The sequence below is a fragment of the Anomaloglossus baeobatrachus genome, chromosome 2, assembly GCF_048569485.1.
Source record: "Anomaloglossus baeobatrachus isolate aAnoBae1 chromosome 2, aAnoBae1.hap1, whole genome shotgun sequence".
Lineage (NCBI taxonomy): Eukaryota > Metazoa > Chordata > Amphibia > Anura > Aromobatidae > Anomaloglossus > Anomaloglossus baeobatrachus.
In genome coordinates, this window is record NC_134354.1 from 31,835,446 (window position 1) to 31,979,624 (window position 144,179).

General features: G+C 49.2%; 1 protein-coding gene across 2 annotated transcripts; it reads right to left on the minus strand.

The window, feature by feature from the left end:
* Nucleotides 1-30,999: 30,999 nt before the first annotated feature.
* On the minus strand, nucleotides 31,000-115,571 carry IGSF5 (immunoglobulin superfamily member 5). Of its 2 annotated transcripts, none has more exons than XM_075334964.1 (9): nucleotides 115,393-115,571; nucleotides 66,351-66,427; nucleotides 59,665-59,988; nucleotides 57,150-57,458; nucleotides 56,783-56,917; nucleotides 48,521-48,545; nucleotides 43,462-43,562; nucleotides 41,370-41,443; nucleotides 31,000-34,631 (listed from the first exon to the last, which is right to left on the minus strand). In XM_075334964.1, the coding sequence occupies exons 2-9, from the start codon at nucleotides 66,403-66,405 to the stop codon at nucleotides 34,569-34,571; spliced, it is 1,086 nt and encodes a 361-aa protein (XP_075191079.1). In that variant the 5' UTR covers nucleotides 66,406-66,427; nucleotides 115,393-115,571; the 3' UTR covers nucleotides 31,000-34,568. The 2 variants fall into 2 exon arrangements, with proteins under 2 accessions (XP_075191079.1, XP_075191080.1); XM_075334965.1 differs by lacking the exon at nucleotides 115,393-115,571 and adding an exon at nucleotides 70,360-70,420.
* Nucleotides 115,572-144,179: the final 28,608 nt, after the last annotated feature.

Here is a 144,179-nt window from a genome sequence, read left to right on the forward strand (position 1 = left end):
ATGCGTCCACTGCTGTGTGGACGTCACATGCAGAGCTCACAGCAGGACGCCGCGGATGATGCCGTGATGGAAGCCGGTGTCAGAAGAGGATACTCACGTGAGCCAGGAAGATGGTGGCGGGCACTGGAGCAGGTAAGTGGATTCATAAGGAGCGTGGGAGTGTCTCTAATGCAGACCGGAGATCTGCGCATGCGGGGGGGGATGCGGCAAAGGCTGATACTGGAGGGAGGCAGAGGCTGAGACTGGGGGGAGGCTGGAGGGAGGCAGAGGCTGAGACTGGGGGGAGGCTGGAGGGAGGCAGAGGCAGAGACTGGGGGAAGGCTGGTGGGAGGCAGAGGCAGAGACTGGGGGAGGCTGGAGGGAGGCAGAGGCAGAGACTGGGGGGAGGCTGGAGGGAGGCAGAGGCAGAGACTGGGGGGAGGCTGGAGGGAGGCAGAGGGAGAGACTGGGGGGAGGCTGGAGGGAGGCAGAGGCAGAGACTGGGGGGAGGCTGGAGGGAGGCAGAGGCAGAGACTGGGGGGAGGCTGGAGGGAGGCAGAGGCAGAGACTGGGGGGAGGCTGGAGGGAGGCAGAGGCAGAGACTGGGGGGAGGCTGGAGGGAGGCAGAGGCAGAGACTGGGGGGAGGATGGAGGGAGGCAGAGGCAGAGACTGGAGGGAGGCAGAGACTGGGGGGAGGCTGGAGGGAGGCAGAGGCTGAGACTGGAGAGAGGCAGAGGCTGAGACTGGGGGGAGGCTGGAGGGAGGCAGAGGCTGAGACTGGAGGGAGGCAGAGGCTGAGACTGGGGGGAGGCTGGAGGGAGGCAGAGGCTGAGACTGGAGAGAGGCAAAGGCTGAGACTGGGGGGAGGCTGGAGGGAGGCAGAGGCTGAGACTGGAGGGAGGCAGAGGCTGAGACTGTGGGGAGGCTGGAGGGAGGCAGAGGCTGAGACTGGGGGAGGCTGGAGGAAGGCAGAGACTGGGGGAAGGCTGGAGGGAGGCAGAGGCAGAGACTGGGGGGAGGCTGGAGGGAGGCAGAGGCAGAGACTGGGGGGAGGCTGGAGGGAGGCAGAGGCAGAGACTGGGGGGAGGCTGGAGGGAGGCAGAGGCTGAGACTGGGGGGAGGCTGGAGGGAGGCAGAGGCAGAGACTGGGGGAAGGCTGGTGGGAGGCAGAGGCAGAGACTGGGGGGAGGCTGGAGGGAGGCAGAGGCAGAGACTGGGGGGAGGCTGGAGGGAGGCAGAGGCAGAGACTGGGGGGAGGCTGGAGGGAGGCAGAGGGAGAGACTGGGGGGAGGCTGGAGGGAGGCAGAGGCAGAGACTGGGGGGAGGCTGGAGGGAGGCAGAGGCAGAGACTGGGGGGAGGCTGGAGGGAGGCAGAGGCAGAGACTGGGGGGAGGCTGGAGGGAGGCAGAGGCAGAGACTGGGGGGAGGCTGGAGGGAGGCAGAGGCAGAGACTGGGGGGAGGATGGAGGGAGGCAGAGGCAGAGACTGGAGGGAGGCAGAGACTGGGGGGAGGCTGGAGGGAGGCAGAGGCTGAGACTGGAGAGAGGCAGAGGCTGAGACTGGGGGGAGGCTGGAGGGAGGCAGAGGCTGAGACTGGAGGGAGGCAGAGGCTGAGACTGTGGGGAGGCTGGAGGGAGGCAGAGGCTGAGACTGGGGGAGGCTGGAGGGAGGCAGAGGCAGAGACTGGGGGGAGGCTGGAGGGAGGCAGAGGCAGAGACTGGGGGGAGGCTGGAGGGAGGCTGAGACTGGGGTGAGGCTGGAGGGAGGCTGAGACTGGAGGGAGGCTGGAGGGAGGCTGAGACTGGGGGGAGGCTGGAGGGATGCTGAGACTCAGGGGAGGCTGGATGGAGGCAGAAAATGAGACTGGAGGGAGGCTGAGACTGGGGGGAGGCTGGAGGGAGACTGAGGCTGAGACTTGAGGAAGGCTGAGGCTGAGACTGGAGGGAGGCTGGAGGGAGGCTGAGACTGGGGGGAGGCTGGAGGGAGGCAGAGGCAGAGACTGGGGGGAGGCTGGAGGGAGGCAGAGGCTGAGACTGGGGGGAGGCTGGAGGGAGGCAGAGGCAGAGACTGGGGGAAGGCTGGTGGGAGGCAGAGGCAGAGACTGGGGGGAGGCTGGAGGGAGGCAGAGGCAGAGACTGGGGGGAGGCTGGAGGGAGGCAGAGGCAGAGACTGGGGGGAGGCTGGAGGGAGGCAGAGGGAGAGACTGGGGGGAGGCTGGAGGGAGGCAGAGGCAGAGACTGGGGGGAGGCTGGAGGGAGGCAGAGGCAGAGACTGGGGGGAGGCTGGAGGGAGGCAGAGGCAGAGACTGGGGGGAGGCTGGAGGGAGGCAGAGGCAGAGACTGGGGGGAGGCTGGAGGGAGGCAGAGGCAGAGACTGGGGGGAGGATGGAGGGAGGCAGAGGCAGAGACTGGAGGGAGGCAGAGACTGGGGGGAGGCTGGAGGGAGGCAGAGGCTGAGACTGGAGAGAGGCAGAGGCTGAGACTGGGGGGAGGCTGGAGGGAGGCAGAGGCTGAGACTGGAGGGAGGCAGAGGCTGAGACTGTGGGGAGGCTGGAGGGAGGCAGAGGCTGAGACTGGGGGAGGCTGGAGGGAGGCAGAGGCAGAGACTGGGGGGAGGCTGGAGGGAGGCAGAGGCAGAGACTGGGGGGAGGCTGGAGGGAGGCTGAGACTGGGGTGAGGCTGGAGGGAGGCTGAGACTGGAGGGAGGCTGGAGGGAGGCTGAGACTGGGGGGAGGCTGGAGGGATGCTGAGACTCAGGGGAGGCTGGATGGAGGCAGAAAATGAGACTGGAGGGAGGCTGAGACTGGGGGGAGGCTGGAGGGAGACTGAGGCCGAGACTGGGGGGGAGGCTGTAGGGAGGCTGAGGCTGAGACTGGAGGGAGGCTGAGGCTGAGACTTGAGGAAGGCTGAGGCTGAGACTGGAGGGAGGCTGGAGGGAGGCTGAGGCTGGGGGGAGGCAAAGGCTGAGACTGGGGTAGAGAGGCTGATGCTGAGGGAAGATAGAGGCTGATGCTGGGGGAGAGAGGCTGATGCTGGGGGAGTGGGAGAGAGGGGCTAATGCTAGAGACAGAGGACAAGGGATGAGGGATAGTGCAATGACAAAATCGATTGGGTCCCCCAGGACACAGAATAAGAGGGGGCAGCATTGGGAGCTCATTGTGAAGAAGGGGCAGCATGTGTGGGATCAGTATGGAGTGGAGCAATGTAGGGGAGTCAATATCAAAAGTGGGGTAGTGTGTGTGTGGGGGGGTCTCAGCATAAGCGTTAGTGTGGTGGTCTTAGCATGAGTGGGGCAACATGAAGGTCTCATTATGGAAAAGAGGAAGGCAGCATTAGGAGCTCATGGAGAGGGACAGCATGCATGGGACATTGTGAGAAGGGGGCAGCATGCATGGGACACTGAGGAGGGGGCAGCATGCATGGGACACTGTGAGGAGGGGGCAGCATGCATGGGACACTGTGAGGAGGGGGCAGCATGCATGGGACACTGTGAGGAGGGGGCAGCATGCATGGGACACTGTGAGGAGGGGGCAGCATGCATGGGACATTGTGAGGAGGGAGCAGCATGCATGGGACATTGTGAGGAGGGAGCAGCATGCATGGGACATTGTGAGGAGGGAGCAGCATGCATGGGACATTGTGAGGCGGGAACAGCATGCATGAGACATTGTGAGGAGGGAGCAGCATGCATGAGACATTGTGAGGAGGGGGCAGCATGCATGAGACACTGTGAGGAGGGAGCATCAAGCATGAGACATTGTGAGGAGGGAGCAGCATGCATGGGACATTGTGAGGCGGGAACAGCATGCATGGGACATTGTGAGGAGGGAGCAGCATGCATGGGACATTGTGAGGAGGGGGCAGCATGCAAGGGACATTGTGAGGAGGGAGCATCAAGCATGAGACATTGTGAGGAGGGAGCAGCATGCATGGGACATTGTGAGGAGGGAGCAGCATGCATGGGACATTGTGAGGAGGGAGCAGCATGCATGGGACATTGTGAGGAGGGGGCAGCATGCAAGGGACATTGTGAGGAGGGGGCAGCATGCATGGGACATTGTGAGGTGGGAGCAGCATGCATGAGACATTGTGAGGAGGGAGCAGCATGCATGGGACATTGTGACGAGGGAGCAGCATGCATGGGACATTGTGAGGAGGGGGCAGCATGCATGGGACATTGTGAGGAGGGAGCAGCATGCATGGGACATTGTGAGGAGGGGGCAGCATGCATGGGACATTGTGAGGAGGGAGCAGCATGCATGGGACATTGTGAAGAGGGGGCAGCATGCATGGGACATTGTGAGGAGGGAGCAGCATGCATGGGACATTGTGAGGATGGGGCAGCATGCATGGGACATTGTGAGGAGGGGGCAGCATGCATGGGACATTGTGAGGAGGGGGCAGCATACATGGGACATTGTGAGGAGGGGGCAGCATGCATGGGACATTGTCCTCAAATCATGCTGCTCCCTCCTCACAATGTACAGATCATATTTCATAATCGAGGAAGGTGTGGTGGGTATACAGTGGTTTATAAGGGAGGGCAGAGTGGTGTTTTAGTTTATTAGGGGCAGTGTCACAGTCACAGTATATAAGTGGGGACGGTGTGGTGGGAATATTTTATACTCATGCTATGTTTTGATGTGCCTGTGGTGATTCCCATTGGGGGGGGGGGGGTTAGTTTCTTATTGATACTTTTTAAAGTGTGCTACAGAGTAGATCTGCCTTAAACAGATGTCGTGTGCGAAAACTCAGTTTTACGTTGTCACTAAGGGGCGCGACCACTTAAAGTGCCTAGGGCAGCATGAAGGCAAAATACAGCCCTGTCCCCGGGGATAATTGTTAAGTGAGGACTTGACAGAAGCAAAACAACCAAAATAGAAGTTTCTCAAGAACAACCTGGAAAAGTGAAGAAGGGCGGTGGGGTATGGCTAATGTCTGTGCAATACATGTAATGGAACTGACCTTGGTCACAGGAAGCAGAGGACGTCCTCGATGTCTTAGTAGAGGGCACAAAACTTAAGGACTAAGGAGAAAATGGTTTTGAAATAAGTGAATTAGATTATAAGCTCTTCTGTCAAAAGTGAATGAATGAATATGGTAATTTAAAATCCATTCTACTACAGGTACAATCTGCCCTAAGATAACGGAAATGTTATTCACATGAGAGGGAGATCACACTACAGGCCGGGAACTTGTCTACAATGTGATACCTGTAAGGGCAACCTTAGGTGAAGGCTACACGGGTGTATCAGGTGCTGTGCTCATCGGAAGCCGATATCAGTGGGACACTGACGTCGGGCGGAATCTTGTTATGTTTTATAGTATTTACTGCTCATCAATCTATCTATCTACTTGTCGTGTTCTTCCCACCAAACTCTCTCATCCATGTCTGTATGGATCTAGTACACTGGGCACAGTCAAGGCGAACAGAAAAAGGCTTTCCGCAAAGTGTTCCCTCAATGCTGGAAGCTTCAATTGTCCACAATGTCTTGTGCTGAAGAATTAAGTTTTTCCCTTACTGGAACTAAGGGGCCAAGCCGAACCTTAATAAACAACCTAATAGCAATATCCTCCTCAACCAGTGCCGTAACTAGAGTCTGATGGGTTAGGGGCAAAATTTGGACCTGGCCTCCCGCCTCCCATGTTGGTCAGCTGTATTGGCCTGTGAGAGGGTGGCCAGATGATGATATTCTTATTCAATGCTCCACGGCATTTGTGCACCAACATCACCAGCTGCTGGAGGATCAGGGTCACCAGGAACCAACCTGTAAGGCGTGTGTTTCCTCGAGGGAAGAGTTGGAAGGATATACCGAGCCAGGTGGCAACTGTGCAACAGTTGTCAAATATAAAAGGCTGGGCTGGCACCAGGAAAGTGGAGTTGGCGCCAAGATCATCAGGGGAATGGACATGTGCATCTGCAGGGGAATCACCTGCAAATGTACTGAGCCCAGAGCAGCCTGAAGCCTGCATACCATTGCCAGAGGAATCCGAAGTCTGCATACCATTGCCACAGGAATCTGAAGCCTGCATACTATTGCCAGAGGAATACGAAGCCTGCATACCATAGCCAAAGTATACCGAAGCCTGCAAACCACTGTACCAGGGAAATCGGTCAAGCACCAGAATTACCGCAACTAGATTAAGCTCTAATTCTGGAGTGGCTGCAGGCTGCTATTTTTAGGCTGGGAAGGGCCAACTATCCATGGACCTTCCCAGCCTGATAATATCAGCCCCCAGCTGTTTGCTTTACCCTATTATGAAAAATAGGTGAGGCCCCATGTCATTTTTGTTTAAATTATTTATGTTTTCATTAGGTTAAACAAGGCTAAAAACTCCCTTTAGTGCTACATGAAAGGCACAAAAGGGCGAAAGTGTACAAACCCTGCTCTAATCTAAACTCTCCTGTTGTGAATACGTTTTCCAGTTTGGGGCTCCCTCTTGTGGTCAGTGCTGGTGGTGCAGTTGATGTGTGGAGTGAAAGCTACACGCTGTGGAGGACTGGCAATCAAAGTCAGATTGGGCTATTTAACTGAGTAGTTTTCTCTTGTTACTTGCCGGTGGTCAGTCTCCTGTGTGTTAAGGACATTCTGTAACCAGGTCTGCTCACTACCAGAACTCCTCTCAGATAAGTGGTCTTTGTACCTCTGCTGTTTGTTTTCCACTTTCTTGGTGTTTTTTTCTGCTTTAATACTAAGGCTTGATTCCTATTTTGTTTGTGTGGAGTTCTTGGTGGAATGGGATCATTCCCTGCTGGGAGTGTCTGTATACTTAGCTCCATGATTCTGCAAGGTATTGTGTTTGTCATGCTTAGTATTAATTCAGTCCCTCATCTGTATTAGTGTTTTTGGATCCCAGTAACATCAGAGTGGTGATACAGTGGGGGAGAGGTTGTGTGACCTCAGGATTTTTCCATATTAGAAGTGCTGGTATATATTAGGGTTTTTACAGCTGCAGACAGTTGCTCTTTTCTATCCTTTCCTATAAAGATAGTTTGGGCCTCACCTTTGCTGAATCTGTCTTTTCTGGCTTTGTATTGTGTTTTTCTATATCACCATTGCCTTTACATGTGGGGGGGGGGGGGGCTATCTATCTATCTTTGGGGACTGCTCTGAGGCAGATTAGCTTTCTTTTTTAAATCAGATCTTTTTTTATTAAACAACTAGGAATCAATACAGAGAAAATATATTGCATCTTATATAACTAGTAAAGGCGTACATTGAAAAACATATGTTGTCTATAAATCAGGTTCTTCCTCTGTATAAAAAAAAAGGATTCTTAGATCACAGTTATATAAATTGAGCCTACAAACAACATGGCTCCACAGATAAACAAAAGTTAAATTATGCAATAATACCTCAGTCTAATAGAAAAGTCTCCTCCATCAGCCGTGTCGCTCCGCATCATATTTCCATACCCGCTTGCCTCTCTCTCCCCGTTTAGTCATCAATCACACCCTTAGGTCTGCAGTCCGTTATGTTTCCAGCCACTCTGTTACCTTTTTGGGATTCCGCATTTTTTGATCCTCCTCTGTCCCTGAATCATAACACTCTCCCTTAGATCAACTCTCCCTGAACTGCTTCTAGAGGAGAGTGTGCCGAGCATGGCACCCCCAGGTCTCATATAAAACCCATTGACGCGATGTGGCTGGCCAATGACAATAATTCCAGTAGTCAACATGGCTATGGCATTACCGTGTACAGCAGGCAATCCCCCTCATGTTTATTGACTGTCTAACAGCCGTTAAATATGCACGGTTGGGACTCGAACAATGGCGCTCGACCACCTGAGAAACATGGCCAAGTAACAAACCTGCCTGAGCACCCAATGCTCGATCGAGCAGTGCCGAGCTCGCTCACTCGCTTATCACTAGTGCTCGCCAATTCATCAGCCACGAGCCTTGAGCTCCAGATGTTACAGACGTTTCTTCACCCAGGGAGTTCCAGCATGGACTCATACTGCATCAAACACCTTGTACACTCTTGCTATATCAGGCCCTGTCTGCTCTCTCACCAGGAAGCTGTCCCGTGTCCTAGAGACTATCTTCTCCCATTATGGACCTGTCCCACCCTTAACTATTTATTTCCTTGCACTCTGTTGCTGACAGAATTTACCCACATAACATTAATAGCAGTCCTATACCTACATGTTACATTCTTCATACCAACACTAACACTGCTACATCTATATATAAGAGGGGGGCTTTGCCCTGTAATGTACCGTAAATATAAAGTTTTTATGTGTTGTTTAATATAGTATGGTAAATGCATATGTGAAATCTAATGTTGTAAGTAAAAGAGCTGGCTTAGCGCACGTGGCTGTGATCGGCAGCCATCTAGTGGCTGGGTCAGAGTAGTGGTGGACCTATCCTGGAGCAGATGTTGGTCAGATAGGGTTAAGTCAACAGAAGGGAGGAGTGACAGATGGCAAGACGCATGGTTAGTGGAACGGGCTTCGAGGGTTGCCAGTTCTGGATAGGGTTCGAGTAAGAGAAGATGTGGCCACGGTGTCAGGAGCAGTCAGTGAGGTAACCTCGGGACGTCCAGAGCCTACGGCTCACTTCGGCGGACTTAGCGAATCATGCATCTGGAGAGTCTTCGGGGCGCAGAAGTGAACAAAGGTGTTAGGAAAAGGGAACATAGACACAGACCTGGCAGCTTGAGGACGAGGTTCAAGATAGCAGGGTACCGATGGAGAAAGAACCCCAGAAACAGTAGAAACAGAATCAGGAGAAGTTGAGGCCATACCTGCCATAACGGTGAAGACTAAACTTGAACAAGTTTGGTTGCCCGAAGAAGGAACTCGAAGACTGAATACTAAACACTGTTGCTGGAATCTATGCGTTAAAGCACCGAAGATTGCGTATCGAGAACCAGAAACTGAGAAATGGACATTTGTTCAAGAGTAGCATCCCAGTGAGCCGGGCTGCTACTTCCGCCTTGATATATGGTACTGAAAGAGAATAGTTAATTGCTAAAGTCAACTGTTGGTGTAGTGTATTGCCACACAAATGAGCCATATTTAGTAAAGTGCTAATATAGGTAAATATATGAAAGTTTAATTTCTCCTGCTAATTGCATATTGTGACCCTTACCGACACTCCCCTGACAGAAGGACCAGGGTTGGGTTACTGTTAAGGAAATATGTTATTAATAATCTGTTTGCATGCACTTGATCAGTCGAGTGTAATTGTGAAATTTGCCAACTGCTGTTTGATTTCCTTTGCCTTGTGCTCCTGCATTGCCTATTGCTTTACTCATTTCCTTCCACACCCCCATTGCTCGGTCTGCATCATCGTAAATATGTCCCCATCCTGGACCCCTTCCCGTTGAATATGTCCCCTATCCTGGTATATATGTCCACAATCTTGAACCTCTAATGGTAAATATGTCCCCCATCCTTGGAAATATGTTCCCATCCTGAGCCTCTTCATGGTAAGTGTCGCGGGCGGAGAGGGGTTTTTGGGGGAATGCCGCTCGCCTGGGGAATCTCTGGCGCTCGGGTCCGGTGCTTCTGCTCCTCGGTCTCTCGAGCACGGGGCCGGACCTGGGGGCTCAAGCAACGCCTCCTCGCCCACGAGTGAAAAGGGGGGAGGTTTGGTGGTGGGATGTCGGTTGTGATGCCACCCACGGGGTTGTGGTGATGGTGGGCACCACCGCTGCTGGTGTTGGCCCCTCCGTGGGTAGGGGCTGTTGGTCCCGGGGCCCCGGTTGGGGGTTTGGATGGATGTATGTTGGTGGGTAGGGGCTAGGTGCAGGTACTGATGCGGAGAGGCAGCGCAGATGCGGGGCAGCAGTGCAGCGCTGTGCCGGATGGCACTGGTGTACTCACTCAGGTAGTCAATTAAAGAGTCTCTGGTAAACCAAACGGCTGGATGGACGGTGCCCGCAGTCGGCTGCGGTTTCTTCACCTTTCCCCGGACGGGTTGATGGCAGCTGTCTTTCCCTGCACCTGTGTGTAAGTGTTTGACCCCTATGGATTCCCACGGGTGGTCCGCTCCCCGGCTTGTACGTGTCGGGAGAGCCCGTTTTGCCCGCAGGCGCTGGCCCTTGGATCTCTGGCCGTTGGCGGTGGCTCTTATCCGGACGGGTTGGGCTGTTGCGTTCTGACGGGACTTGGGTGGAATGAACCCCTGAAGTCCAGACCGCAATCAGAGAATTTGACCGTTACGGCGGCTTCCGAGCCTAGTCGGGGTCTGAGTACTCTGCCTTGGTGCTTAGCTTCAATCCGCTCCCCGGTTCGGTACCGGCGGGCCATCGCCCAACCCTGGTCCTACGGTTCTGCAGACGTCCACAAACTCCTGCAGACGGCCACCACAGTCTGCCAACCTTGCTGACTGTGCCTGGGCTCCGACCTAGACACACACAGTCTCTCCACTTCACCCTCCTGAGCTCCCCTTCTCCACTCCACTTCTTCACCCAACTCTCTCCAAACTCCAACTACCAACTGACTACTTTTCCCGCCTCCAGGCCTGTGAACTCCTCGGTGGGTGTGGCCAACCACCTGGCTCCGCCCTACCTGATGTGGACATCAGACCCTGCAGGAGGCAACAAGAATTTTGTTTGACGGGTGTTCCCTACCAGGGGAGGGTGTGTGTGTGTATGTGGTGTTATTCTGTGACCCCTGGGGTCCAGGGCGTCACATAAGTATGTCCCCCATCCTAGTATATACAGTTAGGTCCAGAAATATTTGGACAGTGACACAAGTTTTGTTATTTTAGCTGTTTACAAAAACATGTTCAGAAATACAATTATATATATAATATGGGCTGAAAGTGCACACTCCCAGCTGCAATATGAGAGTTATCACATCCAAATCGGAGAAAGGGTTTAGGAATCATAGCTCTGTAATGCATAGCCTCCTCTTTTTCAAGGGACCAAAAGTAATTGGACAAGGGACTCTAAGGGCTGCAATTAACTCTGAAGGCGTCTCCCTCGTTAACCTGTAATCAATGAAGTAGTTAAAAGGTCTGGGGTTGATTACAGGTGTGTGATTTTCATGTGGAAGCTGTTGCTGTGACCAGACAACATGCGGTCTAAGGAACTCTCAATTGAGGTGAAGCAGAACATCCTGAGGCTGAAAAAAAAGAAAAAATCCATCAGAGAGATAGCAGACATGCTTGGAGTAGCAAAATCAACAGTCGGGTACATTCTGAGAATAAAGGAATTGACTGGTGAGCTTGGGAACTCAAAAAGGCCTGGGCGTCCACGGATGACAACAGTGGTGGATGATCGCCGCATACTTTCTTTGGTGAAGAAGAACCCGTTCACAACATCAACTGAAGTCCAGAACACTCTCAGTGAAGTAGGTGTATCTGTCTCTAAGTCAACAGTAAAGAGAAGACTCCATGGAAGTAAATACAAAGGGTTCACATCTAGATGCAAACCATTCATCAATTCCAAAAATAGACAGGCCAGAGTTAAATTTGCTGAAAAACACCTCATGAAGCCAGCTCAGTTCTGGAAAAGTATTCTATGGACAGATGAGGCAAAGATCAACCTGTACCAGAATGATGGGAAGAAAAAAGTTTGGAGAAGAAAGGGAACGGCACATGATCCAAGGCACACCACATCCTCTGTAAAACATGGTGGAGGCAACGTGATGGCATGGGCATGCATGGCTTTCAATGGCACTGGGTCACTTGTGTTTATTGATGACATAACAGCAGACAAGAGTAGCCGGATGAATTCTGAAGTGTACCGGGATATACTTTCAGCCCAGATTCAGCCAAATGCCGCAAAGTTGATCGAACGGCGCTTCATAGTACCGATGGACAATGACCCCAAGCATACAGCCAAAGCTACCCAGGAGTTCATGAGTGCTAAAAAGTGGAACATTCTGCAATGGCCAAGTCAATCACCAGATCTTAACCCAATTGAGCATGCATTTCACTTGCTCAAATCCAGACTTAAGACGGAAAGACCCACAAACAAGCAAGACCTGAAGGCTGCGTCTGTAAAGGCCTGGCAAAGCATTAAGAAGGAGGAAACCCAGCGTTTGGTGATGTCCATGGGTTCCAGACTTAAGGCAGTGATTGCCTCCAAAGGATGCGCAACAAAATATTGAAAATAAAAATATTTTGTTTGGGTTTGGTTTATTTGTCCAATTACTTTTGACCTCCTAAAATGTGGAGTGTTTGTAAAGAAATGTGTACAATTTCTACAATTTCTATCAGATATTTTTGTTCAAACCTTCAAATTAAACGTTACAATATGCACTTGAATTCTGTTGTAGAGGTTTCATTTCAAATCCAATGTGGTGGCATGCAGAGCCCAACTCGCGAAAATTGTGTCACTGTCCAAATATTTCTGGACCTAACTGTATGTATCCCAACCTGGGCCCTTCCTGTTAATTATGTCTCTTAACCTGGTATATATGCCCCCATCCTGAGTCACTGCATGGTAACTATATCCCCCACTCTAGTGTATCTGTCGCCATCATGAGCCACTGCATGGTAAATACAGTGCCTACAAGTAGTATTCAACCCCCTGCAGATTTAGCAGGTTTGATAAGATGCAAATAAGTTAGAGCCTGCAAACTTCAAACAAGAGCAGGATTTATTACCAGATGCATAAATGTTACAAACCAACAAGTTATGTTGCTCAGTTAAATTTTAATAAATTTTCAACATAAAAGTGTGGGTCAATTATTATTCAACCCCTAGGTTTAATATTTTGTGGAATAACCCTTGTTTGCAATTACAGCTAATAATCGTCTTTTATAAGACCTGATCAGGCCGGCACAGGTCTCTGGAGTTATCTTGGCCCACTCCTCCATGCAGATCTTCTCCAAGTTATCTAGGTTCTTTGGGTGTCTCATGTGGACTTTAATCTTGAGCTCCTTCCACAAGTTTTCAATTGGGTTAAGGTCAGGAGACTGACTAGGCCACTGCAACACCTTGATTTTTTCCCTCTTGAACCAGGCCTTGGTTTTCTTGGCTGTGTGCTTTGGGTCATTGTCTTGTTGGAAGATGAAATGACGACCCATCTTAAGATCCTTGATGGAAGAGCGGAGGTTCTTGGCCAAAATCTCCAGGTAGGCCGTTCTATCCATCTTCCCATGGATGCGGACCAGATGGCCAGGCCCCTTGGCTGAGAAACAGCCCCACAGCATGATGCTGCCACCACCATGCTTGACTGTAGGGATGGTATTCTTGGGGTCGTATGCAGTGCTATCCAGTCTCCAAACGTCACGTGTGTGGTTGGCACCAAAGATCTCGATCTTGGTCTCATCAGACCAGAGAACCTTGAACCAGTCTGTCTCAGAGTCCTGCAAGTGACCATGAGCAAACTGTAGACGAGCCTTGACATGACGCTTTGAAAGTAAAGGTACCTTACGGGCTCGTCTGGAACGGAGACCATTGCGGTGGAGTACGTTACTTATGGTATTGACTGAAACAATGTCCCCACTGCCATGAGATCTTCCCGGAGCTCCTTCCTTGTTGTCCTTGGGTTAGCCTTGACTCTTCGGACAAGCCTGGCCTCGGCACGGGAGGAAACTTTCAAAGGCTGTCCAGGCCGTGGAAGGCTAACAGTAGTTCCATAAGCCTTCTACTTCCGGATGATGCTCCCAACAGTGGAGACAGGTAGGCCCAACTCCTTGGAAAGGGTTCTGTACCCCTTGCCAGTCTTGTGACCCTCCACGATCTTGTCTCTGATGGCCTTGGAATGCTCCTTTGTCTTTCCCATGTTGACCAAGTATGAGTGCTGTTCACAAGTTTGGGGAGGGTCTTAATTAGTCAGAAAAGGCTGGAAAAAGAGATAATTAATCCAAACATGTGAAGCTCATTGTTCTTTGTGCCTGAAATACTTCTTAATACTTTAGGGGAACCAAACAGAATTCTGGTGGTTTGAGGGGTTGAATAAGAAATGACCCTCTGAATAAACTTTTCACAATTTAAAAAAATAAAAATAAAAAAAGAAATAACATTCTTTTTTGCTGCATTTCACACTTCCAGGCTGATCTACAGTCCAAATGTCACAATGCCAAGTTAATTCCGAATGTGTAAACCTGCTAAATCTGCAGGGGGTTGAATACTACTTGTAGGCACTGTATATACCTCCCCTCCTAGTTTATATGTCTCCATTCTGAGCCCCTTCATGGTAAATATATCCTCCATCCTGGTATTTGTGTACCACATTCTGGGCCCTTTCCTTGTAAATATATCCCCCATCCTGATATATATGTCTCCCATGCTGGGCCCTTTTCCGGTAGATATATCTCCCATCCTGGTATATATGTCCCCATCCTGAGCCCCTTCATTGTAAATACAGTACAGACCAAACGTTTGGACACACCTTCTCATCTCTAGAACAACTGTTAAGAGGAGACTTTGTGCATCAGGCCTTCATGGTAAAATAGCTGCTAGGAAACCACTGCTAAGGACAGGCAACAAGCAGAAGAGACTTGTTTGGGCTAAAGAACACAAGGAATGGACATTAGACCAGTGGAAATCTGTGCTTTGGTCTGATGAGTCCAAATTTGAGATCTTTGGATCCAACCACCGTGTCTTTGTAGAAAAGGTGAACGGATGGACTCTACATGCCTGGTTCCCACTGTGAAGCATAGAGGAGGAGGTGTGAGGGTGTGGAGGTGCTTTGCTGGTGACACTGTTGGGGATTTATTCAAAATTGAAGGCATAGTGAACTAGCATGGCTACCACAGCATCTTGCAGCAGCATGATATTCCATCCGGTTTGTGTTTAGTTGGACCATCATTTATTTTTCAACAGGACAATGTCCCAAAACACACCTCCAGGCTGTGTAAGGGCTATTTGACTAAGAAGGAGAGAGATGGGGTGCTACGCCAGATGACCTGGCCTCCACAGTCACCAGACTTGAACCCAATTGAGATGGTTTGGGGTGAGCTGGACCGCAGAGTGAAGGCAAAAGGGCCAACAAGTGCTAAGCATCTCTGGGAACTCCTTCAAGACTGTTGGAAGACCATTTCCGGTGACTACTTCTTGAAGCTCATAAAGAGAATGCCAAGAGTGTGCAAAGCAGTAATCAAAGCAAAAGGTGGCTACTTTGAAGAACCTAGAATATAAGACATATCTTCAGTTGTTTCACACTTTTTTGTTAAGTATTTCATTGCACATGTTTTAATTCATAGTTTTGATGCCTTCAATGTGAATCTACAATTTTTAGAGTCATGAAAATAAAGAAAACTCTTTGAATGAGAAGGTGTGTCCAAACTTTTGGTCTGTACTGTATGTCCCCCATCTGGGTAAATATATCCCCCATACTGGTATATATGTCCCCCATCCTAGGCCTCATTCTGTTATGTATGTGTCCCATCTAGGACCCCTTCCTGTTAGAAATATCCTCCATCCTGCTATATATGTCCCCCATCCTGGTATATACTGTATGTTCACCACTGTGCCTGGCATGCCAACGTCAGCTTCTGGCCTCTGTTTAGCCGGCAGTGTGTAGTGCAGTGCTGGGACCTGACAGGTCTCTGTGCTGCAGTGCATTTCAGCTGGATGTGTGTCCTCAAATACACATCCAGCTGAAGTAGGTGTAAGGAGATGGACTTCTTGTCGCGTTCCCCCTGAAGACACCAATCAGTTTATTATCAAGTAATTTGAAATGTGAATTGTGCTATGAAGTAGTGTTCTATGTGTTATTCTGACAGTAGGGTCAGAGATAGTTATGTGTTGGGACTAGCCCACAGTGGGAGTGGCTACAATGCAAGGAAGTTGACTGTTTCCTGTGGAACATCAGATTGGGCCCAGCCTATGACTAGAGGAGACTTAAGGTCTGGTTAGCTGATAAGGCTGCTTGACGTGGATGTCCCTGTAGTTATAGGAGACTAGAGCCAGAGATAGTGTGAAAAAGAGGTGACAGGAACAAGGAGTGATCCAACACAGTCGGGTCAGTGGATTGACCCAGAGAATGAGTGACAGAGTGAGATAGATCCACAATTTAGATGCTTACCCTCATTAAACGTGAAAGTACAGTCTGATCATATTGGCAAAATTTCTCCTTTAAATGAAAACAAGTCACAGTTGCAGCAGAGAATGAATGACTTGTGATTACCGTACTGTGATGTTGAGCTGGGTGGTGGTGAAACTAACAGGACTAGTGAGGATAGGAGCAACTAAAGGCCACTTTACACACAGCGACATCGCTAGCGATGTTGTGGTGAAAGCACCCACACCCGTTGGTTGTGCGTCACGGGCAAATTGCTGCCCGTGGTGCGCAACATCGTTAGGACCCGTCACACATACTAACCTGCCTAGCGATGTCGCTGTGGCCAGCGAACCGCCTCCTTTCTAAGAGGGCGGTTTGTTCGGCATCACAGAGGCGTCACTAAGCGGCCGCCCAATAGAAGCGGAGGGGCGGAGATGAGCGGGACGAAAATCCCGGAAAAGTCACGATGTGAAGCCCCACAGGTGTAGTGTCGGTGCATTACCTTCAGGGACTCCACTCGGCTGGATCCTGTCACAGGTAGGAGATCTTCTTCTTGTCGTGACGCCACTCTCAGTATTGCGGCCAGTAGGGACCGCCACTGCAGGTTGAGGGACGCCTGGGGCTGATGGTGAGTGCAGTTAGTTGGAATAGCCTCCTGAGAGTGAGGCAAGCCCCAGGGCCCTGTGTAGGTGCGTAGAACCACAAGGCGCAGAATAACTCCACACAGGCAGAATGTCTTTCAGGGTTTTTACTCACTTCAGGTGGCAGGGTGAGTAACCCGGGCGTAGCTGGGATGAACCAGGCGGGAACCAGGTATCCTTCAGGCTGACTTCTGTTGGTGACTACCAACTCGCCTTCCTTAGCCCTTGGTGGTTTGGGGTAACCCCGACTTTTAGTCCCTATGGGGGTCACCCAGGGAAGTTGCTGAAGCCTCACTCCCCTTCGTTTGCCGTTTGCTTGTGGCCTGGACCAGCTCACTCCAGCTGCTTGCCTCCTGTGAGCTATGGGCCCTAACTGTGGCTACGTGGCTGCGGCTTTTGTGGTGTTGTGGTGTGGGCTTTGAGGGCCCCACACCGGCAGGTTTAGCAGGGAAAGGTGGATCTATCCCCACTCCGGGATCTGCCGCCCGTTTGGGCCTGGTTCTCCCTAGCAGTCTCCTTACTTCCCACTCTGTGCTCTCTCTCTAGCTGGAGATGGGTTTCGGGTAGCACTCCTAGGTGACCGTTCTCCCCCGTCGGTAGCCACTGCGCGGACGCTGTCAGACTACAGCAGCCCAGGGGAAGGGGTCAGCTCTCCTCGGAGCTCCCTGGACTCTGCTCTGAACCGGCTCACATCTGGGACCTTCACTGCTGCTCCTGTCAGAGCCTCACTTTCCTGCTCCTCACTCCTCCACACTCTGCTGCAGACTGTTTACTCCTCCTTCTCTTTTCCCTTTTGTGCCTGCCTACGCCACCTAGCAACCAGATTCTCTTACCACACCCCTTGAGAGGAGATGGAGGCTTTTGGCCCCCTCCACTATTCCAGTGAAGGTGAAGGCTTTTCCCCCTCCTGGGATCCCCAGGGGTCCTCTCATGGGTACATGTGTGAGACCTGATCACTATGCGCCTGTGTAGTCACACCTCGGTCAGCCTTCTGGATTATCTGTATTGTACTGTCCCCAGCATGGGTGCAGTACTCAGTGGTGCCTGACCAGGTCAGGGGCGCCACAACGGAATTTCTGACGCACATCCAGCCTCGTTAGCAACGTCGTTGCATGTGAAACACAGGAACGACCGTTAACGATCAAAATTACTTACCTAATCATTGATTGTTGATACTTCGTTCCTTTCCTGAATATCGTTGCTGTTGCAGGACGCAGGTTGTTCGTCGTTCCTGCGGCAGCACACATCGCTATGTGTGACACCGCAGGAACGAGGAACAACACCTTACCTGCGCCGCCCGCCATGAGGAAGGAAGGAGGTGGGCGGGATGTTCCGCCCACTCATCTCCGCCCCTCCGCTTCTATTGAGCGGTCGCTTATTGACTCCGCTGTGACGCCGAATGAACCCCCCTTAGAAAGGAGGCGGTTCGCCGGCCACAGCGACGTCGTTAGGCAGGTAAGTCCGTGTGACGGGTCCTAGCGATGTTGTGCGCCAACGGCAGCGATTTGCCAGTGACGCACAACCGACGGAGGCAGGTGCTTTCACCAGCGACATCGCTAGCGATGTCACTGTGTGTAAAGTGCCCTTAAGAGAGCAATAGCACCTCGTCCACGACTATCACCCCTTGCCACTCTACATAGGTGCTTGGGTCGTCAGCCACCCTCCATCCTCGGACCCGGTCATTACCTCTTCGACCGCAATTGTTACAACCTCTACCAAACTGTACCCACATTTGTTGGTTTTTTTACCGCATTTTCAGTGCTTTATATGCTAAAGTGAATTGCGTCATTAAAAATTTCGATTCATCCCACAAAGAACACGGAGAAACAAAAAAACAAAATGCTAAAGCTTGGAAGAAACAGAAATGGAAGACACAGAAATGCAAAAAAGGTTTAGAGCAGCAGCAAACGTTTTCTTCATGCACACTTTATTTCCGATGTTTTTGGTTCTTCTCCATTTGTAGCTGATTTTATAACTAATTTAGAGTTTTTTGATACTTTTTTCTTGCTGTTCTCTGTGTTCGGGGTCCTGGGAATCCATTGTTGACAGCGCAATGATTTCTGTAATGGAACTAAGAAGAACGGAGGATTCTTCCTTCCTGTGACATTGACAAGTCAGAAGATGAGAGCAACTTGTATCTGGAGGCAGATCCTCCTGGGAGAAAAAGTGACATTTTGGTCTTATAGCAATTTCTGACAGAAAGTTCACGCTGAGCCGGATTGTGCTTACTGAGGACGTTGTTTATGTGAGAGGAGAATCTTTTGCTCTGTCCTTTCATCGCCTCGGAATAAAAAGGATACAGGGCGATATATGACTTCAGTGTGATTCCTCATGAAATATACTATGGTATATAACTGATATCTATTGATGAGCGTCACATGTAACATTCACATTATCCCTGTAAGAACACATTACTTTGGCTTAACACTGGAAGTCCCAGAGAGGGGTCATTTGACATTTCTACCATTGGAACCCTATGGAGCTCGAAATTCCTGGGACTTCAAGTGTTAAAGAGGTTATCCATTTGGACAATCTCTTTTTTTTCTAGATGATTTTCAGATTAACAATCTGTAAAAAAAAAAATGGCCCACTGACCCCCAAGTGTAAAGTTCGGGGTCCGTACCCACGTACTTAGTATCCATGCACCAACCTGGAACATTGAGTTCTCAGGGAACTCCGTGTAACTGTTCATATTCAGCCACCCACATAATAAAAAAAAAAGAAAGGAAAAAGAAAGAAAATAGGGAATAAAGCAGGAGCGTTATACTTACCGAGTCTCCCACACGGCTGTAACACTACTTCCAGGGCCGCTCATTAACTCTTATACATATGCACTGCTTCCCCCACCCACCATCAGTCCCGGCGTCTGTGACTGGTTGCAGTTAGACCTCGTCTCTACCCTGTGTGACAGCGTGCATGATTGGTTGTAATCACACACACTGACTGCGTGCCTATAGTGGTGTAAAAATAAATAAAAAAAATTTGAGTAGCGTTCTCCCATGTTATGATACCCAGCACAGATAAAGCATAGGGCTACAGGCTGCAGCTCCCAGCCATGTGCTTATCTTGGCTGTGTATCAGTACAAAAGGAACCGCATGCAGCTTTTTAAAAAAAACCCCAATATTTACACAAATAATTTTGAAACACCGACATGCGGTCCCCCTCAATTTTGATACCCAGCCAAAATAAAGCCCAACAACTAGGGGCTGGTATTCTCAGGCTTGGAAGAACCATGCTTATTGGGACCCCCCCAGCCTAAAACTAGCAGCAGACGCCCAGGATTGCTGCATCCATTAGATATGACAATCACAGAACTTTACCAGGCTGTCACTGATTGCTCTGTTGTGGCGGCAATTGGGGTAATAAGGGGTTAAAGACAGATCACAGCTGCCACTAAGCCCCAGATCCTGAAAAATGAGAACGCTATGGGTTTCAGAAAATGGCAGTAGAATATGTGGCTGAATGAATGGTGTCATTGAAATGTACAACTCTTCCCGCCAAAAACAAGCTCTCATAGGACTATGTTGACGGAAAAATAAAGAGTTATGCCTCTTAGTAGAAGGGGAGGAAAAACGAAAAACGTAAGATCGCCCGGGGGTAAAGTGCTTACATTTTTACTGTAGACCTAAGAACTAACAGGTGGATAGTTGCTAACTACCTGCCCAGTGCTAATCTCTGCCTGCACAGAGAGGTCACAGATCGCTCCTGCCGGCGATTCAGCAGCTTCTGCGGATGTCACGTCTACAGAGCAGTAGTTTCTCTTCCGCTCTGCTCTGTTGGTCTTGGTGGACTGGCGACATCATGCTGATTAACAGCCGGCTCCCTAGTGCCCTACTGTCGGATGCCAGTTGTCAATTGGCGTGATGTCGGCATTGACGCCTTGTCAACAGAGTGGAAGAGGAAGAGCTGCTCTGCTGACGTGAAGCAGCTGAATCGCTGGCAGGAGCGGTCCATGAATAAGCAGGTAGTTAGCAACTACCTTACTGACAGCTCTTAGGCCAATAGTATAAAACAGTCTCGGACGTCCCCTTAGAGTTTGGGGGGGAAAATCCAATTCTCCTAAGTACAGTATTATTTCCTCCAACATGCAATAGGGCAAACTGTGTGGCCGCACAGGGGTCCAAGAGGTGAGGGGGCCGATATCAACCTCCAAAGAAGGTCGAATTGTGCATTATGATGAGTTATTGGACTATTAAAGGGCCCAGATACTGTTCTTGCACAGGCCACTATTTATTCTATGTCCGCTATTGATATATAATGAATGAAATTAATTAGCACTGAATCATATTCCAAATAGAGTCCAAGGGTTAACACTCACTATAAAATGAGCATAAGCTATGGGATAAAAAAAAAACTGTGAAATTTTCCTTCTTTTGCATAGTGCTGAGGGTTGTGAAGGACTTCATTTCACTGATGAATAGCCCGGCTCAATAGAAAAAGATATTATGGCCATTTATAAAAATACAGACCCCCATGCCGCGGCATATGCTCGATCTGATAGCTCTCCCGCTGCTGGTGACTCTAATAATCGAGGAAGGTTATTACTTTATGAAATATTAAAGGGAAAAGAAAAGTTCTATTGTACGAGTTTCCAAAAGTGTCACCCAGAACAATTATAGCCCCATATTGCCCTACATCAAATCCTGAGGCTAATTATCTCGCTGGTGGTAGATTTTACGAGCCGTAATAGAATTTTTAAGAACCTTTGTAGACTTTAGCAGTGAGATATGTTATTATGGGTCCATGATGATGGGTTATTTTATTTTGTTATAATTTTTTATACAAATTGCCAGTCTTGAAATATCAACGCCAATACCAAAGCCAAGCATAAGTGTACCGAATTGCAATAGAGAAACCTGCAGAGCAATGACGGGCGCTGGACGCAAGAGCGACCTCTGCTGGCTGTATTAGCCGGATCAACTGAAATTTTACCTTGAGGGTCATTAGGTGGGCATGATAGGTTTTCTTCACTCTCATATATGTTCCTATCTTGATTGAAAATGGTGGGCCTTCTGGAATGCTCCCCGGTATACAGCAGATCCTGTTGACTGTTTCCAGGATATAACATGTCTTTGCAAGTTGTTCTCGGTATACAGCAGATCCAGTCATGTGTTCCCGATATATATCAGATCTTCTGGGGTGTTCCCGGTATACAGTACGTCTTGTGGGATGTTCCCGGTATACGGCAGGTCTTCAGGAGTGTTCTCAGTATATGGTACGTCTTGTGTGGTGTTCCCGCTATACGGCAGGTCTTCTGGGTTGTTCTCGGTATATGGTACATCTTGTGGAATATTCCCGGTATATGGCAGATCTTGTGTGGTGTTCCCTCTATAAGACAGGTCTTCTGGGTTGTTCTCGGTATATGGTACGTCTTGTGGGATGTTCCCGATGTATGGCAGATCTTGTGTGGTGTTCCCTCTATACGGCAAGTCTTCTGGGTTGTTCTTGGTATATGGTACATCTTGTGAGGTGTTCTCTATATATGGCAGGTCTTCTTGGTTTATGGTACATCTTATGGGTTGTTCCCGATATATGGCAGTTCTTGCGGGGTGTTTCTGCTATACAACAGGTCATGTTGGGTATTCCAGGTATACAGAAGGTCTTGTGGGGTTTTCCTATTTTGTGGTGACTCTTGTTGGGTGTTACTGGTGTACAGATCTTGAGATGTGTTTCCTGTATACATCAAGTCTTTATGGGGTATTTTTGGTATAAGGTGGGTTGTGTGGGGTTTTCCCGGTATGTAACACCCCACGGGGCAGGTGTTTCCACCTACTCGTCGCCGGGCCAGGGGGTGCAGATCTCTGCGTCGTAACAGGGTGACCTGCCCCAGTTCCATTGCCTTGAGGCGTACAGGAAGGAGGATTGTAGGGTGGCAGGGAGGATGGAGGTAGTAGTTGGGAGGTTAGGAAAGACTATTAGGAGATCGTGATGCCACCTGTGGTACGGGGCCAGGGATGGGGGTTGCCGCTGCGCGGTCTCTCACAGCCGGGATGGTGTCGCTACCCACAGGAGGAGCGGGATTACCCCAGGGAGGATGGCGGGTGTAGTAGTAGTCCCCGTTGGCGCACGCAGCGCTGGGCGATGGCGCCGGTAAAGGAGAGGCAGAGACAGGGGTTGCGGTTCCAGGTGTTTTTACTCACAAGTCTTTAAGACGCTGCCCGAGGTACCGTTCTCTGCCATGATGGGCTCCAGCCGATCCCGGATCCGTGAAAGGTCAAGTCCGGTGTGTGTGTCAGCCTGTGAGCTCTCTTCTCCTTTTATGCGCTAAGTATCAGACCCCCATGGCATGAAGCACTTGAGGATCCCGGTGTCAGTTAAGTGTGTCCCGTTCTGTATGCTGATAGCGCAGTTCCGTTATGGGGCCGGTCCTCAACCCCGGATCCTATGTCCTATTTGCTGCAGACTCGTAGGACGGGTCCGGTGACTTTTCATAGCCGTTCTCCGCGACCCTTTCAGAGTTGGTAGACAACGTGATGTATATCTGCCCTAGGATTCTGTATCTCTACAGCGCCAGTCCTGTGGAAGCAGCTGCCCTGCTTCTCCCCAGCGACAGTGTTGAACGCCTTGGCCCACAGAGCTGCATGTGGCAAGTCCGCTCTGCTCTATGTCTGAAGCTGAACTCTCTGTTCTGGTTGTGTAGTGTGGTCTGAGCTGTTGCCCCCAGTTGCTGCCACCGGCTGGTTCATTACTCTCACTAGGTCAACCAGCTCTTCCCAATGTGTGCTCCTGACTCCCCCTGGTGGTTGCATCTCCCTGACCCTAAGTCCCCAGTCCAGTGGATCTGGGGAGCCCCTGGTGCAGTGGCGTCCTGTAAACCCACTGCTGTAGTGACCCCCTACTGTGATCCGACCCTGGCCCAGTTCTCATTGGGGAGGGCAACCCAATGTCTGTATGTTTGTGTAGGTGTAAACCGACCTCGCGACCTTCCCTGGACCCAGGATGAGTACTATACCCTAATGAAGGTGCAGTACCCTGTGGTGCCTGAAGCCGCAGGGGCGCCACAGGTACATGGCAGGTTTTGTAGGCTGTTACAGCTATATGGTGGCTCATGAGGGATGTTCCCAGTATACGGCAGGTCTTGTGGGCTGCTACTTGTATGTGGAGAGTCTTGTGGGGTTTTCCCAGTATACAGTATGGCAGGTCCTGTGGGATAAACAGCAGTACTTATAGGTGTCCCTGGCACGACAGGTCTTGTGAAGTTTTCCCAGTACGTGGCAGCTCTAGATGGGTGGTATGGATGTACAAGATGTCCTGTATATAACAAATCTTTCTGCAGTGTTCCCATGATATGGAAGGTCTTGTACTCCGTTATGGTGGGTTTTATGGTCCATTCCCAGTATAAAGCAGGTCCTGTGGGGTGTTTCCTGTATACAGCAGGTTTTTGAGATGTTTACGTCTTCCATTATGGCAAGACTTGTAAGGTGTTACCGATATATAGCATGTCTTATGGGATGCCAACAGTATATGGCACTCTTGTTGAGTGGTTCCGCTTAAAGGAAGGTCTTGTGGGGTGATCCCTTTGTGTGCTAGGTCTTGTTGGTTGTTTCCTCATACAAGAAGTTTTTGGGATGGGGTACTCGGTCCCGGGCGGTGTACTGCTGAAATATGTCACTGGGTGCCTGGTTCCGTGACCCTGGGGGTCGCTTTAAAAAGAGGTTATTTACAGGAGAATGATAATAAAGGTTTGTCGTGACGCCACCTGTGGTGCGCGGCCAAGTAGGGGCTGCCACTGCAGGGTTCTTCTCACCAGGGGTCGATGTTGATTGCAGCCAAGATGGAGTCACTCCCCACAGGCGAAGTGGGTGCCCCGGGAAGGGGGCCGGCTGACTGGTAGCAGGCCGTGGGCGCCGGAACGTGGGACGGCGTCGCCGGTAAATAATGGAAACGAGGCAAGAGCTCCGGTTCAGGTGTTTACTCACTGGTTAGATTGCCCGAGAGCGAACTGGATCACTGCTGATAAGTTTCTGGTTATCCGGTGCAAGTTCCAGGTGGTTACCGGTGTCAGTGCACATGTCCTGTTTGTCCTCGCTGTCCGGCGATCAGCAGAAGGAACCTGGGCTGAGCTACAGCTCACAGGCCGCAGGCTCCACAACGGCAAGATAAGCTGTGTGTCCCACCAGCACTGGTGCTCTCCTGCACACAGTCTGGTCTCAGGTGACGTCCCTCCAGCCAAGCTCACTATGTGTCATGGCTGCCTCCTCTTATACCCCATGTGGCACCCGCCCCCACTGGTTGTCCTGGTGACCGGGAAGTCCCATACTACTGGATAGCTGACTCTCCCTGCCCACCCCAGTCCAATCTCCCCTGTTGGGAAGGCACCTAACTGCATTTGAAATGTGTCTGGTGTGAGCACCGGCAAACCACCTGTCACTTACCCCAGATAGATACTGCTCCTTAGCTCAGTTGCAGTACCCTGTAGCGACCAGAGCCTCAGGGGCGCCACACTAGGTCTTGTTGGTTGTTTCAACATACAAGAGGTTTTTGGGATGTTTGAGGTCTTCAGACGTATATAGGCCTCATTTATCACAACTGCCGAAAAGAAAAACAAAGTGTTTGTTGCCCATAGCAACCAATCAGGGCCCAGCTTTCATATTTTAAACAGCTTTGGTAAAATGATAACTGTGCAGTGATTGGTTGCCATAGGTAACAAGGACAGTTTTCTATGATAGAGTTTTGATAGCTCTGCGCCAATCATGATGGCGGGCCGGGATGACATTCTGGGGATATTTCAGCAGCTTTTGATATGTCAGGCATTGATAATAACGGGTGTCTCGTAGCGAGGCACAGGGCTGTCATCCCGGAGCGATGACCTTTTGTATTATTGTGTTTGGCTCGCAGAGGATGGCAGACGAGTGATTTCTTTTTTCTTTGTGGTTTGTTTATGCTGAAATACTGAAAAATCATTATCACTCTCTAAAACCAAAGATAAATACGGAAAACTAATAGTTTCTATATAAATGGCCTAAGAAAACTTAAAGGAGAACTCTACCTCTAACGTCTCTCCACCCACAAACCTCACTAGTAACTGTAATATATGAGTCTCCAGGACCCCCATGCCTAGGCCCACCTAACATCATGTATCATCTGGATACACCATGAATTTCTATGGTCAGAATATGCCTTTATAAACATATTCAGAGACGAGCGGTCTGCTCTGCTATTTTATGTTGATTCTTTGCTCTTTGGTAACATTTTGAAATATTCATGTATTTCCATTTTACTAAATTAAAAGTTAATTTGCTGAATATCGTAAGATGTTACAGCAGCTCCCATGTTAGTGTGGCACTTACATTATGTATGGTATGGCAGCATTAATTATACAGAACTAAGCTGTAATACCCCACATCGCCTACAGACAAGGGTGGCGCTGTTTCAACAAGAAAGCAGTAATATGGTTTTAATTTCATGTTATCATTTTAAAGGGTTTCATCCTGAAAACAAAACTTTGTAGCACTGAATCCTATCTCGTATCGATCTATCTATCTATTTATTTATCGATCTCTTATCTGTGTATCTCATAATCTATCTATTCCATATCTATCATATCTATCTATCTATCCATATATCTATCTCTTATCTATCCGTCTATTATCTATCAATCTCCTATCTATCTATCTATCTATCTATCTATTTCTTATCTATCCTTATATCTATTATTTATCTATCTATTATCTATCTCTTATCCCTATCCTCTATCTATTATTCATCAGAGCTACAGGGAACTGCATCCTAGCCAAGATGCAGGGCCTACCCCCAGGGACCCAGAGGACCAGTGCCGGTAACAGCAACACATTCAATATAATCTCTGTTTTCCCCAATTCCCAAATACTGGTGACAGGCTAGGGTTGGACCCAATGGATGGCCACCTAGGGGTGGAACCGATCCAGTCCACTAGACGACAACCAGGAGGGAGGGGTCAGACAGTCAGTAAGTGGAAGTGAGAGGAGACGGTACTGACGGGAGAGTGTAGCAGTGACCTGAGGGCCCAGGCGTGTGGTTGCCGGTGGAGTACGGTGGAGTACTCCCGGAACCATAGCACCGACGGGGTACAGAGCCTTAGGTCAGGCAAACGCTCCAGGCAGACCTGATAAAATCTGCATAGTGAGCAGACCATCCAGGACCTCACTGACCGTAAAGTTCGGGACATAATAGTGTCAGGGGCGGAGGGGTGGGGAACGCCGCTCGTCTGGAATCGCTGGCGCTCGGGTCCGGTGCTTCTGCTCCTCGGTGGCTCGAGAACGGGGCCGGACCCGGGGCTCGAGCAGCGCCTCCTCGCCCACGAGTGAAAAGGGGAGGTTTTTGGTGGGTATTTGGGGATGTCGGTCGTGATGCCACCCACGGGTTGTGGTGATGGTGGGCACCACTGCTGCTGGTGACGGGGGATCCCGGGAGAGATGGCGGAGAGCAGCTGAGGTGTTGACCCCTCCGTGGGTAGGGGCTATTGGTCCCGGGGCCCCGGTTGGGGAGTAGGGAGGAGGTATAGGTGCAGGTGCCGAGGCGGGGAGGCAGCGTGGGCGCGGGTGCAACGTTGCGGTGCAGCGCGGTGCCGGATGGCACTGTTGTACTCACTCAGACACAGAAGGACAGAGTCTCTGGTAAACCAAACGGCTGGATGGATGGGGCCCACAGCTGGCTGTGGTGTTCTCACTCTCCCCGGACGGGTTGATGGTGGCTGTCGTTTTCCTGCACCTGTGTAAGTGTATTTGACTTCTATGGCTTCCCACAGGTAGTCCGCTCCCCGGCGTGTACGTGTCGGGAGAGCCTGTTTGCCCGCAGGCGCTGGCCCTTGGACCTCTGGCCCTTGGCGGTGGCACTTATCCGGACGGGTTGGGCTGTTGCCTTCTGACGAGACTTAGGTGGGAATGAACCCCTGAGGTCCAGACCGCAATCAGATAATTTGACCTTTTTGGCGGCTCCTAGCCTAGTCGGGGTCTGAGTAGCCTGCCTTGGTGCTTGGCTTCAATCTGCTCCCCGGTTCGGTACCGGCGGGCCACCGCCCGACCCCGGTCCTACAGTTACACTGACCTACACCAACTCCTGCAGACGGCCACCACCGTCTGCCGACCTTGCGGAACGTGCCTGGGCTCCAACCCAGACACCAACAGTTTTCACTCCTCTCACTTCAACTACCACCAACTCACTGCTGTCTTTTCCCGCCTCCAGGCCTGTGAACTCCTCGGTGGGTGGGGTCAACCACCTGGCTCCGCCCCACCTGGTGTGGACATCAAGTCTGGAGGGTGGCAACAAGGATTTGATTGACTGGTGTCACCTACCCAGGGAAAGGGGTGTGTGTTTGATGTTAGTGTACTGTGACCCCTGGGGGTCCAGGGTGTCACAATAGCAACGGCAGAACCGGGGAACAGGACCAGAGAAACCGACCCCACAGGGTTCAAGCTACCTGTCATACGGACTAAGACGTAGAGACTACCAGGAGGGGACCCCCAGACGCTCCAAACCACGGGGACCCACGAACCAGAGACAGGTGCAGGGGAAGACAGCCACCAGGTCATCACACCGACACTGGAACTAAGGGAAACAGTGGTAAGGACCAGCCTTCATTGGGTTGCCAGCCATAACAATGCCGTGAGTAAAAGGAACCAGTTACACTGCAATCCCTTGTGTGGCCTACATTCTTTCCACGCCCAACAACATCATCTATCCCCTGGGGCCTGGCCCTACTTGCGGAGGGCCCAACATCCAGGTTGCCACTAACACAAGCCCCAGTAGTGAAAACTGTGCAGCGGCGGCTCCACTAAAATAGTCGCAACCCGCAAGAGGCGTCACGACAAAAACATTTATTACAATTCCCCTGTAAATAACCCTCCTATTTAAAGCGGCCCCCAGGGTCATGGAATCGGGCAACAGCCACCCAGTGAACAGTCCCAACGTAACCAGGCCCGGGACCGAGTACCCCATAGCCCTAGGGCGAGTCGCATGCCCACACACCAGCTTGTCTCCTCTGAGTCTTCAACTGTAGACTCCTGCAATTAACAGACCTTCGGTCACATGACTGTGAAGTCATCAAAAGTCCTTAACCAATCTTAACCTCAGAATACAAATGTTGGGGTCCCTAAGAGAGAGGGTTCTGAGAAATTGCGCAGTTTGCCTCGCCTCACACCGGCCCTGACTGTAACTAGGTCTGAGTTTTGGAGTAGGGCTTATAGTTCAAGCATACTACAAAAAACTGTAAAATCATGGTAGGGCTTATTTTTGAGAAAAATCTATCATCGATATATCCCATTATTTATCTATCTATCCCTCTATCTATCTATCCCTCTATCCCTCTATCTATCTATCTATCTATCTATCTATCTATCTATCTATCTATCTATCCATCTATCTATCTATCTATCTCTCAGAATGATTCTCTGCGTCCATATTGTGCACATCTGTATTTGAGGTTTTGGTTTATAAATTTGGAGAACATCTTTCACCACTTTTCTAAAGCATGATAAAAAGGTGAAGACATTAATATTGTGATCAGGCAGACATTAGATTATTGATAGTCCATCCCCGATATATATCAGAAACCTGCCGTCTTCTAATGATGATTAAGAGCCTGCGGTGAAAGGTCAGAGATGTCCGCATCATTAAAAAACAATCTCGTTAAAAGAAAAATCTGATCAATGCAAGATATTGGCAAAAAGAGACAAGTATCCAGGGCAGGTCGATGGTCTTCTGGGCTACAGACGTGTAGGACGCTCATGTAGATCTGATCATTCATATGTAGGACGTGGAGGTTAGGAGAAAAAATACAAAACCAGATACAAAAAACACAAGGAAAAAAACTAAGGAAGAAAGAATAATGATAGAAGCTGTATAATACCATCAATAAAGACAAAAAAGTGAAAACTGTCAGAAAAATACCCATCTATCCAGAAAAGAAAAAACAGCAGAAACGATCAATGTGATCAGGATGCCAGGACCTAACACATTGTCCTATTTGCTATCTATTTCTATTTGCTTGCACTGTCTCTCTTTTTTCCTTTTTCTATTTCTTTCTTTCATTCTTTCATTACCTTTTTCTCATTCATGTATTCATTCATTCTTTTTTCTTTATATTTTTCTCATTCTTTTTACTCTCTTTCTTGTCTTTCATTCTTTCTTTATCTTTTCTTCATCGTCTCATTTTTTCCTTCTTCATCTTTCTATCATTCTTTCGTTCTCGTTTTCATTATCTTTCTCTCATTCATCCTTTTTTTTTTCTTCTTTCTTTCCCATTTTCTCTCTCTCATTTTGTCTTTCTTTCTCTTCTTTATCTATCTGTTATTCTTTCTTTTTTGGTTATTCTTCTTTCTCAGTTTCTCTTTCTTTCATTCTTGCTTTTTCTGTTTCTCTTTTTCTCTCTCTGTTTTTCTCACTGTTTGTCTTTCTTTCTTCTCTTCTTTCTTTTTTCTCTTTTCTTTCTTTCTCTTTATTTCTATCTCTTTCTCTCAGTTTCTCTTTCTTTCTCTCTCATTCTCTTCCTTTCTGTTTCTTTCTTTCCTTTTTGTCTCTCTTTCTGTCTCTTTTTCTGTCTCTCTCATTCTCTTTGTTTTTCTGTCTCTCTCATTCTCTTTGTTTCTCTCTGTCTCTTTTTCTGTCTCTCTCATTCTCTCTGTATCTTTCTCTTTCTGTCTCTCTTTCTTTCTCCATGTCTCTTTTTTTTCTTTCTTGCTTTCTCTCTGTCATTCTCTTTCTGTCTCTGTCTCTGTTTCTTTCTTTCCTTTCTTTCTCTCATTTTTTCTCTTTCTGTTCTTTAGCTGTCTGTTATTGTTTCTTTTTTTGTTATTCTTCTTTCTCTCAGTTTCTATTTCTTTCATTCTTGCTCTTTTTCCTCTTTTTCTCTCTTTTTTTGTCTTTCTTTGTCTTACTCTCTTTCTCGGTTTCTCTTTCTTTTTTTTCCCTTCTTTCTTCCCTTCTTTCTTTTTTCTCTGTTTCTCTTTCTTTCTCTTTCTCTCGATCTCCCTGTCTCTTTTTCTCTCGCTTTCTTTCTGTTTCTCTTTCTTTCTTTCTTTCTTTCTATCTATTTATCTTATTCTTTCATTGTGGTTACAAATCTCAAGGGTCCAAACAAATACCACTGTGTACATATGCTATAAAGAGCCAGTACTCCAATTCAATATATGATCACAATAGACGACATTACAAACCCCTGTATGGTCTAATAAGTTACTTTAATTTTCACAAATATTGGATTGGAGAGCTGACTTTTTTTTTTTGCATATCATCTATCTATCTATCTATCTATCTATCTATCTATCTATCTATCTATCTGTCATTAATCTATCATCTAATATCTGTCTATTTATGTGTGTACTGTATATTTTTGTCTCTATCCATATTTTTTATATCATTTATATATATTTGTCTACTACCAGGTGCTGGTACATGATATTCCCATTAACACACAGAAATGTTCATCCCCCTCCCCCCTCGTGTGATGCAGATATCGGGTTAAATGGGATTATTACGAAGAGAAAACACATTATGTAGAATATTTGCTCTTTATTAGCTCATAAATATTGGGCTTTGACATTTTCATTAAATTGGTATACAGTTAAGTGATCGTCAGATGGGGACTGCTCTGCTCTGGGCAGATATGATCTATGGAAACATAAATACGGATATCTGTCATCACATTCAGGTCAAACATCGATAACATCATTTGTTTCTCTCTGTTACATGAAGAATAAACATATAAACATTTAGTGCAGGTAAACGAGGTATTATACACCGTAACGGAAGGTTATTACACTCATAAAGATTATATTAGTACATTCATACATAGAAATGACTACACGGAGTCTGATTACGGCCACTTATGTCTACAGACTGGGGAATATTGACCATCTTCTGCTGCGAGCGATGGGACACTTGGTTTGACACTTTGGATTCCAAAACAAAAGATTTCAGAATGGAAAAGCCAAAGACGACTAACACTTCAGAAGATCCAAAATCTCTTAGAACTAAAACAAATGTCCATTGGATTGGTGATGTTGTCCGGTGATCTAGATGGCCTCAAGTTGGGGAGGATGCAAGATACTGTTTGACTAGTAATTCCACACTCACAGTAAGCACTTACACAGTACATAAGGCCAGGAGATGTTAGCAACTTGGAGCTGGTAAAATGAAAATGGAGATCCACTGTAGGTTTTTTCTTCTAGGCCACACTTGTGTGGCACAGGACGCTTGGCTTGATGCTCCTCAGATCAAAGGAGGAAGACACTTTGCGTCCTCCTCAACTTGGAACCATCTGCACTACCGGACAGCAGGGCCAAACCTGGGGATTGTCTATTTGATTGATTCACTATCAGATCTAGGACATGAACATGCCATTTTGTATTCTAGAACCACCAACTTCATGGGACACAGATTTCGAGGTCCTTTATCAAGGGCAACTGAGGCACTGGGTGCCTCCATATAATATCATGTTTCTAGAGTGATGACACTCTTACTCTCGGTATTCCAGAAGAAAGATGTTGAGGTAGACCCACAACTTGAGGTTTTAGAACAATGATGCAGGGACAGAACAAAGATTAACAGAATAAGAGGACTTGTTTCTTCTATAAGAAGGTCTAACTAACCCTTGGGGTCCTAGAACCGTGACACAAAGCCAGAATAACCACTATAGGTGCCCCTGGATAATGACATATTGGTTCTAGAGGAATGGTTAACTGACCCTTGGTATTAAAGTAAAAAAAGATTTCTTGCACACAGATACTTGGAGTCTTAAAGCAATGGTATAGTGAAAGTACTTGGGTTATTATTTAAGAATGACACACAGACCCTTTGGGCTCTAGAACAACAGGACAGGGACAGAGCAATGTCCACAAACACACTGGGTGTGTCAGTATACATTTACTAATTGGTCCTAAAAGAAAGGAACAGTGATAATTAGACTATTAGGGTAAAACCCACCTGTTCTAAAACAATGTTAAAGTGACAGAACAATGACACATCGAGAGCCCTGGTATAATAAAATGCTAATTCTAGAAGAAAGGCAAGTAAACAATGATATAAAGTCCTGAGGGAACCTTAACTAATTACCCACTTATACAAGAGACTTGGATCAATGATATCTTGTACATATCCTAGGGGACCTGGAACAATAACGGGCTGACAATGAGAGATCTGACATTATGTCACACACTGGATGATCTGGAACAATGACACATTGACACTGGGAGACCTGGCACAATGACATTTCGATACTGGGAGACCTGGAACAATGACATACTGATACTGGGAGACCTGGAACAATGACGCATTGATACTGTGAGACCTGGAAGAATGACACAATGATACTAGGAGTCCTGGAATAATGACACACTAACATTGGGAGGCCTGGAACAATGGCACACTGACACTGGGAGACTTGGAACAATAACACACTGACACTGGGAGACCTGGAACAATAACACACTGACATTGAGAGACCTGGAACAAAAACACACTGACACTGGATGTTCTGGAACAATGATGTATTGATGCTGAGATACCTGGCACAATTAAATTTTGACATTGGGAGACCTGCAACAATGACACATTGACACTGGGAGACTTGGCACAATGACATTTTGATACTGGGAGGCTTGGAACAATGGCACACTGACACTTATAGACCTAGAACAAAGCACACTGACATTCGGAGAACTGGAATAATGACACACTAACACTGGGAGGCCTGGACTAATGGCACTTTGACACTGGTAGACTTGAAACATTGATACACTGAGACTGGAAGACCTGGAACAATGACACACTTATACTGGGAGACCTGGAAAAAAATGACACACTGACACTGGGAGACCTGCACACTGATACCTAGAACATTGACAAACTGACACTGGAAGACCTGGAAGAATTATACACTAACAATGGGAGACCTGGAACAATGACACACTGACAATGGAGAACATGGAACAATAACAAGTTGACACTTGAAACCTAGAACAATGACATGCAGGGACTATGAAAGGTGGAACAATGACACACTGACACAGGAGGACCTAGAACAATGGCACACTGACACAGGAGGACCTAGAAGAATGGCACACTGACACAGGAGGACCTAGAAGAATGGCACACTGACACAGGAGGACCTAGAAGAATGGCACACTGACACAGGAGGACCTAGAACAATGGCACACTGACACAGGAGGACCTAGAACAATGGCACACTGACACAGGAGGACCTAGAACAATGGCACACTGACATTTACAGTCTCAGATCAATGACACTGAGAAAACTTACACAAAATACAAACTGAAACCTGGAGTGACATTATGTTCAGGGGTTCTATAACAATGGCACACTGACAATATGCTTCTAGACAATGGTTATATAGTTACTAATACATGAATTACCAGAACAATGGCACAATGAAGGAGAATATTCCAGCATAATAGCCCAATAAATCCAAACATCTGGAACACTTAATTTTCTAGAACAGTGGCAACTTGTGATACATGAGTTAGTGATTGAAATAACACAGTGACACTCAGAATCCGAGAAAAATATAGAAAACTAACAGTGATTCTGTATCATGTTTTACAGTCCTGCAAGTCCTGAAGTTTGGGAGATGGAACATTAGGGATCCAGTGAGTCTATGAAGGACACAGCTCATTATTATGTGAGACCCCGGGCACTACTGGATCCTCGGTTACCTTCATGGTAAAGGCCAATCGATTTTTTTTTTTATTATCATCTCCTAATTATTATACATGAAATAATTTATACATTTTGTCCATTAATTTTTTGCTGTTTTTACATTTTTCTATAAAATGTTTTTATTTTATATATCCATATAAAACGCCTGTTGCAATGTGTCGGATTTGTGGTAACAGCGGCTTGTTACTATTGCTGTTTTTTAGGTTGTAGTATTTAGATAAGGCACAGAATTTGTCTGTCTCTTGGGGCAGAGGTGATTGGCGTTGCTCTTTACTCCTTTTCTTTATGTACGACATCTCCACCTCTACACATGACCCTTGGTCCGGTCCATCACGGTATATTGATGCCAAAAAACGGTTTGGCAACTCCATTTTGTTTGTATATCACACATGAGTCACGTGTCTTATTGTTTTCGGACGATTATCAGTCCATTTTTGTGCCGGAACCTGCATGCAAAAAAGAAAAATAGTAATAAAAGTTATAATAAGATGTACCGTATTTTTCGGATTATAAAATACACTTTTCCTGCCAAAGATTTGAGAGGAAAATGAGGGATGCGTCTTATAATGTGAATGTAGTTTACCAGGAGGTGGTGAATGGGCGCTGTGCTGGCTGCGGTGGGGGCGGCTGTGATGGCTTCGGTGGGGGCTGTGTGGAGCAGGGTGTGGCGGGTGAGATGCTCTGTCGGTGGTGCAGGCTTCAAGTAATGGCGCATGGAGTCGCCGCGTGCACAGATGGAGCTGTCAGCTCAAGATCTCATATGCGCATGCGCTGCCTTCGGCCCATTGATCTCCTAGCAGCAGACTTAAGGAAAATGGGCCCGGAGGTGGTGTGTGCGCAGATGAGCTCATGATAAGACATACCGTATTATGTGGGTTATAAGATACTGTCACGCTCCTGGTGTCCCGGCAGCCCTCCTTACCCACTGACCCGGTTCCTGCATCGCACCACCGCTCCGTACACACTGATCCAGTCGTACCTGCATCGCACCACCGCTCCGTACCCACTGATCCAGTCGTACCTGCATCGCACCACCGCTCCGTACCCACTGATCCAGTCGTACCTGCATCGCACCACCGCTCCGTACCCACTGATCCAGTCGTACCTGCATCGCACCACCGCTCCGTACCCACTGATCCAGTCGTACCTGTATCGCACCACCGCTCCGTACCCACTGATCTAGTCGCACCTGCATCGCACCACCGCTCCTTGCCCACTGATCCAGTTCACGTGTCCGCCGGTCACGCCTGCCGCTCCCGCTCGTGCTCTCCTGTGTTCTGTTCCTGGTCTCAGGAGTCTGACTCTGACTAGTGCCTCTGTATAGGACCAGGCCGCGCCCACTCTCCTGGTCTTATAGGCCCAGCACACCTGAAGCAGGAAATGACATGGGGCTGTGCTGGGTATATAAGACTTGCCTTTCCATGTGGGCGGGGCCTGATCAACGTGTCTTGAAGCCTTGTCTTTTGAGCTAGGTCCTCAGGTCCCCTTGTACTGTGTCCTGTTACCTGTACCAGCATTCTGTACCGTCTTAAAGAACTCCGTGACCCTGGTGACCTGGTTATACCTGTCCTTGCCACGCCAGTGCTCCCGCTGCCGTGTACCCTGCCCTCCGGTGGGGTGCATGGTCCAGTGGATCCACCTCCTGGGCCTACCAGTCCTCCCTCCCCTGACAGATGCACTTTTCCTCCCAAAGATTTGAGATGAAAATGAGGGGTGCGTCTTATAATGTGAATGTAGCTTACCAGGAGGTGGGGAATGTGCTCTGTTCTGGCTGTGGTAGGGGCTGTGCTGGCTGCGGTGGAGGCAGCTGTGCTGGCTGTTGTGGGTGCAGCTGTGGTGCCTGCGGTGGGGGTGACTGTGCTGGTCGCGGTGGAGGCAGCTGTGCTGGCTGTGGTGGGTGCAGCTGTGGTGGCTGTGGCAGGGACGGCTATGCTGGCTGCGGTGGAGGCGGCTGTGCTGGCTGCGGTGGGGGCGGCTGGCTAGCTGTGGTGGGGACGGCTGTGCTGGCTACGGTGGGGGCGGCTGTGCTGGCTGCGGTGGGGGTGGCTGTGTTGGCTGCGGTGAGGGCGGCTGTGCTGGCTGCGGTGGGGGCTGTGTGGAGCAGGGTGATGCGGCAGGTGAGATGCTCCTGTCGGCTGTTCGGGCTTTAAATAATGGCGCCTGGAGTCGGTGCATGCGCAGATGGAGCTCTCAGCTCGAGATCTCATCTGTGCACGCACCGCCTCCGGTCCATTGATCTCCCGGCAATAGATTTAAGGAAAATGGCGCCCGGAGGTGGCGCGTGCGCAGATGAGATCTCAGCTTGTCATTGAGAAGAGAGCTCAATCTGCGCACGCGCCGACTCCGGTCACCATTTCTTTGAAGACCGCACCACTGAAAGTGCAACTGTGACACCCGCCGCACCTCCCTGCTCTACACAGCACCCACCGCAGCCAGCACAGCCCCCACTGCAACCAGCACAGCCACCACTGTAACCAGCACAGCCCCCACTGCAGTGCCTACAGCATTGCCCTACTCCAGCATCGCCCCTGCCTCCTGTGACCCTGCTCCACCACCCCTGACACCCCCCACCCCCACTCCGGTAAGACATCACCGGAGCATAAAATGGGCCAATTTATTTTTTTTAACCTTTTTTTATCTCTAAATTTGGGGTGCATCTTATAATCCAGTGCGTCTTATAAAACGAAAAATCCGGTAATATCCTTTAGTATACACAAACTTTCACCTCTGAGATCAGCATTTTGTTCTCCAGAGCTGTCCTTCCTACTCTAACTCACTGCAGCCAGCCATATTGGAGGCTGTACAACCCCTTTGAGCATTGAATGCCTCGCCTTGTGTTTCTCAATAATTGTGTTATTCCTATAGTTATGTCTCGTATGTCTACAAAAAAATAGAATACAAAGGAAAAAGTCATTAAGTAAGAACGCCCACGTGACAGCCCACATGCACGCTTGGAACGAGCGATGAAAACTCGCTCTTTTAGGGTCTCTATTTATTCCGGATGATAACAGCCATACTTCTGTGTTATTGATTTTTTTTCCCTTAGAAGCGAGCTTAACATTTTGCTTTCCATGCAATAAGCGTGACTTAGGATGACAAGGACTTGGTATCGCAGGGTTTGGAAGCTGTCGCTGTTTATTTTCGAGCGGAGGGTGGAAGGAGTTCTCCCAGAATGTGCAGGATTATTTTTACATCTTTTTGGCATATACTGTCATTGTTCTGTTCATGAAACTCTTCCGAAAATGATTGCAGTCAGGCAGACGAGAATAGCAGCAGGAAGGGAACATTAAGATATGGAGGAAGTCAAAGGGTGTCACATAAGGGTAGAAATACAAAACAGAATGACAATTATTATCTAAAATATAATAAAGAAAGTCAGCTTTCCAATAATGGACTCAGATACCCGGGATCAGTGAATCCATATGGGTTTAATAAGAAATACCCAGTTCGGACCCAGAATTGATCCCGGATATCTGGCCAGACGCCGTTCCCCATGAAAGTCTATTTGGACCAGAATCCAGCATTTAAAATGATGGTAGAAAGGATAGGGGGATTGGAGCAAGTGCGTTATACTTACTGAGTCTGCAACGCTACTTCCGGGGCCGCTCATTATCTCTCATCCATATTCACTGCTTCCCCCGCCTACTGGTAGTCCCAGCGTCTCTGATTGGTCGCAGTCAGATGTGCCCCCACCCTATGTCACAGCGTGTGGGACTGGAACCAATCAGACGCACTGTGTGTGCGTCTCTATTAGTGTAAAAATAAATAAACAATTAAAAAAATGTACTTAAGGGGGTGTTACACGCAGTGATATCACTAGCAATATCGCTGTTGAAAGCACCCGCCCCCGTCGGTTGTGCGTCACGGGCAAATCGCTGCCCGTGGCGCACAATATCGTTAGGAGTCGTCACACGCACTTACCTGCCTAGCGACGTCGCTGTTGCCGGCGAACCGCCTCCTTTCTAAGGGGGCGGGTTGTGCGGCATCACAGCAGCGTCACTAAGCGGCCGCCCAATAGAAGAGGAGGGGCGGAGATGAGCGGCTGTAACATCCCGCCCACTTCCTTCCTTCCTCATTGCTGACGGCCGCAGGTAAGCTGTAGGTCGTCGTTCCCGAGGTGTCACACATAGCAATGTGTGCTGCCGCAGGAACAACGAACAACCTGCGTCCTCTACAATCAATGATTTTATGAAAATGAACGACATGTCAACGATGGACAATTTGGTGAGTATTTTCCATTGTTAACGGTCACTCATGCGTGTCACACGCAACGACGTCGCTAACAATGCCGGATGTGCGTCACGGAATCCGTGACCCTGGCGATATATCGTTAGATCCATCGTTGCGTGTGACAAGGCCTTTAGGGTCCCACCATATTATGATACCCAGCACAGATAAAGCATATGGCTACAGGCTTCAGCCCCCAGTCTTGCGCTTATCTTGGCTGTGTATGAAAATAAGAGGAACTGCATACGGCTTTTTAAAAAATTATTTAAATAAATCATTTTAAAAAACGCCGTGAGGTCCCCTCAATTTTGATACCCAACCATGATAAAGCCTGACAGCTGGAAGCTGGTATTCTCAGGTAGGGGATACCCATTCTTGTTGGGACCCACAGCCTAAAAATAGCAAACCACAGCCGCCAAGTATTATTACATCCATTAGATGTGACAATCTCAAAACTTTACCAGGCTCATCCCGATTGCCGTGGTGCAGTGGCAATCGAGGTAATAAGGGGTTAATAACAGCTCAAACCTACCACTAAGGCAAAGATTAGTAACGGGAGGCATCTAGGAGACACCCCATTAGTAATCTGTAAGTGAAAAGGAATAAACACATTCACCGAAAAAAATCCTTTATTTGACATAAAATACGAAAAAACCCACCCTTTTTCACCACTTTATTAACCCCCAAAACACCCTTGCAGGTTCATCGTAATCCACACGAGATCCCATGATGATTCCAGCTCTGCTACATCTGAAGTCACAGCACGTGGACACAGAACGTGACTGCTAGCTCTCAACTTCAGGCGAAGAATGAGCCGCAGCGATGAGCGGTGATGTCACTTAGATTATTTGGGATCACAGGTGGAGGACCGTGGGAAGATGTAGCAGATGTAACAGAGCTGGACTCATTGTTGGACCTTGTGTAGATTACGTTGGACCTAGGTGTTTTGGGGTTAATAAACAGGTGAAAGAGGATGGTTTTTTTGTATTTTATGTGAAATAAAGGATTTATTTGTGTTTTTGTGTTTGCGTTTATTTCTTTTCACTTGAAGATTACTAATGGGGGGGTCTCCTAGATGCCTCCCATTACTAATCTGGGGCTTAGTGGCAGCTGTTTTTAACCCCTTATTACCCTGATTACTACTGCACCAGAGCAATCAGGACGAGTCAGGTAAAGTTCCAGGATTGAACTATTTAATGGATATGACAATCCTGGATGACTGCAGGCTGCTATTTTTAGGCTGGGGGAGAGCCATAAGCATGGGTCTCCCCACCCTGAGAATACCAGCCCCCAGCTGTTGGCTTTATCATGGCTGGGTATCAAAATTGGGGTGGAAAGCAAGCCAGTTTTTTTTTAAATTATTTATTTAAATAAGTAAAAAAAAAAAAAGAAAAAGTTGCTTGTGGTTCTTCTTATTTTCATACGCAGCCAATATAAGTGCACGGCTGGGCGCTGCACCTGTAGCCTTAGGCTTTACCTGTGCTGGGAATCCTAATATGGGGGGACCGTACACTAATTTATTTATTTTTACACCATATGTACGCACACAGCGTCTGTGATTGGTTGCAGTCAAATACACTGTCACTCAGGGTGGGGACATGTCTGACTACAACCAATCAGAGATCCGGGGACTGCCAGTGGACGAGGGAAGCAGTGCATATGCATGAAAGATAATGAATGGCCCTGGAAGTAGCATGAGTGGACCCAGAAGCAGTGTACAGATGCGCCAGACACTCTAAGTATAAAGCACCTGTTTTTCCCTTTTTCTTTACTTATCCTTTATTTTTTTTATTACCCGATTTGCCAGACCCCAGATTGTTACCCGGAGTTCTCTGAGGACGCCAAACCCGGAGTCGGTCCTCGAATACTTTTGGACCAGCGCGGATCCGGGCTTTTACAATCCAGATCTGCCCATCACTAATCTCTCTCTGTCTATTCATCTATGGTATCTATCCTTCTATCTATCTATCTACCTATCTATCTATCTACAGTATCGATCTATCTACAGTATCTATCTATCTATCGCTCTATCTATCTATCCCTCTATCTATTTATCTATCTATCTATCTATCTATCTATCCATCTATCCCTCTGTGACGGGGTATGCGACAGAGCAGTGAGGGACGCCAGGCCAAGGAACAATCCAAAGGGCTTTATTGGAACCACAAAGATAAAGCACCAAACATAAATATAAATCCTTAAAGTCTGCAAGGAGTCCACAACAAAACAAAAGATCCAGGGGTGCCTCCCGGTATTCCAACGCCAGGGAAAATATGGCAATGGTCCTTATACGAGTTCCTTGAGTCCAACAGGGTGAACAATAAAACACAATCCCACGTGGCCACTGATCTCCAATCTGTAACAGTCCATACACAGGCTCTAGGATCCAGCCTCAGCAATAGATCCTAGTCCTTCTCCAGCCGAGATCCAACTAACTGACCTAACATGGGTCTCATTGTTCTTCTCTCCTGGGGTCAGCCCCTAAGGTGGGCCCAACTCCGCCTGGACATTTGATGACATTTGATACATGAATGGACTTTAGACTCCTGGCTGGATTGGAGAAGTCCCATGCTGATAAGAACAAAGAATCCCCCACCAGTAGTACATACAGGACAGTCAAGGAGAGACAGACTATTACACCATAAGCACAGGTGGGGGAGGGACACACTGTTACACCCTCTATCTATCTATCTATCTATCTATCCCTCTATCTATCTATTTATCTATCTATCTATCTATCTATCCCTCTATCTATCTATCCCTCTAATTATCTATCCCTCTATCTATCTATCCCTCTATCTATCCCTCTATCTATCCCTCTATCTATCCCTCTATCTATCTATCTATCTATCTATCTATCTATCTATCCCTCTTTCTATCTATCTATCTATCTATCCATCCCTCTATCTATCTATCTATCTAGGTCCTCTCTTTTTTATTGCTTGGTGTGTCCGTACCTGAGAACTTGACGCTGTGGAGGTAGATGTTTTATCATCGTAAGCTGTGTTGCTAGCATGAATGGAGCCAAAATCTGTGGAAGATACAGAGGGAATTGTTATTTCATTGCTTCCATTTTATCATATGCAAATAATATAGAAGAATCTAGAAAAATAAACTGCATTGACCGACTTAACTACTAAGACCCCCAATTTAGTTGCCGGACTCTAAAACTTGCACCACCCGCCACTGAGGATGTGGAAAAGTGGAACAGGTTATTACAGTTAGGTCCAGAAATATTTGGACAGTGACACAATTTTTGCGAGTTGGGCTCTGCATGCCACCACATTGGATTTGAAATGAAATCTCTACAACAGAATTCAAGTGCAGATTGTAACGTTTAATTTGAAGGTTTGAACAAAAATATCTGATAGAAATTGTAGGAATTGTCACATTTCTTTACAAATACTCCACATTTTAGGAGGTCAAAAGTAATTGGACAAATAAACCAAACCCAAACAAAATATTTTTATTTTCAATATTTTGTTGCGAATCCTTTGGAGGCAATCACTGCCTTAAGTCTGGAACCCATGGACATCACCAAACGCTGGGTTTCCTCCTTATTAATGCTTTGCCAGGCCTTTACAGCCGCAGCCTTCAGGTCTTGCTTGTTTGTGGGTCTTTCCGTCTTAAGTCTGGATTTGAGCAAGTGAAATGCATGCTCAATTGGGTTAAGATCTGGTGATTGACTTGGCCATTGCAGAATGTTCCACTTTTTTGCACTCATGAACTCCTGGGTAGCTTTGGCTGTATGCTTGGGGTCATTGTCCATCTGTACTATGAAGCGCCGTCTGATCAACTTTGCGGCATTTGGCTGAATCTGGGCTGAAAGTATATCCCGGTACACTTCAGAATTCATCCGGCTACTCTTGTCTGCTGTTATGTCATCAATAAACACAAGTGACCCAGTGCCATTGAAAGCCATGCATGCCCATGCCATCACGTTGCCTCCACCATGTTTTACAGAGGATGTGGTGTGCCTTGGATCATGTGCCGTTCCCTTTCTTCTCCAAACTTTTTTCTTCCCATCATTCTGGTACAGGTTGATCTTGGTCTCATCTGTCCATAGAATACTTTTCCAGAACTGACCTGGCTTCATGAGGTGTTTTTCAGCAAATTTAACTCTGGCCTGTCTATTTTTGGAATTGATGAATGGTTTGCATCTAGATGTGAAGCCTTTGTATTTACTTTCATGGAGTCTTCTCTTTACTGGTGACTTAGAGACAGATACACCTACTTCTCTGAGAGTGTTCTGGACTTCAGTTGATGTTGTGAACGGGTTCTTCTTCACCAAAGAAAGTATGCGGCGATCATCCACCACTGTTGTCATCCGTGGACGCCCAGGCCTTTTTGAGTTCCCAAGCTCACCAGTCAATTCCTTTTTTCTCAGAATGTACCCGACTGTTGATTTTGCTACTCCAAGCATGTCTGCTATCTCTCTGATGGATTTTTTCTTTTTTTTCAGCCTCAGGATGTTCTGCGTCACCTCAATTGAGAGTTCCTTAGACCGCATGTTGTCTGGTCACAGCAACAACTTCCAAATGCAAAACACACACCTGTAATCAACTCCAGACCTTTTAACTACTACATTGATTACAGGTTAACGAGGGAGACGCCTTCAGAGTTAATTGCAGCCCTTAGAGTCCCTTGTCCAATTACTTTTGGTCCCTTGAAAAAGAGGAGGCTATGCATTACAGAGCTATGATTCCTAAACCCTTTCTCCGATTTGGATGTGAAAACTCTCATATTGCAGCTGGGAGTGTGCACTTTCAGCCCATATTATATATATAATTGTATTTCTGAACATGTTTTTGTAAACAGCTAAAATAACAAAACTTGTGTCACTGTCCAAATATTTCTGGACCTAACTGTATAATGTTATACTGGTGGCTGATTAGGCTATTGTGGATGTTGAGGCTCGGATCCCACACATGCATTTACTGAACCCTGAAAGTCCTGGCAGATGTTACTGGTTGTCAGACCCTTATAACAGCAGGAGAGCAATGGACTTCATGCTGACTTACGGTATCATTCATGACCCGCTCAACTTACTTTGCCTTACTAGTACAGGTTCTGGTGTATATGCAAAGTTATGTTCTCCCAGACTGTCTCTATCCATTGCCTTCAGATTGTTGCTGTTCTCTCGAGTTTTCCTAGTAAAGAAGAAAGTAGTCATTCCTTAAAGGAATAAAGACTTCACCAGATCATTCAATTCATCACCTGCTTTACCTAGAACATTCTACATTCAGCACATCTCCTCCAGAAGATCCTATATATTACCATGGAACATTCCATACAACACAAATCTTCATCAGAACTTCTCAAATAACACATATCTTCACCAGAACCTCTATAACATACACTTGTGGACAAAGAATATATGTAACTACTATCAGGAACATCCAACTGTTTGGAGATGTATTATAGCCTTTTTTTTCTAATCTCCTGAGATAACGCTCTGTTTTCCTTTGTCCATGTTTAGTGTGCTACACACCATGATAACAAACAGCACAGCAACTACTTTTCACCCTTCAAATACGCAGACTGATTGCTTATAAGTTTATAGAAGCCTCTGATGCTAATTACAGGATGCACTTTAGCTTAACATGTCCCTAATTAATCAAATTAATTTCAGTCTTTTCTAAGGGAACCATCATTTTAGTTCAGGCCATTTTCATGACTTTTCTTTTCTGTTGAACCACAATTCAAAATCAAAGTCTAATTCTTATTAGTTGATATATAGTACATTAAAAAGAAAATAACTTTTGTTAGTGTCAAGTTATTTTCAGTGACCACTGTGGGTTTTTCTTACTTTAACAGAAGGGTGCCAAAAGTTTTGTCCATGGGTGTGCATTCTCAACCTAGAAATTCTAGGTATTCCATAGAACATTCCATATAATAGACATCAGTAATGAAATATTCCATATAACACACATCTTCACTAGAACATTCTATAGATTTCCATTGAAATACTATGTCCCAAGAATGACAAAAGTATTTTAGGAGTGATACCTTTATAGGCTAAGCAGAAAAATTATATTAGCAAGCGTTCAGAGCACGAGGGCTCCTTCTTCAGGCAAATTACAAAATGCCTGAAGAAGGAGCCTTTGTGCTCTTGTGGCGCCTTGGACAAGCCAGGACGTCACAGGTACTGCAACAACACACCCCACACCCCGGTTAGGCACATCAGCCGCACACACAAAATCCTTGTTGCCTCCCTCCAGGGGCTGATGTCCACACCAGGTGGGGTGGAGCCAGGCGGTTGGCTCCACCCACCGAGGAGTTCACAGTCCTGGACGTGGGAAAAACGGCAGAGTTAGAAAAAGTGAAAGGAGAGGAGTGAAGGAGTAGTGGAGGAGCTGACTGGCCGTGTCCGGGTACGTGGCCCGGGCACCTATGAGCAAGGTTGGCAGACGGTGGTGACCGTCTGCAGGTGAAGCCGATTGACGCACAACCGTAAGGACCGGGGACGGGCGGTGGCCCGCCGGTACTGGACCGGGGAGCGAAGAGAGGCCAGCACCATTCGGCAGGGCCTGCGGACCCCGACCAGGCTTGGAGTCACCGTTAAACCGGTCAAATCCGTCAGCGACGGGAACCTCCGGGGTTTTCCAGCAGCAAAGACCCGACTAAAGGCAACCACTCAACCGTGAAGGGAAATACAGCTACCACCACAGCTAGAGTTCCCAGGGCCAGCGCCTGCGGGCAAAAGGGGCTCCTCCGGCAAATATACCGCTGGGGAGCGGGTTACCGGTGGGAAGCCATCGGGGCCGAGAACACAACACCGGTGCAGGGAGAGACAGTTACCGCCAACCTACCGGGAGTGACCGCCGCAGCCGTCTGTGGGACTCGTCCATACAGCCGTTTGTTTTACCAGAGACTCCATGTACGTTACTGGCTGAGTAAGTACCACCGTGCCGTCTGGCACTGCGCTGCCCCCGCGACCCTGCACCCGGCCAAGCCCCGCAATCCACCTTACAGTCAACAACTCCGGGCCCCGGGACTACCAAAATCCCCCTACCCACGGAGGGGAGAGAAACATCCCAGCTGCTCCCTGTCATCGCTCCCGGGATCCCCGTACAGGGCAGCGGTGGTGCCCCAACCTCACCACACACCGTGGGTGGCGTCACAAACCGACATCCCAAACCCCAACAGACCACCCCTTTCACTCACGGGCGAGGAGCGCTGCTCGAGTCCCCGGATCCGGCCCACCGCTCGAGCCACCGAGCAGCAGCAGCAGCCGGACCCGAGCCGCAAGCGTGGTCGAGCAGCGCACCCCCCGCCCGCGACACTCTGAAAGCTTGCTAATATAATTTTTCTGGTTAGCCTATAAAGGTATCACTCCTAAAATACTTTTGTCATTCTTGGGACATAGTATTTCAATTGATTTTTCTGGCTAACACGGTACCACAATATTACCCTGTATTGCACATTGTATATATTTCCATAGAACATTCAATATAATATACATATAATATACATCTTCACTAGAACATTCTATGTAATATTTCCACAAAACGTTGCATAGAACAGAAATTTTCTATAGAATGCTCTGGTAAAGATGTATGTTATATGGAATGTTCTATGGAAATATTCTATAGAATGCTCTGGTGAAGATGTATGTTATATGGATTGTTCTATGGAAATATTCTATAGAATGCTCTGGTGAAGATGTATGTTATATGGAATGTTCAATGGAAATATATAGAATGCTCTAGTGAAGATGTATGTTATATGGAATGTTCTATGGAAATATTCTATAGAATGCTCTAGTGAAGATGTAAGTTATATGGATTGTTCTATGGAAATATTCTGTTCTGGTGAAGAGGTATGTTATATGGAATGTTCTATGGAAATATTATGTAGAATATTCTGGTGCAGATGTATGTTATATGGAATGTTCTATGGAAACATTCTATAGAATGTTCTGGTGAAGAGGTATGTTATATGGAATGTTCTATGGAAATATTACATAGAATATTCTGGTGCAGATGTATGTTAAATGGAATGTTTTATGGAAATATTCTATAGAATGCTCTGGTGAAGATGTATGTTATATGGAATGTTCTATGGAAATATTCTATAGAATGCTCTGGTGAAGATGTATGTTATATGGAATGTTCTATGGAAATATTCTATAGAATGTTCTGGTGAAGATGTATGTTATATGGAATGTTCTATGGAAATATTATGTAGAATGTTATGGTGAAGAGTTATGTTATATAGATTGTTCTATGGAAATATTCTGTTCTAGTGAAGAGGTATGTTATATGGAATGTTCTATGGAAATATTACGTAGAATATTCTGGTGCAGATGTATGTTATATGGAGTGTTCTATGGAAATATTCTATAGAATGCTCTGGTGAAGATGTATGTTATATGGATTGTTCTATGGAAATATTCTATAGAATGCTCTGGTAAAGATGTATGTTATATGGAATGTTCTATGGAAATATTATGTAGAATATTCTGGTGAAGATGTATGTTATATGGATTGTTCTATGGAAATATTCTATAGAATGTTCTGGTGAAGATGTATGTTATATGGAATGTTCTATGGAAATATATAGAATGTTCTGGTGAAGATGTATGTTATATGAAATAGTCTATGGAAATATTCTATAGAATGTTCTGGTGAAGATGTATGTTATATGGAATGTTCTATGGAAATATTACGTGGAATATTCTGGTGCAGATGTATGATATGGAATGTTCTATGGAAATATTTTATAGAATGCTTTGGTGAAGTATTTTATATGGAATGTTCTCTTTATATATAGAAAATGTTCTATGGAGATATTCTATAGAATGCTCTAGTGAAGATGTATGTTATATGGAATGTTCTATGGAAATATTCTATAGAATGCTCTAGTGAAGATGTAAGTTATAAGGATTGTTCTATGGAAATATTCTATAGAATGCTCTAGTGAAGATATACGTTATATGGATTGTTCTATGGAAATATTCTGTTCTGGTGAAGAGGTATGTTATATGGAATATTCTATGGAAATATTATGTAGAATATTCTGGTGCAGATGTATGTTATATGGAATGTTCTATGGAAACATTCTATAGAATGTTCTGGTGAAGAGGTATGTTATATGGAATGTTCTATGGAAATATTACGTAGAATATTCTGGTGCAGATGTATGTTAAATGGAATGTTTTATGGAAATATTCTATAGAATGCTCTGGTGAAGATGTATGTTATATGGAATGTTCTATGGAAATATTCTATAGAATGCTCTGGTGAAGATGTATGTTATATGGAATGTTCTATGGAAATATTCTATAGAATATTCTGGTGCAGATGTATGTTATATGGAATGTTCTATGGAAATATTACGTAGAATATTCTGGTGAAGATGTATGTTATATGGAATGTTCTATGGAAATATTACGTAGAATATTCTGGTGAAGATGTATGTTATATGGAATGTTCTATGGAAATATTCTATAGAATGCTCTGGTAAAGATGTATGTTATATGGATTGTTCTATGGAAATATTCTATAGAATGTTCTGGTGAAGATGTATGTTATATGGAATGTTCTATGGAAATATATAGAATGTTCTGGTGAAGATGTATGTTATATGAAATATTCTATGGAAATATTCTATAGAATGTTCTGGTGAAGATGTATGTTATATGGAATGTTCTATGGCAGTATTAATAACACTCATCTTCACAAGATCATTCTATATCTTTCCACAGAACATTCCATAGAACCCACAAATTTACCAGAACATTCCATATGACACACATCCTCACCAGAACAATCTATGAAATATTTCCATAGAATATTCCATAAAACACAAATCTTTACTGGAAATTATTTAGAAAACATAGCTTCATTGAATGTCCAGAACATTCCATATAACACACATGACTTGAACATTCTATGGCATTTAACCCTTTATAGACCATATAACTTACTTCTTCGCTGCAGGCGGGTTCTCACGTGTCAGATCTCTCCCTGACATAATAATAGTGCCCCCCCCCAATATTTCCGCCTGCATTATAAATAACCTCTCCTAATATCTCATATTGAGCACATTCTTACGGTAAATTGCAGCAGCGAGATTTACCGCCGACACGTGATGGATGACTTACCATGCATCACTCTGATAGCCGCGCTCTGTGAAGAGGAGGAGGGAAATGTCAGGAGAGCAGAAAAATGTATGGAAATAATAATGTTTACTAAACAGACAGAGAGGCTCGTTACATAATATCACAGATAAAAGACAAAGTCGCAGGTTGCCGGTAGACGCGGCGCACGCCAACTGTGATTGGTCTCCGTACAGACAAAAAGTCATTAATTAAGAGCAACCAAATATTTACAACGCGTTTCCTCAAACGTTAGATGCTGAGGAATAAAACTGCAGCTCGGCGAGATCCATAAAATCTATTCTTGGCTCGTCGATCCTGCAGAGTTGCTATTTTGTTATTCTGGGGGAAAAAAAATCTCTGGCAGCTTGGCTGTATGAGGACTTTATCCAACAGCTCCTCGTATCTCAGCTGTCTGGGTGATCTTAGGATATTGCCTAAGTAAAGCTGCTATTATGGATTATATACCATCTAATACACTGGTTCTGTGAGTCCTAGCGCAACCCAGTCCATCGTTACAGCACAGTTTGTGACGGTCACCTTCCTCTCCCGCAGACCCACGTCCAGGCTCCTTTAGATCTTACTAGTGGTTTATAGGAAAACCACTCTGGTTGTCAACTATGTTCTCAAGACAGATAGGATTAACCCGGTGCCTTGACGGTTAAGGAGCCTGGCTACTAGAGTCCTGTCCTCAGGCTTCTATTGTCAGGGGCCACTCTATTCGAGAGTCAGTTTCTCATTTTAACACTGTTCACGCTAGGTCACCTTCCGTCTCCTCTCCTTTGTTTCCACAAATCACCCACTGTATGCAGCCTACCCACGAGACTGACTATACATCTGTCACTTTTGCTCAGTAGTTCTTTACTTACTTTTCCAGAATGAACCATCACTTTCCCTCTCACCTGACCCCTCCCATGGTGGGCTAACGCTTATCTATTGCTGACCCTTCAGTAGGACAATTATCTACACAAGTGCAATGCAACACACAAGTTTCACGCAATGTCACCTTCCATTTCCTCTCCTTTGTTTCCACAAACGACACCCACCACTATGTGACCTTCCCAAAAAACTGACTATACATCTTTCACTTTTGCTCAGTAATTCTTCTGTGACTCCGTCAGAATGAACCATCACTTTCCCTTTCACTTGACCCCTCTCAGGGTGGGAAAACGCTTAGCTATTGCTGACCCTTCAGTAGGAAAACTTCTTACACAAGTTCAATGCAACACACAAGGTTCACTCTATCTCACCTTCTGTCTCCTCTCCTTTGTTTCCACAAACCACCCACTTTATGCAACCTTCCCACGAGACTGACTGTACATCTGTCACTTTTGCTCAGTAGTTCTTAATTGACTCTTCCAGAATGAACCATCATTTTCCCTCTCACTTAACCCCTGGTGGGCTAACATTGAACTATTGCTGACCCTTCAATCGGACAACTTCCTACACAAGTGAAATACAACAGATTACCACATGCATTACTTACTATAGCTTACACTATATATTATGCCTAATACTCTACATGTAATTACTAACAGTTATCACTCTTTATATCACAATACAATTCTTATAACACGATATTTACAAAAGAAGTAGGACATTGTTCACAAGGTGTCTTCAGGGGCGGGAATGCAACAGCAAACGTCTACCACTCTTACACGCATATAGGCAGAGAACTGTCAACCAAGGCAACAGGTGGGGATTTGCCTGTCTCACTAGTCCCCCTATTAAATTTATTTGAAATGCAGCGTTTCAGAGTCAGACATACCTGGCTGAGATCTTACCGCTAGTGCCTGATATATGCTGCCCATGGATTGGGCAGCATGTATCAGCTGTCAGGTTCCCTTTAATTAGAGGAGGTAATTGGGGAAAGCAAGTTCTGGACTGAGAGGAGTTTTGGATTTTGTAGTTTGCAACAAGAGTGCCCTCTCGCTAGACCTGTAAGAATTGATGTCTACAATTATTATATATCCATATTTCAACACATTTATATATCTGATGAATTTGATATATTTCTTATATTTAAAGGGGTTTTCTGGCCTCAGGCTACACGTGTGAACCTTCACATTGTGCTCTGAGGATTCTCTGGTGCCAGCAGCAGCAAAAAGGTGTCCACAGGAATCTCATTTGCATACAGGCAGACACATACCGACTAGACGTGCACAGCCTTCTCAACGCAAGAGTATTGACCAAGGACAGATACAAACTGTCATGATCCAGGACTCGTATTCCCCGCTCCAGGGTTTCCCAGACCCAGCCTGGTCATGTCAGGGGTTAACTCCGTTTAGCCTCGTTTTGGTTTCAGAAGACACTATATCTGGTCACTGCACCGTCATTCCAGCACTTGTTATAGTTTTGCTCTGCAGCCTGTGACTGGCTTTGGTGAGATTCTCTGTTTGATTGGACTTTTAGTTACCTTTCCCTGACTTGTACCCTCCTCCTTTCGTCCGTCTGTCCCAGTCCCTGACTTCCCGCTTCTGTCATTTGTTTACCCATCCTGGTTCGTCCTTTTCCCGTGTTTGTGTCTCCTGACCCTTCGGTCTTGTCTTCTGTTCCCTGTGACCTACATGTTCACCTCTGCATACCTGATCATCTGACCTTGGTCTTGTTTTATGACCTGATCTTGATCCTCCCTCTGCACTAATGAGACATCCCAGCCTGACCCTGACTGCTTGACTACTCTATTGCCCCCTTCTGGTTTGCCTGTGAACTGTCTGCTGAAGTTACTCTGCTGTACTTCAGTCCACCTCCTGTTACAGTGCTACTTTGACTCTCCTTCACTACACTGCTGCCACCTAGTGGGGAATCTGCTGTACTACTTCTTACCAGCCCTTTGTGCAGCGTGACACAGTCTAGTTAGAATGTGTCTGGAAGTATAGAAATGCTCAAGATGTGAGGATTCACAAGTTTTAAGTCATATAGAGTGACTCTAGACTTGTGACCTAAGACCGGACAACCCGTTTAAGAAATCTAGTGTATGACAATTATTTATAGGTTTGGCCATTCACGTCCGATTGTCCTTAAATAGATCCTGTGACCAGGTTTTTCCCTTATAAGCTGCGGCCATCACCAGTAGGCTCCTATATACCGCATTCTACAATACTGTATATAAGAGCCCTCTGTAGAAAGTAAAAAAACACCTTCATAATACTCACTTAGGGGGCGATCTGGTCCCATGGGTGTCGATTCTCTCAGTCCAACGCCTCCTCCATCTTGTGAGATCTCTGTTCTTCTTTCTAGTACTGTGTGGATGGCGCATCCTATGTCATCCACACAGGCGCACTTTGATCTGCCCTACCTGTTATATTTAAAGGGGTTTTGTGGCCTTAGGCTACAAGTGTGTAGTCGCTCTGTGTGTCACTCTTGTGAACCTTCACATCGCGCTCACTGTATGCTCTGAGGTTCTCCGGTGCCAAACGCAGCAAAAACGTGACGACAGGAATCAAATTTACATACATGCAGACACATGCCAACTAGACGTGCACAGCCTTGCTCAATGCAAGTGTATGGAGTGAGGACAGATACAGTCTAGTTGGAATGTGCACGGAGGTATACAAATGCTCAAAATTTGAGAATTCACATAGGTTACAAGTTTGAAGTCACTCTATGGCCAGACAACCCATTTAAACAGTCTTGTGTATGACGATTATTTATAGGTTTGGTTATTCACATATGCTTGTTTTTTTGTTTAATCCTAGTCGGTCTGTACATAAAATTGTAATTATAGGGAAATAAAGAACCACTTTAGGATTTTATAGCAACATTGGATTGTATGGTGAATTTAAATCTAATATATGAGACTAATCATATTCACTACCCTAGACAACCAGGGAATGTAAAGTTAATGAAAACCAAATATTCTAGACAACCAGGGAATATAAATAATCTCAGTTACTACCCTAGACCATTAAGGAATATAAAATTAGTCCTACTATTGTTTAATTTACTACCCTAGACCACCAGTAATGTAAAATTAATCTATGTAATTACCCTACACCATCACAGAATGTAAAATTAATCCTACACCACCATAAAATAAAATACAAAAAAATCTCATAAATTATCCTAGACACCAGGAATGTAAAAAGGGTCTCATTCAGTACCATAAACCACCAGAAAATGTAAAATTAATCCTATTCACTACCCTAGACCACCAGGAATTTGTTTAACCTAATTTGCTGCATTAGACCACCAGAGAATATGAAATTAATCATATTCACTAGGAATGTAAAATAAACGTCATTGACTACCCTGAACCACCAGGTAATGGAAAAGTATTCTCATTCACTACCCTAGACCACCAGGAAATATAATAATTACATTCACTACTCTAGACAACTAGAGAATGTAAAACTAATCTCATTCACTACCCTAAACTACTAGGAAACATCAACTTAATTCCATTCACTACACTAGACCACCAGGAATTTTTTTTTATTAATCTAACTCACTAATCTAAACTGCCAGGGGATGTGAGATTAATGTTATTAACAAACCAATACCACCAGTAATGTACATTTACTACATTAGATCACCAAGTAATGTAAACTGTATCTCAATCACTGCCCTAGACCACCAGGAACTGTGAGATTAATCTCATTCACTACCCAAAACCTCGAAGAATGTAAAATTATTTTTCTTTACTAGCCTAGACCATCAGCAAATGGGAAATTAATCTCATAAACTATCCTAGAAAACTGGGAATGCAAATTCAATCTCATTCACTACCCTAGACCACCAGGAAACTGATGAAATTGAATTCTATTCATCAATGAAACCACCAGGATGTATAAAATTAAAGGTTATTCAAGAGACTAGAAGTAGTTTAAATATCAGAAATGCCATGGATGGATGAATAGATAGATAGATCTGTCTATCATCCCACCCGTTCTCTACGCTCTGCAAGCGACGTTCGACTAACATCCACACTAATTCGAACCTCCCACTCCCGGATCCAAGACTTCTTCCGAGCTGCACCAACCCTCTGGAACGCTCTACCCCAAGAAGTTAGGACAATTCCCAACTTACTCAGCTTCAGACGCACCCTAAAGACGCATCTTTTTAGGGCGGCCTATCACACTCCCTAATCAGATTCGATTTACATAGTCCCTTTACAACTTCTCACAACATAACTCCACATAAAACTCCATGGCACCCAAAGGCATCTCAAGGCTCTGGCCCACTGGTCGAGGAAACCATTATCCATCCCCCATGTCCGTGAGCTGGCTTGATTGTCATTGTAAATAAGCACTTGTACCTTGCCCCTCCCCCCATCTCATTGTAGATTGTAAGCTCTCACGAGCAGGGTTGTCTTTTTTCTTTTTTCCTCTAAATATTGTATTTCTATAACTGTTACTTGTTTGTATATTATCCTCCTGAATTATAAAGCGCTGCGGAATATGTTGGCGCTATAGAAATAAAGATTATTATTATTATTATAGATAAATATGGGATGGACAAATGAATGGCTGGATAGATAGATAGATAGATAGAGGGATAGATAGATAGATAAAAGGATGAAAGGATGGATAGATTACTAGATGGATGGATCGATAGATAGATTAATAGATGGTTAGAGGGACAGATAGATAGATAGATAGATAGATAGATAGATAGATAGAGGGATAGATAGAGGGATAGATAGATAGATAGAGGGATAGATAGAGGGAAAGATAGAGGGATAGATAGAGGGATAGATAGAGGGATAGATAGAGGGATAGATAGAGGGATAGATAGAGGGATAGATAGATAGATAGAGGGATAGATAGAGGGATAGATAGAGGGATAGATAGAGGGATAGATAGAGGGATAGATAGAGGGATAGATAGATAGATAGATAGAGGGATAGATAGATAGATAGATAGATAGATAGAGGGATAGATGGATAATTACTAGATGGATGGATAGATAGAGAGATAGATAGATAGATAGATAGATAAATGGATGGATAGATAGATAGAGGGATAGATAGATAGATAGAGGGATAGAGGGATAGATAGATAGATAGATAGATAGAGGGATAGATAGATAGATAGATAGATGGATAGAGGGATAGATGGATAATTACTAGATGGATGGATAGATAGAGGGATAGATAGATAAATGGATGGATAGATAGATAGATAGCTAGATAGAGGGATAGATAGATAGATAAAAGGATGAAAGGATGGATAGATTACTAGATGGATGGATCGATAGATAGATTAATAGATGGTTAGAGGGACAGATACATAGATAGATAGATAGATAGATAGATAGATAGAGGGATAGATAGAGGGATAGATAGAGGGATAGATAGAGGGATAGATAGATAGAGGGATAGATGGATAATTACTAGATGGATGGATAGATAGATGGATATGGCATGGATGGATAGATAGAGGGATAGATAGATAAATGGATGGATAGATAGATAGATAGATAGATAGAGGGATAGATAGATAGATAAAAGGATGAAAGGATGGATAGATTACTAGATGGATGGATCGATAGATAGATTAATAGATGGTTAGAGGGACAGATATATAGATAGATAGATAGATAGATAGAGGGATAGATAGAGGGATAGATAGAGGGATAGATAGATAGATAGAGGGATAGATAGATAGAGGGATAGATAGAGGGATAGATAGAGGGATAGATAGATAGATAGATAGATAGATAGATAGATAAATGGATGGATAGATAGATAGAGGGATAGATAGATAGATAAATAGAGGGATAGATGGATAATTACTAGATGGATGGATAGATAGATGGATATGGCATGGATGGATAGATAGATAGATAGATAGATGGATATACGGATGAAAAGATGGATGGATAGATAGATTAATAGATAGATGGATGAATGGATAGATAGATAGATAGATAGATAGATAGATAGATGGATGGCTAGATAGATAGAGGAATGGATAGATGGATGGACGGATAGATAAATAGATAGAGGAATAAATAAATAGATAGATAGATAAATAGATAGAGATATAGATATATTATAGATAGATAGATGGATAGATGGATAGATAGATAGATAGATAGAGGGATAGATAGATAGATAGATAGATAGATAGATAGATAGATAGAGGGATAGACAGAGGGATAGATAGATAGAGGGATAGATAGATAGATAGATAGAGGGATAGAGATAGATAGATAGATAGAGGGATAGAGATAGATAGATAGATAGATAGATAGAGGGATGGATAGATAGATAGATAGATAGATAGATAGATAAATAGATGGATAGATAAATCAATAGATAGATATGGCATGGATGGATAGATAGAGGGATATATAGATAAATGGATGGATAAATATGGGATAGATAGATAAATAGATAGACGGATGAAAAGATGGATGGATAGATAGATTAATAGATAGATGCATGAATGGATAGATAGATAGATAGGTAGAGGGATATATAGATAAAGGGATAGATAGATAGATAGATAGATATTTAGATAGATAGATAGATAGATAGATAGATATAGATATATAGATGGAGGAATGGATGGATGGATGGACGGATAGATAAATAGATAGAGGAATAAATAGATAGATAAATAGAGATCTAGATAGATTATAGATAGCTAGATAGATAGATAGAGGGATAGATAGAGGGATAGCTAGATAGATAGATAGAGGGATAGATAGAGGGATAGATAGAGGGATAGAGGGATAGATAGAGGGATAGATAGATAGATAGAGGGATAGATAGAGGGATAGCTAGATAGAGGGATAGATAGAGGGATAGATAGAGGGATAGAGGGATAGATAGAGGGATAGATAGAGGGATAGATAGAGGGATAGATAGAGGGATAGATAGAGGGATAGATAGAGGGATAGAGGGATAGATAGAGGGATAGATAGATAGATAGATAGAGGGATAGATAGAGGGATAGATAGATAGATAGAGGGATAGATATATATATAGATAGATAGAGGGATAGATAGATAGATAGATAGATAGATAGATAGATAGATAGATAGAGGGATAGATAGATACATAGATCATGTATTCACTGAAGTGACTGAGAATCGATCCAGTGAGGCAATGGACGACCTTGATCGGACCCGTCCCACATAGTTGCGGGCTCAGATGTTTTTTTTGTGGCTTTTCTGTTCCTGGGCTGTAATAAAGCATTGATGAAATTAATTTTGCATGGTAACCGCCGCTCCATTCCTGATAATGGCTTTCCTAAAATACTCCCCGGCCTGGAGTCAGACGCCGTATTTCATGTCGTTGCGGATTCACTATTTATTTACCTTCTTTCTTCTTTTTTTGCTTTCTACAACAGTATACGATAAGAGCGATAATGAGGGCGAGGAGCAGTAACCCTCCGAGAGACCCGAAGACAGCGATCAGGATGATGTCCGTCTGACTCAGGGAAGAGCCGCTGCCTAAAAAAAGACAATAAGACCATAATATGACTCCACACAGGGATAATATATATAAAGCTGTAAATATTTTAGCTATGGTATTGCTAGAGGCGGCCAGTTAGAGACACTTTAATTCCAGGTCCAGGCCTTTCTGATCTAGGGGGTTTGATGGTCGGAATCCTTACCGGACGGGGCTTCTTCCGTTCCGAGGACACTAATGGTTGGAGGATAATGAATACATGGCCACTCTTACCTGGGATGTGTTCCCGTACAGCAATGATAGCTGTCGCCGCCTGCGGTTGGGTCAAAGTAGGTATGGAGGCCAAACAGGTCAAGCTGAGGTCTTCTTCTGGGCTAATCTTAAAGGTGCTAATAGCCGTCACAAAGTCATTAGCTGCGGTGGTGTATGTAGTGGAGTAATACAAAACATCTGCTGCGGTATTATTTATCTGCCAGGTGATGGTCGGCGCTGGAGACCACTGGGCTGCTTGGCAAATCATGGTGACATTGGACTTCGGCTTCACAATAACACTTCCATTTGTTATCTGAACCGAGCCATTCACTGAGGAAATAAAGAAAAAAATGTAATAGGGATAGATAGATATCACACTCCAATCTCTCCACCATAGCCAGGACAAAAGATCTGTCTAACAACACTAGGGACAAAACTGTAGACCTGCACAAAGCTGGTATGGGCTACAAGACAATAGGCAAGCAGCTTGGTGAGAAGGCAACAACTGTTGGAGCAATTATTAGAAAATGGAAGAAACACAAGATGACTGTCAATCTTTCTCATTCTGGGGCTCCATGCAAGATCTCACTTCATGGGGTAAGGATGATTCTGAGAAAGGTCAGGAATTAGGCCAGAACTAAATAGGAGGACCTGGTCAGTGACCTGAAGAGAGCTGGGACCACCATCTCAAAGATTAGCTTTAGTAACCCACTACGCCTCATGGACTAAGATCCTGCAGGGCACACAAGGTTCTCAGCACATGTCCAGGCCTGTTTGAAGTTCGCCACTGACCATCTGGATGATCCAGAGGAGGCATGGGAGAAGGTCATGTGGTCAGATGACACCAAAATAGAACTTTTAGGTATCATCTCCACTCGCAATGTTTGGAGGAAGAAGGATGAGTACAACCCCAAGAACACCGTCCCAACAATGAAGCTTGGGGGTGGAAACATCATACTTTGGGGGTGCTTTCCAGCAAAGGGGACAGGATGACTTCACCTTATTGAAGGATGGATGGGGTCATGTATAGCGAAGTTTTGGCCAACAACTTACTTCCCTCAATAAGAGCATTGAAGATGGGTCGTGGCTAGGTCTTTCAGCATGACAATGACCCGAAACACACAGCCAGGGCAACTAAGGAGCGTTTCTGTAAGGGCCGTTTCACACATGCGACTTTTTGCCGGATTTCCGGATCCGACGCACTCCAGTAAAGTGTGATACAGTACAATGGCAGTGCGGCAACTTCTGGTTCACATGCTCCAGTCACATGACAGCATGTGACCGGAGCTTGTCGCACAGCCATTGTACTATATCACACTGCACTGGAGTGTGACGGATCCAGCAATCCAGCGAAAAGCCGGATGTGTGAAACGGCCCTAAGATGCATTTCAAGGTCATCGTGTGACCTAGCCAGTCTCCAGACCTGACCCCAATAGAAAATCTTTGGAGGGAGCTGAAACTCAATGTTGCCCATGACAGCTCGAAACCTGAAAGATCTGGAGAAGATCTGTATGGAGGAGTGACTTAAAAGATCTGGAGAAAATCTGTATGGAGGAGTGACCTGAAAGATCTGGAGAAGATCTGTATGGAAGAGTGACCTGAAAGATCTGGAGAAGATCTGTATGGAAGAGTGACCTGAAAGATCTGGAGAAGATCTGTATGGAGGAGTGACCTGAAAGATTTGGAGAAAATCTGTATGGAGGAGTGACCTGAAAGATTTGGAGAAGATCTGTATGGAGGAGTGACCTGAAAGATTTGGAGAAGATCTGTATGGAGGAGTGACCTGAAAGATTTCGAGAAGATCTGTATGGAGGAGTGACCTGAAAGATCTGGAGAAGATCTGTATGGAGGAGTGACCAGAAAGATTTGGAGAAGATCTGTACGGAGGAGTGACCTGAAAGATCTGGTGAACATCTGTATGGAGGAGTGACCTAAAAGATCTGGTGAAGATCAGTATGGAGGAGTGACCTGAAAGATCTGCATGGAGAAACAACATCAAAGATCTGGAGAAGATCTGTATGGAGGAGTAACCTGAAAGATCAGTAGAGGATCTGGATGGAGGAGTGACCTGAAAGATCTGGAGAAGATCTGTATGGAGGAGTGACCTGAAAGATCAGTAGAGGATCTGGATGGAGGAGTGACCTGAAAGATCTGGAGAAGATCGGTATGGAGGAGTCTCAAACTCCCTGCTACAGTGTGTGCAACCCTGGTCAAGATCCACAGGAAACGTCCAACCTCAGGAACTGCAAACAAAGGTTTCTACCAAATATTAAGTTCTGTTTTTCTATTGTATCAAATACTTATTTCATGCAATAAAATGCTAAATAATTATTTATAAATCATACAATGAGATTTTCTGGATTTTTTTTTATTCTGTAACAGTTGAAGTTACCTACAATAAAAATTACAGACCTCTCCATTCTTTGTAGGTGGGAAAACTTGCAAAAATTGGCAAAGGATCAAATACTTATTTTCCCTACTGTAAATAGATAGATGACTGATGAAATCTATTATTAATCCTGTATAATATACGCACCCTGCACAGTCAGATAGGCGTCCTGAAACGATGCGGAGAGGCTGCTGCATCTCACCAGCCCGGAGTTCGTTTTATTGACATTGACAATGGTTATCGCTGAGGTGAAGGCCCCGGTGATGGCGTTTGTACTGTTCTGTACGATGATGGTGTGATTTCTGCTCACGGTGGTGCCGGTGGGATATATATTGACAATGAAGTATGTCTGTAGATACCAGGAGATAACTTCCCACCCGGTTCCCACTGTGCACATGAAGCTGGCAGTCGAGCCGCTGAGCACAGTAACATTTTTAGGACCTTCAAGTATCTCTGAGCAAAATCCATAATCTGTGGAGAAGCAAAGAAAGTAAAAAAAAAAGTGGAACATGTTATTTTCCAAATGTCACGATAACTATGGGATAGTGGGGAATTGGGGTTCCTAAGCTGACGCTCAAGCTAGGGGGCTTGATGCTATCCCTATTCTCAGGGATACTCCTGATGGTAGAGAGGCCTGAGTCTCCTTCCTAGCCCTGCTTCTGACCAGTGTTGATTTGTTTTCCTCTTCCCCCAATTAGGGATGGGACAGGAGAGTGATGAAACCCAAAGAAAGACAGACAAGGGAAAACCAAAACTCTATCACACAGTATGCACACACAGAGGTAAAGACAATAAGAGGTTCAAGAGGAAAAAAAGAGCAGGAAGGAAGCTACAAAACAGTGGTAAACTACACAACCACACCAAGCAATAAGCACAATTTTCACCAGAAAGTCTGAGACACCACACCTCACAGACCAACATAGAATACACTATAGCTGGCATGGGTAGAAGAATTCCACCAGCATAAATAGGTGAGCAGATGTGATAGGTCTCCCCACAACATGTGACCAAAGGAGCAAACAGACTAGCACAGTAGCAAAGATTACCTTGTACTAGCCTGCCTATGACTCAGCACACATCAGGTCGATGCCTGAGTCTGCCTGTGTTGATCCCAGACACCAAAGAAACCATTGGGCGGAGTGTCAGAATCTGAAATTTGTACAGCGCCCAACTCCACCATGACAGTCAGCGAAGTTTGTGCAAAACTCTGTGTGACACCACATTAGGGCTTGTGATACTATTTGCTTTGCATTTATTATTATTTACCACTAGATGGAAACTTAGAGCTCTACATTATGGGAACCCTACTGAATATGATTTGCACTCCATGTGGTCAGGCAGGGTATTGCACATAACTAATGTTAAACGATGTAGGGACTTTTGGGGGCATTTTTTTTCCTTTAAAACCATGTATTTTTGTCTGAAAATTAGTTTTGAAATCAGATTTCATTAATAAGTTTTCCACCATTTCCTTTCTAAAGCTGCTGTATTGCACTATTTAATATTGGCCGCTGAATGAGTTAACTGAGAATTTGTCAGTAAGCTTCATCTAATGGAAGCGTTTATGAAATGCCTCTTCCTTCTTCTGAGCTTCTCTCAGCTGATTTGTGACCACAACAAAAAAGTTGAGCTGAACTTAGTGATCATAATTCAGCTAAGAAGAAAGATTATCTGAGATCTAAACTCTCTTGTTAGAAGATCAGGCTCTCATATTATCAAAAATATATGCATTTAGAAAAGAAAAAGCCCCGGAAGGTGTGCATATCCTTTAGGTTGGCCATGGACATCAGATTTGTGTTGTCATACTTCACAATAAGTTTGTGCAAAAGTATCAGTCATAGAATCTATTGAGCTCCTTAGCAAACCAGGCCATATTTCCTACAGAAATATTTACAAAAAATGATCCCTTTAAGATACTATCCACAAATCTATTTTTGTATCTAAAAAATTGCTATATATTTATATTACAAAATTATATAATTTTTATGACAAGCAGTGACCACTAGGGGGAGCTCATAGCAGGTGCAGGAGGACAGCTAGTGGCAGTGTGCTCCCTCTAGTGGTGTCTCCAGGTACTCCTCATTAGTTTTTCATCCATCCTCGCTCCTCTGCCTGGTGATAAGCTTCTGCTATTTGGCTTTTATTACATTTGTTGATTTATATCTGCATTGACAAATGTCAACATTTTGCCATTTTATTTCCTCTGCTGTAAAAATCTCATTTTCCTTGTTTTTCTGCTTTTCTTTTTGTATTCTTCACTGTCAAAGGTTCGGCGTTTAGCACAATGTCAAACTGTCAAATTTCTATTTCCTAGAGGGACAGGAGGGCGCAGCTTAAAATGATCCTAATATATCAAAGTCCAAAAATAATAAAAGACATGAAAACCAATGGCTATTGTATTCCCCGGTCATTTTACTTTGCATCACAGGTAAGATTCGCCTTAAAGGGGCGGTCTACAATTCAGACATAAGAAATAGAGAAATATAATACAAGTGAGATAGATTAATATATAAATATATTTATATATTAATCTATATATATATATATATATATATATATATATATATATATATATATATATATATATAAACCTTTTCGGGTGACCTTACTGTGTCTTAAAGTGACCTTCTCTAGTCTTTTGGATGCTCATGTCCAACTCTTCAATGTTTCAATACCTTTTGCACAACTTGCTGTTCTCGAAGGGGGTCCTAGGACGCTGTGGAACGCATCCCGCCGCTCTCACACACACATCTGATCGCAGTAACTTTGGAGCACCCCACAGGGCCCGGGAAATACTCGTCACCGGGCCGGTGAGGGTCAGGGAATGTCACGGGTGGCCCTGCCCAGTTTCGTTACCCCGAGGTGTCTACGAAGTGATGAATGGTGGGATGATGAGGATGAAGGGGTTGAGGATGTTGGGAGTAGTTGTCTCGTGATGCCACCTGTCGTGTGTGGCCAGGGATTAGCCGCCGCTGCGGGTGCTGTCCTCTGGGGCGGATGTTGTCGCAGCTCAGATGGCTCGGTTCCCCACAGGTAGAGCCAGGGGAGGATGAGGGTGACTGTAGAGACCGTTGGCGCTGGAGCGCGGGGCGACAGCGCCAGCAATGAAGGGCTGACTCAGTGGTTGCGGTTCAAGGTCTTTACTCACTGTCTGTTAACCGCCCACGGAGTGCTGGTCTCTGCCGTGATGGGCCTCAGCCAATCCCGTATAATTCAGAGTTCACCACCGGTGTTCCCACTGCGTATCCTTTCTGGTTGGAGTCCCTCTAATCCCTGGGATGGACTGTGGAACGGGTTGTGGGTGTTTCCTGCACTCTCTGCAGACCCTGGAATCCCCGGTAGCTGTTGAGAGCTCGGGCTGAGCTGCCTGCTCCAAGCACCGGGCCTTGTAGTGCTCCCAGAAGTGCATGGTGATGCCTGGGCTGAGGTCCTGACTGTGCTCCTCACCCCAATCTGTGTCCGGGGGTAACTGCTCAAGTGTGAGGATGCTCCTTCCTTTTCCCCAAGTGGTACCCACCCCACCACCAAGGTGGTTGTCCTAGTGATCAGGAAAGTCCCATGTCTCGTGATGGCCACCTCGCCCTGTCTACTCTAGGCCAATCCCAGTGGGAAAGCACCTAACTGTGTGTGGTTTGTGAATGTGAGAAACACCAGCGATTAACCTCTTCCTTACCCGGGATGAGTACTGCACCTTAAGTGAGATGCAATTGTGATGCCCATGCAGTAACCAGATGTCAAAAAAATAAGATAACAGCCCAGGTCCAACATAACTGTGCCAGCCACTACACACACACTAGCACACCAGGATATTTACACTCGCTGTACCCGGCTGGGAGTCTCACCTAGCCAGATGACAGGGCTGGGCACTGTTAGATAACAGGCAGCCAACTGGGAGGAAGAGACCAGACCTGAGGGAGGAGAAAGCGACCTGAAGAATGTTAGTGAGCAGTCAGTCTGGAGTAGACAGTGAAAGAGGAAGGGTGTCAAGACAGACCAGAGACTCTTGAGACACAGAAAGTGGAAGGAACCAGAAAGAAAAGCGAGGAGTAAGAAAGTCGGTGGAGTGGTAGTAGAAGACACTGCAAAGACCTGAGGAGAAAGATCAGCCACTCAGAGGAGGAAAGTAGCTTCAGAGCGAGAGAGCAAGCTCCAAGGACAGAGGGATCATGTGGGGTGGACATCCAGGGCTCACAGTACTTTGCACGCACGGGTTGCAGATCCCAGAACAAACCAGGACTTCAAGCCATCTGTTAACTCTGCCAGGCGCGTGGGTTTTCAGGACTCATCTGCCACCACTAACGTCCGAAGCATCAACAGCAAAGAGGGGACTGGGACATATTCCCTTCAATAGTCCAAGGAGCCTGTGGCAGGACCCAGACACCAGGAGGACCTCCAAGTGCTCCACGCCAGGGAGGACCCACATACACCAGAGTGGACAGGTGGAGAGTGGCACCAGGTCAGCAGGCACAGCCATCAGGGACACGGGTGCACCTGGGATCCAGTACGTCCCCAGGGTGTGAATCCAAGGAGTAAACACCATAAAACTGCCCTCTGTCTGGACTGCTTCATTGCGCTACGCCTCCACGTTAACCCTTCACCTACCGCTGGGGAAAAGCCCTGCTCGCGGAGGGCTCCACCATCCACACTGCCCCCATCCATCATCCCCAGTGGGAACCTGCAGCGGCGGCCCTACTATCCCTGGCCGGAAACCGTGAGTGGTGTAGTCGGACTTTTATTTCATTTTTATTTTTCATTTAAAACTGTTCAACGGTGCCCCCAGGTTCGGGACCCCTCGAGCCACGGACCGCCTGGATCCGAGCAGCTCGAATGCCCCGGGGCGCAACACAATACCCTGTGGTGACTGAAGCCTCAGGGGCACCACAACTTCGCACACACATTCAGTGATACAGTATTGCTTCCGGCCATAAGGGGGACCTGAGCCACAGTGGAATGCAAAGACTTGCCGTGGAACACATCTAGGACCTGCAGTGGAAGACATTAGGACTTGCTCCTCAATGCATTCAACCTCAGGTCCTCGTGTTCCACAGCATTCCAAGTTCCCCTGCCAGCTGGAAGCAATATGGTATCACCGGATGTGTGTGTGAGAGCAGAGGGATCCTGGATCAGATCTGTACAAGAATATAACTACTATAATACTACCACCTATGTACAAGAATATATCTACTATAATACTGCCCCTATGTACAAGAATATAACTTCTATAATACTGCCCTCTATGTACAAGAATATAACTACTATAATACTGCCCCTATGTACAAGAATATAACTACTATAATACTGCCCCTATGTACAAGAATATAACTGCTATAATACTGCCCCCTATGTACAAGAATATAATTACTGTAATACTGTCCCCTATGTACAAGAATATAACTACTATAATACTGCCCCAATGTACAAGAATATAACTACTATAATAATGCCCCCTATGTACAAGAATATAATTACTATAATACTGCCCCTATGTACAAGAATATAACTGCTATAATACTGCCTCTATGTACAAGAATATAACTACTATAATACTGCCCCCTATGTACAAGAATATAACTACTATAATACTGCCCCCTATGTACAAGAATATAACTACTATAATATTGCTCCTATGTACAAGAATATAACTACTATAATACTGCTCCTATGTACAAGAATATAACTACTATAATACTGCTCCTATGTACAAGAATATAACTACTATAATAGTGCCTCTATGTACAAGAATATAACTACTATAATATTGCTCCTATGTCCAAGAATATAACTACTATAATACTGCTCCTATGTACAAGAATATAACTACTATAATACTGCCCCAATGTACAAGAATATAACTACTATAATAATGCCCCCTATGTACAAGAATATAATTACTATAATACTGCCCCTATGTACAAGAATATAACTGCTATAATACTGCCTCTATGTACAAGAATATAACTACTATAATACTGCCCCCTATGTACAAGAATATAACTACTATAATACTGCCCCCTATGTACAAGAATATAACTACTATAATATTGCTCCTATGTACAAGAATATAACTACTATAATACTGCTCCTATGTACAAGAATATAACTGCTATAATACTGCCTCTATGTACAAGAATATAACTGCTATAATACTGCTCCTATGTACAAGAATATAACTACTATAATAATGCTCCTATGTACAAGAATATAATTACTATAATAATGCTCCTATGTACAAGAATATAACTGCTATAATACTGCCCCCTATGTACAAGAATATAACTACTATAATAATGCCCCCTATGTTCAAGAATATAACTACTATAATACTGCCCCCTATGTACAAGAATATAACTACTATAATACTGCCCCTATGTACAAGAATATAACTACTATAATACTGCCCCTATGTACAAGAATATAACTACTATAATACTGCCCCTATGTACAAGAATATAGCTACTATAATACTGCCCCTATGTACAAGAATATAACTACTATAATACTGCCTCTATGTACAAGAATATAACTACTATAATACTGCCCCTATGTACAAGAATATAACTACTATAATACTGCCCCTATGTACAAGAATATAACTACTATAATACTGCCCCCTATGTACAAGAATATAACTACTATAATACTGCCCCCTATGTACAAGAATATACAAGGTATATATCAGGGTAAAACTTGAAATTTAACCTTAGCAAGCGAAACCAAGAATTTATCATATTTTCCATGAGCGAAGTCGCAAGTGTTTTACTAGTGCTATACACTATATTTCCATTTTCTATTATACGTACAATACATATTTTTTTACCTAGATTTGGTCTTACCTTGTATTAGGCACAAAATAGTTATCCATACAATAAACCTCCTGTTTCTGTCCATCAGATTTATAATCTTTCACCTCCTGAAAGAAGAATACAATTATTATTATTATTATTATTATTATTATTATTATATTAGTGGATTTATTATTTTGTAATATTTTTGCAACTGAATTTTTGTTTTTTAAGATGAGCTGATGGATCATGAAAAACTACTCTCTGAACTTTACAGGTTGGAGACATACCATAGGCTACAAATATAGTGGAATACGGAACTGAGCTGCAGTACCAGACATGACCTATGGACAATGGTGGCGCTGTATTTTGTTTTTTCTAAATAATATCATCAAAACCTAAAATGTTGCGCACTTTTCTTAAATATCACATCCAATGTATATTACATCCTGCTTTTACACTATTATTCGTTAGACCACAAGGCACAGAAGAATTAGTTAAGTGACAAGTTCAGCTCTGCTACATCTCCACATTGATCTGTAAGTTCACGTCTATCAGTCTGTTGTGTTTGAGGGTTTGTCTGTACCCAGCACAGAGGCTGCAGGGAGTGACCTTCCCCAAGATCACAGCCCTGAAACTGGGCCGCCCGCCAAGGTTTACAGCACGGAATCGAAGAGTTCAGAGTAATTGGTCATTTTGTTGTAAAACCGCAAAAAGGTAACGCAGATGGTGGCGGCTGATAGTGGTCGGTTATCAGTGGAGGATGTGAGTGCACTGATAATGAGGGACAGTATTAGAGAAAACGTCTGGGGAGAAACTTAAAGGGAAAGACCAGTCCTTGTGAAAATTAATATTTTTCTTCCCATTAGTGTTCCCACTAGAGGGCAGTATTCTAGTAGTAAATGGGTATAGTACAGACTACTACAAATAGATTAGTCTTGACAACTACTCTTCTTCTGGGACAGAAATATGTTCATAACTAGAAGGTGGCCCGATTCTACGCATCGGGTATTCTAGAATTTACGTATTGTGTAGTTCATGTATGATTTTTGTTATATATATATATATAGATGTTGTTGTGTGTAGTTACCAAGTGTTTGTGTAGGGGCTGTACATGTTCTGGGTGTTGTCTGGGTGTGACGGGGGGTGAGAGCGGTGTTGTATGTGTGTTGCGTGTGTTGCGTTGTTTGTGGAGCGCTGTGTGTCTGTAGCGTTGTGTGTGTGTTGCGCGGTTTGTGTGTGTGTGGTGTGTTTTGGGGGGAGGTATGTTTTGTGCAATGTGTGTGTTGTGCGGTATGTGCGTATATTTGTGTGTGCCGCGGTGTTTGTGTGTTGGGTGCTGTGTGTGCGCAGCGTTGTCTGTGTGTGTGGGTGTCTGTGTAGGGCAGTTGTTTGTGGTTCCCAGTGTGTGTGTGTGTGTGTGTGTGTGTGTGTGTGTGTGTGGTGTGGTGTGTTGTGCAGTGCGCGCGCGCGTGTGTGTGTGTTTTGGGGGGAGGTGCGCACTCCCAAACGTGCTCCATCCCCCATGCAGCGCACTCCCCATCGTGCTCCATCCCCCATGCAGCGCACTCCCCATCGTGCTCCATCCCCTATGCTGCGCACCCCCCATCGTGCTCCATCTCCCATGCTGCGCACTCCCAAACGTGCTCCATCCGCCATGCTGCGCACTCCCAAACGTGCTCCATCCGCCATGCTGCGCACTCCCAAACGTGCTCCATCCGCCATACTCCGCACTCCCCATCGTGCTCCATCCCCCATGCAGCGCACTCCCCATCGTGCTCCATCCCCTATGCTGCGCACCCCCTATCGTGCTCCATCTCCCATGCTGCGCACTCCCAAACGTGCTCCACCCGCCATGCTGCGCACTCGCAAATGTGCTCCATCCCCCATGCTGTGAACTCCCCATCGTGCTCCATCTCCGATGCTGCGCACCCCCCCATCATGCTCCATCCCCGATGCTGCGCACCCCCCATCGTGCTCCATCCCCCATGCTGCACCAGCATCAGCCTCTCTGCCCCCAGCATCAGCTTCTCTGCCCCCAGCATCAGCCTCTCTCCTCCCAGCATCAGCCTCTCTCCTCCCAGCATCAGCCTCTCTCATCCTAGCATGAGCCTCTCTCCTCCCAGCATCAGCCTCTCCTCTCTGTCCCCAGCATCAGCCTCTCTCCTCCCAGCCTTCCCCAGCATCAGCCTCTCTGCCCCCAGCATCAGCTTCTCTGCCCCCAGCATCAGCCTCTCTCCTCCCAGCATCAGCCTCTCTCCTCCCAGCATGAGCCTCTCTCATCCTAGCATGAGCCTCTCTCCTCCCAGCATCAGCCTCTCCTCTCTGTCCCCAGCATCAGCCTCTCTCCTCCCAGCCTTCCCCAGCATCAGCCTCTCTCCTCCCAGCCTCCTTCCTCCCACCCTCCCCCAGCATCAGCCTCCCTCTCCCAGCCTCCCCCAGCATCAGCCTCCCCCAGCATCAGCTTCTCTTCTCTCAGCCTACCTCTCCCAGCCTCCCTCCTCCCAGCCTCCCTCAGCATCAGCCTCCCTCTCCCAGCCTCCCCAAGCATCAGCCTCCACCAGCATCAGACTCTCTCCTTCCAGCCTCCCCCAGCATCAGCCTCCGCCAGCATCAGCCTCTTTCCTTCCAGCCTCCTCCAGCATCAGCCTCCCTCTCCCAGCCTTCCCCAGGATCAGCCTCTCTCCTCCCAGCCTCCGTCCTCCCAGCCTTCCCCAGCATCAGCTTTCCCCTCCCAGCCTCCCTCAGCATCAGCCTTCCCCAGCATCAGCCTCTCTCCTCCCAGCCTCAGCCTCTCTCCTTCCAGCCTCCCCCAGCATCAGCCTCTCTCCTTCCAGCTTCCCTCAGCATCAGCCTCCCCTTCCCAGCCTTCCCGAGGATCAGCCTCCTTCCTCCCAGCCTCCCCCTCCCAGCCTCCCTCAGCATCAGCCTTCCGCTCCCAGTCTCCCCCAGCATCAGCCTCCCCAAGCATCAGCCTCCACCAGCATCAGCCTCTTTCCTTCCAGCCTCCCCCAGCATCAGCCTCACTCCTTCCAGCCTCCATCAGCATCAGCCTCCCGTTCCCAGCCTTCCCCAGGATCAGCCTCTCTCCTCCCAGCCTCCTTCCTCCCAGCCTCCCTCAGCATCAGCCTTCCCCTCCCAGTCTCCCCCAGCATCAGCCTCCCCAAGCATCAGCCTCCACCAGCATTAGCCTCTCTCCTTCCAGCCTCCCCCAGCATCAGCCTCCCCAAGCATCAGCCTCCACCAGCATCAGCCTCCCTCGTCCCAGCCTCCCCCAGCATCAGCCTCCCCCTCCCAGCCTCCCGCATCATCAGCCTCTCTCCTCCCAGCCTTCCCCATGATCAGCCTCTCTGCTCCCAGCCTCCTCCAGCACGCCGTGCTCCTCTGCCGACACTCACACACCCGATCGCATCCACTCACACACACCCGATCGCATCCACTCACACACACCCGATCGCATCCACTCACACACACCCGATCGCATCCACTCACACACACCCGATCGCATCCACTCACACACACCCGATCGCATGCACTCACACACACCCGATCGCATCCACTCACACACACCCGATCGCATACACTCACACACACCCGATCGCATCCACTCACACACACAGACACTGACGATATCGCACATACGCGCTGATACTCACAACATCCGGACATACCACATGCCTCTGGCCATGTGATCCTCCGTCAGGTCCTGGAAGATCACAACAGCACAGTATCGAGGCCGAGAAGCAAGCGATATCGCCGGATGCTGTGAGTATGTGGATGCGATGTGTGTGTGAGGTGTGTGTGAGGTGTGTGTGAGGTGTGTGTGAGAGTGAGTGCGATCTGATGTGTGTGTGTATGCGTGTGTGTGTGCTGTTATGTTTGTGCGTGTGGAAGTCGCGCCGCTGCAGGACCTTGATTTACTGGTAACTATGCAAGCATGGTTACCAGCGCAACACGTCCCCCGCTCGCACGGGAGGCAACACCAGCATACGGCGGCGGCGTACGCTGATGTGGGCTCCCGTTGGTGAGGGGGGAAAGGGGGGGGGAGTACAGTACTCACCTGGGATTCGTGTCAGTTTGGGCAATGCGGGGGGTGAGGGGGGGTGGGGGGGGGGGCGAGAGCTAACGTCTATTGCGTGAGGGGGGCGGGGCGTGGCGTGGGCGAGTTGCCAATGCCTGCAGGGTGCCGGGGCGAGAGGCCAATCTATGGGGGGGGGCAGAGCCTGGGCGAGCGGCTGGCCAATCCGTGTGGGGGCGCAGCCGGGGCGAGAGGCCAATCCGTGTGGGGGGGCGGGGCCATGGCGAACCCAGCGGCCAATCAGCTTTGTGTCACCGTAAGGACATGTCACGGTGACACTGTCACCGTGACACAATTTTGGAGCATGACAGACAGACAGACAGACAGAATAAGGCAATTATATATATAGATGGTAACAGTTGTCACTGCCCATCCCCCACTCCTCCTACTAATTACTTTTCAGGGATTTTCCAATTGAATTTCTGGGATAAAAGTAGAGGGGTTTATATAAATTCTGCCCAATATTGGGAGTTCTAGGGTGGATCCAAGTGAGGGCGTTCCCCAAGACAGATGGAGATGCAGGTGGGTTTTAAACGTCTTTTTTCTTATGTAAACTCATATATCTTTTACCAGGACTCTTTACAAAGTCGCTTATATATATATATATATATATATATATATATATATATATATATATATATGTATATATATATATATATATATTTTTACAAAATTTCCACATATATAACATGTAAATATAAAATTAATGGAAAAGGAAGCCCTGCCCACGAGGATCCCAGAAACGGCTGAAAATGCCTTTTTTAGCCAAACATTCACCTACTCTGCCTCCTTTGGTGAGTTTGGCTTGACAAACAGTTCTGCACAAAGTGGACTATTGGAAATTATGAATTTGAACTTGCACCCCCTTAGAGAATTCAATTTTACAGCACGTCAGAAAGCGAGATCTCAATACGAAACATACAGTATTTTACCTGATATAAGCCCATCATGACAGAGTCCCTTAGAAGTCAGGGTAATATGCTTATGGGCAGATAATACCTGTATATAGTAAATCACTGTATTGCCAGTTAGTCATGGCCTAAAGTGTTGGCACCCTTGAAACCACAAAAAATGGGCCGGACAAAATTGTTGTCCCCCTCAACTTAATATTTTGTTGTACACCCTTTACCCTTTGGAATAAACCCCTGCAATCAGCCGCCTCCTATAACCGTCCACAAGCTTCTTCCTCCTCTCACCTGGAATCTTGGACCCTTCTCTATAATCTGCTCCAGGTCTCTCATATTTGAAGGCGTCTTCTCTTCTCCGAACAGCAATTTTCAGATCTCTCCATGGGTGTGAAGGGATTTAGATCCGGACTCATTGCTGCCACTTCAGAACTCTCCAGCGCTTTGTTTCCATCCATTTCTGGGGGCTTCTTAAAGTATGTTTGGGGTCATTGTCCTGCTGGAAGACCCATGACCTAGGACGCAAACCCAGATTTCTGGACTCTACATTGCAACCCAAAATCCTTTGATAATCTTAAGATTTCATGATGCCTTGCACACAGTCAAGGCCCCCACTGCCGGAGGCAACAAAACATCTGGCCTCCACCATGTGTGACTGTAGGTCCTGTGATCTTTTCTTTGTAGGCCTCATTCTGTGCTCAGTAAACAGTAGAATGATGTGCTTTACCAATTAACTCTATCTTGGTTTCATCTGTCCACAAGATGCTTTCCCAGAATGATTTTGGTTACTCATGTACAGTTTGGCAAACTGCAGGCTAGCTTTTTTATGTCTCTGTGTCAGCAATGCGGTCCTCCTGGGTCTGTTCCATAGTGATTTATTTAATTCAGATGTGGACGGATAGTTTATGCTGACACTGATCCCCCCTGAGCCCGCAGGGAACTTGTTTGGGGCTTATCCACCAATCAGACTATCATGCGTTGCAACCTTGCATAATTTTTTTCTGCCGTCCACATCCAGGGAGATTAAATACAGTGCCATGGGCTGTAAACGTCTTGATTATATTGCGGACAGGGGAGGAAAGAAAATCAAACTCTCTGAAGATGGACTTGTAACCTTGAGATTGTTGATAGTTTTGAACAATTTTGGTTCTCAAATCCTGAGACAGTTCTCTTCTCCTCTTTCTGTTCTCCATGCGTAGTGTGGTACACAGACACACAATGCAAAGATTTATTTAACCTCTCCCCTTTTTATCTGGTTTCAGGTGTGATTTCCATATTGCCCACACCTGTTACTTGCCCCAGGTGAGTTTCAATGAGCAACACATGCTTGAAACAAAGTTGTTTACCCACAGTTTTGTGCCACAGTCCCGGTCACTGCCCTAGGAGTGGTACATGGTGCACATCTTGCAGTGGGCACTTAGTTAAGCCTCTCCCACTAAAGGATAATCCCGGGTCCCCCGTGGTCAAGTGGGTGCACTAATCCTGCTCGCTGCCTCTACACCGGCCGCGAGCGTTACAACAAGACATCTGTACTTCCTTAACTATAGTCCTAGAGGTCATAGCCCCCAACCGAAAACTAATGGCTATATCAGTTGTCTAATTTGAGCAGCTGCTTCTTATTAGAATAGATCACCCTGCTGTGACCCTCTGTGATCTGTGACAAGTATTCAATTTCCCTGCAGCGCCACCACAGGAGAAACAAAACATTACACACAGTCCATTCACATTAATGAAAGGATGTACACCTTACAGCAATCCAAAACGGAAGGCCCCACAATTAACTCAATGTACACAAAATGTTTTTTATTGTCTTAGCCGGTCACCTCTATAAAAATGAAGATCTCCTCGTTCCGCTGGAGGAGGCAACAAACTGGGCAAATGCCTTTGTGTCTTATATCCCAGGGGGCTTCCAGGTGCAAACTATATTTATCATTGATGTAGCGCCGGCGTCCCTGGAAAGACGCTGACTTGCTCACCGCGCCGGCCGGATCACGTTCTCCCCCGCATCCCTCCGGCCGGCCACGTGTGCTGCTGCCTCCTTCTCCCCCAGGGCCTGTGCACATTACACAGGCTCCCCGGGAAGGCACTCCCCTTAAAGAGCCAACATACCATTTCCCAGGAATGCCTCTCAGCCTATGGCTGAGATGCACCGTGTTTTTAAGGTGTAGCGACCCTGAGGCTCTGATCGCTACAGGGTGCTGCAACTGAATTAAGGAGCAGTATCTATCTGGGATAAGTGACAGGTGGTTTGCCGGTGCTCACACCAGACACAGTTCACATGCAGCTAGGTGCCTACCCCACAGGGGGGAGTAGACTGGGGTGGGCAGGGAGAGTCAGCCATCCAGTAGTATGGGACTTCCCGGTCACCAGGACAAACACCGGGGGGGCAGGTGCCACATGGGGTGTACGAAGAGGTAGCCATGACACATAGTGAGCTTTTTCTGGAGGGACGTCCCATGAGACCAGACTGGGTGCAGGAGAGCACCAGTGCTGGTGGGACGAGACACAGCTCATCTTTCTGCTGCGGAGCCCGGGCTTGTGAGCTGGAGCTCGGCCCAGGTTCCTTCTGCTGATCGCTGGACTGCGAGGACAAACAGGACCTTTACACTGACACCGGTAACCACCTTGAACTTGCAGCGGATAACCAGAGACTTACCAGCAGTGAGCCAGTAGGCTCTCGGGCAATCTCCTAACCAGTGAGTAAACACCTGAACGAACCGGAGCTCTTGCCTCATTTCCATTATGTACCGGCTATGCCGTCCCGCGCTCCGGCGCCAACAGCCTGCTACCACCCAGCCGGCCCCCCTCCCGGGGCACGCACTCCGCCTGTGGGGAGTGACTCCATCTTGGCTGCAATCAACATCGGTCCCCAGTGAGAAGAACCCTGCAGTAGCGGCCCCCTACCTGGCCGTGCACCACAGATGGCATCACGACAAAAACTTTATTATTCCCCTGTACATAACCCCTATCACACGACCCCCCCCGGAGTCACGGAACTGGGCAACGGCCACCCAGTGAACTGTCCCCGTAAATATACGGCCCGGGGACCGAGTACCCCATAGCCCTGGGGCGAGTCAAAGGCACCCTCCCATTAGGGAAGGTGCCTGTGCAACATTCCCAGTTAGTCAGTGTCCTGTCTGTCAAGCTAGTTGTCAGGTCCTGTAACCTTGTGTCTAAAACCTGAGTCTGCCTTCCCATACCCGTCTGTACCTGCTGTGCCCACCATTCCTGCCCATACCCAACTCTCCAGCCTGCCTCAGTCATCCCGCCTATGGCTGTGTCTATATCAATGTCTGTTCTCTGTCCTGGGGTCAACACACTGGGAGTGGTACCTGGCGTCTGTCTCGCCACTGGCGCCTAATTAAGCCCCCCCCCACTAAAGGGTAATCCCTGGTTCCCCCTATGGTCCAGTGGATCCACTAATCCCACTCGCTGTCCCTAGACCAGCCACGAGCGTTACAATTGAACATTAGATTAAATGGAAAATTAACCAATTTACTGCCTCATAAAAACTGTACTCATTAAACCCCTGCAATAACCTAGAACACGAGTGATGGGCATCGTATGAAACTATTATGTGGCATGGGTATAACGGTAAAATGCACCTTCATATATGTATATGCAGGAAACATGGTCAGTAGACTTAGGACATAGACTAGCAAGGAAAAGCATTCTACTGCCACCTGGTGTTTAAAGTGAGGAACAGCAATAATTGTACTTTTTTTTTAAATTTATTCTATTTGGTTGTGGAATTTTAAAGTGATTTACATTAAATTGAAATGATTAAAAAAATCCACACTGCAGCGCTAATGGTCTATACAATGCAGAAATGTAAGAAATAAATCCAGACACTCAACTAAATGCTAATTAGTTAAGGAGTATATTGACACAGCTCTTCCCCTGAGTCAGCTCTCTGGACGAGCGTGCGAATATATATCTGCTCATACCGCAGTGATCTTGAGGTTTTGACTCGTCAATTTGTGGTAATTTATGAACAGTAATTTATGGAGCCTCCTGTTCAGCTCATTGATTGCTAAATGCTGAAGCAGGAGGAATCATTTCACCAATTTGTATATTATAATGCAGTAGATTCACCCGTAGTTCTGTCTTTAAAAAAGACCTGTCACTTGCCATGAATATGTAATTTTATTACCTGGTGCAATTGCCGCTGTTCTCCTGAATCCGGGGGTGTTTTTATTTTTTTTCTGCGCCTCTCCGTTCATGAGATATGACTGTCTGTTTCCTGTACATAAATCTAGTTTTGTTGGTCAATTGGGTGTGGTCCTCAAGAATACGCCCACGAGGAAGTGTTAATGACCACACCCACTTGGCTTCAAAGACTAGATTTATATACTGTGAAGAAAGGGCAATATCTCAGGAACGGAGAGGCGCAGAAACAAAAGAAAAACAGCACCAGATTCAGGAGGACAGCAGCTTTTACACCATATAAAAAAGGTATATATTTATTGCAAGTGACTGGTTGTCTGGTTAGGTAATTAGAGAAGGTGGAATCCAGTGTTTAGCAATGATTAGGAAATCCTTAGGACACCACAGCGCCATACACTCTGCAGTGGCCATTCTCAGGTACTGCAGCTCTGATCACAAATATCTATAAATAAGTTGAACCGCAGTACCTGAGAATAGCCACCATACAGTGTGGAGCAGCGCCGCTCCCGCTTCCTACAGCTATTGGAAAGGGGAACAGATTAGTGGAGTTGACAGCTGATATGATATCCTAAGGATAAGTCATCTTAAGCGGGCTTTACACGAGACGATAGATTGTGCGATATGTCGTTGGGGTCACGGTTTTCGTGACGCACATCCGGCATACCGCACAACGTGGTTTCATGTGACACCTCCTAGCGACGCAGTATCGCTCACAAATCGTGAGTCGTGTACTCGTCGCTAGGTTTCATAAAATTGTTTAATTAAAATGGCGGCGGTTGTTCATCGTTTCCGTGGCGTCACACGTTGCTCCGTGTGACACCACGGGAACAATGAACAGCAGCTTTACCTGCGTCCCGCAGCACCCGCCGGCTTAATGGAAGGAAGGAGGTGGGCGGGATGTTTACATCCCGCTCATCTCCGCCCCTCCGCTTCTATTGGCCGCCTGCCGTGTGACGTCGCTGTGACGCCAAACGTCCCGCCCACTCCAGGAAGTGGACGTTCACCGCCCACAGTGAGGTCGTCCTGAAGGTAAGTATGTGTGGCGGGGGTTAAATGAGTTTGTGCGCCATGGGCAACTAATTGCCCGTGACGCAAAAACGACGAGGGTGGGTACGATCGATTGTGCTATCGCACAATCTATCATCTCGTGTAAAGCTGGCTTTAGTCCTAGAGCACCCATTTAAAGGAAAAAAATGAATCTGGTACCAAAACGTCCTAAAAGTGACATTTCATAGTTCTACTCATCACTTCACCGTCTCATTAGTCTGAAATGGCTGATAACAGGGGACAACAGTCTGTATCCTTGTACATAACAACCTAGATTTCTGGATTAGGAATATTGCGAATGGCGTCGTGTTTAGGTCACATGACACCAGTTCCTGATGACGGCTATATATATTTTACTGCCTGCAATAAATGTGGATGGTTTCGGCAGGATCATATTGTCTGACTTTATTGATCTCATAACTTCCCAAGTTGACATTTACGACCGGCCACAACGTACGATGTGCGGCCAATATCCTTAAGTCCCTCAGCTGGAGTAATGGAAACAAAAAAGAATGGTCAGACATTGAATAAACTGAATGAATGTTGGGGGAAGGTTGAGAGCACTATATTCTCCCCAGTTTGGGCTTTTATATATATACTAGAAGGTGGCCCGATTCTACGCATCGGGTATTCTAGAATTTACGTATTGTGTAGTTCATGTATGATTTTTGTTATATATATATAGATGTTGTTGTGTGTAGTTGCCAAGTGTTTGTGTAGGGCGCTGTACATGTTCTGGGTGTGGCGGGGGTGAGAGCGGTGTTGTATGTGTGTTGCGTGTGTTGCGTTGTTTGTGGAGCGCTATGTGTCTGTAGCGTTGTGTGTGTGTGTTGCGCGGTTTGTGTGGGGTGTGTGTGTTTTGGGGGGAGGTATGTTTTGTGCAATGTGTGTGTTGTGCGGTATGTGCGTATATTTATGTATGCCGCGGTGTTTGTGTGTTGGGTGTTGTGTATGTGCAGCGTTGTCTGTGTGTGTGGGTGTCTGTGTAGGGCGGTGTTTGTGGTTCCCAGTGTGTGTGTGTGTTGTGCAGTGTGCGTGTGTGTGTGTGTGTGTGTTGGGGGGAGGTGTGCACCTCCCATCGTGCTCCATCCCCCATGCTGCGCACCCCCCATCGTGCTCCATCCACCATGCTGCGCACCCCCCCATCGTGCTCCATCCACCATGCTGCGCACTCCCCATCGTGCTCCATCCGCCATGCTGCGCACTCCCAAACGTGCTCCATCCGCCATGCTGCGCACTCCCAAACGTACTCCATCCGCCATGCTGCGCACTCCCAAACGTGCTCCATCCCCCATGCTGCGCACCCCCCATCGTGCTCCATCCACCATGCTGCGCACCCCCCCCATCGTGCTCCATCCACCATGCTGCGCACTCCCCATCGTGCTCCATCCGCCATGCTGCGCACTCCCAAACGTGCTCCATCAGCCATGCTGCGCACTCCCAAACGTACTCCATCCGCCATGCTGCGCACTCCCAAACGTGCTCCATCCGCCATACTGCGCACTCCCCATCGTGCTGCATCCCCCATGCTGCGCACTCCCAAACGTGCTCCATCCGCCATGCTGCGCACTCCCCATCGTGCTGCATGCCCCATGCTGTGCACTCCCAAACGTGCTCCATCCGCCTTGCTGCGCACTCCCAAACGTGCTCCATCCGCCATGCTGCGCACTCCCCATCGTGCTCCATCCGCCATGCTGCGCACTCCCAAACGTGCTCCATCCGCCATGCTGCGCACTCCCAAACGTGCTCCATCCGCCATGCTACGCACTCCATCGTGCTCCATCCGCCATGCTGCGCACTCCCAAACGTGCTCCATCCGCCATGCTGTGCACTCCCAAACGTGCTCCATCCGCCATGCTGCGCACTCCCAAACGTGCTCCATCCGCCATGCTGCGCACTCCCAAACGTGCTCCATCCGCCATGCTGCGCACTCCCAAACGTGCTCCATCCGCCATGCTGCGCACTCCCAAACGTGCTCCATCCGCCATGCTGCGCACTCCCAAACGTGCTCCATCCGCCATGCTGCGCACTCCCAAACGTGCTCCATCCGCCATGCTGCGCACTCCCCAACGTGCTCCATCCGCCATACTGCGCACTCCCAAACATGCTCCATCCGCCATACTGCGCACTCCCCATCGTGCACCATCCGCCATGCTGCACACTCCCAAACATGGTCCATCCGTCATGTTGCGCACCTCCCAAACGTGGTCCATCCGCTATGCTGCGCACTCCCAAACGTGCTCCATCCGCCATGCTGCGCACTCCCAAACGTGCTCCATCCGCCATGCTGCGCACTCCCAAACGTGCTCCATCCGCCATGCTGCGCACTCCCAAACGTGCTCCATCCCCCATGCTGCGCACCTCCCCATCGTGCTCCATCCCCCATGCTGCGCACCCCCCATCGTGCTCCATCCCCCATGCTGCACCAGCATCAGCCTCTCTGCCCGCAGCATCAGCCTCTCTGCCCGCAGCATCAGCCTCTCTCCTCCCAGCATCAGCCTCTCTCCTCCCAGCATCAGCCTCTCTCCTCCCAGCATCAGCCTTTTCTGTCCCCAGCATCAGCCTCTCTCCTCCCAGCCTACCCCAGCCTCAGCCTCCCCCAGCATCAGCCTCTCTTCTCTCAGCCTCCCCCTCCCAGCCTTCCCCAGGATCAGCCTCTCTCCTCCCAGCCTCCTCCAGCACGCCGTGCTCCTCTGCCGACACAGATCCGATCGCATACACACACACATACACTCACACTCACACACACCCGATCGCATACACTCACACACACCCGATCGCATACACTCACACACACCTGATCGCATACACTCACACACACCCGATCGCATACACTCACACACACCCGATCGCATACACTCACACACACCCGATCGCATACACTCACGCACACACACATTGACGATATTGCACATACGCGCTCACACTCACAACATCCGGAGATACCACATGCTTCTGGCCATGTGATCCTCCGGCAGGTCCTGGAAGTTCACTGCACAGTATCGCCGCCGAGAAGCAAGCGATATCCCAGGATGTTGTGAGTGTGTGGATGCGATGTGATGTGTGATCTGATGTGTGTGTGTGTGCGTGCGTGTGTGTATGTTCCGCCGCTGCAGGACCTTGATGCGCTGGTAACTATGCTACCATGGTTACCAGCGTATTCCGTCCCCCGCTCGCACGGGAGCCCACACCAGCATACGGCGGCAACCCCAGCAATGCGAGGGTATGTGTCGGCTGGGTTGGCGGCGTACGCTGATGTGGGCTCCCGGGGGTACGGTACTCACCTGGGAGTCGTGGCTCCGCGTCGGTCGGTTCGGGGAATGCGTGCGGGGGGCGGAGCCAGAGCGAGCGTGCATTGCGTGAGGGGGGGCGGGGCATGGGCGAGTTGCCAATGCCTGCAGGGTGCCGGGGCGAGAGGCCAATCCGTGTGGGGGGCGGAGCCTAGGTGAGCGGCCGGCCAATCCGTGTGGGGTCGGAGCCTGGGCGAGCGGCCAATCCGTGCGGGGGGCGGGGCCATGGCGAGCCCAGCGGCCAATCAGCTTTGTGTCACCGTAAGGACACAATTTTGGAGCAAGACAGACAGACAGACAGAATAAGGCAATTATATATATAGATATATATATGTATAATATATATATATATATATATATATATATATATATATATATATATATACACATATACAGTACAGACCAAACCTTCTCTCATCTCTAGAACTGTTAGGAGGAGACTTTGTGCAGCAGCCTTCATGGTAAAATAGCTGCTAGGAAACCACTGCTAAGGACAGGCAACAAGCAGAAGAGACTTGTTTGGGGTAAAGAACACAAGGAATGGACATTAGACTAGTGGAAATCTGTGCTTTGGTCTCATGAGTCCAAATTTGAGATCTTTGGATCCAACCACCGTGTCTTTGTAGAAAAGGTGAACAGATGGACTCTACATGGCTGGTTCCCACCGTGAAGCATGGAGGAGGAGGTGTGATGGTGTGGGGGGGCTTTGCTGGTGACACTGTTGGGGATTTATTCAAAATTTAAGGCATACAGAACCAGCATGGCTACCACAGCATCTTGCAGCGGCGTGCTATTCCATCCAGTTTGCGTTTAGTTGGACCATCATTTATTTTTCAACAGGACATTGACCCCAAACACCCCTCCAGGCTGTGTAAGGGATATTTGACTAAGAAGGAGAGTGATGGGGTGCTACACCAGATGTTCTGGCCTCCACAATCACCAGACCTGAACCCAATCGAGATGGTTTGGGGTGAGCTGGATCGTAGAGTGAAGGCAAATAAGTGCTAAGCATCTCTGGGAACTCCTTCAAGACTGTTGGAAAACCATTTCCGGTGACTACCTCTTGAAGCTCATCAAGAAAATGCCAAGAGTGTGCAAAGCCGTAATCAAAGCAAAAGGCGGCTACTGTGAAGAACCTAGAATATAAGACATATCTTCAGTTGTTTCACACTTTAAGTATTTCATTCCACATGTTTTAATTCAATAGTCTTGATGCCTTCAATGTGAATCTACAATTTTTAGAGTCATGAAAATAAAGAAAACTCTTTGAATGAGGAGGTGTGTCCAAACTTTTGGTCTGTACTGTATGTATGTGTGTATGTATATATATATATATATATTATTATTATATATATATATATATATATATATTATTATTATATATATATATACACTAGAAGGTGGCCCGATTCTACGCATCGGGTATTCTAGAATTTACGTATTGTGTAGTTAATGTATGATTTTTGTTATATATATAGATGTTGTTGTGTGTAGTTACCAAGTGTTTGTGTAGGGCGCTGTACATGTTCTGGGTGTTGTCTGGGTGTGACGGGGGGTGAGAGCAGTGTTGTATGTGTGTTGCGTGTGTTGCGTTGTTTGTGGAGCGCTGTGTGTCTGTAGCGTTGTGTGTGTGTGTTGCGCGGTTTGTGTGTGTGTGGTGTGTTTTGGGGAGAGGTATGTTTTGTGCAATGTGTTTGTTGTGCGGTATGTGCGTATATTTGTGTGTGCAGCATTGTCTGTGTGTGTGGGTGTCTGTGTAGGGCAGTTGTTTGTGGTTCCCAGTGTGTGTGTGTGGTGTGTTGTGCAGTGCGCGCGTGTGTGTGTGTGTGTGTGTGTTGGGGGGAGGTGTGCACTTCCCATCGTGCTCCATCCCCCATGCAGCGCACTCCCCATCGTGCTCCATCCCCCATGCAGCGCACTCCCCATCGTGTTCCATCCCCTATGCTGCGCACCCCCCCATCGTGCTCCATCTCCCATGCTGCGCACTCCCAAACGTGCTCCATCCGCCATGCTGCGCACTCCCAAACGTGATCCATCCGCCATGCTGCGCACTCCCAAACGTGCTCCATCCGCCATGCAGCGCACTCCCCATCGTGCTCCATCCCCTATGCTGCGCACCCCCCCATCGTGCTCCATCTCCCATGCTGCGCACTCCCAAACGTGCTCCATCCGCCATGCTACGCACTCCCAAACGTGGTCCATCCGCCATGCTGCGCACTCCCAAACGTGCTCCATCCGCCATACTCCGCACTCCCCATTGTGCTGCATCCCCCATGCTGCGCACTCCCAAACGTGCTCCATCCGCCATGCTGCGCACTCCCAAACGTGCTCCATCCGCCATGCTGCGCACTCCCAAACGTGGTCCATCCGCCATGCTGCGCACTCCCAAACGTGGTCCATCCGCCATGCTGCGCACTCCCAAACGTGCTCCATCCGCCATGCTGCGCACTCCCAAACGTGCTCCATCCGCCATACTGCGCACTCCCAAACGTGCTCCATCCGCCATGCTGCGCACTCCCAAACGTGCTCCATGCGCCATGCTGCGCACTCCCAAACATGCTCCATCCCCCATGCTGCGCACCCCCCATCGTGCTCCATCCCCCATGCTGCACCAGCATCAGCCTCTCTACCTGCAGCATCAGCCTCTCTACCCACAGCATCAGCCTTTCTCATCCCTGCATCAGCCTCTCTCATCCCTGCATCAGCCTCTCTGTCCCCAGCATCAGCCTCTCTGTCCCCAGCATCAGCCTCTCTCATCCCAGCATCAGTCTCTCTCCTCCCAGCATCAGCCTCTCTGTCCCCAGCATCAGCCTCTCATCCCAGCATCAGCCTCTCTCCTCCCAGCATCAGCCTCTCTCCTCCCAGCATCAGCCTCTCTCATCCCAGCATCAGCCTCTCTCATCCCAGCATCAGCCTCTCTCATCCCAGCATCAGCCTTTTCTGTCCCCAGCATCAGCCTCTCTCCTCCCAGCCTACCCCAGCCTCAGCCTCCGCCAGCATCAGCCTCTCTTCTCTCAGCTTCCCCATCCCAGCCCTCCCCAGGATCAGCCTCTCTCCTCCCAGCCTCCTCCAGCACGCCGTGCTCCTCTGCCGACACTCACAGATCCGATCGCATACACTCACACACACCCGATCGCATACACTCACACACACCCGATCGCATACACTCACACACACCCGATCGCATACACTCACGCACACACACATTGACGATATTGCACATACGCGCTCATACTCACAACATCCGGAGATACCACATGCTTCTGGCCATGTGATCCTCCGGCAGGTCCTGGAAGCTCACAGCACAGTATCGCCGCCGAGAAGCAAGTGATATCCCAGGATGTTGTGAGTATGTGGATGCGATGTGATGTGTGTGTGAGAGTGAGTGTGATCTGATGTGTGTGTGTGCGTGTGTGTATTTTCCGCCGCTGCAGGACCTTGATGCGCTGGTAACTATGCTACCATGGTTACCAGCGTATCTCGTCCCCCGCTCGCACGGGAGCCCACACCAGCATACGCCGGCCAGCCCCAGCAATGCGAGGGTATGTGTCGGCTGGTTTGGCGGCGTACGCTGATGTGGGCTCCCAGGGGTACAGTACTCACCTGGTAGTCGTGGCTCCGTGACCGTGTCGGTTTGGGGAATGCGTGGGGGGGCGGGGCCAGAGCTAGCATGCATTGCTTGAGGGGGGCGGGGCGTGGCCGAGTTGCCAATGCCTGCAGGGTGCCGGGGCGAGAGGCCAATCTGTGGGGGGGGCGGAGCCTGGGCGAGCGGCCGGCCAATCCGTGTGGGGGCGCAGCCTGGGCGAGCGGCCAATCCGTGCGGGGGGGCGAGGCCATGACGAGCCCAGCGGCCAATCAGCTTTGTGTCACCGTAAGGACACAATTTTGGAGCAAGACAGACAGACAGACAGACAGACAGAATAAGGCAATATATATATATATATATAGCATACTCTCTTAACTTTGAGATTGTTGATATTTTTGAACAATTTTGGTTCTCAATTCCTCAGATAGTTCTCTTCTCCTGTTTCTGTTCTCCGTGTTATTGTGGCACACACAGGCACACAATGCAAAGATTGAGTCAACTTCTCCCTTTTTTACCTTACTTCAGGTGTGATTTCCAAATTGGCCACACCTGTTACTTGCCAAAAGAAAGTTTGAACGAGCATTGCATGCTTAAAACTAAGTTGTTTACCCACAATTTTGGAAAGGTGACAACAATTTGGGTGGTTTTGTGTGTAATTATGTCCAAATTGACTTTTTTTTTTGCTAGCAGAAGATACGAACTCATCTGCTGTGAAGGTTTCCTGCTCTCGGGCTTTATCCTTTTTGTTGCTTTCCCCCCTGTTTGTTTTGCCTTACCTTGTGTCTTGTTAGTGCAGTGGTGGGGACTAGTGAACCTCACCTGCCCTTCACTAGCCAGGGCATCTAAAGGGTCTTCTCAGGTTCCTGCTCGGCGACAGTTGCAGAGACTGTATAGGGACTGGCTAGGAGAGTAGGGACAGCACAGGTGAGGATAGGAGGTGTCCCACCAACCCCTCATTCCAGGGCCTCCTGTTGTTATTGTGTCCCCGGTGTCCCCTTTGTTGTTTATTTGTTGTGCATCAGATGCACATAGGTCTGTGACGACCCTGCCACGCTTGTCACACCTAGAAAGCGTGACAGCAGGACTATTTAAACCTTCCCATTGTTCAGTTTGGGCATGTTTTAAGCGTTGTTGGGGGACAGGAATTGTCCTTATACTGTCAAAAGCAATGTTACCTCAGCCCACCAGGGTTGTTACTACCTATATAATATTACCCCTAGCCCAGAAGGGATCTTACTATTAACTTTTGACCTGTGCTCTATTTCTGCTCTCTTTTCTTCTTGGCATATTCACGCCTTAGGTTAAATATATGAAAACTCTTCTAAGCAGGGGCGTAACTACAGCAGTTGCAGAGGTTGCCATTGCGACCGGGCCCAACAGCTTAGGGGCCAATCTGCAGACCACGTGGCCACTATATATACCGATGCCGCCGCTGACGCCGGGCCCCCCTGCTCGGTGTCATCGACGGCGGCACTGGGCCCCCTGCCCGGTGTTATCAACGGCGGCAACGGGACCCCCTGCCCGGTGTCATCGGTCCGGTCATCGCGCATGTCGTGGGCGGGGAGGGCGCTGCGCTCACCACGCTCGGGTCCGACGCTGCTGCTGCTCGGTGGCTCAAGCGGTGGGCCGGATCCGGGGACTCGAGTGGCGCTCCTCGGCCGTGAGTGAAAGGGGTGGTTTGGTTTGGGGATTTGGTCCGTGACGCCACCCACGGTTTGTGGTGAGGTTGGGGCACCACCGCTGCTGGTGACGGGGATCCCGGGAGCAATGGCAGGGAGCAGCTGGGATGTTGTTTCCCCCTTCGTGGGTAGGGGTTGGTTGTCCCGGGGCCCGGTGAGGTGAGGCGGGGAGGCACGGTTGGTGAGGTGCAGGGTCGTGGGGGCAGCGCGGTGCCAGATGGCACGGTGGTACTCACTCAGCCAAGAACGGATACAGAGTCTCTGGTAAAACAAACGGCTGGATGGACGGGTCCCGCAGCCGGCTGCTGTGGTTTCTCCCGGACGGTTGGTGGTGGCTGTGTGGCGCCCTGGATAAGCCAGGTCGTCACAGGTACTACACCAACACACCCTACACCCCGGCTAGGCACACCTAAGTCAAACACAAATCCTTGTTGCCTTCCTCCAGGGGCTGATGTCCACACCAGGGGGTGGGCCAGGCGGTTGGTCCCGCCCACCGAGGAGTTCACAGTCCTGGAGGCGGGAAGAGGTTCAGAAGAGTTTTGGAGTGAAGTGGTAGAGGAGCAGCCTGACTGTGTCCGGGTGTGTGGCCCGGGCACATACAGCAAGGTTGGCAGACGGTGGTGACCGTCTGCAGGAGAGGCTGATTGAAGTGTACCGTACGGACAGGGGAATGGGCGGTGGCCGCGCCGGTACCGGATCAGGGAGTGGAGAGAAGCCAGCACTATTCGGCAGGGCCTACGGACCCCGACCAGGCTAGGAGTCGCCGTAAAACCGGTCAAATCCGTTAGCGAAGGGAACCTCCGGGGTTTCCCAGCAGCCAAGACCCGATTGAAGGCAACAGCTCACACCATAGAGGGAAACACAGTCACCGCCAAGGCTACAGTTCCCAGGGCCAGAGCCTGCGGGCAAAAGGGGCTCCCTCAGCATCCATCCAAGCTGGGGAGCGGGTTACCGGTGGGAAGCCATTGGAACCGTAAACACAACACAGGTGCAGGGAAAGGCAGTCACCATCAACCTACCGGGAGGAGAACAACCGCAGCCGCCTGTGGGACCCGTCCATCCAGCCGTTTGTTTGACCAGAGACTTTGTGTGAATTACTGGCTGAGTGAGTACCACCGTGCCATGCGGCACAGCGCTGCCCCCGCGACCCTGCACCTCACCAGGCCCCGTAACCCGCCTGCCATCCCTAAAACCCTCACCGGGGCCCCGAGACAACCAACCCCCCTACCCACGGAGGGGAGAACCAACATCCAAGCTGCTCCCTGTCATCGCTCCCGGGATCCCCGTCCAGAGCAGCGGTGGTGTCACAACTTCACCACAACCGTGGGTGGCGTCACGGACAATATCCCCCAAACCACACACCAAACCCCCCTTTCACTCAAGGGCGAGGAACACCGCTCGAGACACCGGGATCCGGCCCACCGCTCGAGCCACCACCGAGCAGCAGCCGGACCCGAGCACTGGGTGAGCGCAGCGTCCCCTCCTCCGCCCGCGACAACTTGGCGTCACGAACAGGATCTTACCGCTCTGCCGTCTGGTAGAGGTGCGCCTTGTGACCGCCGGAGGTGTCCGGCCGAAAATCTTGAGAAGCCGCCATTTTGAGCCTGAAAAGTCCTTGCTCGAGCGTCTTCTCGAGCAGTGGAGGCGCGAAAACCGAAACCCCGCCCCTGTAAAGGAGGAGCCGGAAAAAAGATGTCTGCGCCCGACGGAGCCACTGGAGGAGCAGCAGTCGCAGCCGCGGTGGCACCTGCGGATGGGAATGGGCCCGTCCAGGTCCCAGCCGCACTGGCGGGAGGTACCGCGGCCCCAGCTCTCGCTCAGGTGTTGCCGTTCTCCTTGCCCTAAGTGCCCGGAGCTACCTGGCTGCCGCAGTACGATGGGAAACCTGATGCGTTGCAGGTCTTCCGAAAGAAGCTTAGTCCGCTATTAGAACTATACTCCCTAACTGATAAGCAACGTGCAGCGGTAGTGTTGGGGCAGCTAACCGGCGCAGCTGAGCAGGAGGCGGAGACCCTGGGCCGAGGGGGACCGGTCCTCTGTAGCCACCATCTTTGAGAAGCTACAGACTGCCTTGAGACCCGTACCGAAGCCGAGCTACGGATGCAGTTTTATCAATGCCGGCAACAGCCTGCGGATAGCATTCGGGACTACGCCTTGCGTCTGCAAACAGCCGTCCGCACACTGAAGCGGGTAGACACCATCAACGATGCGGACAGCAATAAAATGCTAGTGGAGCAGTTTGTACAGGGGATGAGGTCCTCGGAGGACCGCAAGCAACTCCGGCTGTGGGCCCTAGAACACCCTGATGGGGGCTTTGCCGTGTTTAAAGAACGGGCCATTAAAGCTCTGCAACCTCCAGCATCGGAAGTCCCTGAGGCGGCCCCATGGCCAGCTGAGATGGCTCCCGTCGTGGTGGCCCCTGCCCTTCCAACACCTCCGGTACCTGCAGCTCCAAGCGGAATGATGGAGGAACTGGCTGCCCAAGTCCGCCGCATGGATGGGGACCTCGCCAAGATCCTCGCCGCACTCCAGCCTTCGACCAGATCCCAGGCCCTGGTGAAGATGCAGCTCGCCAACCGCCCTGAGGACGTTCCTGGATGCAGCGGAGAAAGGCCAACGACTCACGGTATGGACCTCCGATTTGTTACAGGTGCAGCAAGCCCGGCCACTACTCCCGACGGTGTCCGTTAAACGAGCAACCCCTGGGGCCACGGGCCAGTCCTCAGGAGTCGAAGCCAGTGGCCCCCCCCGACTGGCGGGACCGGTACATCGGAGCTCGGCCCATCATCCCCCTGGCAGTGGACGGCATCCCGCTGATGGCTCTCCTGGACACTGGATCGCAGGTAACCACAATACCATACACACTGTATCAGCGATATTGGGGAAAAGACGAACTAGCCCCCCAGATGGCAGTATGACCCTGACTGCCGCTGATGGACTCCCATTGACCCAAGTGGGGTATAAGCAAGTGGCCATGACCGTGGGACGAGCTTAACTGCATCACCAGGGTTTGATTGTGATAATGAATGAACCCAGCGATCATAACCCGAAGGTAGTGTTAGTGACTAATGTGATGGAGCACTGTATGAGTGACGTGCTGACAGTGAGTGGGAACCGTGCAGTAGGCTGCAGCAGCTGGCCACGACGGCGGCGGGGAGCCGACAGAGAGCTGTGCAGCGTGAGATCCGGGCCCTGATGTATCGCCAGCATGTGAACTCGACAGGAGGAGAGATTGGAGGAGTGAAAGTGATGGATGCGGCCCCTTTGATTGTACCACCCAGGAGTGAGATGATGATCTGGTGTAGGGCAGCAGTAGGGCCCCAAGGACGGGACTACCCCGCCATGATAGAGCCCATATCCTCCGAACACTGTCCCACAGTAATGGCCGCCCGAGGGGTGGTAGACGTCAAGAAAGGGAGAGTGCCCGTACGAGTGCTGAACTGTGGGGTGGAAGAGGTTAGGCTTCCCCGGTACGCTACCCTTGCTAAATTGCTCACCTTAGACCCCCCACACCATCCATGAAGCCGTTCCCCCGATCACACCGCCTACTGCCGGTTCCCACTCACCCCTAGGGGAGTTAGACGAGTGGTGTCGAGAGCTACACGTCGGCACTGATGATACCCCCACACACCACAAGGAAGGAGTATACCGGGTGGTACAGAAGTATGTGCGGGTTTTTAGCAAGCACCCTCTAGATTTTGGGCAGATTAAAGGGGTTCAACACCACATCCCTACCGGTACACACCCCCCTATTAAAGAGAGATACAGCGGCCTATTCCCCCCGCGCACTACCAATGCGCCAAGGACATGTTGAGGAACATGAAGGAGGCAGGGGTTATTAGGGACAGCTGTAGTCCCTGGGCCGTCCCGTTGGTGCTGGTTAAGAAGAAGGATGGCACCATGTGGATGTGTGTGGATTACCGGAAGATTAACCAGATAACGCATAAGGATGCTTACCCTCTGCCCCGCATTGAAGAGTCACTGGCCGCGCTGAGAACCGCTAACTACTTCTCCACCCTTGACCTCACCAGCGGCTACTGGCAGGTGGCTGTGGCACCGGAAGACCGAGAGAAGACTGCCTTCGCCACTCCTATGGGACTCTGCGAGTTCAATAGCATGCCGTTTGGGCTGTGCAATGCCCCTGGAACCTTCCAACGGCTGATGGAATGCTGTCTGGGGCATCTAAATTTCGAGACCGTCTTGCTGTACTTGGATGATGTGATTGTGTACTCACAGATGTATGAAGCCCACCTGGAGCACCTAGCCGAGGTGTTCGCGTCCCTTGCTAAATATGGGATGAAGTTGAAGCCCTCAAAGTGTCATCTGCTGAAACCCAGAGTGCAGTACCTAGGACATGTGGTTGGTGTGGAAGGTGTCGCCCCCGACCCCGAGAAGATCACCGCCATCCAAGACTGGCCGAGACCGACCACGGTGAGGGAAGTGAGGCAGTTTCTGGGCCTGGTGGGATATTACCGTCGCTTCATTAAGGGGTACACGAAGATGGCTGCCCCATGCAAGACCTCCTCGTGGGACAGACCAAGGGTAGTAGACCCCTAGGAGAACCATTGGTGTGGGAAGAAAAGCATGAGGAATCCTTCCGCCAGCTGAGAGCGGCCCTGACCGGAGAGGAAATCCTAGCGTACCCTGACTACAGCCGCCCATTCATCCTCTACACCGATGCCAGCAATGTGGGCTTGGGGCTGTTCTATCCCAGGTCCAAGAAGGAAGGGAAAAGGTGATAGCTTATGTTAGCCGAAAACTCCGACCGACTGAGAGGAACCCTGAGAACTACAGCTCCTTCAAGCTTGAGCTCTTGGCACTGGTGTGGGCTATCACCGAGCGGTTCCGCCATTACCTGGCAACGGCCAAGTTCACCGCGTATACAGACCCGCTGACCCATCTAGATACGGCCAAGCTTGGCGCGTTGGAACAGCGGTGGGTGGCCAGGTTAGCCAACTACGATTTCACCATCAAGTACCGGGCCGGCCGTACCAACGTCAATGCCGATGCACTCTCCCGGATGCCCCACCTGTCGGAAGAGGGGCCAGAGGATGATGACCTCGAAGAGATCGAGTTGCCTGCATTTCACCGGCCGTTCACTGAGAAGGTGCACGTCCACCAACAACGGGTGAACCTGGATCCGCTGCCCCGACAGGAGTGGCAGCAAGCTCAGGACCAGGCACCTGCTGTCCGCCTGGTCAAGACCCTAGTGGAACAGGGTTCTGCTGGGATAGACCCTGCTGCCCCTGCCGAAGCCCAACGTCTGTGGCGAGAACGGACCCGGCTGTACCTACATCAGGGGAAGTTGTATCGCGAGCTCATTAATCCGAAGACTCACGAGAAGATCCGCCAGCTGGTGATTCACCAGGCTAACGTGCCCACCGTTCTGCAAGCATACCATGATGGTGCTGGGCACTTCGGGTGGAAGAAGCTGGAGATGTTGTTGAGAGAGCGGTTCTATTGGAGTGGAATGCGGGAATCAGTCGACGCCTGGTGCCGAGAATGTGGCCCTTGCGCATTGAGAAGGAAGGACGAGGCCAGCCAGAAGGCACCCCTGCATCCGACCATTACACACCAACCGCTGGAGCTGGTTGCCGTTGACCATGTAAAGCTCACCCCCAGCCGAAGTGGGTACACCTACGCTCTGACCATCGTAGACCACTACTCGAGGTTCATGGTGGTTGTCTCAGTTAAGGACTTAACCGGCCGCACCGCTGCTAAGGCTTTCCAGGCTTATTTCTGTCGACCGCATGGGTACCCGGAGAAGGTGCTTACCGACCAGGGTCCGGCCTTTGAAGCAGAAGTATTCCAGGAGTTCTGCCAGTTGCACGGCTGCAAGAAAATCCGGACCACGCCTTACCATGCCCAAACCAATGGAAGAGCTGAACCTGTGGCAGGAGAAACTACCTGACCTGGTCGATATATACAACAACATCCCTTCCAGCTCTACGAAATGTACTCCAGCATACCTGATGAGAGCTCGTCCCGGCCAGCTACCGGTGGATCTGGAAATGGGCCTGGAAGCTCCAGAAGCACTCCCGTCGACAGCTGAATGGGACACTCGGCGAAGAGCACAGTACCGACAGGTCCAGGAGTATGTTGAGAAGAACTTGTAATGGAGCCGGGGACAACAGGAGCAGTGCTTCAACAAAAAGGCGCCTGCCGGTCCCTTCCAACCTGGGGATGTAGTGCTGAAGCGGAAAAGAAGGGCCCACAAGTTGGATGATCAATGGGAAAAAACCCCGTATGTAGTCCAGCCCACAGGATGGGAGAATGGGAAGGCCTACCAGATCAGCCGAGACCAGGGGGGGACTTTGGCCACGGTTTCCCGAGACCACCTGAAGAAGTGCCCACCAGCATTGAGAGTAGCGGATGAGGCTCCAGTTCCCAGTCCAGTGGAGAAGGAAAAAGAGGTAATCCACACTATGATGGGTGATTTTCCAGCAGACTGGCCTACACAGAACGGCGTGGTGATTCTTCCAGTGATACTGTTCCCACAACCCGTGGATGAAGAAATGATGGAAACGGTTAACCGCGAGCCAGTGCCCAGGGATGTACCTGTACCCAGCTCCCCTACGCCTCCGCCTGCCCCACATGATAGCGGGGAGGAGGAACTGATTGTTCCCTCTGCCCCAGTGCCTGTCACCACTGACACCGGACCCCAAAAGTCCACTCGCCCCAACCTAGGTAGACCCCCACTTAGGTACAGGGAAACTACTCTTTAAAAGGGGGGCTTTATGTGTTGAGTGTACAGTTTGAAAGTTTTTGACCGATAAGTAAAGAAATCAACCGAAGAAGTTCACCTGATTGTACCGTGATTGAACCGGCCATTGCCGGCAACTGTTGTCCCCGTAGGGACTGTCTGCAACCGTTGCGTAAGGAACTACTTACGGACAAGCCCGAGAACTTGCAGGGCAACCACAAACTTAGTGGCATGTAAATAAAAATGTTAGTTGGCTTGAAACCGTTACCGCCTCCGGAGAGGCTGATTTGGGAGGATGGGCCTGGAGGAAAGGGATGGCACAGGCCCGCCACTACCGTAACCGGTGGAGATCCTCCGGGGGTTCAGGGGTCCCCATGGACGCGGGTCCCCTGAAAGAGACATAACCCGCTCGGGCAACTTGGTGCTGGACTGGGGTCAAGGGGTGCTGCCTGTTTCTTAGGGGCAGCATCAGGGCCAGGTTGTTTGGGTGGGAGAAGAGCGGAAGCCGTACCGTTAAAAATGTTGATGATGTTTTATATGTGATTTTACCGTTTTACCCTTTTTCAGTGGTGAAAATAAAACCGGTGATGGATGGGCACCCCGCGGACAGTCTGCATTTTACTAAGGGGGTATGTGATGCCCTGGACAAGCCAGGTCGTCACAGGTACTACACCAACACACCCTACACCCCGGCTAGGCACACCTAAGTCAAACACAAATCCTTGTTGCCTTCCTCCAGGGGCTGATGTCCACACCAGGGGGTGGGCCAGGCGGTTGGTCCCGCCCACCGAGGAGTTCACAGTCCTGGAGGCGGGAAGAGGTTCAGAAGAGTTTTGGAGTGAAGTGGTAGAGGAGCAGCCCGACTGTGTCCGGGTGTGTGGCCCGGGCACATACAGCAAGGTTGGCAGACGGTGGTGACCGTCTGCAGGAGAGGCTGATTGAAGTGAACCGTACGGACCGGGGACGGGCGGTGGTCCGCCGGTACCGGATCGGTGAGTGGAGAGAAGCCAGCACCATTCGGCAGGGCTTACGGACCCCGACCAGGCTAGGAGTCACCGTAAAACCGGTCAAATCCGTTAGCGAAGGGAACCTCCGGGGTTTCCCAGCAGCCAAGACCCGATTGAAGGCAACAGCTCACACTACAGAGGGAAACACAGTCACCGCCAAGGCTACAGTTCCCAGGGCCAGAGCCTGCGGGCAAAAGGGGCTCCCTCAGCATCCATCCAAGCTGGGGAGCGGGTTACCGGTGGGAAGCCATTGGAACCGTAAACACAACACAGGTGCAGGGAAAGGCAGTCACCATCAACCTACCGGGAGGAGAACAACCGCAGCCGCCTGTGGGACCCGTCCATCCAGCCGTTTGTTTGACCAGAGACTCTGTGTGAATTACTGGCTGAGGGAGTATCACCGTGCCATGCGGCACAGCGCTGCCCCCGCGACCCTGCACCTCACCAGGCCCCGTGCCATCCCTAAAACCCTCACCGGGGCCCCGGGACAACCAACCCCCCTACCCACGGAGGGGAGAACTAACATCCAAGCTGCTCCCTGTCATCGCTCCCGGGATCCCCGTCCAGAGCAGCGGTGGTGTCACAACTTCACCACAACCGTGGGTGGCGTCACGGACAATATCCCCCAAACCACACACCAAACCCCCCTTTCACTCACAGGCGAGGAACGCCGCTCGAGACCCCGGGATCCGGCCCACCGCTCGAGCCACCACCGAGCAGCAGCAGCCGGACCCGAGCAGTGGGTGAGCGGTGAGCGCAGCGTCCCCTCCTCCGCCCGCGACAACTGCCTTTCCCTGCACCTTTTGTGTAACTTCGGTCCCGATGGCTTCCCACCGGTAACCCGCTCCCCAGCGTGCATATATGCCGGAGGAGCCCTTTTGCCCGCAGGCTCTGGCCCTGGGAACTCTAGCTGTATTTCCCTTTCGCTGTTTGGACGGTTACCTTCAATCGGGTCTTGGCTGTTTGGAAACCCCTGGGGTTCCGGTCACTAACGGATTTGACCTGTTTAACGGCGACTCCAAGCCTGGTCGGGGTCCGCAGGCCCTGCCGGTTTGTGCTGGCTTCACTTCGCTCCCCGGTTCGGTACCGGCGGGCCACCGCCCGTACCCGGTCCTACGGTTCCGCGTTGATCTGCCTCTCCTGCAGACAGCCACCACCGTCTGCCAACCTTGCTCTTGGTGCCCGGGCCACGTACCCGGACACGGTCAGTTTGCTCCTCTACTACCACTTTACTCCTCACTCCTTGACCTCCCTTACTCAACTCTACACTTCAACTTCAACTGCCTCCTTTTCCCGCCTCCAGGACTGTGTACTCCTCGGTGGGTGGGGCCACCCGCCTGGCTCCACCCCACCTGGTGTGGACATCAGCCCCTGGAGGGAGGCAACAAGGATTTGGTGTCTGGCTGATGTGCCTATCTCGGGGTGTGGGGTGTGTTGTTGCAGTACCTGTGACGACCTGGCTAGTCCAGGGCGCCACACGCACAGCAATGATGACGCATAGAGTGGCGCTCCATGCTCCATCATTCTCCCCCTGTGCGCGGTGACACCACTCTTGTGCAACTGCTGTGCTGAGAGCACAGAGCGCAGGACGGGAGGACAGTGACCGGAGCAGCAGGGGAACGGAGGATAGAGGTGAGGATGAAGCAGTGGTGAAACAGGTGAGTGTTTTTATTTTTTAAATCAGGGAGTACACGGTGGCCAGAGGCCTGGGGGTGCTGCATTATACACATGAAGGCCATGGGGTGCTGCATTATACACAGGGAGGCCTGGTGGGGGTTCTGCATTATGCACAGGGAGGCCTGGTGGGGGCTGTGTTATACACAGGGAGGCCTGGTGGAGGCTGCATATGTGGCTCCCTGGACAAGCCAGGGCCCACAGAGAACAACTCCCACACACCCCACACTCCCAGCAGGCACACCGAAGTCAGAATACAAAACCTTTGTTGCCTTCCTCCAGGGGCTGATGTCCACACCAGGGGGTGGAGCCAGGCGGTTGGTCTCCGCCCACCGAGGAGTTCACAGTCCTGGAGGAGGGAAAACAGTCAGAGTTTTGGAGGTGAAAGTGGAAGGAAGTAGAGTGGTAGTGGAGCAACTAACAGACAGCGTCCGGGTGTGTGGCCCGGGCGGTACAGCAAGGTTGGCAGACGGTGGTGACCGCCTGCAGTAGTGACCGATTGGAGTCTACCGTAAGGACCGTGGACGGGCGGTGGCCCGGCGGTACCGGACCGGTACACAAAGAGAAGTCAGCACCATCTGGCAGGGGCTTACGGACCCCGGCAAGGCTAGGAGTCGCTGTGAATTTGCCAAATTCGTTAGTGAAGGGAACCTCCTGGGTTTCCCAACAGCCAAGTCCCGACAGAAGGCAACAGTCCAACCAAGTGAGGGAGACACCGCCACTGCCAAGGCAACCGTTTCTCAGGGCCAGCGCCTGCGGGCAAAAGGGGCTCCTCCGGCCTATATCCAAGCCGGGAAGCGGGTTACTGGTGGGAACCCATTGGAACCATCTACCGTATCTAGGTGCAGGGAAAGGCAGTCACCATCAACCTGCCGGGAGAAAACAATACCGCAGCCGTCTGTGGGACCCGTCCATCCAGCCATGTGTTTTACCGAGAACTGTGTCCTCATCATTGGCTGAGTGAGTACCACCGTGCCGTGCGGCACAGCGCTGCCCCCGCGACCCTGTACCTCGCCAGGCCCCGTAACCTGCCTGCCATCCATCCCTACCCCATCACCGGGCCCCGGGACAACCAACCCCCTACCCACGGAGGGGAGAAATAACCAAGCTGCTCCCTGTCACCGCTCCCGGGATCCCCGTCTAGAGCAGCGGTGGTGTCACCAATATCACCACAACCGTGGGTGGCGTCACGGACAATAACCAAAACCCCCACAATCAACATTCCCTTTTCACTCACGGGCGAGGAGCGCCGCTCGAGTCCCCAGGATCCGGCCCACCGCTCGAGCCACCACCGAGCAGCAGCAGCAGCAGCGGCCGGACCCGAGCAGTGGGAGAGCGCAGCGTCCCCTCCTCCGCCCGTGACACATAATACACAGGGATGCCTGGGGGTGCTGCATTATACACAGGGAGGCCTGGTGGGGGCTGCATTATACACAGGGAGGCCTGGTAGGGGCTGCATTATACACAGGGAGGCCTGATGGGGGCTGCATTATACACAGGTAGGCCTGGTGGAGGCTGCATTATACACAGGGAGGCCTGGTGGAGGCTGCATTATACACAGGGAGGTCTGGTGGGGCTGTATTATACACAAGGAAGCTGAGGAGGCTGCATTATACACAGGGAGGCCTGGTGGGGGCTGCATTATGCACATGGAGGCCTGGTGGACTGCATTATGCACATGGAAGGCTGGTGGGAGCTGCATTATACTCAGGGAGGCTTGGTGAGGGCTGCATTACACATAGGGAGGCCTTGTGGGGGCTGCATTATACAAAATGAAGGACACCTTATACATGGACTATAGGGGTGCATTTACATGGAGGTGTATGGGGCTGCATAATACAATATGAAGGTTTTATGGGGCTGCATTATAATACATATAGGACTATGGGGGCTGCATTATAATATATGGAGGACTATAGAGGCTACCTTATACATGGACTATGGGGGTGCATTATAAAACATGGAGGCCTATGTGGTGCAGTATAATCTATTGAGTACTATGGGGTGAATTATAATACATGGAGAACTATGGGAAATGCATTATAATACATGGAGGACTATGGGGGTGCATTCTATTATATCAAGGGTTATGTGGGACCCGTTATACTATATGGAAAGCTATGTGGGAGCCATTACAGTATTTGGAGAACTATATACAAGGGGGGACAAAAATACAAGTATGGGATTCAAATGTTTTATGCTGAAGGAAAAAGGCTCTTTGCCCCAGCACCCAGCTTTCCCATGCTCTGCTATAATCTTCTGTCAGCACCCAGCTTTCCCATGCTCTGCTATAATCTTCTCTCAGCACCCAGCTTTCCCATGCTCTGATATGGGAAAGCTGGGTGCTGAGGGAAAGATGTATAGCTGAGCATGGGAAAGCTGGGTGCTGAGGATAAGATGGATATCAGAACATAGGAAAGCTGGGTGCTGATAGAGGGTTTTTAGATCATGGGAAACCTGGGTGCTGAGGGTAAGAGCCAAGTGTCAGAGCGTGATTATCACGTACCCCGAGTGCTAGTGTCAGCCCGTACCCCAAGTGTCGGTGTACGTGGAGGGGGGGGCCCAGGTGCGAACTTTGCACCGGGGCCCATCAATCTCTAGTTACGCCACTGCTTCTAAGTCAGTTCCGGGGTTTGTTTTGTCTGAAGCTCAGAAAGTTTTCAGAATTTTTAAATCCTCCATGATAATAAAAAAAAATACAATCCCTTTAATAGACCTAATGGAAGTTTATAAAATACAGTGGCTGTCATTACCGTATTTGCTATGTGATGTGTAATAATGATAATCACTCAATAGTGCAGAACTACAGATTGTTTCTCAAGGAAGAACGCGAACCGACAATGCAGAAAAATAGTAACCGCCTACGTAGGAGTCCGAAAAAGTCCACCTGCAGAGATATAAAAGGGGCATGCACTAATACAAAGACTGTATAATGGGAAAAGAACAAAACGGTAATGTCGCTCCACAATATTATATTATTATTATTACTTTTTGCGATTTTTCACTTTACGACGTTTGCTGTTCGAGATAATCAATTTTATATTTTGGGGTAGATGCACAAACTCTGCTCGGAGGCAAATGAGATGGTACCGAGCCTGATGAAGGCGCAGGCGCTGCCCTGAAACGCGTTCCTCATTCAATCTCTTATTCAAAGTAGGACCATTTTGTTTGTATACTTCATTGTGGATCCGAGGTTTACAGCTTTATAACTTAAGGAAGGTTTGAACGCCCAGACGAACGCTTCATAGAGTTGTACCTACCATTGCACAATTCCACCAGGTGGATGTATTTCTATTGGACACACCTAAAAATGTTGATCAACTCTGATTTTTTTTAACTTATTACAAATAGAGTGCCCATCTTATTTTTTTTTTTTCTTTTTTGCATATTTTTAAGATTAAAAGGGTTAAAGGGAGCCTCTTTCTTGATGACCCATCATCTCTTGTATTGCACACAGACACTGATGTAAATGGATACTAGGAAATGCATTATATCACCTATGGAGGTGCTGCGGTCGGGCTCATACTGTAAGCTCTAGTTGGATGCGGCTGAGGTCCAGGCTTTGTGTAGCTGGCCATGTTCTCCCACCCTCCATGTCTGTATGGATCTTGTCCACTGGGCACAGTCATGGCAAACAGAAAAGGATCTATCCCAATCTGTTCCCACAAAGCTGGAAGATATAATTGTCCACAATGTGTTGTGCTGAAGTGTTAAGATTTCCCATCACTGGAACTATGAGGCTGAGACCGATCGCTGATAAGAGCCCAGAGTATTATCCTCCTCCACCAAACTGTACAGCGGGCGTAGTGCAGTCAGGGGGTAGCATACTCCATCACCAAACCTAGACTCCTCCATCAGATGCAGATAGAGCAGTATAATCCGTCACGGCACAGAACATGTCTCTTCCAGAGTCCAGTGGTGGTGGCTTTACACCGTTCCATCTGACACTCGGCATTGTGTTTGGTGATGTACAGTTCGGCATTGTGCTTGGTGATGTACGGCTCAGCATTGTGCTTGGTGATGTACAGCTCGGCATTGTGATTGGTGATGTACGGCTCAGCATTGTGCTTGGTGATGTATGGCTCAGCATTGTGCTTGGTGATGTACAGCTCAGCATTGTGCTTGGTGATGTACAGCTCAGCATTGTGCTTGGTGATGTATGGCTCGGTATTGTGCTTGGTGATGTACGGCTCAGCATTGTGCTTGGTGTTGTATGGCTCGGCATTGTGCTTGGTGATGTACAGCTCAGCATTGTGCTTGGTGATGTACGGCTCGGCATTGTGCTTGGTGATGTACGGCTCAGCATTGTGCTTGGTGATGTACGGCTCGGCATTGTGCTTGGTGATGTACAGCTCGGCATTGTGCTTGGTGATGTACGGCTGAGCATTGTGCTTGGTGATGTACGGCTGAGCATTGTGCTTGGTGATGTACAGCTCGACATTGTGCTTGGTGATGTACGGCTCAGCATTGTGCTTGGTGATGTACGGCTCAGCATTGTGCTTGGTGATGTACGGCTCAGCATTGTGCTTGGTGATGTACGGCTCGGCATTGTGCTTGGTGATGTACAGCTCGACATTGTGATTGGTAATGTACGGCTCAGCATTGTGCTTGGTGATGTACGGCTCGGCATTGTGCTTGGTGATGTACAGCTCGACATTGTGATTGGTGATGTACGGCTCAGCATTGTGCTTGGTGATGTACGGCTCGGCATTGTGCTTGGTGATGTACGGCTCGGCATTGTGCTTGGTGATGTACGGCTCGGCATTGTGCTTGGTGATGTACGGCTCGGCATTATGCTTGGTGATGTACGGCTCGGCATTGTGCTGGTGATGTATGCCTTGGCATTGTGCTTGGTGATGTACGGCTCGGCATGGTCCTTGTTTGTGATGAAGTTACCAGAGGAGGTCTGGACTCTGCAGTTATGGGGTCAGCAGAGCGGTGGGGACTTTTCTTCCCTCTGCTCCTCAGCACTCGGTCCCTCGCTCTGTAACATTACAGGGTCACCACGTCATGGCTGAGTTGCTGCAGTTCCTTCCACATCTCAATAATATCACTCACAGATAGGGAAGATTTAGAAGGAAGATGTTATGCGCAATCTAGTGCACACATGGAAAATTAAGAATACTAAAGTCTAACTCAAAACTACACCTGATCTGCCTGGTTCGTGTACAGACTAGAGATTTCTAGCTGCACAGTCCCTAAATTCCCTGTGCAGACTGAAAAAACCCTAACTGGATAACTACGATGACCACTTGGACCTTTCCTTCCTAAGCAGCCATTGAAGGTATCACGTACCTCCTTAAGAATGCACGGAAAAGTGAGGAGTAAACAATAAGGTAAATCAAAAGTAACAATCTGCCAGAAAAAGCCCTCAGCAAACAGGCTGTACTTCCAAGCAGGGTCCACTTCAGAACTATCACCAGCAGGAATTTCCAGCCCAAGGAAGGCTTTAAATAGTTACACCCGCTGGATGATAGAGTTACAGGATTGGAAACACTTGTAGGTAAAAAGACAATGAACACACAAGCAAAGTGTTCAGAACCAAAACAGCAACCAAACCTGACTGTGGCTGAGTGGAGAGGGAAAAGGATCTCAGCACAGGATATTGCTGGATCAAATCTGAGGCATGACAGTACCCTCCCCATGCACAAGGGGCCACTGAACCCTGTGAGATATCTCTCTCTGATGTCGCTGATAAAAGTCTTTTACCAGGCCATCAGCATGCAGATCTACCTAGAAGTTATCCTCCGGACCATTCCATTTAATAAAATATTGTAGCTGGCGTCTGACGCTTCTAGCACCCAGCACTTGCACCACCTCATACTTGTGATCTTCCTCCAAATCCTCCTCAATTATGCGTCAAAGACCAGATGTCCCCTCAAACCTTTTAAGGAAAGAGTGGAAGGAATTTTTGATCCTCCCTGCCACCGTGACCATCACATGATTAAGGATTTTAATTGCCTTATCCAGACCAACATGTTTGGGAACAAATTTGTTAGAAGGCACTTTAAGGCATAGATTTTTTAGAGGATAATCAAACATATTGTCCCACCCTAAAGACAGCAGCCCTCCTATATCTGCGGTTCACAGTTCTCTTGGTCTGGTCACAAGTTACCATAAGACTTTTTTCAACTTCCCTCCATAACTTAATCAAATATGAAGAAAATCTCTCTTCCTCTTGTCCAGAGGACTGCAAACTCGAAAAATTTCCAAAAACAGAATGAAAACCCCTGCACCAGAAAAAAGGCGAGTTATCGGTAGCTGTAGTGGTGCAATTATTGAGAGCGACCTCAGCAGGAAGCGGCAAATCCACTGAGTCCTTCTGATTAGATGAAACAAAACATCTTAAATACTATTCTACCTCTTGCTTCATGCTTTCTGTCCCGGGATGATACCCTGAGGAGAATGACAGTTTAATACCTAATCTGGAGCAAAAACTACACCAAAGCTAGCTAAAATTGAACCCCTCTGTTGGAAATAATGTTCCTAGGCACTCCATGCAATTTCACATTGAGCAAGATTAATAATGTAGCTAGACTCTTAGCCATAGGCAATCTTCGAAGAGGAACCAAATGAAATGTCTTGCTGAAATGGTCCACCACCCCCCACACTACAGTATTAACCACCACAATTAGGTAGATCAGTGATGAAGACCATTCACAAGTGCGTCCACGGCTGAGACAAAACCTCGCTAAGTAGGAGAAAACACGCTGGGGACTGTCAATAAGTTTTAGCTCTGGCATAAACTGCATTTCCGAACATATTTATCAACATCCTTACAAGCGCCACCAAAAAGGCCCTAAAAATAGCTCTCCAAGCAGCAGAAGAACCTGGGTGACCGGCCAGCAGGAATAATGCATTTCATTAAGAAGATCTGTGTATAAAGAGTATGGAACAAAAAGTTTCTTCACAGGCAATCTCTCTGGGGCACTATCCTGAGCCTCCTAAATGCGCTGTCGGAGTCAATTCTCAAAGCACCCACCACAACCCCTTCACTTACAATCTTAACCAGATTGTCGTCTCTCAATTCTGGAACAAAGCTATGTGACAAAGCATCAGCCTTAACATTCTTAGATCCAGGGAGTTACGTCACAGAGAAATCAAACCGGGCAAAAAAAAAATGTCCACCGGGCCTGTCTTGTGTTTAGACATTTGGCGGCGTCAACATACTTCAGGTTTTATGGTCGATTAAAGATTGTCACCTTATGTTTAGCCCCCTTAATCCAATGTCTCCACTTCTCAAATGCTCTCTTAACTGCCAAAAGCTCTCAGGCCCCAATATCATAATTCGACTTGGCTTGTGAGAACTTCTGAGAAAAAAAAAAGGCATGAGGATGTAGGTAACCATTTTTCTTTTGTGACAGAACAGCACCAATTCCCAAAGAAGAGGTGTCAAGCTTGACCACAAAAGGCAGATCACCCTCCTGTTGACTGAGGACCAGAGCCTTAGAGAAGGCTGACTTGAGAGCAGCAAAGGCCTCAACAGCTTCCTTAGACGAAGAGGAGAAGTCAGTACCCCTCTTGGTCATATCGGTAAGAGGCTTTACAATAACTAAGAGATTCTTAATGAACTTAGCAAAACCTAAGAATCTCTGCAATGCTTTAAGGTTAGTAGGTTGTACGCAATCCAGGATGGCCTGTACCTCAACAGGATCCATCTGAAACCCAGATGAAGAAACCAAATGACCTCAAAATGTACCTGTTGAACCTCAAATTGACATTTCTCCAGTATGGCAAATAAATGATTGCTACAAAAATTTGAGGAACCTGTTGAACATGCTGATGAAGCTCCTCACGAGAAAGTAAGTAAACCAATATGTCATTCAAATAAATCACCACAAATTTACCTATCAGAGGGCAAAAATGTCTCAGATTAAGCTTAGAAAACCATTTGGCTCCAGCTAGTTGATTAAACCGTTCAGGTATACGAGTTAAAGGATATGGATTGTGAACATGATCTTATTAATCTCTCTAAAATCCAAGCATGAATGCAAACCTCTATCTATTTTCTTAAAGAATGGCTTAAAGGCTACTGGAGAGGTGGTTGGCCGTATATGGCCTTGGCCAGACTATTTTGGATATACTCCTTTAATGCATTTGTTTCTTGAAGATAGAGGCTAAACAAATGGGATTTCAGCATTTTGGCACCTGGTATGAAATCGATCTTGCAATCAGATGACCTATGTGGAGGAAGAACTCCACACTCCATCTCAGAAAACACATCCTCGAAATCCTGAATAAATCCAGAAAGATGAGATCTTACAGATGCCAAGGACTTTGATAAGCAACTGGAGGACCAAACGTCCCCCATGACTTACAGTAATCTCCCGAATCTCCCAATTGATGGTAGGATTGTGTTTAACCAACCAGGGTATACCCAACACGAGTTTAGCAGGTAAAGAAGGAAGGACCATAAGTGATATGGATTATGTGTGTAACTCTCCCTCTTTCATACAAACATTCTCGACTTTAGAAGTAACATGACTTTGGGCAAGGGGAGAATTATCAATATCTGACACAGGAATAGGATACGTGAGAATATAAACACTGAATCCTAATTCAAGAGTGAAATCACTGTCAATGAGATATAAGGTAGAGCCTGATTCTATAAATGAAGAGGTGACAATAAACCCAGATTTTGTGTGACGCCCTGGGCAAGCCAGGGGTCACAGGTCATCGCACCACCACACCCTACACCCCAGTTAGGAACACCAAAGCTAACCCAAAAATCCTTGTTGCCTTCCTCCAGGAGCTGGTGTTCACACCAGGGGGTGGACCAGGCAGTTGGCTCCGCCCACCGAGGAGTTCACAGCCCTGGAGGCGAGAAAACCAGGCAGTGAGCTCAGGGAAGAGCTTGAGTGAGGAGTAAAGTTCAAGCCAGGGGAGTGAAGTAGAAGGAAGTGGTAGAGGAGCTTGAGAGAAGGAGTAAAAAGTGACAGTTAAGAAAGCCTGAAGCTGGTCCGGGTGTGTACCCCGGACTGTGACAGCAAGGTCAGCAGACGGCGGTGATAGTCTGAAGGGGGACTGCTCGGAGGTTGCTGGAAGGACCGCGGACGGGTGGTGACCCGGCGGTCTGGAGCAGTATACGAAGAACAGTCAGCACCAGGGCAGGGGCCTTTCGGATTCCGGCAAGGCTAGGAGTCGCCATAATTTGCCAAATCCGTCAGTGAAGGGGACGACTGTCTCCCAACAACCATGTCCCAATTGAAGGCAACAGTCCAACCTTTACAGAGAGACACCGCCACCGCCAGGGCACCAGTTTCTCAGGGCCAGCGCCTGCGGGCAAAGTAGGGCTCCTCCGGCCCATATCCAAGCCGGGGAGCGGGTTACCGGTGGGAACCCATCGCAACCATCATCATCTTAGGTGCAGGAAAAAGGGACCGTCACCTACTGGGGAAAGCAAGTGCAGCCGTCCGTGGGAACCGTCTTTCCAGCCGTGTGTTTTACCGAGAACTGTGTCATCGTCTCAGGCTGAGTGAGTACCACAGTGCCGCAAGGCATAGGGCTGCCCCCGCGTCCCTGCATCCCACCAAGCCCTGCATCACCCACCTCATCACTGGGCCCCGGGACCACCAAACCCCCTACCCACGGAGGGGAGGATTAACATCCAGCTGCTCCATACCATCACTCCCGGGATCCCCATACAGAGCAGCGGTGGTGTCTACAAATCACCACAACCGTGGGTGGCGTCACGGACAATAAACAATCCCCACACCCAAACCCCCTTTCACTCACGGGCGAGGAGCGCCACCAGAGTCCCCGGGATCCGGCCCATCGCTCGAGCCACCGAGCAGCAGCAGGCCGCAGCAGCCGCGGCAGCCGGACCCGAGCAGTGGGGAGAGCGCGGCGTCCCCTCCTCCGCCCGCGACAACTTGGCGTCACGAACAGGATCTTACCGCTCTGCTGTCTGGTAGAGGTGTGCCTTGTTACCGCCGGAGGTGTCCGGCCAGAAAATTTCAGAAGCCGCCATCTTTGGCGCGCAAAGTCCCCGCTCGAGCGTCTTCTCGAGTAGCAGAGGAGCGAAGGCCAAAACCCCGCCCCGATAGAGGAGTGGCTAAAGAGAAGCTAAGGGGGACGCGATGGCGGCTGGCTGCATGTGAACGCAGCTATAGAAGCAGGGACGCCAGGACCCTGCGGCCATTGACTTGTTCCTGGAAGGGGCCGCTGCTAAAGATGCTGAGTCCGACCGACAACACCGTGGTCCCCGCGCCTGGCCCCGTAGCGTGGGTGGAAGTCCGGACCGTCCAGCTAAGCAGCCGTCTGCAGGTCCGCATGCAGCTCCTCATTGAGGAGTGGGAGGCCGACATGGCGGAAGTGGTGGCGGCCATACGGAGACGCGAGATGGAGGGAGTCTTGGAAGGGAGGGTAAGTGACCCACGCCCCTGTGCCCCTAGTGGGTCGGTCATCGCGGCTGAGGGACCCGGTCCATACCCGCTCACCCTGCCACCTCCCCCGCTACCCGTGTTGGCTGCTGCTGCCCCGCCACTAGGCCCGCTACCACCACCACCGGTAGCGGTACCCTGCCAATCCGCCCCGGCGGACCGACCTGCAGCAGAAGCTCGTGACCGCCCTGATCCGCTTCCATGGAAGAAGCCGAAGGCTGAAGCCGTCAGCAAAGATGCACCGGAGGCACGGCGGGGATACAGCTGCCAGGAGGCAGAGCAGGCCATGTCACAGCGGGGTCCCTCATTACTGAAGGTGCCGGTCGTAGCCGACACGGAGGGACTCTGGCTGGGCCCGTCCCCCGCACACGCTGAACCGGAGCAAACAGAAAGTGCTCCCGGCTGGGAGCGACGGCAACAGCAGCTGCGCAGGGAGATCGACGCCCGAGAGGGTTGTAGAGCGGATGTGCATGCCCGCATGAATATGGAGGAAGATGACCCGCAGCTAGCTACCATCTGGGTCCACGGCGGTGCACCATGTGAAGGTGGCACTAGAGCCCCGCGATTGAGGATGGACTGCTAAGCCGGCGGTCCTCCGCTTAAAAGTTGTCCCCGTTGGGACCACCACTGAGTTTGTTTGAAAGTTCTGATGATGATAAGTAAAATGAAACCGAAGCCTCATCTGATTCTACCGTGATTGAGAAAACCGGCCGTTGCCGGCACCGTTGTCCCCGTGGGGACCGTTTGAAAAGGTTGGATAAGGGACTCCTTATGGACAAGCCCGTGAACTTGCAGGGCAACCACAGACGCTAGTGGAATGTAAATAAGTTGTTTACCGTTACCGTTTCCGTAGTGCCGCCTCCGGAGAGGCAGGTTGGAGGGAGGGCCCGCAGTAGAGCCGGCTGGGGCCCAGCCACCACAGGGACCGGTGGCTACCCTCTGGAGGGGAAGGACAGATCCCGCTCGGGTGACTTGTGCTGGACTTGGGTCAAGGGGTGCTGCCTGGGTTGTAGGGGCAGCATCAGGGCCAGGTTACTTGGGTGGGAGAGAGCGGAAACCGTAACCGTAAACCGTTTGCAACGTTTAAGAAATGTGCCTCCCGATGTGGGATGATGTCATAAGATGTAAATATGTTACCGTTTACCTTTTTATATATTTTACAGAAAATAAAACCGGTGTTGGACGGGCAGCCCGCGGACGGTCTGCATTTTGCTAAGGGGGAATGGGACGCCCTGGGCAAGCCAGGGGTCAGAGGTCATCGCACCACCACACCCTACACCCCAGTTAGGAACACCAAAGCTAACCCAAAAATCCTTGTTGCCTTCCTCCAGGAGCTGGTGTTCACACCAGGGGGTGGGCCAGGCGGTTGGCTCCGCCCACCGATGAGTTCACAGCCCTGGAGGCGGGAAAACCAGGCAGTGAGCTCAGGGAAGAGCTTGAGTGAGGAGTAAAGTTCAAGCCAGGGGAGTGAAGTAGAAGGAAGTGGTAGAGGAGCTTGAGAGAAGGAGTAAAAAGTGACAGTTAAGAAAGCCTGAAGCTGGTCCGGGTGTGTACCCCGGACTGTGACAGCAAGGTCAGCAGACGGCGGTGATAGTCTGCAGGGGGACTGCTCGGAGGTTGCTGGAAGGACCGCGGACGGGTGGTGACCCGGCGGTCTGGAGCAGTATACGAAGAACAGTCAGCACCAGGGCAGGGGCCTTTCGGATCCCGGCAAGGCTAGGAGTCGCCATAATTTGCCAAATCCGTCAGTGAAGGGGACGACTGTCTCCCAACAACCAAGTCCCGATTGAAGGCAACAGTCCAACCGTTACAGAGAGACACCGCCACCGCCAGGGCACCAGTTTCTCAGGGCCAGCGCCTGCGGGCAAAGTAGGGCTCCTCCGGCCCATATCCAAGCCGGGGAGCGGGTTACCGGTGGGAACCCATCGCAACCATCATCATCTTAGGTGCAGGAAAAAGGGACCGTCACCGTCACCTACTGGGGAAAGCAAGTGCAGCCGTCCGTGGGAACCGTCTTTCCAGCCGTGTGTTTTACCGAGAACTGTGTCATCGTCTCAGGCTGAGTGAGTACCACAGTGCCGCAAGGCATAGGGCTGCCCCCGCGTCCCTGCATCCCACCAAGCCCTGCATCACCCACCTCATCACTGGGCCCCGGGACCACCAAACCCCCTACCCACGGAGGGGAGGATTAACATCCAGCTGCTCCATACCATCACTCCCGGGATCCCCATACAGAGCAGCGGTGGTGTCTACAAATCACCACAACCGTGGGTGGCGTCACGGACAATAAACAATCCCCACACCCAAACCCCCTTTCACTCACGGGCGAGGAGCGCCACCAGAGTCCCCGGGATCCGGCCCATCGCTCGAGCCACCGAGCAGCAGCAGGCCGCAGCAGCCGCGGCAGCCGGACCCGAGCAGTGGGGAGAGCGCGGCGTCCCCTCCTCCGCCCGCGACAACTTGGCGTCACGAACAGGATCTTACCGCTCTGCTGTCTGGTAGAGGTGCGCCTTGTTACCGCCGGAGGTGTCCGGCCAGAAAATTTCAGAAGCCGCCATCTTTGGCGCGAAAAGTCCCCGCTCGAGCGTCTTCTCGAGTAGCAGAGGCGCGAAGGCCAAAACCCCGCCCCGATAGAGGAGTGGCTAAAGAGAAGCTAAGGGGGACGCGATGGCGGCTGGCTGCATGTGAACGCAGCTATAGAAGCAGGGACGCCAGGACCCTGCGGCCATTGACTTGTTCCTGGAAGGGGCCGCTGCTAAAGATGCTGAGTCCGACCGACAACACCGTGGTCCCCGCGCCTGGCCCCATAGCGTGGGTGGAAGTCCGGACCGTCCAGCTAAGCAGCCGTCTGCAGGTCCGCATGCAGCTCCTCATTGAGGAGTGGGAGGCCGACATGGCGGAAGTGGTGGCGGCCATACGGAGACGCGAGATGGAGGGAGTCTTGGAAGGGAGGGTAAGTGACCCACGCCCCTGTGCCCCTAGTGGGTCGGTCATCGCGGCTGAGGGACCCGGTCCATACCCGCTCGCCCTGCCACCTCCCCCGCTACCCGTGTTGGCTGCTGCTGCCCCGCCACTAGGCCCGCTACCACCACCACCGGTAGCGGTACCCTGCCAATCCGCCCCGGCGGACCGACCTGCAGCAGAAGCTCGTGACCGCCCTGATCTGCTTCCATGGAAGAAGCCGAAGGCTGAAGCCGTCAGCAAAGATGCACCGGAGGCACGGCGGGGATACAGCTGCCAGGAGGCAGAGCAGGCCATGTCACAGCGGGGTCCCTCATTACTGAAGGTGCCGGTCGTAGCCGACACGGAGGGACTCTGGCTGGGCCCGTCCCCCGCACACGCTGAACCGGAGCAAACAGAAAGTGCTCCCGGCTGGGAGCGACGGCAACAGCAGCTGCGCAGGGAGATCGACGCCCGAGAGGGTTGTAGAGCGGATGTGCATGCCCGCATGAATATGGAGGAAGATGACCCGCAGCTAGCTACCATCTGGGTCCACGGCGGTGCACCATGTGAAGGTGGCACTAGAGCCCCGCGATTGAGGATGGACTGCTAAGCCGGCGGTCCTCCGCTTAAAAGTTGTCCCCGTTGGGACCACCACTGAGTTTGTTTGAAAGTTCTGATGATGATAAGTAAAATGAAACCGAAGCCTCATCTGATTCTACCGTGATTCAGAAAACCGGCCGTTGCCGGCACCGTTGTCCCCGTGGGGACCGTTTGAAAAGGTTGCATAAGGGACTCCTTATGGACAAGCCCGTGAACTTGCAGGGCAACCACAGACGCTAGTGGAATGTAAATAAGTTGTTTACCGTTACCGTTTCCGTAGTGCCGCCTCCGGAGAGGCAGGTTGGAGGGAGGGCCCGCAGTAGAGCCGGCTGGGGCCCAGCCACCACAGGGACCGGTGGCTACCCTCTGGAGGGGAAGGACAGATCCCGCTCGGGTGACTTGTGCTGGACTTGGGTCAAGGGGTGCTGCCTGGGTTGTAGGGGCAGCATCAGGGCCAGGTTACTTGGGTGGGAGAGAGCGGAAACCGTAACCGTAAACCATTTGCAACGTTTAAGAAATGTGCCTCCCGATGTGGGATGATGTCATAAGATGTAAATATGTTACCGTTTACCTTTTTATATATTTTACAGAAAATAAAACCGGTGTTGGACGGGCAGCCCGCGGACGGTCTGCATTTTGCTAAGGGGGAATGTGACGCCCTGGGCAAGCCAGGGGTCAGAGGTCATCGCACCACCACACCCTACACCCCAGTTAGGAACACCAAAGCTAACCCAAAAATCCTTGTTGCCTTCCTCCAGGAGCTGGTGTTCACACCAGGGGGTGGGCCAGGCGGTTGGCTCCGCCCACCGATGAGTTCACAGCCCTGGAGGTGGGAAAACCAGGCAGTGAGCTCAGGGAAGAGCTTGAGTTAGGAGTAAAGTTCAAGCCAGCGGAGTGAAGTAGAAGGAAGTGGTAGAGGAGCTTGAGAGAAGGAGTAAAAAGTGACAGTTAAGAAAGCCTGAAGCTGGTCCGGGTGTGTACCCCGGACTGTGACAGCAAGGTCAGCAGACGGCGGTGATAGTCTGCAGGGGGACTGCTCGGAGGTTGCTGGAAGGACCGCGGACGGGTGGTGACCCGGCGGTCTGGAGCAGTATACGAAGAACAGTCAGCACCAGGGCAGGGGCCTTTCGGATCCCGGCAAGGCTAGGAGTCGCCATAATTTGCCAAATCCGTCAGTGAAGGGGACGACTGTCTCCCAACAACCAAGTCCCGATTGAAGGCAACAGTCCAACCGTTACAGAGAGACACCGCCACCGCCAGGGCACCAGTTTCTCAGGGCCAGCGCCTGCGGGCAAAGTAGGGCTCCTCCGGCCCATATCCAAGCCGGGGAGCGGGTTACCGGTGGGAACCCATCGCAACCATCATCATCTTAGGTGCAGGAAAAAGGGACCGTCACCGTCACCTACTGGGGAAAGCAAGTGCAGCCGTCCGTGGGAACCGTCTTTCCAGCCGTGTGTTTTACCGAGAACTGTGTCATCGTCTCAGGCTGAGTGAGTACCACAGTGCCGCAAGGCATAGGGCTGCCCCCGCGTCCCTGCATCCCACCAAGCCCTGCATCACCCACCTCATCACTGGGCCCCGGGACCACCAAACCCCCTACCCACGGAGGGGAGGATTAACATCCAGCTGCTCCATACCATCACTCCCGGGATCCCCATACAGAGCAGCGGTGGTGTCTACAAATCACCACAACCGTGGGTGGCGTCACGGACAATAAACAATCCCCACACCCAAACCCCCTTTCACTCACGGGCGAGGAGCGCCGCCAGAGTCCCCGGGATCCGGCCCATCGCTCGAGCCACCGAGCAGCAGCAGGCCGCAGCAGCCGGACCCGAGCAGTGGGGAGAGCGCGGTGTACCCTCCTCCGCCCGCGACATTTGCACTCAAAGACACTTGTATGCATGAAAGATGATTTCAGACTCTTAGGACCTGTGTCATTACGCCTTATAATCCCTTTAGGGTTTTTTTTCAAGAAATTAATTCTTGTACAGGAAACACTGAATCATAACATGACCAGAATGACCACAGTGCAAGCAAAAACAAGCAGAGGTTCCCAGTTCATTTCTTTCCTTGCACTCTCACAAGGCCCCAATTTGTAAAGGTTCACCCGTGTCCACTGAATGAGAGGAATCACTGACATACCCTTAAATGTGTCCTTAACCCTAAAAAGTCTGTCTAAACGAATAGCCAGTGACATTGCCTCCTCAAGTAGAGGGACTATATTCCATCATGTATCTGTTCGTATTAAAAAGTCCCTGACAAACTGACTGCGGAGATCTGGATCATTCCAGGAGGTGTCTACTGCCCAACTTCTGATAGTCCTCCACTTTACGATTACCATAAGCCAATGTCAATGGTATTTCACACTTAACAAATAACCCTGTGGTGTCCGGCTGCAGAAGGTCGCTGCATTTGGCTGCACAAACTTTTTGATATTCCATTATTTCTTCAATGGTGTGAATGGAGTTCTATGTATTTTCTCTGTTAAGGTTAACTCTCTCCCTTTTGGACCCTGCTAATATCTTGGCAGTTCAGCTGCAAGTCCTTATCTCCTCTCCCTGTGTCTATATATACCTGCATTTCCCCTTGGTTTATAGCCATTGATAGAGTTACCTCTAAGGGGTGCTTCACACACAGCGATCTCGCTGCCGAGATCGCTGCTGAGTCACGCTTTTTGTGACGCAGCAGTGACCTCATTAGCGATCTCGCTGTGTGTGACACTGAGCAGCGATCTGGCCCCTGCTGCGAGATCGCTGCTCGTTACACACAGCCCTGGTTCGTTTTCTTCAAAGCCGCTCTCCCGCTGTGACACACAGATCGCTGTGTGTGACAGCGAGAGAGCGACAAATGAAGCGAGCAGGGAGCAGGAGCCGGCGTCTGACAGCTGAGGTAAGCTTGTAACCAAGATAAACATCGGGTAACCAAGGTGGTTACCCGATATTTACCTTAGTTACCAGCCTCTGCAGCTCTCACGCTGCCTGTGCTGCCGGCTCCGGCTCTCTGCACATGTAGCTGCTGTACACATCGGGTTAATTAACCCGATGTGTACAGCAGCTAGGAGAGCAAGGAGCCAGCGCTCAGTGTGCGCGGCTCCCTGCTCTCTGCACACAGCGCTGGTAACTAATGTAAACATCGGGTAACCATACCCGATGTTTACCTTAGTTACCAGTCTCCGCAGCTTCCAGTCGGCGGCTCCGTGCAAGCGCAGCGTCGCTTGCACGTCGCTGCTGGCTGGGGGCTGTTCAGTGGTCGCTGGTGAGATCTGCCTGTTTGACAGCTCACCAGCGACCATGTAGCGATGCAGCAGCGATCCTGACCAGGTCAGATCGCTGGTCGGATCGCTGCTGCATCGCTAAGTGTGAAGGTACCCTAAGCTATCCAGATTGCAAGCAGTTAGCTTGTAATCTCCAGTGGAAACACGTTGTGGGTTACTATCTTTCTATTAAAGTCATCATGGAGATAAGTGTTAATTTTGCATTCCCTTGTTTGTCTCCCTTGTGTGTTCTTTAGGACCTAGGGTACCTTCACACTTTAGCGATGCAGCAGCGATCCGACCAGCGATCTGACCTGGTCAGGATCGCTGCTGCATCGCTACATGGTCGCTGGTGAGCTGTCAAACAGGCAGATCTCACCAGCGACCAGTGACCAGCCCCCAGCCAGCAGCGACGTGCAAGCGACGCTGCGCTTGCACGGAGCCGGCGTCTGGACCCTGCGGACACTGGTAACTAAGGTAAACATCGGGTATGGTTACCCGATTTTTACCTTAGTTACCAGCTCACACCGCTTAACTTAGCGTGTGCAGGGAGCAGGAGCCGGAACTGGCAGCATGAGAGCTGCGGAGGCTGGTAACGAAGGTAAATATCGGGTAACCACCTTGGTTACCCGATGTTTACCTTGGTTACAGCTTACCGCAGGCTGTCAGACGCCGGCTCCTGCTCCCTGCACATTCAGGATTGTTGCTCTCTCGCTGTCACACACAGCGATGTGTGCTAATCAGCGGGAGAGCAACAATAAAAAAACGAACCAGGGCTGTGTGTAACGAGCAGCGATCTCACAGCAGGGGCCAGATCGCTGCTCAGTGTCACACACAGCGAGATCGCTAATGAGGTCACAAAAACCGTGACTCAGTAGCGATCTCGCTGTGTGTGAAGTACCCCTTAGAAGGGTTGACTAGTGCTTATTCCACTCGGTCTGTACCTAGGGCTTATTTTAGAGCCAGGTAGGGCCTAGGTATCCTGATAAGCGCATAAGTGTGGAACTTCTCTAGGGTTTCCCTCCTGCTCCCTTCTTTTACTGTTCGTTTGGTGTCTCCCCCCCCCATACCAAGCGTGACAGCCAACCTGCGGATCGCTGACACAGCCACAGCAACCTTATCAGGGTCACTGTAAATTGTCAGGCAAAGAAAATGCCCAAACCTGAGGATCCCCACAAAACAAATAATAAAGCCGACACGCTGAGCCTGCCCTTCAGATGTCACAGGATACTTGAATAGAAAAAAATGGAAAACTTACTTCGGTCCCTGTCAAAGCAGTCTGGCAATTTTACCCTAGGTCCGGAGGCAACCTTTGGATGGGAAAAACTCTGCAGTGGTGGAAAATTAATGTTGTTGCTTTTTTTTAATTCTCACCCCTTCCACAGTTAGGAGCTGCAATGGCGCTACCAAGGCGTTCATGACATCCATAGTGACGTCTCAGCACACCCAAACAATGGGGAGGGCTGGGGAAATTTTTTTTCGCACTATGGTGCACACATGGAAAATAAAGAAAACTAAGGTCTAACTCAAAATTACTGCACCTGACTTACCTGATTCTTTTACAGACTAGAGATCTCAGCTCCGCAGTCCCTAAAGACCCCTGAGCAGACTGAAACAACCCTACCTGGATGACTAATATGACCACTCGAACCTTTGCTTCCTAAGCAGTCCCTCCTTAAGAATCCAGGGGATGGGGCAGATTAAAAACTAAAATGAACCACAAGTAACAATCTGCCAGGAAAAGCAGTTGGGAGACAGACTATAGTTCCAAGCAGGGTCCAGCTGGAAATGCAAGTCCGGGAAAGCTTTAAATAGTTACAACCATAACTGTGATAGGGCAGATTGAATTGCAACGTTGGGAACACTTGTTGGTTGAAAAGCAATGAACACACAAACAAAGTGTTCAGAATCATGACAGCAATCGAACTTGACTGTGGCTCAGTGGATACCGTAGATATTAGATAGATATTACTAACATGGGTTGTCTAGATGGAAGAAGCTTTGAACAATCATAACGTATCGCTAGATCTCCTCTTTTCTGGAGTTATTTTGCAACTTTCTTTGCGATTCTTAAAGAAAGTTGTATTAAAAAAATCTATCTAAAAACATTTGGATTACTGAAACACACAAATATTGTCTAATTTGTCAAACTTTTCTTATAAATTTAGTGTGGGCCTTAAAAATTCCTTGACTTTGGTATATTCGATGTTACGATGACATTCCCCTCATACGTCCTGTCCCCAGAACCCCCTCCGACTCAATCCCCGCCATTAATTCCGAATTAAGACGCTGACACCACGTTGAATGAAATGGCCACAGCAGCCTTTTATTGAACAACATGAAACATTCATAAATAACTCAGATTGGGTTGGATCCTCGAAGCTCCTAAAGTTTGGTGATTACAACCAATTACAGTGACCTCCCCCTGAACCACACTTACTCCCAGTTGTGACCACCGGCTCGGGAGCACGAAAAACAAAAAAGTGGGGGAGGAATGTACACCAATAATGGGACCTGGCATTCCATTGCTAGAGGTTCTCCCCCAAAACACCAGACCACCACCAGCAAATTAAGGGATCCATAACTCCATGGATCCCCAAAACCAATTTAAACCAACTCCAAGGACTCACTCCAACCTCCAATAGCCACCATGACTCTGGAATAACTCAATAAGGGAGTGTGGGTGGTACTATCCTTAGAACGCATGGGCCATAGATTACCCCCACCCCCAAACCTGACTATATAAACTCCAACGGTCCCTATCACCCCACCCCTGACAGAGGTCACCTCTGCCCACCTAACCAAAGTCATGGCCTGCCTCCACTACACCAGTGGTAAGGTTCCGGCCTTGTACTTTCTCTATGAAATACCCCAAAAGTCACATTTTTCTCCCCCCCCAAAAAAAATTGAAGTAAAAGCAATAATCACTGAACTCCTTGGCGCTATAACTTGTGTCACAGTTCTCCCTGGAAATGTTGTAATCTCATTAGAAAACATTCTATTTTTCTCTGTGACTGATAATCCAGATTTTCTGATAATCCACTTCTATAATGCCGGACTAAGGTGGGCTTTACACGTGGCGACATCGCTAGCAATTGCTAGCGATATCCAGTGCGATAGCACCCTCCCCCGTCGCACATGCGATATGTGGTGATTGCTGCCGTAGTGAACATAATCGCTACGGCAGCTTCACACGCACTTACCTGGTCGGCGACGTCGCTGTGACTGCCGAACAATCCCTCCTTCAAGGGGGAGGTGTGTTCGGCGTCACAGCGGCGTCACTAAGCGGCCGACCAATAGAAGAGGAGGGGCGGAGATGAGCGGGACGTAACGTCCCGCCCACCTTCTTTCTTCCGCATTGCCGATGGACGCAGGTAAGGAGATGTTCATCGCTCCCGCGGTGTCACACATAGCGATGTGTGCTGCCGCAGGAACGACGAACAACATCGTACCTGCAGCAGTAACGACATTATGGAAATGAACGACGTGTCAACGATCTGGAACGATTTTGCGATCGTTGATCGTCGCTCATTAGTGTTACATGCTGCGATGTCGCTACCGGCGCTGGATGTGCATCACTAACAACGTGACCCCGATGATATATCAGCAGCGATGTCGCAGCGTGTAAAGTACCCTTAAGGGATTTTATATTTTGTGTTACATTCACAGGTATCTGAACATTTACTACATTCATCATAAAGAATATAAGAAAATTACACAAGAACAATATAAGAAGACATAGTTTGTAATATTCCATAGGGAAGGGGCCGGGTGATTACCTTACGATCCCGTATTAGGAATCTTTTCTTTCCATATAGATGTAACCTGTATGTACATTATATCCGTACAGATGGGCGCTATGGATCCTGCCGTCCTCAGGTCTGGGCACTTCAGTCGCTGACACAGGGATCTTCACAAGCCATTAATTCCAGAGCGAGTCTTGTTAATGAGCCAGCAAAGCTTCTTAATGTCAAGTTCGAAAAGAAAAGGGCTGTGCCCCTGACTAATGGTGCTGGCGGTTTCTGCTGATAAGAGTGGGGTAGAGTCCACATGGCGCTGCGGATTCCACCAGCAATCATTAACCACAGGCTTTATTCAATTAGCAGAACCTGCTGATTACTTCTCATAGATCTCATGATGATGGATCTCTACACAATGATGGGAGTTTCACTTCTAACATATTAAATTGCCTATCCAATGGACTAAACCCTTTCTGGAATGCACTGGTACCATGTTTTCAACCCAAATTTTAGGGCTAGATCTGCAGCCCCAAGAGAGATAACAACAGCCACCATGGGTTTAAAATAGCATTTAATAATAATAATAATAATAATAATAATAATAATAATAATGTTATATGTTTTTTAATATCATCTGTATTATTTAATTATTGTCATTACTATTATTTTTTATATTATAATTATTATCATAATTATTATTACTATTATTGTCACTATCATTATTACTATTACTGTTATTTTATTATTATATTTGTATTATTATCTTTACTATTATTATCATTACTATTATTTTTTATTATATTATTATTATTATTATTATTATTATTAATAATGTTATATGTTTATTAATATCATCTGTATTATTTAATTATTGTCATTACTATTACTTTTTATATTAGAATTATTATCACAATTATTATTACTATTATTGTCACTATCATTATTACTATTACTGTTATATTATTATTATATTTGTATTATTATTTTTGCTATTATTATCATTACTATTATTTTTTTATATTATAATTATTATCATAATTATTATTACTATTATTGTCACTATCACTATTACTGTTATTTTATTATTATATTTGTATTATTATCTTTGCTATTATTATCATTACTATTATTTTTTATTATATTATTATTATTAATAATAATAATAATATTAATAATAATGTTATATGTTTATTAATATCATCTGTATTATCTAATTATTGTCATTACTATTACTTTTTATATTATAATTATTATCATAATTATTATTACTATTATTGTCACTATCACTATTACTGTTATTTTATTATTATATTTGTATTATTATCTTTGCTATTATTATCATTACTATTATTTGTTATTATATTATTATTATTAATAATAATATTAATAATAATGTTATATGTTTATTAATATCATCTGTATTATCTAATTATTGTCATTACTATTAATTTTTATATTATAATTATTATCACAATTATTATTACTATTATTGTCACTATCATTATTACTATTACTGTTATTTTATTATTATATTTGTATTATTATTTTTGCTATTATTATCATTACTATTATTTTTTTTATTATTATTATTATTATTATTATTATTAGTAGTAGTAGTAGTAGTAGCAGCAGTAGTAGTAGTAGTAGTATTGCTATTTTTATTATAGATATCATTATTATTTAGCATTATTGTTAATATTATTTTCATTGTCTTTATCATTATGTATTGTTATTATTATTTATCATTATGTTTTATATTATTATCATTGTTATTATTATTATTATTATTATTATTATTATTATTATCATTATTTTTTGATCATCTGCCTGGACCTACATAAGACTCAACAAGACATACACCTGTGTCTTGGTATAAGACTTTTATTTTTCTTGTTTCATGTCTCCTTGCAGCCTCCAGTGCGTCTGTTACCTGGTTCTCAGTGTCTTGCCTGCTTGTGTGGCGCCCCTGAGGCTTCAGTCGCCACAGAGGTACTGCACCTCACCCAGAGGTGTGGTATTCCATCCTGGGTAAGGAGGAGGTCATCACCGGTTCACACAAAAACACAACACTCACTCAGCAACACCTCATCAGACATGGCAAGGGCGTCATTATACCCGAAGCCAGGCCGGGGGTGGAGTCTTATGAGTGGGAACAGACAGAGAGTAGTGGAGTGTGGACAAAGAAGAAAAGAAGAGGAGCAGTGGAGGTGCGAAGACCCGTGGCCTGGAGCTGGTACAGCTCGGCCCGGGCGCAGACAGAAGGGGTCCTAGAGACCACAGGAGTGTCATAACCTCCCATGACTTTGTTCCACATATAATCTACAGGTGGAAGGACTTGGCCGCAACACGGGGACTGGTCCCTAAGCTAGAGGAGAAGAACCCCGTGCTCCACTAGTAAAACCAGCAGCTGAGGTGACTGCAAGCACTGAGGCCACATCCGCACACGAATTCGCTGGAAGGTGACCCCAAAGGACCAAGAGATAGAGCTTCATGTCATCCAACAGGGTCCATGGGCACTGGCACAGGGTTCAGTGAGCAAGGCTGCATGGCAGGAGGGAGAAGTGTGGCACCCAGGGGGCAGGGGGTTAACCTTACTCATCGTTGTGGTGTCGTTTCCGGGGATGTCATGGGTAGCCCTGCCCGGCTTCGTGCCCTGAGGTGTCCACAATAAAAGGGGAATAAGAGGTGGATTTTTTTTGTGACGCCACTGCAGTTCACGGCCAGGGATTAGCCACCGCTTCTGTCGCTGTCCTCCGGGGCGGATGATAATAGCATCTAAGATGGTGTCGCTCCCCACAGGTGGAGCAGGCCCCGGGTAGGATGATGAGGGGAGTAGTAGTAGAGCCGGCGCCAGTAATAAGAGTCCGAGTCGGCCGTTGCGGTTCCAGGTGTCTTACTCACAGTTCTTTAAGTAACCCGGTTGTTGCCGCAGTAGCACTGGTCACCGCTGTGATGGGCCCCGCCGACCTCGGATAAGTTGGAAGAAGCCACAGGTGTTTGGAAAATGTTCTTTGTAAGAGTTGCCCCTCCAGCAGTGAGGAACCTGGGTTGAGCGTTCCACTCCAAGCCTAGGCCCCGTGAAAGAAAAAGATGAAGAGAAGATGGGGGTGTCGTGTTACCAGAACTGATGTCCCAGGTAGACTGATTGAAGATTGTGTGAGTTGCTCCTACTTCTACCGTACCCCAAGTGGAACCTGCCCCCCAGGTGGTTGTCCTAGTGACTGGGAAATTCCTATGCTTCGTGATGGCCAACCCCCTGCCTACCCTAGTCCAGCTCCCCAGTGAGAAGGCTCCTAAGCTGTATGTAAAGTGTGAATATGGAACATCGGTGATTAACCCCCTCCTTACCCGAGGCGAATATCGCATCTAAAATAAAGTGCAATACTCGACTGGCAACTGAAGCCGCAAGGGTGCCACAGTTCCATTTCAGGTTACAATACGCTTCAAGGCTGTACCCCTCACTAGGTTTGCAACACCTTAAGAGTCCCTTCTGTCACATACCCGCAGCTCCACGTCAATACTCCTCCCTTGCGCTGCCCTACTTGAGCCTCTTGCCCCAGACGTCTCAAGAGAATCTGCCCCTAGATTAACTGGTCCAACTCCGTATTGCGCAGAACTTAGTGTCTTCACTCTCTTAGCTTTGGGCTCCATGACTCTTCCTCCCAGCGACTCCTTGTCTCACTACCCCTATACAGAAGGGAACTTTTGAGTACCATCATAACACCAGCTCTTAGCCTTATGCTCTAGACATCCAGAAGTTTTCACGCCTGGGAGTTTCAGAGTTCTGCCCAACCTGAACCTGACACACCTGGCCACACTCAGCTCTCTCTGGCCTTAGCTCCAACTCAAACTAAAAATGGAGTCTCTCCTCTTCCCACAGGAACTTGCTCCTGCCCTGTGGGCTACTTCCACAGCTCAACTCTTTCCAATACCTCTACCTGTTTCTTCAAGCACTAACTAAACCGGCCACTAGATGGCAACATTTCTACAACCATTACCATTGTCATCATCTTACACCCTACAAAATATGTACATAGTTATCTTTGTGTCATCAAGGGCAGAAATCTGTCCACCTCCACACAATATACTAAAACATCCCCGGGTAATCAACTCTCTGGGAAGAATGAATGTTCTATAGTCAATGACAGATGCCTCTATAAGCCAATGACCCACGAGTGTCATCCTAGGGCAAGGAAGGTCCATGTATGGCCATGTATGTATGACTGCTATATCAGAGGTTGTTTTTTTTTGGTCTTAATATGCCATGACATGGAAATTATAAACATTTGAAAACCCCACCATATTTGTAGAATAAAGGTAACTTGATATTTTTTTTTTTAATACCCAGTTAGCAGGGATTTAGGGGATTTCTTTTTCTTTCCTTCCCCCCAAAAAAGTTAATAAAAGTCAATTACAAAAATATTATGTATCCCAGAATGGTATCATTGAAAATAAAAATTCATCCCGCAAAAAAATCCCAATTGTTTAGGTTGGGTGATATTAACTGGTTAAACCAAAAATGTTCATAAAAGCTTTTATTCTGCTAATGTGGGGACACCTAGTGGTGAAAGTTAATATTGCATCATTTACTGATATGACATGAACAGACCAGATTGCTCATATTATCCAACTGTTTCATGAGTCAGGATGAAAAAAATATGTAATTCTTGTTTTTTTTCAGGATGAGATGATATTTTCAGTGATACCATTCTCTTATACAGACAATTTTTTGATGACTTTTCATTCCATATTTTGTTTGCAAGACAGTATGATAAAAACAGCATTTTTGGCACTTTTTTTGCTTTTTTTTTATGGCATTCACTATATGGGTTACATATGTCATGGTTTTATAGTGTGGGTCACTCCGAGCCAGTTATATATAAGTTTATTGTTTGCTTTTGTTTTTACATAAAAAATATTTTTAATGACAAAATATTTTTCAATACCTTTTTTTCTGCTTTTTTATTTTCTGTTTACAAATGTTATTGATTTTTTTTTAGGTTTTTTCTTATTCTCACTATGGGACTTGAACACCCAGGAGGCTGATCTCTGGTATAATCCATTGAAATACTTGCAGCCTATTAGATCTGTCTGTTTTACACTGGCACACAGCCTGTTAGATGCAGCTTATGGCAGGGCTGAGTAGGCCACCAGAGCTGGCAGACATGGAGGTCATTTCTAGGCTTCCAGTTGCCATAGCAGCCATCAGTGTTCTGCAATTGATTTGAGGTCATGATTTAGGTGACCGAGGAGCCACCGATGCTCTAAACCACCTAAATGCTGTAGTCTTTATTAGCTGTGGCATCTAGAGGGTTGAACCAACTGTTCAACAATTGGTGCTGGGTCTGACACTGGCTGTGGTCACAAAAGCTTGGTCCGATCCCAAGGACTTATCAGTGCATCCTATATAGTGAAAGAGAAAATAATATTAGGCAAGTTCTTTCCAAACTTTTTCCTTCACTTCCCAGAACTGGTTTTAGGGTCACTCCTTAGATCCTTGGTATGTGACGTGCCCACAGGGTCGGGGGTTACTCGTCACCGAGCCGCGGTTCTTCTCATGGGTTCGCCGCAGTGGCATTGCCCGGTTCCGTGACCCCAATGGTGTCAATAAAGATGGGGATGGGGATGATGAGGGTAGTTGTTTGTGATGCCACCCGTGGTGTACGGCCAGTTATTAGCCGCCGCTGCGGGACTTCTCACTTCTGGGGCAGATGGTAACGCAGCTTCGGTGCTGCAGCTCTCCACCGGCAGAGCTTGGCCCAGGGTGGATGATGGTAGTGGTAGTAGTCGCGAAATGGCGATGGGGCGCGATGTGGGAAGCGCTGGCAGTAACGGGACAACACAGAAGCTGTAGTTCAAGATCTTTACTCACTGGAAGCACACCGCCGTTGGAGCACCGAGCTTCGCTGTGATGGGTTTCAGCCAATCCCAGATACTTTGGAGGTCGAGGACAGTGCTTCCTTCTGTGCGTCTCCTTCCTTCGGTTTCCCTCCACCCCAGCTACTGGTGCCTTCCACACGCCCCGTGAACCCTGGGATCCCCCTTCTTTCCTAAGAACCCGGGTCAAGCCTCTAGCTCCAGACCACGGGCCCCGAACTGTTCGTGTCTCTGCTTATCTCCTCCTGAGTGCGACCTGGTGCTGGCTGCGTTCGCAACCGACTGACTACTGTGTGTGATGGCTCCTAACTCCCTTGTTGGTGCCCCGCCTCCCGAGTTCCTGAACTAGTGTTCAAGAGGTCCTATACCTCGTGATGGCCACCCAAGCACCTACCCTAGCCCAGTCCCAGTGGAAGAGCTCCCATGTTACGTGTTGGTTGGTGTGTTGTTGGTGGTTTACTGGTGACGACCTCCTCCATAACTGTGGTGAGGTGCAGTACCTTGTGGCACCTGAAGTCACAGGGACCCCACATATGTGTTGTGTATACAGGTGCCAGAACTGCAACATGCAATAAAGACTCAGTGGTGACTCACAACAAGTGTTTTTTTTATTGTACAAGAACAGGGAGCTGGGAGAGGGATGGCTAATCAGTAAGCAGTACAAAAAAACAAATCAGACACATCAAATCACAGTTGGCAATGTGCACAGTAACAATTGACTGTTAGTTGCATACAATCACCTGAGATTCTGGCTGTCAAATTCCACTAACAATAACCCAATCCTGGTCTTTCTGTCAGTGTCGCCCTACTTCTAGTCACAGTTCTCGATTATGCATGAAAGCTCTATATAAGTTTATCTATTCTAATGGTACACTAAAGTTGGCGTCAACAGTCTAAGGCGGGCTTTGCACGTTGCAACATCGGTAACAATGTGTTACCGATGCTGCCGCGATAGTCCCGCCCCCGTCGCACGTTCGATATATAGTGAAAGCTGCCGTAGCGATTATTATCGCTACGGCAGCTTTACACGCACATACCTGCCGTGCGACGTCCCTCTGGCCGGCGACCCGCCTCCTTCCTTAGGGGGCGGGTCGTGCGGCGTCACAGTGACGTCACACGGCAGGCGGCCAATTGAAGTGGAGGGGCGGAGATGAGCAGGATGTAAACATCCCGCCCACCTCCGTCCTTCTCATTGCAGCCGGGAGGCAGGTAAGGTGAAGTTCCTCGCTCCTGCGGCTTCACACACAGCGATGTGTGCGGCCGCAGGAACGAGGAACTACATCGTACCTGTCGCTCCCCCGGCATTATGGAAATGTCGGAGGCTGCAGCGATGATACGATGACGACGATTTTGCGCTCGTTCATCGTATCATCTAGGATTTACACACTACGACATCGCAAGTGACGCCGGATGTGCGTCACTTTCGATTTGACCCCACCGACATCGCACCTGCGATGTCGTAGTGTGCAAAGCCCGCCTAAGACTTTTAATTAGTTATAGTTTCCTAGTACCATACATCAAGTTGGGAAGTAATGGCCTGGTTGACTGGACAGTTCACTGGAGAAAATATTCATTTCCCAGTCTCCGATCTTCAGTATTCAGTTTTGGTGCTTGACCGTGAAGTCTGGGCTTCTACTGGAGATGCTGCTCAGTGTCCTGTTTGCAGTTCTTGACTACAAAGTCTGATCCTCCTCATGAGATGGTATACGGCATTAAGTCTTCAGGTTCCTCTGGAGACAGGATTTCATATTTGGTCTTTGGGTTCCTAAGGAGACGATAGGACTTAGGTCTCCTTTGAACTCAATTTGCTTCCAAATACTTCCACTACAGACAGCACGGGCCTGCTCTGTTGTGTACACGTCCGTTACCCAGGTAGTGGTGGCACCAACTCGACCTCCTTGCTACCAGCCCGACCTTTTATATTTCGTAAAAGTGCCACAGTTGTTACCTGACCTGACATTCCCTTCCATTGCTTCCTCAAGAAAACAGACTTCTTTTACTTCAATTCCTGTCAGTTCTGACCCACTGGCAGATGGCGGCGTTTGTCTACAAATGCCATTGGGAAATTCAATACAGGCATCTGGTTTGCCAAGCATTTATCCTGTCTGTTATCTCGCCAGTCCTCAGGTGAAGAGACTCCTTTCACACTTTGATGTTCTTCATGGGTGGTCCTAATATTGCCAGTAGTTGGTCACACTCCTGAGCCTTCTGCAATATGTTCTGCCAGGTAAACTTTTTCTGTGCATATCTCATAGGTGGGACACCAGCATTGGTACACTCAATTCTACGAAGCTCTTCTTGGAGTAGCTCTTCAGGGCCACTCGGGGTTTTGGGTACTTCACATGGAGGTTTAGATTCAGGTTCACTTTCCAACTCAACTAGAGATGGCGACTTCACTACTCGAGGTTCACTGTGTACCACAAACCATTTATCCTCCTCTCCTGCAGTCCTTCTGGATGCGGTATCCCACTCTTTCTTCAAGAGTTCAGTCTCTGTTTTTAGTTTTTCAGATACACAGGGGCGGAGCATGTTAGAATGGAGTCACCTCACCGTTGATAGTCCAACTTGGTCTAAAGGCCGCTTTCCACGCAGCGACATCGCTAGCGATGTTGCTAGTGAAAGCACCCGCCCCCATCGTTTGTGCATCACGGGCAAATCGCTGCCCGTGGCGAACAATATCGCTGGTATGCGTCACACATACCTCCCTAGCGACGTCGCTGTGGGCGGAGAACAACCTCTTTTTTAAGGGGGAGGTTTGTGCGCCGTCACAGCGACGTCACACAGCGGCCCGCCAACAGAAGCGGAGGGGTGGAGACCATCCGCATTAACGACACGCCCACCTCATTGCTGGAGGACGCAGGAACGTTGTTGTTCGTCATTCCTGGGGTGTCACACATAGCGATGTGTGCTGCCTCTGTCGCGGGCGGAGGAGGGGACACTGCTCGGGTCCGGCCGCCGCTGCTGCTGCGGCTGCCGCTGCTCGGTGGTGGCTCGAGCGGTGGGCCGGATCCCGGGGACTTGAGCGGCGTTCCTCGCCCGTGAGTGAAAAGGGGGGATTGATGGTGGGGATTTGATTATTGTCCGTGACGCCACCCACGGTTGTGGTGATAATCGTGACATCACCGCTGCTCTGGACGGGGATCCCGGGAGCGGTGACAGGGAGCAGCTTTGTTGTTAGTTCTCCCCTCCGTGGGTAGGGGGTTGGTTGTCCCGGGGCCCGGTGATGGGGTAGGGATGGATGGCAGGCGGGTTACGGGGCCTGGTGAGGTGCAGGGTCGCGGGGGCAGCGCTGTGCCGCACGGCACGGTGGTACTCACTCAGCCCAATGATGAGGACACAGTTCTCGGTAAAACACTCGGCTGGATGGACGGGTCCCACAGACGGCTGCGGTGTTGATTCTCCCAGCAGGTTGATGGTGACTGCCTTTCCCTGCACCTGTGTACGGTTGATGGTTCCGATGGGTTCCCACCGGTAACCCGCTCCCCAGCTCGGATGTGGGCTGGAGGAGCCCCTCTTTGCCCGCAGGCTCTGGCCCTGAGAAACGGTTGCCTTGGCGGTGGCGGTGTCTCTCTCTGTTGGTTGGACTGTTGCCTTCTGTCGGGACTTGGCTGTTTGGAAACCCAGGAGGTCCCCTTCACTAACGGATTCGGCAAATTCACGGCGACTCCTAGCCTTGCCGGGGTCCGTAAGCCCCTGCCAGATGGTGCTGGCTTCTCTTCGTGTACCGGTCCGGTACCGCCGGGCCACCGCCCATCCACGGTCCTTACGGTAGACTTGGATAGGCCACTCCTGCAGACGGTCACCACCGTCTGCCAACCTTGCTGTACCGCCCGGGCCACACACCCGGACGCTGTCAGTCAGTTGCTCCACTACTACACTTTCCTCCTTCCACTTTCACCTCCAAAACTGATCTGCCTGGTTTTCCCGCCTCCAGGACTGTGAACTCCTCGGTGGGCGGGACCAACCGCCTGGCCCACCCCCTGGTGTGATCATCAGCCCCTGGAGGAGGGCAACAAGGTTTTTGTGTCTGACTTTGATGTGCCTGACCGGGAGTGTGGGGTGTGTAGGTGTTGTGCTCTGTGGCCCCTGGCTTGTCCAGGGCGCCACACCTCAGGAACGACGAACAACCTGCGTACAGCACCAGCAACGATACTTTGAAAATGAACGACATGTCAACGATTAGGTGAGTATTTTTGATCGTTAGTGGTCGCTCGAATTCCGACGACGAATTCCGTGACCCCAGCGATATCTCATTAGCGATGTTGTTGCGTGTAAAGCGGCCTTTAGGCTGCTTAGCCAGGATCAGTACTTGATCTCCTGTTTGAATTGGGGACCTCTTGCACTGGAGTTACACCCTGATGTTCCATCTCTCGAAATTTTTGCTTCTCCAGATGCTTCAATGTCGACATTCTCACACTCAGGTACTAATGTTGATCCTCACCCTTTTAGTAGTTTAGTTGTCCCAACCACCTGGGTGGGGGCCCTTTGTTTTGGGTGGTTTGGTCAGTTGACACTGACAACATCTTTGGCAAGCTCCTTCCACCACCCAACGTAGTTGACACTCACGCAATCCTCTTCAGGGTCGGGTCTTAGCTTGGTGATTTCTCAGCCGTTCCGACCAAAGAGTAGCAAGTGGAAGGTGTATCCAGGGGTGGTGTGGAGTCGGATGTTGTACAGCCACACTAGTTTTGAGTCAAATTTGGGCCACCTCATTTTACTGTCCTCTTCTACTGTTCTTAGTATCTGCAACAACTTCGTATTAAAGCACTCACAGGCTCCACTCCCTTGAGAGTGGTAAGGCGTAGTTCGATACTTATCTTTGCCATAGAGTCAACGTAATTTCTCCATGACTTTCCCCTGGAAGCAGGCTCCGTGGGCAGAGTAAATCCTCCTGGGGCACCCATGCACACGGATAAAGTCTTGGCAGATTGCCCGAGTTGCTGACTCTATTCTGGCCTTGCTTGGAGTCACAACTATGAATTTAGTGAAGTGGTTGATCATCGCCAAGCAGTACTTTTAGCCATTATAGAACAAACCAATCATTAGATAGCCAACCATTTGCACTTATAGTAGTTCAGATGTCCCAATCACTTCGGTGGGTGCCCTTAGTTTGGAGTGGTTTGATCAGTTCACACTGACAACATCTTTGGCAAGCTCCTTCCATCACCCAACGTAGTTGAGGCCAATAAACAAGCCACTGTAACCACCAGAAAATTCCCTCTGCCCCAAAGTGCACTCCTCTTTCATGAGCTTTTTTTGCCAGTATCATCCCATCTGGAATCACCACCTGTCATGTGGTCCTGAATTCCTTGGGCAACTGTATTCTTTGGTATAGTAAGCCATTTTTAATACCGTGCCGCTCTTACTGACGACATATCTCTGGGGCACTGTCCTTCTCTTCTCTGTTAGGCCTCTTACCAAGGATCACTCATTTTCACAGATCCGCCAATTCGTGATCATACTGTTGTAACTGCACCCATTCATCTCTTTGACGTACCTGTACCCTTGTTGATTGGGCATCTTCCTCTGACTCTTGAGTGGCCACAAGGGCCATGGCAAAGCATTTGAAGTCCAGAGTCTCATATCCCCCCAGCTCTTCTTCCACAACGCAAGTTGGTCACTCTTTTGTTACCCTAGACAGTGCATCTGACGCGCCCATGGGATCTTAAGGGGGCTACTCGTCGCTGGGCCGGTGTAGGAGAGGGGTGTCACAGTGGCATGGCCCGGTTCCTTAACCCCGGCGGTATCAATTAAAAATGGGGGAAAGTGGTTATTCATGACGCCACCTGTGGTGTGCGGCCAAGTATTAGCTGCCGCTGCGGTAGGTCTTCTCTGGGGTGGAGGATAACGCAGCTCAGATGGTACAGCTCTCCACTCGCAGAGCTCTGGCCTCAGGGAAGATTTTGGGAGTAATAGTACCCTACTGCTGTGCAGCTATGGTGCAGGAAGGATTAGACGACACTGGGTGTTGCGGTTAAAGTTCTTTACTTACTGAGATATCACCTCCTTTGGACTTCCGGACTCCACTGTTATGGGATCCAGCCAATCCCGGATAGTTTGGAGGTCAGAACTGGTGTTTCTTTCAGTGAGTCCTTCCTCCCTGCATTGTGTTGTGTGAGTCCCTGCGGCTTGAAGCTTCGCTGGGACCCGAGTCCTGGGAATGGTTCCGTTCCCATCCCGTATACCCGGCAGCGCGAGTCCGTTACTGGTGCCGCCCTTTGGTCACATCTCCTGGCTCTATATGCTGCTGTGCCCCAGGATCTGTGTGTGGGCCAGAAGACTTGAAATCCTCTGCCAAGCGGATTCTGCTGGTGGGACTTGCAGTGCCCACCAGCCTAGGACTCCACACCCTGAAGTGTGCGCCGGTCCTGAGGGAGCAATGGCGCAGCTCTCCCCTCAGCGACAGTGTTCTCCTGCATATCACTTGTTCCCTGGTTGTCACTCTTCTGTTTCATTGTGTGTGTTGCTTTGCTTCACAGGTGTCGCTCCTTTCCCCCGGGTTGCTGAACTAGTGGGTGGGAGGTCCCATACTTTGTGGTGAAAGTCCTAAATGACCCTACCCTAGCCCAGTCCCGGTGATAGGGCAACTGCGTGTTTTGGTGGATTGTGGTACTGGCAATGACCTCCTCCTTACCCGGGATGAATACTGCACCTCTGGTGAGGTGCAGTACCCTGTGGCGACTGAAGCCTCAGGGGCGCCACACATCCACATGGGTATTCTCGGCCTTTGTTCTGTAAGATATTCTGTACCAATATTTGCACACGCTTACAACCCATCATTGTTCCAGTTCTCCCAGCTTCACATTTTCCAGTGGTGCAAGGGGGTTATTATCGGTCCGAAGATAGATTTCCAACGCTGAGAGGTACTCTGCAAACCGCTCTGTCTTGGCCCACATCAGGGCTAACAACTCCAATTTGAAGTAGTTCTCTGTTTTCCTTAGACACTGGTAAGCAGTGGTGATCGCTGGCTCTTATTCCTCCTGGACCTGGGCCAATACAAACTCCAGACCGTAGGGGCATCAGTCAGTGCTATCTCTAGGGTACAGAAGGCCTTTTCCTGTCCCGGCCCCACTGAATTGACCAACATCTGATACCTCTGGCTGTGTCCCTCAGCAGTTCATGCAATGGAACTGCGATCTTGGCAAAGTCCTTAATAAACCAGCAGTAATATACTATACTGTATACTATAGTGTTGTAGGTGTAGGCCATTTTTGTACAGCAGACACCTGCTCCAGGTATTCAATCTACTTTTGGACCAGATGACATTTCCTTGGTTTAATCTTCATCCCATGCTTTCGAAGCCGCTCCATCACCTGTCTAAGCCTGATGAGATGTTCTTCAAAGGTGGCAAAGAAGATGATAATTTCATTGAGATATATCAATATTGAGTCAAAGTTCAAATCTCCCAGACATCTGTGACGCCCTGGGCAAGCCAGGGGTAACAGGTCATTACACCACCACACTCTACACCCCAGTTAGGCACATCAAAGCTAACCAAAAATCCTTGTTGCCTTCCTCCAGAGGCTGATGTTCACACCAGGGGGGTGGGCCAGGCGGTTGGCTCCGCCCACCAAGGAGGACACAGCTCTGGAGGCGGGAGAAACCAGTCAGTCTAGTGAGGGGAGTGAAGGAGGAAACAACAGAGTTGAGCCCAGGCAGGGCTTGTGTGAGGAGCCCAGCTAGGGACAGAAAGGAGTAAACAGCTAAGTGAAAGTGAAGTGGTAAAGGAGGAGTGAAGGAAGGTGAAAAGTGACAGAAAAGAAAGCCTGAAGTAGTCCAGCTGTGTGCAGGACAGGGTCAGCAAGGTCAGCAACGGCGGTGACTGTCTGGAGGGGGACCGTTTGGAAGTTCCTGGAAGGACCGCGGACGGGTAGTGGCCCGGCGGTCTGGAGCAGTGGACCAAAGGACAGTCAGCACCAGGGCAGGGGCCTCTCGGACCCCGGCAAGGCTAGGAGTCGCCATAATTTGCCAAATCCGTCAGTGAAGGGGACGTAGATCCCCCAACAACCAAGTCCCGATAGAAGGCAACAGTCCAACCATTTTAGGAGAAGCACCGCCACCGCCAAGGCACCAGTTTCTCAGGGCCAGCGCCTGCGGGCAAAGAGTAGAGCTCCTCCGGTCCAGCTTGAAGCCGGGGAGCGGGTTACCGGTGGGGACCCATCGCTACCAACACAGAAACAAAGGTGCAAGGAAAAGGGACATCACCGTCACCTACTGGGAGAGCAAGTGCAGCCGTCCGTGGGAACCGTCTTTCCAGCCGTGTGGTTTACCGTAAAACTGTGTCAACGTCTCAGGCTGAGTGAGTACCACAGTGTCGCAAGGCACAGCGCTGCCCCCGCGTCCCTGCGCCCACCAGGCCCTGCATCTCCCATCTCATCACCGGGCCCCGGAATCACCAACCCCTACCCACGGAGGGGCAACACAACACCTGGCTGCTCCGCATCACCATTCCCGGGATCCCCATATTGAGCAGCGGTGGTGAAATCACCACAACCGTGGGTGGCGTCACGGACAATAAACAATCCCCACACCCAACAACCCCCTTTCACTCACGGGCAAGGAGTGCCGCTCGAGAAACCCCCGGGATCCGGCCCACAGCTCGAGCCACCACTGAGCAGCAACCGCCGGACCCGAGCAGAAGGGGTGAGCGTAGTGTGCTGACACCCTCCTCCCCGCCCGCGACACATCTTTGTGTTGGAATCTCCCTGGAGAGTTGGTGACCCCAAATGGTATCCGGTTGCATTTGAATTACCCCATAGGGATGATGAAAGCCATCTTTGGCTGATCCTGTTCAGCCATGGGTATATGCAATTAGCCACTAGCAAGATCAAGAGAGGAGAAATATTTTACTTTTCACATAGCAATCAGTGACTCTTCAATCTTTGGCAAGGGAGATGAGTCCCAAATCATGCAGACATTCAACTGTCAGTCGTCTATGCAGAATCCTAGCATGCCTTCCTTTTTTCAGACCAATACACTAGGTGCAGCCCATGGACTCTGACTCTTCCACATCACCCCATTCCACAGCATGTGTGACAGTAAGGGGTACTTTGCACGTTGCGACATCGCTACTGCGAAATCGTCGGGGTCAAATCAGTGACGCACATTCGGCGCCGGTAACGACGTTGCAACGTGTAAAGCCTAGAAACACCGATAAACTATCGCAAAAGCGTCGAAAATCGGTGATCTGTGTAGTGTCGGTCATTTCCATAATTTCGCTGCAGCGACAGGTACGATGTTGTTCCTCGTTCCTGCGGCAGCACAAATCGCTGTGTATGAAGCCGCAGGAGCGAGGAACATCTCCTTACCTGCGTCCCGCCTGCAATGAGAAGGAAGGAGGTGGGCGGGATGTTTACGTCCCGCTCATCTCCGCCCCTCCGCTTCTATTGGCCGCCTGCCGTGTGACGTCGCTATGACGCCGCGCGACCCGCCCCCTTAGGAAGGAGGCGGGTCGGCGGCCAGAGCGACGTCGCAGGGCAGGTAAGTGCGTGTGAAGCTGCCGTAGCGATAATGTTCGCTACGGCAGCTATCCCAAGATATCGCATGTGCGACGAGGGCGGGGACTATCGCGCTCGGCATCGCTACAATCGGCTAGCGATGTCGCAGCGTGCAAAGTACCCCTAAGTCTTTCACCTCTTGGCACATCCGGCGAGGGATCAGTTGGTACGTTTCCTGAATTTTGCCGGTATGCCCCGTTGGGATTTTGTTTTGGATGGCTCTTGTGCAGCCGAAGTCGTCTTCATGTCAAACACCTCGTGATACTGTCTCAGCAGCCCTTCGACTTCTACCACTTGTTGAGGAGAGAACTCATAAGGGTGCTTTACACGCTGCAACATCGCTATCGATATATCTTCGGGGTCCCGTCGTTAGTGACGCACATCTGGCACTGTTAGTGACATCGCAACGTGTGACACCAATGAGCGACGATCAACGAGCACAAAAACGTGAAAAATCGTTGCTCGTTGACATGTCGTTCATTTCCTTAATATCGTTGCTGCTGCAGGTACGATGTTGTTCGTCATTCCTGCGGCAGCGCACATCGCTACGTGTGACACCGCAGGAACGACGAACATCTCCTTACCTGCGTCCACCGGCAATGAGGAAGGAAGGAGGTGGGCGGCATGTTCCGGAGTCAGATTTATAGCATCAGACTGGGTGAGATCTTCTTGAATTGCACAAACTGGGACCACTTCCTAGTTAGGAATTAGGTGCAAGCTCATACCACTCAGGCAGGTTCAGGCACCTCACCAGCACTTGTCCTTCCTTGTCACACAGTGGCCAGGACAACCAAGAGTGTGGGTATCTGTTACGTCCGGGTGGTGGAAACACTGGACCGTACACCGGGTTCCCTTGGTGAGGCAGCCAGGCCGGTCACCCCACCAGAGGGTCTTGATGCACGGCAGCCGAAGCACTATGGTAGCAAGACAGTCCGTAGGAGAGCTGGAAAGTAGATGTCGCTGAGAACACGGAGTTCTAGACGGTAGTCCGGGTGACGAGGCTCAGGGTCTGAGGCCGGGTTGTAGGGTCAGGCGGATTCCGGAACCTGCTGAGCGAGGGAATGGGTCACCAACGGAGCCAGGGACTGGAGACTGGCAGAGCTGCAGAGGTGGTGGAACTTCCGCCGGAGTCACCATCAGTAGCACTGGAACGGACGTGGTCAGGACCGGCTGGCGTGGCAGGACAGGCTCTGCGAGACAGACAGGGGTTAGTACTGGACACAGCAATACGGGGACCTGAACTCCTAGCTTACTAAACACGTAGAACAGGCCCCGCCCACCAGGAAAGAGAATCCTAATATACCCTGTACCTGTCTATGCAATTTCCTGTTTCTAGGTGCTGGCCCTTTAAGAGAGGGTCAATGACCACGTGCGCGCCCTAATACGCATGCGCGAGGCCCGTGTGCCAGAAGTCAGTCCAGGGAGCGGTGCAGAGGAAGCAGGAGTGCCCGGCTGAGTGTACCACGTCGCAGAGGGGCGCCGGGAGCGGGGAGCAGGACTCATGGAGGGCGGAGGCGAGGAAGAGGAGGCCGGAACCGGAGTGGTGAGCAGGGGACGCCGCCGGGAACCGGGGAGCGGGGCACGGGAACCGGGAAGCGTGACAGTACCCCCTCCCCCACGCCCCCCTCCCCGCAACCGGGACAGGAAGGCACGAATCAGAGGAGTGCCAACATTCTCCCGGGGCTCCCAGGACCTATCCTCGGGACCATAACCCGCCCAGTCCACCAGGAAGTATTGCCGACCTCGCACGGTCTTCATGGCCACGATATCCCTTACCGCATAGATGTCATCGTCAGCGATGGGAGGAGGAGCAGTACCGGCACCAGCGGAGAAGGGACCAAGAACAACAGGCTTGAGCAAGGAGACATGGAAGGAGTTGGGTATCCGCATCGTGGCCGGGAGCTGAAGCTTGTAGGAGACAGCATTAATCTTGCTGATGACTTTAAACGGCCCGATGTAACGAGGACCCAACTTGTACGATGGTAACTTCAGTCGGACATATTTGGATGCAAGCCAGACCAGATCACCTGGGGAGAAACACGGGGGATCCAGACGCCTCTTGTCCGCATGTCTCTTCATCCGCAAAGAAGCACGCTCTAGGGAAGTCTTGACAGAGTTCCAGGTAGCTGAGAAGTCCTGGACCAGAGCATCAGCCGCGGGGACATCGGAAGCCGAGGATACTGGCAACGGAACAGAAGGCTGAAGTCCGTAAACGACCTGGAAGGGAGAGCTGGAGGTGGATTCGCTGATGTGTTGGTTGTGGGAGAATTCAGCCCAAGGAAGGAGCATGGACCAATCGTCGTGATGGATGTTGACGTAGTGGCGCAGGAAGGAGGTCAGGATCTGATTGACCCGTTCCACTTGGCCGTTCGACTGAGGATGGTAGGCCGAAGAAAAGTCTAAGGATACTCCCAGATGTTTGCAGAGAGCCCTCCAGAAGCGCGAGGTAAACTGAGTTCCTCTGTCGGACACAATGTGTGCAGGAAAGCCATGCAATCGGAATATGTGTTGTATGAAGGAGTCAGCTAGCTCCTGGGCAGAGGGCAGCCCGGCCATGGGAACGAAGTGAGCCATCTTTGAGAAACGGTCCACCACAACCCATATGACAGTGTGTCCGGAGGACAAGGGTAAGTCCGTAATGAAGTCCATTGCAATATGTTGCCACGGAACGGAAGGAATGGGCAGAGGCAGAAGACGTCCATATGGTAGGTGCTTGGGTGTCTTGTTCCGGGCACAGGATGGACAGGCTGAGACGAAGGATGCGACGTCTTTACAGAGGGATGGCCACCAATAGTGACGGACAATTATCCTCCAAGTCTTCTTCTGACCAGCATGGCCGGCGATCTTCGAGGCATAACCCCAGTGCAGGACTCTCTGTCTGTCAGTATCTGAGACATAGGTTTTCCCTGGGGGTATCTGAGTCAGAGCGACAGGAGCCACCGGAATGACTTTACTGGGGCTGATAATGGGCTGGAACGTCTCCTCCTCCTGCTCCACGGGCACGAAGGACCTAGACAAGGCGTCTGCCCGCACGTTCTTATCTGCGGGCCGAAAACGGAGTTGGAAATCAAATCGAGCAAAAAACAAGGACCAGCGGGCTTGTCGCGGGTTCAGTCTTTGGGCTGACCGTAGGTACTCCAGATTCTTGTGGTCTGTGTAGATGAGCACGGGGTATACTGCTCCCTCCAAGAGGTAGCGCCATTCCTCCAAGGCCAGCTTGATGGCCAGTAACTCCCGATCACCGATGGTGTAGTTGCGTTCGGGTGCTGAGAAGCTCTTGGAGAAGAATCCGCAAGTGACCATCTTCCCGGAGGAGGATTTCTGCATCAACACTGCCCCGGCCCCTGAGGAGGAGGCATCCACCTCCAAGGTGAACTGTCGGTTCAATTCAGGGCGATGGAGAACCGGGGAAGAAGCAAACGCCTGTTTCAAAGAGCAGAACGCGGCATCGGCCGCCGGTGGCCAGTCCTTAGGATTAGCTCCCTTCTTAGTCAAGGCAGAGAGAGGCGCAGTCAGGGCAGAGAAGTGCGGGATGAATTGACGATAATAGTTTGCAAAGCCAAGGAAGCGTTGGATGGCCTTCAGTCCGGAAGGAGGAGGCCAGTTGAGGATGGAAGACACTTTCTCTGGGTCCATCTGCAGGCCAGTGTCTGAGATTACATAACCCAGGAAGGGAAGAGACGACTTTTCAAAGACGCACTTCTCGTACTTGGCGTACAGACGGTTCTCTCTAAGCCTTTGGAGTACTAGCTGCACGTTCTCTCTGTGGGTCTGTAGGTCCGGAGAGAAGACCAGGATGTCGTCCAGATACACCACGACACAGACATAGAGGAGGTCTCTGAACACGTCGTTCACCAGTTCTTGGAAGACTGCCGGAGCATTACACAGACCAAAGGGCATGACACAATACTCGTAGTGCCCATCCCGAGTGTTGAATGCGGTCTTCCATTCGTCTCCAGAGCGAATGCGAACCAGGTTATAGGCCCCATGGAGGTCCAACTTGGTGAATACACGAGCTCCTCGGAGCCGATCGAATAGTTCGGGGATGAGTGGCAGAGGGTATTTGTTTTTTACAGTGATCTGGTTTAATCCCCGGTAGTCAATGCAAGGGCGCAGATCACCTTCCTTCTTCTTGACGAAGAAAAAACCTGCTCCGGCAGGGGACGAAGATCTCCGAATGAACCCCTTTGCCAGGCTCTCGGTGATATAGGCAGACATGGCTCGTGTTTCAGCAGGGGACAAGGGGTATATCCTTCCTCTAGGAGGCGTAGTTCCCGGCAGTAAGTCGATGGCACAGTCGTAGGGACGATGAGGCGGTAGTACTTCAGACTCCTTTTTATCAAACACGTCCGTGAAGGACCAGTAGGCAGAAGGCAGTCCTGGTAGAGACTCTGGAACCAGAGGTCGTCGGATGGGCTGTATGGATTTCAGGCATCTCTCGTGACAGGAGGAGCCCCATCGGGTAATTTCGCCTGTACTCCAGCTGACCGACAGTTCGTGTGCCCGTAACCATGGGAGTTCCAGCAGGATTTGATGAGACATGCGCGGGAGGACGTAGAAGGCGATATTTTCGGTGTGCAGTGCACCGATCCGTAATTCCACAGGCTTGGTGATCAACGAGACGGTGTCAGAGAGAGGTCTCCCATCTACAGAGGCGATCACCAGCGGTTTTTCTAGTGGGAGAACAGGCACCTGGTACTTATCCACCGTGGCCTGCTGGATGAAGTTGCCTGCTGCTCCGGAATCGAGATATGCCTCTGCCGTGAACCGGGTCTCTTCTGTAGTTACTTGAACAGTCCATGTAACGGAGTCTGAGAGAGTCCCAGCACCTAGGGTGGCCTCTCCTACCAAGCCTAGGCTTTGGAGTTTCCCGGCTTCTCGGGACAGGAGCGTAGCAGGTGTGTGAAGCAGTAGAAGCAGAGACCCTTTGCTAGTCGTTCTGCTCTGCGTTGCTAAGACTGCCTCAGGCGGACGATCTGCATGGGCTCGTAGGTAGAAGCGCCAGGTGACGCCGACTGGGGAGCGATGGACTTCAGTGGTGGGGAGGAGTGCCGTATCGGACGCCTCTCGCGGGACACCTCTTTGGATCGTTCCTGGAAGCGAAGATCCACTCGGTTCGCTAGAGCGATCAGGGCATCCAGGGTGGAAGGCACGTCACGACCAGCCAGCTCATCCTTAATACGGCCCGAGAGTCCCTCCCAGAAGGCGGCGGTTAGGGCCTCATTGTTCCACCCTAATTCTGAGGCCAAGGTGCGGAAGCGGATAGCATATTGTCCCACCGTCAAAGTCCCTTGATGTAGCCTGAGGAGCGATGAGGCGGACGCCAAAGGTAATACAAAAGGCCTGCAGGAATTCCTGGATGTTGGTGGTTACCGGATCCTCCTTCTCCCATAAAGGGTTCATCCAGGCCAGTGCTTCTCCCTCTAGATGGGACATCATGAACGCGACCTTGGCTTGGTCTGAGGCAAAAAGATGCGGCAGCAGCTTGAAATGGAGGGAGCACTGATTTATGAATCCCCTGCAGGTCTTGGGATCTCCGGCGTACCGGGGTGGTGAGGCCAAATGTAGTTTGGAAGTATCCGAGGAGGCTGCCACGGGAACTGCGGCCATGGATTGTGCTGTAGAAGCCTGAGATGCCAAGGACGTGGCAGTTGCTTGCAGCGTGTTCAGGCGGGTATCCACCGAGGACATGAAGGCCAGCATGCGGGACTGGGTCTCGCGCTGTCGTCCGAGTTCCTGCTGCAAGTTGCCCAGCTGGGCCGCTAGTGCTTCGGCGGGATCCATGGCCTGTTCTAGCTGTTACGTCCGGGTGGTGAGGCAGCCAGGCCGGTCACCCCGCCAGAGGGTCTTGATGCACGGCAGCTGAAGCACTATGGTAGCAAGACAGTCCGTAGGAGAGCTGGAAGGTAGATGTCGCTGAGAACACGGAGTTCTAGACGGTAGTCCGGGTGACGAGGCTCAGGGTCTGAGGCCGGGTTGTAGGGTCAGGCGGATTACGGAACCTGCTGAGCGAGGGAACGGGTCACCAACGGAGCCAGGGACTGGAGACTGGCGGAGCTGCAGAGGTGGTGGAACTTCCGCCGGAGTCACCGTCAGTAGCACTGGAACGGACGTGGTCAGGACCGGCTGGCGTGGCAGGACAGGCTCTGCGAGACAGACAGGGGTTAGTACTGGACACAGCAATATGGGGACCTGAACTCCTAGCTTACTAAACACGTAGAACAGGCCCCGCCCACCAGGAAAGAGAATCCTAATATACCCTGTACCTGTCTATGCAATTTCCTGTTTCTAGGTGCTGGCCCTTTAAGAGAGGGTCAATGACCGCGCGCGCGCCCTAATGCGCATGCGCGAGGCCCGTGTGCCAGACGTCAGTCCAGGGAGTGGTGCAGAGGAAGCAGGAGTGCCCGGCTGAGTGTACCACGTCGCAGAGGGGCGCCGGGAGCAGGGAGCAGGACTCATGGAGGGCGCAGGCGAGGAAGAGGAGGCCGGAACTGGAGTGGTGAGCAGGGGACGCCGCCGGGAACCGGGGAGCGGGGCACGGGAACCGGGAAGCGTGACAGTATCTCTTCTTCTCTTTCTGTGCATTTGACTTCCACATCCACTCCTTCCAATGGCACCCATGTCAGACCGGCATAGTGAGTATTGTCTGTCCCAGGGGCACGGTGAAGGAAGAACTGAAGGACACCATCACTTTTCCTAGAGGTTTGTAGGCACCAAGAATCTTTTGGATCCAGTACTGGATTCAGTCTCTCCGCTGTTCTGTCAGACAGACACGCACAGATGTATTTGGGGATATAGGGTCTCGCACTGCTGGCACTTCTTGCTGTGAACGGGTGGTCACCGGTGAACCATTTCCGTAAGCGGTCCTCCTTCACAAAATGGACCCGGTCTCCTTCCTTCGGGCTGGGGCCCTGCAACATGGAATCGGCATTCAAATGCACATATATATAGATGGACACATAACACAACGCACATTATGACCCAACACCGTGGTTGGTGTCTTCAGGTGCAGGAACTCAGCCACTTCCTGACACCAGGATGGGCTACATATATGACTAGCCCACCCCAAGGCTATGGGACACCCGGTGCCGGGCCGGACTAGTCCGGTGGTAGTCAGTGGTGGCTGGGCCCGGCTCCGTGGCCCTGGTGGGTGTCAGTAGAATATGTGGCTTGCTGAATAAAGGTTGTGTTCGTGACGCCACCTGTGGTATGCGGCTATTAGGCCGCCGCTGCTATGTGAGGCCGCCGGGATGATGTTATGGCAGCAATGGTGGTACTGCTCCCCACAGGTGGAGCAATGCCCGGGGCACAGTTGGTGCTTGTGAATGTCTATGCAGCTGAAATAACAGAGACCACTCCAAGGGTGCAGTTCAAGTTCTTTACTCACACTTCTTGTCACAGCGCTGTAGGGACCCTTGGACTGCTGGGACCACTGTCAGGGACCTCCGCCGTTTCTGGGTGATTCTGAGAGTGAAAGCCGGTACCCTTCTCTTAGTGTCTCTTTCTTCTGCTGTCTTCCTTAGCCTTGCCTTTGATAGGATAAACCTGGCTTGGCCTCCACTACAGCCTCCAGGCTGGGGGGTCACCTGTCGGCTGATTACCCCTTTTCTAGAAGTTCTGCTATGGATTCTGGCCCTGGGAGTCTACAACGTTCCCTGGGCCTCGGTTTTTACTGTTTGGAGATGATCTTTGCACTCCTCCAGTCTCTAGGGACCGTCCCCTGTCGCAGCTTGATCCCTCCACCGATGTTACTGTGGAACAGGCCACCGTAGCTCTAAACTGCCCCGACAGCTATACAGACAACCCGTGGCCCTGCGACTCCTTCGGTCTTCTACGTGGTGTCACCTGGACCTCTGGGTCCCAGGATCTTCACCAGGAAGCGTCTCCTTCTGTTTCTCTGCTCCTGTCTAACTTGGAGCTTTCTTTCCTTCTTTCTTTCTTTCTTTCTTTCTTTCCTCCTCCTTGCCTGCCTCCAGCAGGCCTCCTCCTCCCTCCTTTCTCTCGTTCTTCTCCAACTACATGCTGGCTCCTCACTCTCTCCCTCCCTGAGGTAGACTAGCTAAACTTGACCTTCCTTTCTGTGTCTGCTCTCGGATGGCTCCTCCCACCTCCCCAGTTGCTAAGCTGTACCCTATAGGAGCAGGGATGGGTCTTACGGCCCCTCCCAGCATGCAGCATGGGGGGGTAACTTCCACTTTCCCTGGTCCCAGTATGTACCTAACAATGGGTGTAGTGTGGATTTACCAGGGGACCGGAGTTCACTCTCTTCCTCTCCCAAAATGGGGCATCACACCGCTGGATGGGGTGCAATGACCTGTGGCGACGGAAGCCTCAGGGGCGCCACACTCCCCCACAGCAAATCCCAGCACGTCCTCGGGCTGAAAAACAACAAAAACATGTGGAAGAACTGCAAAGCATTTTTGGTATGAATAACATAAAACAATAAAACATTTCTTCCCTTTATGGGAGGCACAATGATTCGAACGTTACGAACTTCTTATAAAGAAAACTATGTGTGCACTTCCAGTTCATTGCACGGTTCGGGCACATCCCCCATAATTCTGGTAGGGGGCACAACGGGTGCAACTATATACATTTTCGGCTACAACAAGTCCAGTAGCCTGGCAGTTCGTTTCTTTTCAAACAACAATGGGACAAATACTCAACCAGCCACTAAGTCCAGTGGCCTGGTTACACAGGACACATAAGACATCACATTTACCAGGGACCACATTCCAGTCTAGTGGCCCGGTACACATAAACATGGGGGTGACATCTTCGAAAAGCATGAGGGGCAGTACAGCAGGAAAGGGTGTCATCTTCGAAAAGAACATTGGGGCAGAACACAAGGGACTTCTTCAAAAAGAATGAGGGGCAGACAGGGGCTATATACAGTTCAGCTTCTTCTTATTTCTTTACATGTAGGGATTCTTCTCCGGCTCCCCACCTGGCAGCAGGTAGACAGCGGTTAGCACAGTCTGCGTCTGCTGGTCTTGGCGGGCAGCGCCTGGCATGGCGGCGGCCTGTATTGGAGTCACTGCTGTGACCGATTCTTGACGGGCCGCACCTGGCGTGGCTGCGGCCTGGGCTTGGCGGGCCGCATCTGCGGCGTGGATTAACATCGCCGCTGCGGCGGAATCTTGCTTGTCCGAGCGGGGTATCGCTGCTGGGGCCTGAGCTGGACGGGCCGGGCTTGGCGTCGCTGCTGCAGTGTGGATGGGCGTCGCTCCGGCGGCGAAATCTTGGCGGGCCGCACCTGGCGTGGCTGCGGCCCGGATCGGCGTCGCCATGCCGGGCATCTCTCCAGGGACCGCGGGCATGGTAGCGGGGGTTGGGGCACTCGCGCCGGCAGGGGCATTAAATGACTCACCCCTCAGTAGCATCTCCGGTGTTCTGGCGGTCGCTGCTCCGCGCGTCGCTTGCCGGATCTGCTGCATCACCTCCGCCTGTAGCCTCTCACACCACTGGTCCATCTCCCAGCCCCACCAGTCAGCGGAGTCTAGCTCTGGATCGCTGCGTGTGGACGCCATTCTCTCTGCATCTCCATCTGCACGATCTCCCAGCAGCAGGCTCGTCGCTTCTTCTAGTAGCAGACTTTTGATGTTGCTCAGTAGCAGGCTGGTAACTTCCCGCTCCTTCATCCCGTCAGCCATCCTCCCGACCTCAGCCTTCAGCTCAGCGGCGGTCACAGGCCTGATCCAGGTGAGCTCTTCCTGGCCTCCGCTTACAGGAGGCATTTTCTCTCTCTGCTGGTCTGGCATTTTGACTTGTTCTGCCAGCCGGCCAGCTTTTCTAGGCGCCATTTCTTCTTCTTCCGCCTTCCATGGCGGGCACCGCTGCGCGCTCTTTTCTTGGACAAGGGGGCGGGGCTTCTCTTCGCGCCCTTTCTTCTGGCACGCCCCCCTTCTTCCCGCGCTCAGTGGCTTCAATGGCGTCAGTTTCTCACAGTAAAACACGGCTATTTCACGATTCTTCAGGCGCACAGTACCCGGTGTGACCGGGCACGAAATCCTGTTCGTGACGCCAAAAGTTGACTCGCCCACCCCAGGGCTATGGGACACCCGGTGCCGGGCTGGACTAGTCCGGTGGTAGTCAGTGGTGGCTGGGCCCGGCTCCGTGGCCCTGGTGGGTGTCAGTAGAATATGTGGCTTGATGAATAAAGTTTGTGTTCGTGACGCCACCTGTGGTATGCGGCTATTAAGCCGCCGCTGCTGTATGAGGCCTCCGGGGGATGATGTTATGGCAGCAATGGTGGTACTGCTCCCCACAGGTGAAGCAGTGCCCGGGGCACAGTTGGTGCTTGTGAATGTCTATGCAGCTGAAATAACAGAGACCACTTCAAGGGTGCAGTTCAAGTTCTTTACTCACACTTCTTGTCACAGCGCTGTAGGGACCCTTGGACTGCTGGGACCACTGTCAGGGACCTCCGCCGTTTCTGGGTGATTCTGAGAGTGAAAGCCGGTACCCTTCTCTTAGTGTCTCTTTCTTCTGCTGTCTTCCTTAGCCTTGCCTTTGTTAGGATAAACCTGGCTTGGCCTCCACTACAGCCTCCAGGCTGGGGGGTCACCTGTCGGCTGATTACCCCTTTTCTGAAGGTCCTGCTATGGGTTCTGGCCCTGGGAGTCTACAACATTCCCTGGGCCTCGGTTTTTACTGTTTGGAGATGATCTTTGCACTCCTCCAGTCTCTAGGGACCGTCCCCTGTCGCAGCTTGATCCCTCCACCGATGTTACTGTGGAACAGGCCACCGTAGCTCTAAACTGCCCCGACAGCTATACAGACTACCCGTGGCCCTGCGACTCCTTCGGTCTTCTACGTGGTGTCACCTGGACCTCTGGGTCCCAGGATCTTCACCAGGAAGCGTCTCCTTCTGTTTCTCTGCTCCTGTCTGACTTGGAGCTTTCTTTCCTTCCTTCTTTCTTTCTTTCTTTCTTTCTTTCTTTCTTTCTTTCTTTCTTTCTTTCTTTCTTTCTTTCTTTCCTCCTCCTTGCCTGCCTCCAGCAGGCCTCCTCCTCCCTCCTTTCTCTCGTTCTTCTTCTCCAACTACATGCTGGCTCCTCACTCTCTCCCTCCCTGAGGTAGACTAGCTAAACTTGACCTTCCTTTCTGTGTCTGCTCTCGGATGGCTCCTCCCACCTCCCCAGTTGCTAAGCTGTACCCTATAGGAGCAGGGATGGGTCTTACGGCCCCTCCCAGCATGCAGAATGGGGGGGTAACTGCCACTTTCCCTGGTCCCAGTATGTACCTAACAATGGGTGTAGTGTGGATTTACCAGGGGACCGGAGTTCACTCTCTTCCTCTCCCAGAATGGGGCATCACACCGCTGGATGGGGTGCAATGACCTGTGGCGACGGAAGCCTCAGGGGCGCCACATATACACCAAGATGGCTCAGGATGAGGACATATATACCAGGATGGAGGACAGATATATCAGGACGGGCCCAGGATGATGATATATATACCAGGATGAAGACATATATACCAGAAGAGCCCAGGATGAGCACATATATACCAGGGTGGGGACATTTATACCAGGATGGGGAACATATATACCAAGATGTTGATGTTGATGTGATCAAGATTCCAGGATGGGTCTATATACCAGGATTTGGACAAAAATACCAGGATTGGAACATATAAGGATGGACCCAAGATGGGACTGATATGTAGCAGGATGAGGAACATATATACCAGGATGGGCCCAGGATGAGGATATATATATACACCAGGATGGGCCCATTATGAGGACGGATATATCAGGATTGGCCTAGGATGAGGACATACTGTATATACTAGAATGGCGAACATATATACCAGGATGGGGACATATATACCAGTATGTAGACATATATACTAGGGTGTGGACATCCTATCTATGAGGGGTATAGTATCTGACTTGTAGGAGGTGGCCAAGTCCCTGCTAGGTGAAGTGTAAGTTTATGTAAAATATGCCGTGTTTTATTATGTAAATTGTACTAATGTATTGTGAACAATGTATAAGTACAGTGTAATAGCTGGACAGGTTTTAGATAAGAAATAGGTTTTTAGTACGTAGCAGAGTGAAGATATGTTTTAATATAGGAATGTTGACACCTAGTGGCCAATTATTATATTATTATTATTATTATTATTATGGCTGCTCAGTTTAGCTAAGAAAGCGTTTAAGGATAGAGATAGGCGAACTCGCAGATGTTCATGTGCAGTGAGTCCAGACGGATTTTTAAAAAAATCCAGTTTGCGACCGGACTTGAACCCGAACATTGACCTGGATGCCGAACCCCATATAAGTCTATGGGAAACCGATCATTGTGCTGTAAAATGGTGGTAGAAAGGGCTAGGGGTATAGAGCAGGAAAATTATACTTACCGAGTCTCCCACGTGGCTGTAACACTACTTCCGGGTCCTCTCATTAACCCTCATACATATTCACTGCTTCCCCCGCCCACCGTCAGTCCCCGGTATGTGATTGGTACAACTGTAAAGTTTCAAAAATGCATTATAGAAAATAGCATCAAGGACATCAAAGTCATGCAACCCTTATACAGTAATAATACGAAAGAGAACTGAGATTAATTTTCACTACATATAAAATACAAACTTTATTTTGATACAAAAAATTAAAATGAAATTTGTTCCAAAAATAATCCCAATTTTATTGTCACGAAAGCTGTTTGGCGAGAAATTGAAACAGTGGGTTAATTGTGAGGATACATCTCCAGAATGACTGTGACATTCCATATCTGCATGTCCTAATTACATTTCCAAAAAACTCATAAGAGAATATTCTCCTAGTGGGGAATTCAATCATAGGCCACCAGATGGCAGTAGTAGAAAATTATGAGATTTAAAGGTAAAGTGCAGGTGCTCTATAAAAAAAGAAATCATTAAAAAAAAGATAAATTGTTGCAAGACCCCCAAGAAAGAGAGAAAAGGCAGAAGATAAAATCCCACTGTTATTTCTGGTCAAACAGCTTTCATGATATTCAATGAAATTGGGATTATTTTGGGAGTTTATATTTAGTGAAAACGATTCTCAGTCCTCCGTATTATTACCGATGTGTAATTGGTTGCAGTCAGACCACACCTCCACCATGTGTGACAGCGTCAGTGATTGGTTGAAATCACACATGCTGTCTGCGTCCCTATAGTGTAAAGATAAATATAGAAATAAATAAATTGGTGTAGGGTCCCCACAAATTATGATACTCAGCACAGATAAAGCATACAGCTACAGGCTGCAGTCCCCAGCTGTGCGCTTATCTTGGCTGTGTATCAAAATAAGATGGACCCTAAAAATTATTTAAATAAATAATTTTAAAAACTAGCGTGTGATCTCCCCCCAATTTTGATACCCATACATAATAAAGCCGACAGCTGGGGGCTGGTATTCTCAGGCAGGGGATAACCATGGTTATCGGGACCCCCCAGCCTAAAAAGAGCAGCCAGCAGCCT

Coding starts and splice junctions, on each gene's coding strand:
- IGSF5 (XM_075334964.1), bottom strand. CDS start 66,405: ATGGACAGAAACAGGAGGTTTATTGTATGGATAACTATTTTGTGCCTA. Junction 56,918..57,149: donor TGTACGGGAACACATCCCAG/GTAAGAGTGGCC, acceptor GTCTTTTTTTAG/GCAGCGGCTCTTCCCTGAGT. Junction 34,632..41,369: donor CCACAGCGTCAAGTTCTCAG/GTACGGACACAC, acceptor TTTTGCATGCAG/GTTCCGGCACAAAAATGGAC.